The sequence below is a fragment of the Lepisma saccharinum genome, chromosome 7, assembly GCF_977018435.1.
Source record: "Lepisma saccharinum chromosome 7, izLepSacc3.1, whole genome shotgun sequence".
In the NCBI taxonomy this organism is placed as follows: domain Eukaryota; kingdom Metazoa; phylum Arthropoda; class Insecta; order Zygentoma; family Lepismatidae; genus Lepisma; species Lepisma saccharinum.
In genome coordinates, this window is record NC_139235.1 from 65,366,639 (window position 1) to 65,510,817 (window position 144,179).

The 144,179-nt window shown below is 37.6% G+C and overlaps 4 protein-coding genes across 4 annotated transcripts in view; 3 read left to right on the forward strand and 1 right to left on the reverse strand.

Moving 5' to 3' along the window:
- Echs1 (Enoyl-CoA hydratase, short chain 1) overlaps positions 1-5,694 on the forward strand; it is a 22,328-nt gene extending 16,634 nt beyond the window's left edge. The window contains exons 6-8 of the mRNA XM_083125923.1: positions 1,319-1,386; positions 2,181-2,268; positions 4,935-5,694. Coding sequence (XP_082982049.1) covers positions 1,319-1,386; positions 2,181-2,246 — 134 coding nt within the window. The 3' untranslated portion in view covers positions 2,247-2,268; positions 4,935-5,694. The remainder of the gene's footprint in view (positions 1-1,318; positions 1,387-2,180; positions 2,269-4,934) is intronic.
- A 3,578-nt stretch (positions 5,695-9,272) lies between these two features.
- Positions 9,273-30,535, reverse strand: LOC145989883 (uncharacterized). Its single transcript, XM_083125359.1, has 7 exons — positions 30,401-30,535; positions 22,362-23,568; positions 20,743-20,910; positions 17,384-17,495; positions 15,427-15,508; positions 13,993-14,054; positions 9,273-11,222 (listed from the first exon to the last, which is right to left on the reverse strand). Exons 2-7 carry the CDS (start codon positions 23,556-23,558, stop codon positions 11,050-11,052), a joined length of 1,794 nt encoding a protein of 597 aa, XP_082981485.1. The 5' UTR covers positions 23,559-23,568; positions 30,401-30,535; the 3' UTR covers positions 9,273-11,049.
- Positions 30,536-30,893: 358 nt separating this feature from the next.
- dare (NADPH:adrenodoxin oxidoreductase, mitochondrial) lies at positions 30,894-80,796 on the forward strand. Its single transcript, XM_083125361.1, has 8 exons — positions 30,894-30,943; positions 44,570-44,736; positions 45,679-45,897; positions 49,028-49,243; positions 56,940-57,132; positions 61,493-61,867; positions 68,773-68,946; positions 77,215-80,796. The coding sequence occupies exons 2-8, from the start codon at positions 44,578-44,580 to the stop codon at positions 77,343-77,345; spliced, it is 1,467 nt and encodes a 488-aa protein (XP_082981487.1). The 5' UTR covers positions 30,894-30,943; positions 44,570-44,577; the 3' UTR covers positions 77,346-80,796.
- A 21,395-nt stretch (positions 80,797-102,191) lies between these two features.
- The window catches only part of LOC145990495 (uncharacterized), a 72,690-nt gene continuing 30,702 nt past the window's right edge, over positions 102,192-144,179 (forward strand). The window contains exons 1-3 of the mRNA XM_083126191.1: positions 102,192-102,225; positions 131,742-132,683; positions 139,107-139,413. Of these exons, the coding sequence (XP_082982317.1) occupies positions 131,764-132,683; positions 139,107-139,413 (1,227 nt within the window). The 5' untranslated portion in view covers positions 102,192-102,225; positions 131,742-131,763. The remainder of the gene's footprint in view (positions 102,226-131,741; positions 132,684-139,106; positions 139,414-144,179) is intronic.

The following is a 144,179-nucleotide window of genomic DNA, read 5'->3' on the forward strand; positions in this document are numbered from 1 at the left end:
GAACAACATTTATCTTTTTTCTGGCTTTTGTTAATAGTAAATTAGTTAAAAATGTACCTTTGCATAGGTAAAGTTGATGATCATGTACTCCTGGTTGGCGGTAGTTAGCAGTGGTTTGGATTTCCATTGTCTGGCAACGCTGGTGGGTTGGAGTTGTTACTCCATGAGGTGTGGTTTGTGTTCTTTGGAGTGGTGGTAGGAGGTTGTGTGTCAGGGTTGCATTTATGCTCATTGTCCGGGATCTTTCAGACTACGGGGTACCATGTGGCATGTGCTTGTATGTACTATTCCATCTGCACATCCATACTTCACTAAACAGGCCCTATCACAGAGAATATCATCAAAGAAACACATGCTATCATCCAGCAGAAACCAGTGCTAAACTTACAGTGGACAAGCATACCTTACCTGGCACCCTGCACTTCGAAGGATCCCTGACAAGAATAAATGCCTACCTGATGGACAACCTCTTACCACCAATCAAAGAAATGCAAACCACACTGCGTGGCGAGCACAACACAGTAGACAGCCAAGCCTATCAATCATCATCCACCATTGCTGCCAGATGTAAATCAGAACAACTGTCAACCAGGAGCAAACAAAGCAGTAACACACTACCATCTCCATCCTAGATGCTGTAACATGTGCTAATGAAGGCAAATGGTCCTTCAAAATTATAAAACCAACGGAAATTGATTGCATTGTGGAAATACGGAACTTCTATGCAATAGTTAACTGCATTTACCATGCCAACCAAGAAACTATCCCTTGTAAGGATTCTGCATAACTTGAAAAGTTAGTCCGAGCTTTTGACTTCATCTTGGAGTCATCATCAGGCTGGTTGAGAGACTGCAAAGATCGTATCTTCTGATGATGACTAGGAGATGGAGGCAACAGCTCGGACAAACTTTAAAAGTGTCTCTTATCATGCTATTTATGTTTTTTTAACAACCCGATAGCATTGTGGTTTGAACCTTGAAATCAAGAATTTTCAGGTTAATTTCCTAAAGGAATTAAGTTCATTGGTTTGGATCCTGCTTTGAACTATAGGCCCAGTCTCGATTAGCCTATAAGTGCATAAAGTCTACTTTTCACTTTGCGCCAACCTCTGTGGAGGAGCACAGCATGCTACAATGATACTGACCTGGGTGTTCGTCCCTTCATATCATCACTCATCCTCATCTTCACACAAGCCAGAAGTGGCAGAAAAGCAAAGTAAAAAAACAAACTAATCAATCACTTTGCTATACTGTTCTCTGTATTTTTTTAAGGCTTTTTGATTCATTGATATTATTTTTTTTCTTTTTTCTCCCTGTAGCCTATGAATTGACACTACAAGAAGGTTTGCATTTCGAAAAACGGATATTCCAGTCCACGTTCGCTACAGTAAGTAAACACATTTTATGATTCTCATAACAGGGCAATAGGTGACATTTTGGTTAATATTATTATTATTATTATACAGGGTTATTATAAATGATGGACCCATTTTCAAAACGTCATAGGTAGGGAAGTACAGATCCAAATTGAACAAGCTATATACCAATGGAAAGAGGAAGGTTCAAAGTTTCTGGCAGGCAGCGGCCGGCGGGCTGTGGTGGTTGTGGAAGCGGCCGGTAGAGTTCGCGAGAGGACCGTCTCTGTCAGTTGTGACGAGATGACGACCTTGGAGCACAAGGTCTGGATCTCACACCCTGCGACTATTTCTTATGGGGTTATGTGAAGGAAGCTGTTTAGCCTCTACCAACAACTCTGAACGATCTGCGTAACCGGATCACTGCTGCCGTGCACTCGGTAACAGCAGATATGCTTATGCGTGTGTGGAACGAGTTTGGCTACCGCGTCGATGTTTGCCATGCAGCCAATGGTGGCCTCATTGAACATTTATAACAATTACAAACATTGTGGTAACAAACTTTGAACCTTCCTCTTTCCATTGGTATATTGCTTGTTTACTTTGGATTTGTACCTCAATAAATATGATGTTTTGAAAATGGGTCCATCATTCATAATAACCCTGTATTCTGCACATGCTTCTCAGTATGATGATGTGCACAATGGCAATGAATTTCTGTTTGTAAATAGATGGATAAAGGTCATCATCACTGCTTTTGTCATTATTTCATATTAATTATAGTGCAAATTAGCTAATCAGTAATCACAACTATATTTTCTTGCAGAAAGACCGAAAGGAAGGAATGACTGCCTTCATTGAAAAGAGGCCACCAAAGTTCACCGACAGTTAAATACATGGTGCTGTACGTTAAGGTAAGTTTATGTTCTTTACCATAATGCATTTGAAATTCATAATTTAATGTTTTAAAGCACTGAGTGAGTCAGGGAATAAATTATGAACTTGTCTCAGCTCCAGTGTATGCAGGTTTGCCAGAAGATAATGATTCTTTATTGCTGGGAACACTGAAATATCAAAACGTAAAGTACTTAATGTTCATCATAGGAGAAAGATTATACATGCACAAAATTAGGTCTCGTTTGCAATAACCTGATTTGAAGAGTAAATGATGATGTGCATACCTATTTAACTGCACTTAAAGTTAAGAAACCACATTTGTTTTTACATTTCGGATCATTTTCTTCATTCTTCAGATCCGTTAGTTCAAAACCAAAAATATGACTGTAAACAGTATATTTGTGCACAAGCAGAAAAAAAGTTTTTATACTTGTGAAGCCACAGTTGCATAATTAAAAAGAAAAGAGCCAATGTAGAGAAATAATTTTGAAATTAATATTATTTAAAATAATTTTAGAAAACAGGATTGTTTCTAGAGCTGTATAAATTTGTGAAGTGTTTTCTACATTCTTGGTTATTGTTGTTCCCATTTAGATTTTTTTATTTATTATTATTTTGTGGTTGCTCAAAAGCACCTTGAGGGCCTTTCCTCCTATCACCACTATTCTTAAGTACCGTATTTCACCGCATAATCTTCAGATTTTATGCTATTGTTATTTTTTTTGCAAAAAAATGTGGTGCAACTATTGTTTTTTTTTTAAAATTTTTTTTAATGTACCAGTATTTCAGATACTTAAAAATCATTGATTAGTAAACTGTCTTTGGTGCAAGATTACGAGGGTCACTATTTATATTTTGAGCCTTGGCAACAATGATTGAAGTTAGGTGCGATTTGACGTTTGCACGGAATCGTCTGGCATTATTGACCATAACGTACTTCAAATGTTTTGTCAATAGCTTCATTTGTGTTGTTTATGTTGCCTTGGAGATTGCACGACAACAATAAAATGGAATTAACTTGTGAACAGTTTCGTGTGATGATTTTTTACGATTTTCGACGTGGATTATCAAGACAAGAGTGTGTCGATCAACTTACCTCCACATTTGGTGATGAAGCCCCATCCTTTGCCAATGTGAAACGCTGGTATAACGAATTTAATCGTGGCTGCCATTCACTCACCGACGAGATTCGCGAAGGTCGTCCAAAATCAGTTGTTGTTCAAGAAAACATTGATGCTGTGCAAAACCTAATACTGAAAGATCGTCATGTGACATACTGTGAGATTGAGGCAACCATAGGCATTAGTTCCACCAGCATATATAAAATATTACATGATCATTTAGCTGTGAGAAAGGTATGTTCTCGTTGGATCCCACACAATTTGACAAAAACTCAAAAAGACGCTCGCGTCAATTGGTGCAAACAAATGCTCAATAAATACAATTGTGGTGCTTCAAAAGACGTATATAAGATTGTAACAAGTGACGAATCATGGATATATGCATATGAGCCGGAACGTAAACAGCAGTCCAACAAAAGTTGTTCGTGCTCGAAGCACATCGAAACAAATGGTCGCCTGTTTTTTCGGGAAAACTGGTCATGTGGCAACTGTGCCTTTAGAGGAACGTAGAACGGTCAACTCTGAATGGTACACAACAATTTGTTTGCCAGAGGTCTTCGGTCAAATACGGAAAACAAACAAACGCCTTTGGATCGTTCTTCATCAAGACAATGCCAGCTGTCACATATCTCGTCTAACAACCGACTTTATGAACAGTCAAAAAAACGAATTGATGGGTCATCCGCCGTACAGTCCTGATTTGGCACCCAATGACTTCTTCTTGTTCCCGAATGTCAAGAATAAATTGCGTGGAAAATGATTTTCGTCGGCGGAACATGCTGTTGATGCGTTCAAAAACCATATTATGGAGGTGTCTCAAGAAGATTGGAAAAACTGCTTTGACAAGTGGTTCGAACGAATGCAAAAGTGTATTGACCATAAAGGAGAATACTTCGAAAATCAATAAAGCAGTTTTCAATGCCAAATTCCTGTTTTTTTATTGTTAGGCTCAAAATATAAATAGTGACCCTCGTATGGTGCATGGAATATTCGTGAATATGAGTCAAAATTGAAATAGTCCAAATTGATGCATATGATTTCTTCTTGACAGTTTAATGAAATTTTTTCTGGTCTTAAAAAAAAAGTTATTGATTTGCACATTATAGTCAAAATATTACACGTCGAGAAAATTCATTTCAGTGTTGTAAAGTACGGACTTAAAAAAAATATATCTTCCATGTCCTAAGATTCTGCACTGCTATCGCTGGTTCCTTTTTCTGACACTCTAATGCGACAGTTACACGATGAAAGGTTATAAACCAATTTTTGGACTGGAAAAAACAGAGTGCGACGATTATACGGTGATATATGGTATTTTGTCATTTTTGCGTTCATCACAGTAATGTATATGGTAAATAGACAACTCATATTTCCAAAACACAGTTCAAAAGTTGTTCAGTATTATAAGGTACTGATAATTCTACATAGACTTAATTATAAAATTATGTTGCAAGAATAGTAAATATCAAGCAGAGGGAGCAGCATTATTCTGGACGAAAAAAGAAAAAAACATCTATGGAGAAAATTGAATGGCCTTGTTAACCAATGTTTCTCATTTCCAGGTTTCTGGAGGAACATGGGAATAAACTGGAATTAGCTGGGAAGTGCTGCTTACAATAAAGTGGTTATATACATGTAACATCATATTGGTAAATCTTTTATATTTTTGTAATGGATTGCTTATTTTGTACATATGTTTTTGTGGGACATGTAAATAAACAAATGAAATTTAGAGTACAAAACTAGAAATAAACTTACATTTTACAGAGCTTTAGAGAAAACCTACAATTCACTAAGGTGTGAACATTAAATTGTATCAAATAACAATTATTTTCAGGTATGTTGTGGCTTCAGTTTCTAATAAGCCCTGAACCAACATCTGTGGAATTGCCTCTTTAGTTTTCAAAATGTAAGGAAAGTGGCATCTTGAAGGATTTCTCGAAGCACTGTGTAAAATCACATGGTTAAACTTAGCACAAATTCGGTAAAATATGTTTTTTCCTTTTGTCCATGATCAGATATTTTTTAAAAAATGTTGGCCCTCATGTGTGTTTCAACTGAAAGATCATAATTTGCATCTGTGACGGATTCAGTAACGACTTGATCAAAAATTGGGAGTGTTTTTGTGGGGATTAACAATATTCCCAGATTTTTACAACTTCCCGAAAAACATTTAATTTCTCCGGTTCCGATACAACAAAATGTAATTTTATTCAGTACCAGCTGCCTGAAAAACATAATGATTAATGTTCAGTTTTCTTTTTGTTAACATTCTCAAAATTTAAACTTATGCATCTGTGGATAAGGTAAATACATATTCAAGATGAAATACAGATTTTACTTTACGTGTGGCTCATAAGATTCTTCTGCAGCCAACGTTTTTCAGGTCCTTCGCTGGGTTATCCAATGAAGTCATATTAGAAAGGTAAGGAATTTAAAATTGGAAAGAAAAATGGCTAAAAGAATAAAAGTCATTTGAGATTAAAAAACTGCTTCATGGCCTTAAGGTGTCTTGCGTTAACAATGCATGTTACTGCCAACTGCCTGCAGCAATGGCTTTGCTCTGCTTCCTGTTGGTAGCCTCCCTTCCCTCCCCTTCTTACATCATCCAGTAAATTGAACTGAGGACTAAAAGTGGTAAACATTGTAAGTGCCAAAAGTGAAAATGTTGGGAAATCGCAACGTTAGGCACATCAGCCCGTAAGATTGTGCATACTAGTGACCTCTTTACATGCCCTTTGAACTACTTAAGAGGGCTACCAGCCACATTCACGTTTACCACATTATACAGTTTAACGTGGAAAACTGTGTTTGAATTATTGTGACACTTACAGCATTTACCAATTTTAGTCTTCAACTCATTGTCAAGGTTAAGACTGACTGGGAAGGCTGAAAATGTTATCAGGGGATTAACGTGTTTATTAACCTTTTGCTGCCCAAGGCCTTTTTCACATGTAAGCGTCTATTGCCCGAGCTGATTTTGAGCAAAATGCAGAGATGCAATGAAATGAGTGTAGGTCGGAGGCTTAATGCCCTAGAGAGATGAGTGATATACCGTTGTACGCGGAATGAACCAGAAATTCAGACTATATGACATTTTTGCAAATTCGGCGTATATGTGGTGGGGAGGAGGGGCTAACTCTCAAAATTTCGGAAAAAAAATTTGGTTCCCCACCCTCCCCCCAAGAAAAAAGTACATGACAGTGTCGACATTCACATAGAAATGATCGTTGACATGTAAGGAACACAAAAATATTTGCATTATTATCATATGACCAATGTAACTTGAGTTGTACCCCCAAAAGGAATGGTCGGCATGCCACGGATTCAAGCTTCAAAATGCAGCAGTACCTTGAAATGACTATAGCTCAGAAACTAAATGCCCTAGAGATATAAAAGATATACCGTTGTACGCAAAATGAATCACAGATTCAGACGATATATAATTTATGCACATTCGGCGTATACATGGAGGGGGAAAGGGGGGAAATCCCCTGAAAATACTTTTTTTAAAATGGGGTTTCGCCACCCCCCGCCCCCTGCCCGCCTGAAAAAAAGGATATGAAAAGTTCAAAATGCACATAGAAATGATCGCTGACATGTAAGGAACACAAAAATATTTGCATTATCATCATATGACCAATGTAACTTGAGTTGTACCCCCAAAAGGAATGGTCGGGACGCCACTGATTCAAGCTTCAAAATGCAGCGGTACCTTGAAATGACTATAGCTCAGAAACTAAATGCCCTAGAGATATGAAAGATATACCGTTGTACGCAGAATGAATCACAGATTTAGACGATATATAATTAATGCACATTCAGCGTATACATGGAGGGGGAAATCACCTGAAAATACTTTTTAAAAAAAAGGGGTTTTGCCCCCCCTCCCCGAAAAAAGGATATGAAAAGTACAAAATGCACATAGAAATTATCGCTTGCATGTAAGAAACAGAAAAATATTTGCATCATTGTCGTATGACCAATGTAACCTGAGTTATAAAAAAATAAAAAATGTTAAAAAACTTACGTGAGTGAGTATAAAAGTTTTGCAGACGACGTTTCACGAAGCTACGCTTCGCTTCTTCAGGTCTCTTATCAGTATTTAAAATACTTCGTCAAGAACATAAGAAATCCAGGATTAGGTTAAAAGGGGGTGATAGGATATGGAATTAAAAATATCTGAAGTTAAAAAAACCATGTAGGCTAAGAAATAAATCTAAAAGATTAGTGCCCGTACTACCATATTGAAGGAGTGTTTTTTTTTTGGATTTTTGAAAAAGCCGCACTTTTCTCCCCGTATCGGAAGTAATAACCATTATGGAAAACTGTGCGTTTACTCACTAAATATATAAAAAATAAAAATGTTAAAAAACTTACGTGAGTGAGTATAAAAGTTTTGCAGACGACGTTTCACGAAGCTACGCTTCGCTTCTTCAGGTCTCTTATCAGTATTTAAAATACTTCGTCAAGAACATAAGAAATCCAGGATTAGGTTAAAAGGGGGTGATAGGATATGGAATTAAAAATATCTGAAGTTAAAAAAGCCATGTAGGCTAAGAAATAAATCTAAAAGATTAGTGCCCGTACTACCATATTGAAGGACTCCTTCAATATGGTAGTACGGGCACTAATCTTTTAGATTTATTTCTTAGCCTACATGGCTTTTTTAACTTCAGATATTTTTAATTCCATATCCTATCACCCCCTTTTAACCTAATCCTGGATTTCTTATGTTCTTGTGACACTGCGATAATTATTATTATTATCTTATGGTAAGATAACACCATCATCATTCTCAAAAAAAAGAATTATTATTATCTTATGGTAAGATAACACCATCATTCTCAAAAAAAAAAGTCTCGTTTCACAGAAACATGGTGATAAATTTTAAAAAAGTTAGAGAGGTGCTAAAATAAGATTTTACACATTCTTTTGAGAGTTTATTCTAAACATCATTTAAGTTTGAGGGATTTGTTGTTGGGAACAGTATTGATGGGAAAAGTTGTAGAATAAAAAATGACTGATTAGTAGGTGTAAATAGAATACACTGAAATAGATCTACACTTTGGCATTATCTAGTTTTAATATGTTGCTCCCCACACTTTTGAGAAGAAAGAATGGTTTAATGTTGGTGAACCCGAAATCGAGCAACTTTGGTGGTGTCATATTGTTTACATTTATCTTCACAACCACAGTTTGTACTTATATAATAGCCACATATATATAAAATGGAATGCTTCTTACAAATTACACCTCATTGCAACCATACAAAATAATCACTATTAAAAATAAATATTTTTATCTAACAAAAGTATTGCTTGAGATTTTTTTGCAAAAATGTTACAATAACATTTCATTAATGGACATACAAACCCAGTTGCAAATTCTCAATTTTTCTGACTGGAGAATAACCTACTAAATCAGCATCTGACTAAATTGCCACCTGTCTCCCAATTATTTTGCAATAAAATATTTTTTCTTCACGTCACCTTTCTGAAGATCTAGAAGAAAGTGCACAAGAATAACAATTTTTTCTCAGTGTATTGATGATGATGATCATGGCATAAGCTTTTTTTTAAATGCAAAAATGATGTTGAAAAAATATAGATTTTTCAATTTAGATTTTAAAAAAGTACAATGTAATTTATTTTTCAAAGTAGCTATTTCTGTACCAGCCATTTCCCCCCTTTCCATGTTAGGCCTTCCATCACAACCCATTTGTGTAGTTTCTTCATAAACAAACCAACCTTGGTGTAAAAAGTTTCAGATACTTGTAGCTTAACTTACAAAGTAAAATAAAAGAAAACACACTTCACACTACATTGTGCACAGTTTAATAAATGGCATGTGCAACATGCTAGGAACAATACACAAAATAACAAAAATTCTGAGCTTCCCTGCTGTATTGCGTATTTTTTTCTCAACTTTCTGCAATATGTCCCTTACACGAAAGCAGATATTTTATTTGAAACCAATAAAACACACAAAATAAAATAAGTTGAATTTGGTAATTACGCTTTCATTTTCGTGCTCCGTCCTCACTGTATCAAATCACAAACTATTATACTAACTCCTGTAAATGGCAACACAAGTAAAAATATTTATGTTGTAGTTAAAGTAGAAATAGTGAGGAAAAATAATCTTTGCAAAGCGAACATACAAAAGGTATAAGTAGTAACCAAAAACACACAGAAAAACATTTTACTGTAAATTATCTTAAGGTTATTATGCACAAGCTTCTAAAATTTACATTGGTTAATAAATATCCTGTATTGATATGCACAATGATATTACTTATTGTAAAGCAAGATATGAAATAGTAACCAATGTACATTTTTTTGTTATACCTATCTACCAATCAGGTAATTTTTTACATTATATTGGCACTTAATAAGGTATATTCGACCACCCAGTGCAAACTTAACATGTGAAAACATTTTATAAACTCGAATATGGTACAACAGATTGGTGGTATTTTTTACTTAGTTTTCAAAATTGAAGTCTTCATTTGGAAAGCTTAAAAAGTGGTCATAGGTACAGTTAATGTCATAAGTGGTAATTTAACGAAAGATGGTGTGCTTATAGATAGACATCCTGCACTACACCACAAATAGCTACACTACATCTCAGGAAGGGGTATCACAATTTAGTGTATCGAACAACTTGTGGTGTAAAAGAATTCTGAGCTTCATTTATGGAAAAAAAACATATCTTACATGTTCATAGGTTGAGGTAAATTTTTTTCAGTCTGTCCCTGTGTTCATTAACATTAATGGACGGATGGAGTATTCTCCATTCACTAAAAATATAACTTTAATATGTCCTGACTGCAATAATCGGTCCTGCAGAAGATATACTTGTGTATATTGTTTGTCTGGTCTATCCGGGAGTCTGTAACAGTCTAGCACTAAATCTATTTGTACTCACTGAACCATGACCATTTTTGTCCATGAGTATATACAGAACTGGTAAAAACTGCAGTATATTTCTGTAGCAGCCAGAACAAAATAAGTTATGATGATGCTATTAAAGATAAGAAAACGTACTTACCATAGACACACCTCTTCTACTTTAACCTACATATTTTGTGGTGACCACATCAAGACAAAAACACATGTATCTGAGGTTGATGTTGGATGGCCATGATTCGGACCTATTTGACTTCGCCACTCAATACAAAGTCCAAATGCACCTATTTCCTTCCTGAAGATGTATTGTGAAATAAAAATAGGGTGTCTAGGTATGTTCTTTAATATAAAACTTAAAATTGGTTTCAAAATTATGTCTAAAACTGACTAATACTGTTACGGTTCGAAAGCTCTACTTAAGAATGGCATGGAAGATAGGTAAGGCAACTGAGGATTGAAGTCACTTTGAAATATATAAAAAAAAGTAAAAGGATAAAAATAATAAAGAATGGTTAGAAAAAATTGCAGAGATCGAGATCCTACAAAAATTGTAGTATCAAGTGATGGATGCATTTTATACGAAACTGTACCCATTATATTTGTTCGGGAGGTAGTCTGATACAAGAATAAATGCAGTTTTTACAATTTGTATTTTTCTTAGTATTTACCAAACTTTTAAGACTTTTTTCTCTGAAGTGCAATTTAAGACTTTTTTTCTCTCAAGTGCAAGGACTTTATCAAAAAGTACACTAAGGCCATAAAAGAACTATCTTGTGTCCAGTTCCAATCCGTCGTCTGCATCATCAAACTGTCCCACTACACACCTAAATACTGGTTTCCCACATTGTGTAGATTTAGGAAGCAAATCAGCTGGGCAGAAGTGGTCCGGAAGAGGCCTAAAACTTGGCTGACAAAAATTCCATCGTCCTACACGTGGATCTAGTAAAGAAAATAACAAAATTACTTAAATATAGCATAAATTATCCCCTTACCTTAAAAAATATTTTAGAATGTTAATATAAATATTTTCCCCATTTTTTTTATTACTGACAGATTATAACCCCAAACATAGTTGTTGCTGGCAAGTAAAGATACAAACTATGATATCTTAGCATTGAAAAATTTCTCAAACATTTCCTATATATATATCTACTGTAATGCAGTGAACACTACTTGTGTGAAATGCTCTGATATGCCTCCTCTGTTCTTCCCTTTTAATTTTTATGCTATCTTTGTATTTCTTTCATTTTATGTCAATTTTGGCTATTTGCCATGATGATGATGAAAATAATACACTTGCAAAACTTGAAGAAATGTCCAGGCTGACACTTGAATCCAGAAATTTCATTAGTAACAGTGTTAAATACTTCTGTACCTTCTGCTATATACTGTCTCCTACGCCATTTTTGTTTATCTGCCCTTCTGGCACTTTTACTCATTCTAGGTGTGTATGTGTGTGTGTGTATATATATATAAAAGCAAGGAGGGTCAAAAGGGCTAAATAAAAATCAAAGAAGGAGAAAGGAAACACTCACCGGACTGGAAAAATTCAAAGTTTTCGCCTCACACCGATGATGCTTCTAAGCTAGCGAAAATTTTGAATTTTTCTGGAGAGTGTTTCCTTTCTCCTTTGATTTTTATCATTTGTATATATATATACACACAAATTTATTATTAAAATTTATTATTTGCTTATCTGAATATTTTCAGGGGTTTTAATTATTTGTAAACTTAACCCTTAAACGAATGAATTATTTTTGGTCAATTTTTTTTTCTTGTTTTTAGTCTAATATCTGATTTCGAAAATTTTCATTTTCCCATTTTGAATTATGCCCCGTTATCATATGGTAACGCTATGCGTTCACCCCTACAAATTGATTTATTTTTGAAAACTTGGAAATTTATGAATTAACCTTAAAATTACTTTCAAAATTTGATTGTTTTTATATAATACAAATACATTATAGATCCATTGTACATTTACCTCACATTTTCTGAGCTAAAGGCACTCAAGTAACTATTTAGTACATAATGATTACTCTATAGTCACATTGTATATCACTCTTGAATATTCACTTGTCATAGAAACTTTGAATTGATTTCAATTGAAGCTTTAAGTCCACGTAATATGCAGAATAGCTAATTGGGACTGGACCTAGAGTTTAAAGTGGGATCGGAACCACTGTGTATTGAACCTGGGACACCTTGATTACAAAGCAATGACGTCACTACTACGCCATCGGGAGGCCCTTTTCATAGAAAAGTATGAAACATGGAACTTTGAGTCCAACCATATATTTGACATGTCCAATGCGAACACTACTGGTGGACCACCAGCATACCACACATCTTTCAAAACCTGCCTTTGTGTTGCCACGACCCCTTAGGTGCAACACGAAATGATGCCACATAGTTTTCAGGATTTCCATCCAAATCCAAGCTGGAAGAATTTTTGCCTCTGAATTTTTTGTAAAATATGCATAAGAGGCGCTGCAGTCTCTCTAAATTTGTTTTCAATGTCAGTGATGGAATTTTCTTATACTTTTGCCTTGATAGATGCCAAAAAGAATGAGGCATCCACGGAATGTTTTCAATCACCTCTAATAAATAGCTTGCAATAATGTTTTCCATAATACGGGATCACAGACTCAACAAAGCTGAGCTACGCACAAAATGTTTCATGAAATGGTCATCTATTATTACTATTATTTTTATTATTATTATTAAAATAACATATAAATTATAACCAATAGAAGAAACCATACAAAAGGTGACAAGAGGCTTTACAACTTAAATTTCTTGGTTTATATACAATAATAATAGAACAAATGACGTAATTGTTGAAAGGCCTGTAGCTACTGTATCTGCATAGCGTTACCATATGGTAACACCACCGTTATGAACAAAAATTAAACAAGTGATGCAAATTCTTGAACAGACATCATTAGTTTTGAATTACATGTGTTTACTAAATGCTGAAAACATTCAGAACTCCATAATAAATGACAATCAGATAAAAACACCATATTTTGTTTACAGTGTATGACATTTCCAATAAAAAATCGAAGGTCAAAATAAATACATCCTCTCACAACAATGCCGTTACTTTGACTGAAACTAACGGTCTCAAACACAAGTTTTATGCTTCGTAGAGCAACTTACGTCACTAGATTTGCCTACACAGTCAATATAGACAAGCCTCTAGCACGAAAGTGTGTGAATGTTAATATAGTGCACTGGAATCTAAATTTGATGTTTTTCAGTGAAGCAAGGTGACAAGACTTAAAATGCTTGAAAAATCCAAGAACATAAAATTTGGTTCCACTCTATTTACAGAATTTCATGACCAAAGCGACACGTCACTTTGAACGAAGCGAACCCTCAGTAATAATTGCAACCTTGTGAATTGAAGCAACACAAGCTGCACGTGTTGCTCGGATAGCCATTCTCAATTTGTCACGTCAGTGTTGTTCATGGTTATTTTTTTCACTTTAGACTGAAAGACCCCATGCCACTTGTCCCTTCGGTGTGAAATTCCCATATTGCTTTGCTTTGGTCTGAAAGCTTCCTAACAATTCCATCTTTTGACTGAAACAATACTTTTAGGTTCCTTTAGCAAATCTGTACTACTTCTGAAAAGTCTTTGCACTAGTTATGGGTTGATCACACGAATACCATTGCAACTGTATATGAATTGAATTTTACTTACAATTTGGGTCAAAGTTGCTATCAGAATCTGATTCGTCATCCCAGTTTTCTTCTAACTCATTGCTGAAACAAAGAGAATCTGACAGTTACACGAGCGATAACTGAATCTTGAATATAAACAAAAGAACTACACAGTGATAACCAAGGCTTAGGTGAATGTTGGTCCTACATTCTTAAAAATGTTTTGTAAGAATAATGTTGATATCCTGAATTGGACACAAAAAAAAAAAAAAAAAACCAAATATCCTGTCAACACAATGTGCGAACAATGATTTTTCTGAATACTTCAAGAATATGTTTTAATATTTAGCTATTATGGACACAAAAGCATATGAAGCTGCAATGTATATATGTATATGTGTGTGTGTGTGTGTGTGTGAGAGAGAAAGGGGTTTTGTGTTAAATAATTAGAATGGGAGCATTCCAGCATTACTGTTTGTCATTTTACACACAAGATGTAACATTGAATGAGATTGAATTGAGATATTCAGAAGAAACTGACTTCATGAAATTATGAACTACTTTCATCGTGTCTGCTAACAAATGAAAAAAAACCTAGACTATGATGACACGACCGGATCAAGAAAGTGTGGGGCGTTACCCCCACACACCCTATATGCCTTCATGGCATGGTGCTATGCACAGGGGAGCACTTTACCTTTTTTTTATATGATGATGACATAGCCTGAATGCATGAAAAGCATTAATGAAAATGTGTTATACATGTGTGACACTTTAAAAATGTAGCAAAGTTTAACTCCATTTGTCTGTGAAGCATATAGGCTACAGATGATAGTAATTTTTGTTGGTGAAATATGCAAATTATATACATTTACAAACATTTAAACTTTATGCAATTAAAACAATAATAATTTTCTGATTGATCCAAGTTGTTATTTACATGGAGTAGGACCACTTTTCATGAAATGTCCCAATATAGAATCTGGGGAAATAATTCTAATATTTTGTTGTAAAGTGATAAAGAAAGAATGATGGAATGCAGAAAAATCTTAGTTCCACTTGTTAACTTGTACTAAATTCATAGTGCTTGACATTCCAGGTGAGTGTTACATATACAATTCACTCCGTGGTTCATTTTCTATGAAGAAACTATTCAAGACTGGAGCTAAGTAACAGCCAAAGCATGAAATTTGTGTCTCCTTGCAAAAGAGATAAAGATGATTGAAGAACCTTTGATTACAAAGTTTATTGCTAGACTAGCAAGGAGGTACAGTTAGTTACATGGCTTATGAAAGTCATAACAACATGATAGAAATAATACAATTTCTTTTCTTGACACCTACACCATGCATAAGGCCTGAAAAAGAATCTGACGATACTTTTTGGCTGAATTGCCTTAATAGCATCTAGAACTTTGGGCATAGCAGTTGAAGAAAATACTTAAGAAAATAAATTTGACTTCTGACAAACTTACTTGGTATTATTCCACTCATTTGCTGCATCTTGTGGATGATCTGGTGGTGTCGGCGAACTACAGTCAGATTCCATGCCTCCATCTGGAAATAAAACTGTAATGTAAGTACATCATTGATAAAGGATTACATAAATGCAGATTCAACAAGGCAGGGGGAGATGTGATGGTAGAGCCCCAAACATGAACAATCTTGGCAATTTGTAAAGTTAATGTGATCAGCACAATGCTCCAGCTGCCATTACATGCCAGGGTTGTCCCCAGGTCACTCCGGAGCAGAACTCTATGAAGGGATATTGCTGGCAAAATTCCCACCTGAAATAATGCACCCGAGGAATCAAATCCAGGCCTCCCGTATGGGAGAAATACTACTAAGTGGACCACCATGGTCACATGATTACACTATCCCGTAACAAAATGATTGTGGTATCAATTCTAAATCTGGATACTAAAACAAAATTATTGTAAATAGGTTTGGCAAACATTACCAATATCGTACAAAAAATCTGACTGATATATTGATATCTATTTTTCAATGTATGCGACTAGATTGAAAAGGAATTGTTTTTTTTTAACTTTCCCTTCATCAATTTTATTTGATCATCACTCAACCTATGAGCACTCTATTTTCTTCTCATTATTTTATATTGTTTTTCTACCTCTGGATTAATTGTAATGATGAAGAGATGAAATGGATAATCGGGAAAACGTAATGATACATCCAGTGTTTGAATTGAGATCTCGCCATGGAGGCCGGGCCCATCCTAGCAACCTCTCGCATTAAATTTATTTATATATAATACAACCTTTGTCGGAAAAGTTCCAGGACTAATTTTTTTATTCTTTACCTGTGATATTCAAACACAAGAAATGGGTATTATTAACTCACTTCATACGTGTTCTGAATAGACATGGCTTTGGAAGTGTTTCCATGTAAACTCACTAGGTGGCAGGGCTGTGCTTAGCAACCCACTGTTCGGCTCGTTGGCATATTTAGTTGGAAGTTACACGAGTGACGTGATGAACGTGGATTCTGAGCAGAGTGTTAACATTAAGTTCTGTGTTAAGCTAGGGAAAACCCCTAGTGAAACATGGAATATGATACGGCAAGCATATGTTGACGAGGCATTTGGAGAAGCCGTGTCTTTGAATGGCACAAAAGGTTTCAGGAGGGCAGAGATTCAGTGCAAGATGATCCCTTAGTCGGCTGCCTGTCAACATCATGCACCGCTGCATTTTCTATGCTAAAGGTTAAGGATAAACCGAAACTTTTATATTGACCTCCTGAAATGTTTGCGTCAAGCATAATTTGTCAGCGCCATCCTGATTTGTGGGCATCTGGGCAGTGGTTCTTATTGCACAACAATGCAAGGCCCCATACTGCTTTATCAGTCCAGGAATATCTGGCCAAGCATCGTATCCCTGCTCTACCACATCCCCCATATTCACCCAACTTGTTGCCATGTGATTTATTTTTTTGTTTCTCCGTGTGAAAACACCGCTGAAAGGGAAGCGTCATGAAGATATTGCAGCAATCCGAACAGCTGTGACAGATGTCCTGAGAAGCATCCCAGATGAAGCTTTCTCTGCTTGCCTCCATGACGTCCAGAAACGGTGGCAGCTGTGCATAGATAGCCGAGAAGACTATTTTGACAAGACCTAGGACCATTGGTTAGTACGTTGAATAAATTATTTTTTATGACCTGTCCTGGAACTTTTCTGACAAAGGTTGTATTAAGCAGGCATTTTCTGATGATAAGCTGGTACATATTGTCCATTCCACAACACTTAGACTGAATTTGAAAGTACAAAACGGTACTTTTGTCATGGAGAAGTTTACCTTTGAAAATCTTTTTATTACTACCATCTGACAGGAATAAAATTTTGTTTTCTTTTTTCCACACATTTTAGATCTACTGTGAGAAAAGTCGTCAGCATTCTCCCATTACTTATTACTCACCTGTATAATCATCACCATGCGTAGATGAAACCTTCTGCACATCCAATCGATGATCACCACTGAGCTGTGATCTTAAATTCCGTTCTAACATTTCATACCGATTAAGGTCCTCCTGGAAAAGATGTAGTAATAGCAACATACAAAAAAGGGCTAATCAGGCAAATGTTCCATCTAGAATTCACAGAGAAAAAAGTATACAAAAGTAGGTGTACGCTTTGATACACACTTAAATTATAATTATATAATACGTATACTGCCAACATTCTCTCTACTTTTCGCACATTGTTGAGGAAACTAATAATACCCACTGCAAGATTTAAAAAAAAAAATGAACTCAGTTACATTCTTAATAATACAAAAAATATAAGTTCATTCACATCCTATAAAATCAATGTTAAAACATTAAAACTGTACAGGGGTAATAATCAGTCATGACTAGGGAACAGATTTATATGCACTTAAATAAAATGGCCAAAATATGCATGCAGTTATAAAGGGTTTTCCAATAAGAATGATATGATTTTGAAATGAACTGGCAACTATGCTTCAAATGTTATATTATAACTGTCACTAGTTGTCATTTATGTTTAGTATACTATGACAATTCATCACGCTTCAAGAACGTTTGGTTATTATCCAAAAATTTTATGAAAATAGACGTTCTTTAGAAACTTGAAACTGATCATAATTTTGGGCAAAAAAATTATCTTCTCAGATGAGGCTCATTTCTGGTTAAGTGGATATGTTAACAAACAAAATTGTTGTTTTTGGTGTGAAAACAATCCACAAAAGATTCACGAGAAGCCCTTGCACCCGCAAAAGGTCACTGTATGGTGTGGTTTATGGCATGGTGGCATCATCGGACCATTTTATTTCCAAATTGAGGTAGGAGAGGCAGTTACAGTGACTGGTGAGCGGTACCGATTGATGTTAACAGATGACTTGTGGCCAAATTTATATGAAATTGATTTGGAAGACATGTGGTTCCAACAAGCCTGTGTCACATGTCATACTGCTAATGCCACTATCAACGTATTGTGAGAACAGTTTGGTGAAAGGATAATTTTAAGAAATGCAACTGTTAGTTGGCCTCCAAGAAGTTGTGATTTAACTCCTTTAGATTGCTTTTTGTGGTTTTTTTGAAGACTATAGTCTATGCAAACAGACCACGAACCCTTGATGCATTAAGATTGAACATCGAACGCTGCATTCGTGACATTAGGCCCGAGTTATTGCACAGTCATCGAAAATTGGGTTCATTGAATTCACTCGCATGCACGAAGTCGAGGTGGACACTTAAATGATGTGTTATTCAAAACATAATGTAATAAACTATGCTTCAAAATAATATAAAAAGTTTGGTTGTATACAACCAAACTTTTTATGTTTTATTTCATTGTAAAATCATATTGTTCTTATTGGAAAACCCTATACATTAAAAAGAGGCAAAAATGCGATAAAAATTTAAAAAATGTCCTAAAATGGAATATTGTTATATATATATAATGGAAGTTCCAGTTCAGTCTATTTCTCCTCACACCGATGATGCTATGAAATTAGCGAAAATTTTGAATTTTTCTACTGTCCGGTGAGTGTTTCCTTTTACCTTCTTTGATTTACACACACACACACGCACACACACACATATATATGCATTACAACAACACTGTCAATTCCAAGCATTGAAGAAATTGCCACCACCTATAGGTCCCTGCGTGGCTGACTAATATAGCAGTTTCTCAACATGGATAGTAAAAAAAAAAAGGCATTTCCCACAAATATCAATAAAAATTGCACAAATATCCACAACGACAGTTGCTATGCAGTCAAATGCTTGCAAGACAAGAGTCAATTTATGTGAATAACTCCACATTGTGCTGTGCACCTTTCACAATGTGAAATAGAATTTATGAGCATGCCCTTAGCTAAGCAGGGGCCAGGTGCTGTTACGCTTGACACCAGGTAAAATTTTGCTCACAACATGAAGGATAAATTCTCAGAACATGAACAGCAGCTATTACATTCATTCATCTTGTTTACGAGCAGAAGTCGAAGTAGTGGCAAGTATTTAGAAGATTCTGTAGAAAGTTCTTTCAAAGGGGAACTTCTATATCCGTACCTTCACTGCCCCTATGACTATGACATCAACATCCACATGCCTTCCACATCTGTGTCAAAAGTAAACAACTGCCAAGTTTTGGGAACGAAGGGGAGTGGAATGTACGGTAGGCATTGTTATTTAATGTTGTACAGTTTTTCTTTCATGATATAAATATCTGTATCATCAAAAGTGGAACGGAGTGTGTAGTAAAGGAAAATGTCGGTAGCAGTCAATTAACATTTCAAGAGATGTTTTAGAAGATACAGAAAAATAGTAGCCCCGTCTAGTTGGTTGCACGGTGCAACACCGAATTGTCTAGTTCGTTGATTTGGAGTGAAGTAGTGTACTTGGTGTCTGCACCGTCTGCACAACCTTCCGGACCGGTGTATGGTCACGTGGTGTGTGCTAACTAATCAAATGACCGTTTGGTTTGAGTTGTTGTTTTAAGTCAACTTTATGCACAGTAAGGCTAATCGGGACTGGACCTACAGTTTAAAGTGGGATCCGAACCACTTGTGCCTCCACCAGATATCGGACCCAGGACCCCTCGATTATAAGGCAATGACGCTACCACTGCACCATGGGGGAGGCCCTCAAATGACTGATTAAAGCAGCAGACAGGCATTTGTTGAATCTTTTGAACTTGAACATCGCTTTCCGTCTAGTTGGTTGAACGTCATTTCCTTGCACCACCCTTACACTGGATACACCTGCACTGCACCGAGTGTTAAAAAGTGCAGCCAACTAGACTGTTATATTTCAAAATTTTGTATTTATGTTAACTTAATATGGCACTGCTTTGGTTGTTAATGTATTTAGGCACATGCGGGACAACTGTACACCAAGCATGCAACCGGCATTAAGTTTATAATATTACATAATTTTGAAAGTGGAGCAGAAAATTGCAGCCGATCGTAGCAGAAAGAAATCAGTGTAATACACGGTGGATTTCATACCTTAAATATATTTAATGGGTTGCGGGACAGGTGTACTTACACCACTTGAATATGTATGAAGTGTCTAACAGAAGGTTTATCAAAAGAGGTATGAAATAAAGAACTGAATCATTCAATGAAATTACCATATCTGAATAAATATTGATTAATTGAGTTGGTGTTTTAAGTCCACTTTACACACAGATGGGCTAATCAGAACTAGACTCGCAGTATAAAGTGGGATCCGAACCACTATGTACCTCCACCGAGTTTCGAATCCAGGACACCTTGACTATCTGAATAAATAGTAAATATATACTTACTTTGTTGAAATCACAGTGGTGAAAATCTATGCAGTTGTTCCCTAAATCTAGACTTTTCAGAGACTGAATGCATAAAATCCCATCTGGAAGTTCACTGAAGAAATTGTCGTACAGATCAAGATACTGTAAGTTTCGCAGCTCTGTAAGCGATTCTGGAATTTCATACAGCTGGAAATATTTCAAACAAAATTTTCACTGGAAAATTGTATTACAATTCTTAATGCTAAAGAAAGTTACCTAACGTTTCAACATGTTTTGTTCAGTGTACAAATTAAAAGTTGGTTTGCACATTTTGGCATTATATTTTTTATTCGAATGGACGTAATTTAACAAAATTTTGCCCAACAAATGAACAAACAGCAACAACTAAAAAAATATGTTGATTGAAACTGTAAGATTCTCAAGTATTGCACCTATCCCCAACCACCTTCAGAGGTATGCAGATGTGGATCCATTGGGAGGGTGATGGGGGCAACAGTCCCTCCCAAGTGCCTGGACTAGGTTTTTGCTTACATTCTATTTAACCTATATTTTATTTTTATCTCAGTATTGTATATATATAAGCTATTGTTTATTTCCTTGTTATAAAACATTATGGATATTATGTAAATATTGTAATAACGAATTTCAGTTTCATCATTGTCTGTACTGAGGTCTTCTGCTAATAATCTGCATTTCAAATCAAAATTAAATACGTAAATAAATAATGACCCTAATGTTTATGTATATTGACGTATTTCTCGTTCAACAAGGGGTAGCAACATGAGAGAAAAGGTCCTTGTTTCTTTGTAATGTTTCCCCACTTTTTTGCGGAACGACTGAAGATGACCGGACCCCTCTTCGAGTTTCTTCATATTTGGCATACTCACTAATTGAGGCCTCCTAATCACGAATCTGAAGTTAAAAGTTGTCGGAAACGTCTAGAAATTGCAAAATAAGCAAAAATAAAGCATTGGTTTTCAGAATGGAAACAGTCGATTTTCGCGAATGTTTTGTTTCACAAGCAAATGATACTGATACTACCATGACACCAAATTTTAACTATGTTTGCCTAACCTAACCACACATCAATGGTTCGTGGGGCTAGCATCAATGATTCGGAATTATTTTGCAATTTCTAGATCCTGATACTACCACGACACGAAATTTTAACTATGTTTGCCTAACCTAACAAACTAACCTAACCACACGTCAATGGTTCGCAATTATTTTGCAATTTCTAGACGTTTCAGACAAATTTTACCTTCAGATTCGTCATTAGCATGCCTCAATTAGTAAGTATGCCAAATATGAAGAAAATTGGAGAGGGGCTCCGGTCATCTTCAGTCATACCCTTTTTGCTGTATATTTATATCATTAGGTTCATCACTGCAATAGAATTGATGGAACAAAATAATCAAAGATACTTTACTTATCCAGGATTCAAATCCATTTATGCCCTGTGCATGTTTATCCGTACACACCACAGAGTAGTATTACGTATTGTTTATATAAAAACTACAAATATTGGTTACAATAAACTTCTGCAGAAAAATCGCCCCTTCCAAGTTCCATTCCTGGATCCACCACTAGGCACATGATGATTCACAAGACTATCATATTTTTGAAATCTCAGTTACCTTGTTGTGATCCAATGACAGAACTTCGAGAGATGACAATTTCCCAATCGCAATGGGGAGGAGATCGAGCTGATTACTGGATAGCTTGCAGACCTTCAACCTCAGCAAGTTGCAAAAGCTGTCAGGAAGCCACGGAAGTTCATTGTGCATCAAGTCCATGACTTCTAAGGAGACAAGACACCCAATCTCTTCTGGAAGCCAATGAAGCCCAATGTATCCAAGATGAAGTTCCTTCAGTGAAGTCAGACTGGACATTTTTGCAGGAATCTCCCACATGTTGTTCAGTCCGGCATTATTTTTCCTCCAAAGATCTGGAAGTTCATCATTCGCAATGTTCAAATACTTCAGTTCTTCTAACTTGCACAGGTTTACCGGAACAGACGTAAGTCCACAGTTACATAGGCTCAATTTCTGCAGGCGTTTTGCAAGATAATCAACCTTTAAAGACATTATACCATTACTGAACTTGTTGTGGCTGAGGCTAATCTCTTCGGCACAACACAAATTCTCCAACCACTGAGGGATTTCTGACAACATATTATAGTCTAACTTCACTTGTTTTAACACTGATACACTGTTTGGTGGTTCTGCAAATGACTCTATTTTGTTATTTGATAAGTCCAAGACTTTAACATTTTTCAAACTTAGAACACAGGGTGGCACAACAGATATGTCATTATGAGCAAGAATTACTCTCTCAAGTTTCACCAAGTTCCTGAAACACCTGGGAAGAGTTTGAAGTTTATTTTGGCTGAAATTCACATTCACCAAGTCTCTAAGGCCACCTATGGACTCTGGCAATGACTGCAGTTTATTGCAGCTAACATTCAACTCGTTTAATTTTGTCAGACTCTTGATATCTTCTGGCAGAGCTGTGAGGCAGTTATTTGAAATGTGCAGAACCTCTAATGACTTAAGACAACAGACACATTTAGGCAAAGTGTTGAACTTGTTATAGCTGAGGTTAAGCTTTATCAAGTTTTGAAATTGACTAAATTCACTCGGCAGGTCTTCAAGAATATTAAAGGCAACACTGAGGTATAAGATATTATTGTGGGCATTAGTCCATGCAGTTGTCGGGAGTTTGACAAGAGCATTGTTCTCCAGCTGAAGAAATCTTGAACCGTTGATAACATCACCAACATGCTTGTTTTGTTCGACACTGGATGCATCCGTTGCATCCATGATCTTCACCATCACTTATCACCTGCAAAACATAGAAAAAAATAATTAGAAAGATAGCAATACAAGAAACAAAATTCTTTTATAAAAAAAAGCAAACTGACATTTTTAATCCCTGTATCCTGTAACTTGACATAATAGTACACTACACTATATATATATATATATATATATATATATATATATATATATATATATATATATATATTAGGGATGGAGCGATGATAAACTACTTTTCATTACTGATACTGAAGTTACCCAAAACCAATACTTTACTATGTCAACATAATGATCCCTAAAATAATAAATAACACTGGTCTACGTCCATTTTGCTGACTGGAGGCTGATGGTTGTTCTTTAGTAATTCGAGGGTGGTAAATCCAAAACCGAAATCCGTTTTTTTCTATCACGTCAGGTTTTGGAGGAAAATAGAAAATTATCTAATATTAGGGATGTATATTTAGAGCAATGAAACAACGTAGTCCGTAGAGGTCACAAGATGGCAGCACATGGAATATTATAATGATTATTACTTAAATCAGTTATTCGAACATTGTTAACCTCAAAACAAAGGACAAATATTACTGACTTTGTAAGGAAAGCATATAGTGCATATTTCGGAACTAAATTGGGTGACCAAGATAAATCCTGGGCACCTCATAAAGTATGCAGGACCTGTGTAGACTGAAGGAAAGAAACATGTTAGCGTCTGGAACAACCTTCATGTATCGGGACAGAGATAGGCATCTATTAAGATATTTTCAAAGGGACGAAGAATATGTCTATGGTACAGATGTGAAGGGACTAATTGAAACTATGGGATGTACGTATAATGCAGAAGAATGGAGGCTTTTTATTGATAGCAAGAGGAGTTTGAAGTGTGTGTTGATGCATAATGGCAATAAGTTAGCATCCATTCCTGTTGGCCACTCCGTACATTTGAAGGAAAGCTACGAAACAATGAAAGAACTGCTTCGAAAGAAAAAGTATGCAAATGACAGTTGGCTTGTGCGCGGAGATCTCAAGGTCATTTCAATGCTACTTGGTCAATAAGCAGGTTTCACGAAATATCCATGCTTTTTGTATTTATGGGACAGTCGAGCAAGGAACGAACATTGGGTACGAAGACTGTGGCCGCCAGGAAAAGCTTTGAAGTCGGGGCGAAAAACATCCAGAACAAGCCGCTTGTTGATCCTAAGGAAGTGTTACTTCCTCCACTGCACATTAAGTTGGAATTAATGAAGCAGTATGTAAAAGCTCTGGATAAGAATGGGGCTTGCTTTAAATACATTTGCTCAAAATGTCCTGCATTGACGCATGAGAAAGTAAAAGCAGGTATTTTTGATGCTCCTCAGGTAAGGATACTAATGAAAGATTAAGAATTCTTACAAACAATTAACCGCTCAGAGAAAGATGCATGGTGTCACTTTTCTGATGTCAATACAAACTTTCTTGGAAACTTCAGGGCGCACAACTACGAGGTTCTAGTTGAAAATTTGTTGGTGACATTTCAAAAGTTAGGAGTAAATATCAGTGTCAGGCTTCACTTCCTGCACAGCCACTTAGATGTATTTCCGTCCAATCTTGGTGCCGTAAGTGAAGAACAGGGCGAATGCTTCCACCAAGACATAAAAACCATGGAGCACCAATATCAGGGGATATGGAATGAAAACATGATGGCCGACTATTGCTGGTGCTTGCAGCGTGACGTTCCTGAGGCCACCTACTCCAGAAAATCAAAGAAACGAAAAATTTTGCCTAAGTAGGTATGCATGTTGTGCTATTCTGTGGTGTATGTTAAGTTTAGCATAAGTACAGGCATCAGGTGCTGACTGTATGTGCTCGTGAAACAAATTGATCAATTTGCCGGAATTACCTAAACTTTTTGTCCATTAAGAACTCCCTATTGAGAAAATAGAAATGTATGTTTGTTAAACAACGTGACGTGATACTCTGCATGGACATCTGACTACGTCACATTCTCTTTGCAAGTGCTGTTGGAATGTAGCCGGATATAATTTTCTGAAAATTTTGAAATGTGACTTGTCAAACAATGTAACTTAATACCTGTTATCAGCTCCGCCACCTTATGTATAGTCCTATAATTTCATTATGTGCAGATATCTATATGGAAAATTGTTGGAGTTTAGCCCAGTATTATAATATTGTGAAAATTTTCAAATGTGATTTGTGAAAAATTGTGACGTGATACACATTTTCTGACTACATATTTGGAATCAGCGACCTCAAATTATATAGAATCAGTGAAAATATCTAAGTCAGCAGAAATTTTTTTTCATATGTAGACCAGTGTAATCTGTGGTGGTTAGGTGGTTAGGCTGCTGGGTTTGGTTCTCTTAGAAGTCGACAAAAATGGTTGTGTACCTTCGACGCTCTGTACCCCCATGATAAGGTGATGATTTTTGTGTAATTTATGAAGATTATGTTCTATACAAACGACTTGTGTTGTTTTTAGCTTTAGGAGATGTATTATAGTGGAGTAATGAGAGTTTTGTGATGGGACTATTTATGACGTCATTTTCATCGTTGCCATCTGCATGTGCAGGGTGTCTACTAAATGTCTGATTTTAAATTCCAGGTTTTTTATATTATTTTCCAGGTCTATATTTTTTTAAACAAAGAAAAGTTGTTATTGTTAATAACCCCTACCAGAAGGCCAGTTGAGAAAAATCTGAACATGAAAATAGCTACCGGTATTGAATATTCACGACCAGAACGTACATTATTGAACGAGGTTATTCAAAACCAAAAGGTAGGTTGAGGTTCAAGTTCTGAAAAAGTACCACATACTATTGAAGAGAAGTGGGAAGCAATTTTTAAGATGTTTCAAAAGACTCATATTTCATGTACCAACATTTCTAAAATGGTTGAGTTTGCTATGTCTTTGTTTGGAACATCTGCTTCAGTTTCAATTATGGGGAATATTTGGTCTGCAGAAAGAGGTAGACTTCTAGTATCCTGTTAAACGTCTGCGAATGTTAAATTAATTCAGAACTTTCATGTTGTGAATTTTATGATGTTATTAAAACAAATTGGCCATTTCTGAAAAAAATCATGTCTAGTGAAAAGTACAACTGAGTCAACTAAGAGATAATGCTTCCTAGAACAGAGAGGTTTCCTAAATATCAGAAAATGTATTATTCAATTAAACATTTGAAAATTAATTCAATGATTTTAGAAAATAATGTTAATATTTTTTCTTGTACAATTTATAGTTTAACCTTCCAATAAAAGGTTAAGGCTTTTAAGTAATTTAAATTTATTTTTGTACTCCAGAATAGGAGTTTCTTGGGCAACAGTTCGTTATATTGGAGACACATTACTAGAGCCCGGAAGTTTGGCAAAATGCCTCTTTTTATCTACTGCATATATTGATAAAATTTTTCCGGATATGTGTTTTTTATGTTGTTTCGAATGTTTTAGAAGACTTTTCATTTTGCCTATTTTGCCTATTTGGGACCCCACTGCCTATTTTTAATTATAATGACCTTTTTTGCCTTTTTCAATGAAATTTGAACATTTTTTTTTAAAAAAAATGTGTAAATAAATTATTTTTCTCCCAAAAAACGTTGTTGGCATTTATTTTTCTTCCGCTTATTATGTGAATAATTTTCGCCTTATTTAAGTAACATTGAACTCACGTATGTTTCAACATTGCTGAAGGAGAAAAGTGTGTTTTAAAAAAAAATAGTATTTCATGCTGAGTTAAGATATTGCCTTTCCGTTAACGTGTCCTTGTGAATGATTGACTGCTGAAAACCTATTGCAGAACACCTGCACAATTACGTCATCACGTCCAGCGTCCGTGTCAGGAGGTTATTGACAAGAAACAGCACTAATGCCCAAGGGCCTTTGCATGGATTCCAAAATCAAGTTCTCTATCTTTAGTTTAGTTCTGCACTTCGGAAGGAGAGGATCGTGTAGTTGTCATCATGCCGAAATTTAGTGTGCTATTAAGTGGTAAGTTACATGGTTACGTGCATGAATTTGGTGAAAGCACATTTTTGACAGATGATACTATTCTTCTCTGCAAGATATGTGAAAAAAACATTCAACCATGAGAAAAAATACTTTATATCTCAGCATGTGTCAACAGCAAAACATAAATCTGCAGTTGCCAAAAAGGTTGAACAGAAGAAGATATCCCTGAATTCAACAGTGGGCACTTCATCCAACAGGCAATCTCAGTTTTCTCTTGAACTGTGCAAAGCTTTCATGGAAGCAGGGATACCTTTCTGGAAAGTGGAAAACAAGTCACATAGGAAATTCCTGGAGAAATACACTAAAGAAATAGTGCCGTCGGAATCTACGCTGCGGAAAACATATTTAAGCATCTACTACGAAGAAGCTCTGCAAAGAATTTGTGCTGAAGTTGGTGGAAAGAAGGTTTGGATTTAAACAGATGAAAGTACTGACGCTATGGGACGCTGAATAGCCAACGTCATCATATGAACTATGGAACCAACATACGGAGAATCCTCGTCATTTCTTCTCACGTCAGAACAACTAGAGAGAGCCAATGGTTCGTCAATAGCTCAGTTATTCTCAAATTCCCTACTTCTACTCTGGCCAGATGGTGTACATCATGATGACATGTTACTTTTTATCAGTGATGCAGCTCCCTATATAAAGAAGGCTGCCATAGCATTGAAAATTCTCTTCCCGAACATGCTTCATATCACATGTGTAGCCCACGCAATGCACAGAATCGCCGACAAAATTAGAGTGTTGCACCCAGAAGTGGACAGGTTGATTTCGAACACAAAGAAGATATTTCTGAAATCTCCCTCTCGAACCCGAACATTTCAGGAAGTTGCACCTGAGCTTAGTTTACCTCCGCAACCAGTCTTGACGAGATGGGGAACCTTGATATCAGCAGCTATATATTATGCTAACCACCTTGAAAAAAATCAGTGAGGTGATCGATGCTCTTCCAGAAAATGAAGTGGCTTCAATTCGTGAAGTGAAAAACTCCTGTGCTATTCAGAACTGAAGAATGAACTGTCGTTTATTTTTGCACATTATTGTGCATTGCCAGAGACAATTACAAAGCTAGAAAAAAGAGGTGAGACTCTTGTAGCATCCATGAAAATCTTCGAGGAATCTATGCAGCAGATGATGGAAGTGTCAGGAGAAAAGGGGTCAGCTGTTGTGGAAAAGTGCAAATGGGTAGTGAGTGCAAATGATGACTTGAAACAATTGAAAACAATTTGTGATATTCTAAAAGGTGAAAATGCTGTTATCGAAATGAGTCCAGCTACATTTGCTTGTTTTATGTATGCTTCATTAACATTTTGCCAGAAATTATAGATAAAAGTAAGTGACTTTCAAATGTGCCTTTTTCAGTTTATTTTGCCTTTTTTCCCATTTTTAGTGCCTATTTTCCACATTATAAATGCCTTTTTGCCTGCCTATTTTAACGAAAATAAATGCCTGAACTTCCGGGCTCTACACATTACAATTGGATATTTTGTGTTTCTCATGGTTCGTACTTACGAATTGTGTATTGCGGAACATAGTTAAAGGTGCCATTATCCTTTTTACACGAAAATAACATCGATTTTTCACATTGCAAGTAATTCTTTTGGTTCCTTTCTTCCGTTGCGGAATATACAATATGGCACACACAGGTGTGGATCATCGAGCGTCGTGGTTGTGTTTTGTCGATTTAGAGTGGGTATGCAGTGCTTCAATCTTCTTAACTGAAAAATACCTACTTTCGTGTTCATTATGTCATCACAAACCATTCACGGATAACCCCAAAAATTATTCATGATAGCCCCACGTACCATTGATGGATAGCCCCAAAAACCATTCACGATAGCACCACGGACCATTTCCGGTAAGGTAAGGTAAGGTTAGGTTAGGTAAGCATAGTTAAAAAAAAATCTCGTAAAAAAAAGGCACGTTTGGAAACACTGGCGAGACTTTCGACGCTTGTGCCATCTGCAGGTACATAATGGAAACAAAGGCATAATGTTGTCGCTTTACAGAAAATGCAAGTTCCTTACATAAAAAGTGAATATTTCTTGTTCTGCAGCATTCTATGGTGTGAAGTTTTCAGTTTCCGCAAAAGAAAATACCTCAAAGAACTTCGACAATGCTTCAGAAACTGATTTCAGTAAGTAGTTTCTCCTCTAAATTTGAAGAAAAGTGTCTCCGATAGAACGAACTGTTACCGTTTCTTGTGCTTACGTGGGTCATACTTTGCGATCAAATATCTTCGTTATTTGTGGTTTCCTAACGCTTGAACCACTTTTATATTACATAAAAAAACGTTGAAATCTGTCGATTAAAAAAAAAATCTCGAGGGGGTACAGTGGGTCGACGACCCCAATGGTTGTAGCAGCAATACCGACCTAATCTTAATTAGTGTAAGTAGGTGACCACAATGGGTTTTGCTTTGTAAAAGAAAGCTGCATATTTTGTAAACTTGACGAACATGAATCGCAGTGATTCATGGGGTGAATAATGGTCACTTGCACAATATTGGAATCGCAAATTTGACAATGCATATATTCTACTTCCCGTACTTGTAACATAAATTGCATCCAAAGGTCAATCAATTTCAATCAAAAAATTAAGGGAAAGCATGCACGTGTGTAAGTTTGAAAGTGTTACTGGTGCTTTACACGACATACATTTTCTGACATATATGGTTTCCATCGTCCGTCTCTACGATTTAAAACGAATGCAAATCATTCAATTTATTCCTATTCTTAATACTGTACAATTTGCATATTGTGATATTGAGAGTACTACCTTTATACTACTAAGAACGTAATTCACGGCAACTCGCTGTTTATTACAAACCTTAACTTACGTTGTAATCTTACCGTTAAAAATTTCAATTTTTGCCGTACATTAGGCACTCAAAATTCCTTCATGTTTACACTTTATTTATGCACTTAATATTTCTCCTTACGAAAGCAGGTCAAACAACCACAACAAAAATTTCGTACGGAAAACAGTATTGCAAATACACATTATTAAAAAAAATACCCAGTACCAAAAAAATCACTACATTCTTACTTGCAAGATGCCCAGGAATGCCCCAGACAAAGCATAATCAATATTTGCGTTTTCTGACGAGCCGATAGTAGAGCCATGTGCCAATTAGTCTCCTTTATCGCACAATGCAAGGACAACATTGCGTTCTGACACCGTGAAAACTTTTATTATTAGTAATGCCTAAGTTGTCAGGTTAGGCTTGTTAGTTTATTTCTCTTAGCATAGATAATAGTATATTTATGCTAAAAGAACCAAACCTAGCCTAGCAACGTAAACGTTTCTCATCTGAGATTATTCTCACGTTGTGCGATAAGGGAGACCCACCTACATTTCTGCTACCGTGAAATTGTGTTGATCACGAATCCACAGTGAGTTTGATTTTTACCCTTATTTTCATACAGCAAATCACACATTTTTTATCTTCTGAAAATGGAATTGAATGAAGGTACCAGTTTCATAGATCGGAGACCCATTAAAATCGGATATTTTGTGTTTCGCATGGTTCGTGCTTACTAATTGTGTATTGCGGAACATAGTTCAAGCATATGGTTCAAGGTGCCATTATGCTTTTTACACGAAAACAAACTCAATTTTTCACATAGAGAGTAATTTTTGTTATTCCTTTTTTCGCTTCCTTAACACACAATATGACGGGCAAATATGATATATGAATCAGCAGAGAAACTATGTGCAAAGTTAATAATCAGTAATGTTACAAACGGCGTTTTTTCAAGGTAACAGTTCGTTATATCGGAGACACATTTCTTCATTTTTACAGAAGAAACTACTTACGGAAATTAGTTTCTCTAAGGTTTCCAACGTTCGTCGAGGTATTTTATTTCATCGTGGAATCTATTTGACAGGGAAATCATGTATTTTTCAAGAGAAATATCTCACCGACGCACAAGTGCCATTGCTTTCACTGCGTGAACTGGATGCTGCATACGTTTGATGACGTAACCCCCCTTGTTTTAACTATGCTTGCCTAACCTAACCTTATTGGAAATGGTTCGTGGGGCTATCCGTCAGCTACCCATGCATAATGTACAATTTGCGCACGTGACTAACACGATAGTAGGTATTTTTCAGTGAAGAAGGTTGGAAACACTGCATACCTACAACACTAGTCAACCTCTGCCCACCATATTGTGTGTTACGGAAGCGAAAAAAGGAATAACAAAAATGACTCCGTATGTGAAAAATTGTGTTTGTTTTCATGTAAAAAGCATAATGCCACCTTGAACTATGTTCCGTCATACACAATTGGTAAGTACGAACCATGCAAATCACAAATATCTGATTTTAATGTGTCTCCGATATAACGAACTGTAACCCAGCATTTTACTCAGGAAAGGTCTTTAGTATATTGCATACACTTTCCAAACCTCATAAACAAGTTAGGAGAAGAGGATATAGATGAATGGAGGCTCATCATTGATTCAAGCAATAAACGTTTGAAAGGTGTGTTGCCAAATAGTGGTAGCAACTGTTCCAGTCGCTCATTCTGTCCATCTGAAGGAGAGACTTGATAATCTTGAGGGGCTACTAGAAAAAGTAAAGTACAACAAAAATGGAAAGGTGGTACCAGCGACGCTGAAATACATCAATGATGGCCAACTACTGTTTGTTACAGTGCACAAGAGAACATGTCATACAAGAAGTTGTTCATCCAAGCCATGTAGCGGTTTTCATGTTTCTTTCCTTTGAACTTTATATGTTACAATAGGCAATGTGAAATGTGATTATAAATTTCATGTACTAAACTATACCTGTACTAAAGACACAATAACATGCAACGTGTATTTCAATGCTGTTAAGTACGTGGCTGTATGGTTCTTGTGTAATACAGAATTGCAAGTTCAACCATGTACATATTATGTGCCATATTTAAGAAACTTGATGTGATTCAGTAAAATGGCTGTCTTTTCTGTAATCCATGCATCTTGAAGATGCAAAATCAGTTATTGGATGTAAAAAAGGTCTCAACAATTTTTTTTTTGTCGACCTGTGTAATCGATATACTTCTCTTTGCAAAATGTTATGTGGGAACAGGCCCGTAGCCAGGAATTCTTAGTAGGGGGGGGGGGGGGCAAATTCAATTCTTGAGGGGCAAATTTTTAATATATTATGTCGCATTAGCAGATATAGTAGGGTACATAGGAGGATGCGTTGCCCCCCCCCCACAAACAAAGCAATTACTATCCGGAAAGGGATGATATTGTGAAACTCCAACGAACAAAAGGAAAAAAAGGTCGAACATCAAATATGAATAAAATTTAAGATAAATAGGATAATCCGGACTGTATCTACTTCAAATATAAATGTGCTGCCGCCCAAAATAGAATCTGAGGCAACTAGATTGCAGGTCGGTAATGTTAATAGTCAATTAACACGGACCAATTTTATAAATCGTGCTTCATAATGTTTTCCTCTAGTTTCCAGTATGCAAGATTTTTACGCATAAACGAATCTAACAAGAATTCAATAACACCAATGTGTTGTGTTAAGCAATAAAAATCAAATAAAGTGAATAATAATGGTTACATATTATCTACACTTTGATGGATACTGTAAAACTTTGTAACGTACAACATCTGTTACATTTTTTATACATTAAAACGTGGGTGTCTTAGGACTACCACGGATCCTATTTGCTTCAAAGGGGAGACTCTTACATCACTACAGAAAATGTTGGCTTACTGGTCACGTTAACCAATTTGCAAAATATTGTGTGAATTGTATTATTTTATTGTTGAAAACACATTTCTTTGACACCCGACAAACAAATGGCAACCCCTTGATTGATCAATGACTTCTTGGATTTCGGTGTCATTTCATACTAAGTTGCATACAGGGGAATTTTGTATCCTCTTTACATTATGAAAAAATATGTTCCTTAATGACTATAATATGAAATCAACTATACAGTGTATAAGGGGCCTCCTTCATCTTACTCCATCCTTGCTGCGTGAGGTCTCACGGGTGCCTGTCACCACCAAAGCATATAAACCCCAAATATCAGGTTTTTTTTTATACTGATACTGATTTATGTGAGTCACAGAATGGCTTAAGATGAGTAAAATTAGGAAAATCCACTCCACACTCCTCAGCGGCTGGGTGGCCGCGGTGGCTCAGTCGGTAACGCGTCTGACTACCATGCTAAAGGTCCCAGGTTCGATCCCCAGCCCCGGTTCAAATCCGGGAACTTTTCTAACGGTGGAAGTGGACCTGGTGCCCACCCAGCGTCGAATGACATGGGTACCTGGGGGAAACCCTGGGGGGTAAAGGCGGTCAGGGGCGTGATGCTGATCACATCACCCCCACTCACGACCGGATCAAGAAAGTGTGGGGCGTTTCCCCCTACACCCCCTACACGCCTTCATGGCGTGGTGCTATGCACAGGGGAACACTTTACTTTTTTTACCTTTACAGCAGAAGAGTTGACAGAATGTTTTGGCAAAAAATTAGGTTATAAAAAAGGGAAAGTTTCCGTGCCATGAAGACACATTTAGGGGATGTGGGGATAGATCCACACACATTATCGACCTCGGCCAAATTGAAGGTGATGTGGTCAGCACCATGCTCCGACAGCCGTTACTCCCCAGGGTTGCCCCCAGGTACCCATTAATTTGAGGCTGGATGAGCCCCGGAGCTGTTTTATGCGGGACAAGACTGGAAAAATTCCTATCTTAGATCACCCACCCCAGGAACTGAATCCGGGTCTCCCACGTGGCATACAAATGCCGTACCGACTTTTTTTATTTTTTAAAGGAATACCCCTAAGCGGTAGTATGCCCTGTTATTAACTTTTTCTCAGGTTGTCATTTTTTACATTTTTGGACAAACACAAACATCCAAACCGGGATTCGAACCCAGGACCTCTCACAACGCAGTGTCATTTTCTTGAACCTATATACGCAGGGCAATTTTCACAGTGTGTAGAGGACACAAGGCGAGCAACTTTTCTTATACAGGGTGGAGCATTTTCGACTACACAGTTTGAGGTTGGCAACACTGCAAAACAAATGCATTGGGAGGGCTGTTCCTTCTGCCTTGTGTACACTGGGACTTTGGATTTCAGTAGCAATGGAGCGTTGGCCTCTACAGCAACGTATGTTTTGTGTAGAGTAGTAAGTGTTGACGAAGTCACTTGTAGCGGTGCAGCGTGCATTCCGCAGGGAGAATGGTGATCAACAATGCCGTGGACGAGTTCCTAACAGGAAAACAATCATTGAATGGTGAAAACAATGGCGTGAAGTTGGAAGTGTTCAAAATAAACCACATGTAAGAAAAAGAACAGTCAGAACACCAGAGAACATGGGTCAAGCGTAGCTTTTAAGACAGTCTTGCACAATATGTTGCCTGCCAGGGACGTCATTTGAAATATGTTATTTTCAAGAATTAATTGTGTGCACATTGTTCATGTATACATTTTCTGTAATCCAAAGGTGCAAAGTTTGTTCTAGAAATGAAAAGTAAATGTAATCAGCAAATCTTCTGTCTTCATTATAAAATAGGTAGTCGAAAATGCTCCACCCTGTATTTGTTCGTCCAGTTCTTGTTTCGATGCTACAAGCCATCGAAAAATTGCATTATCTGCCATTCTTAATGTATGCAATCCCAATTAGCTTCATGGTTGCAAATGGCATTTATTTTTACTGCCGCTAAAACTTTTAAAAGCAATAGAATACTATGATAATGATAGCATGCCAACAGTAAGTCAACACTTACCCTTTCCTTTATAAAATACATTTATCATATCACACACCCATGTTGCTTGTCATATTTGCCCCCTCAAAAACACCATTTGAAATCATCGCATTAATGTAAATTACAATGACAAATCAAATTACACGTGTTAAATATATTCTTTTAGGTTGACATTCGATTTCTAAGGGGGAGGGGTGGCCTTGCCCCCTTTCAATGTCCCTACATTTTATAGTTTCACCTAGAAATTTAGTGTAGAGGAATCTTATCACCAATCTTATCACCGATATTAGACGACATTAGACTCTTAAAGAAAATCAAGTATTTTCAACAAGCGATTAAAGTTCAAAGCACTACGGGGGAAGAGGGTGCAGTGGCGCAACCACAGGGGGCAATGGGCATTGCCCCTCCCCAACCTTGGACAGAAATCAATTCTAGGGGGAAAACATTGAGGTCAAAGAAACAAGACTAGTAGAATCTAAGAGTAACAGGACAAAATGATACTCAAGATACTCTTTCTTGCATTATTTCTTCCAGGCTGCCAAAAGCACCTGCAGGGGGACACAAAGGGGCAATTGCCCCCCTAGATATCACATTTTATACACATAAAAATACAATTCGTAAAATTACTGCTTTTCTTGAAGTTTTGTCAAGTTCAGAGCCATAGCTAGTGGGCGGCGGGAGTTGGTCCTGGGTTGCGAACGATCTAAATGAAAAAGAAAAGAGAATGCCATGGCACCCCATGGAATTTTTTGTGCCATATTAAATCAATATTGTTTTCAGTTTGCAAAAAATTGGTTGTAAGAGATTCTTGCTCGCTTCGCTTGCAATTTTATTATTTTCTGTAATGCATTCTAAATTATCAGAGAAAGAAGTTATAACTAATTACTTCACACTCTTGCTGCTAAACTATTTTGTCTTAAATGCATGAACACAATTATTTGAAGGAAAAGGAGGGCAGCATATTTCACAGATAATTTATTTATTCGTTATGGTGCCTCTATGTTTCTGCATTATATATATATATATATATATATATATATATATATATATATATATATATATATATATACACACACACACACCCAACAATGCAATGAAACTAAACAGAGAGATAAAAGGAGGATTTTCTTTCCCGACTGAACTTTCATCAAGGCTTTTGCCCCCCTCCCTAATCAGAGGGTCTGCTCAGGCCTATGCCTGTGTCTGTGCAATAATCTCGATCAGTAAAGAAGAGGATGGTGGTCGCCTTTGCTGTAAGGGGAGTTGTGGAGCACGTGGTGCTATTAACACAGAAGACTATCACTGCGAAGTGATACACCGAGGAGTGCCTGCCCAAGTAGTTCAAGCTCTCAAAAACACTCATCCACGCTCAAAGGCAGACGCTTAATTTTACCACCATGACAACACTCCTGAGCACCGCTCCAAAGTTTGCATCGAGTATTTGGCACGTACGGGACTGAAATTGCTGGGGCATCCTCCCTACGGTGCAGACCTCGCTCCATGCGACTCTGCACTGTTTCCTCACGTCAATAACAGGCTCAAAGGAATAGGTTTTCCAATGAAGAGAACCTTCTAAGGGCGTGGGATGATGAGTGTACCCACTTCCCTGAGGAAATATGGAGGAGTTGGTCAACAAATGGGTTTTTTAGGATGAAGAAGTGGTGGAAAGTATTTTTAAAGATTTTGAAAATGAAAGGTGTATTGCAAAACCTTCCTAGAACCTTTTCTATTTACACTCCAAAAGCTACCTGGTGTAACCCATATCACACCACAATATTTATTGCTTTCTAACAGAAATAATAAATGTGAAACACTATCACATTTTCGTCATGTTTGATAACTGACCCAGTAATCTCTCCTACATCTTTCACTGGACGACTTCCATGGTAGGATGGTTATACAACGCACTGCGACGACAGGGGTCGCTGTGCAAACCCCAGCCTGGGCATGGTTTTTTTTTATGAGTGTCCCTAAATCAATTTCATATCATCACTCGTTCTCATCGTCACGATTAACTAGAAGTGGCAGAAAAGAGACGTTAAGTAAGAAAAATCAAATATCCACTCTCTCTCTCCCTCTCTGTACCACATGCTTCACTATTAGCAAAAGGTAGACGTGGTAAACAAAAAATTGAGCAGTTCAAACTCCATAGAAATACATTCAAGAAAACATATCCAAACACATTACGCATCTTTAATAATATAAGGCCACTCAGAATGTCTAGATACTGAAAATCGTGAAATCATTTTCCAAAATCTGAATGTGCAAAGAATTTTTTTTCCCAATTCTGGTACGACATTATGGAATCCAACACACGTTCCTTAATAAATTACCAAATCCGTAAGTGTCTTTGTTAAGTTCCTAGAGCAATATAGGATATAATTGTAAAGAACAGTGAGAATTCCAGATAGGAATGTGTTCTATATTTTTCACAGGGGGGGCAGTTGCCCCCCCCCCCCCCGCCCCCTCTCTAGCTACGGGCCTGTGTGGGAACCGATTATCTTTCGTTTGTGATGTTAATATTTTTATATATATCACTGTGTGCATTTTGACCAGCAATCTCTTTCTCTAAATATATAAAGTATTTATCCAATATTGTTTGTCATGTAAAAAATTCTTCACAATCTTTCGTACGTGTTGATCAATATTTCATAAAAATGAAATTAAAACGACATACCTTTTTATGATGCAATTTTTTTTTAATGTTTCAACAAAATAAACATAGGACTTCATCAGATTAAAGCACATGATATTAGAAGATTAAGATGTTTAAGTTGAACATTTTAAACTTTTAATACCATGTCATTTTATCTGAAGAATTTTCTGCTGCTTCCTGAAGAACATCAATGTTAATTTGGGAGGAAATGTCAATGAACACAAAATACACCACAATTAGGTGCGTTATTTTAATTTCATTTTGTGAATTCATGTAAAACATGATGTGCTGTTAACTAGTCTCCATGATATGAAAGACAGAGGATTTGAATCCCAGCTAGATCATGGTTATTCTCTCAACCAGTTACAATCTTTGTCATGACCTATTGATTTTAAACTAGTGGCTCAGAGAATAAAGCAAGTGGCTTAAAGTTCACTTTATGAAATTAACAAATGACACTCCATCGATTATCACAAGCAACCAGCCTATATCAGGCGAATTAATGACAATAGGCTTCACAGTATTATAAATTACATGGCCGAGGTGGCTGTGGAGCATGCCAGGAAGTAAGATCGCGTCTGCTGGCAAACTGGATGCAACCTCCACGTAACTGGAACTGCTAGCTATGTAATGAAATAAGCTTGTACAATTACATTCACAGTTACAATTAAAATGAGTACTTACCTTCTTGCAAAAGGTGTGAATAATGTCCTCCTGCATCCACACATTTACGGCATATTTATTGGAATTGGGCACTTACGTCTATCAGTTCCTCTTCCTAAATTGCTTCAATTTCTCTCCTGATATTTTCTTTCAATTCTTCTAATGTATGGGTTCAGGTTTAAAAGCTTGGTACCTCGACACGCACATGTCATGAAAATGTCTGTATCTTGTGCAAGGCACCGTTTTTTGAGGAGTATGTTCGAATCATGCTCCAACATTGTCTAGTTCCTTCTCAGTAATCACACACCATTTTTACCCTTTGCTCCTTACCAAGAACAGACCCTGATTCCCTAAATTTGTTCACAAGTATCCGAACACTGCCTCTTTGTGAAACAGAACATCTGGGAATTCTGCTACAATGCACATTATAACTTCTACAAGAATTCGTAATAACGTATGAGTTGTACATAAAAATTTGTTCTTTTAAATTGTATGTATATCGTGAAATTGTCCTCCTCCGTGGCCATGCGGTCCAAGGCACCTAGCTTTGGACGGCGGCTGCGGGAAGGCTTGGATTAAGTCTCTGGGTATTTTCGAACTATGTATAGGGCTGGTGGCAACCAACCATCGTGAGGAAATTGGGGAGCTACGGTCTCGAAAATCTCCTATAATGGCTGGGGGTTCGACGTACTAACCCCATGTCACCCCATTACCGGTTGAAGAACTCCACACCTCTAGGTAGGATTGTGAAGGGAGATTGGCAGTCGGGAGATAGGCCTTGGCAGTCGGGAGATAGGCCAAGGCCCTTCAAGGGCTGTTGCACCACGGATTCCACATTGTGACATTATTAGACTGCAGAAAAGCACCAGTAATACGTTAGATAAAACAAAACAATCTAAAACGTTTGTTCACCTTAACACTTCACAAATACGTGCAAACTGGACACCAGCTATCTGGATACTGAAGCACTGACATTCCCAGTGCTAATGTCAGCATACAGCTGGGGGTCTATATGCTGGCAGATGCGGCCTTATTTCCCAGCACACTAGCCACTGCCCTGCGACCACGTCGTCTATGGAAGGCACTCTATTAATTCGGACTACCTAATTTTTCTTATGTGTAAATATAGAAGATTCATTCTACAAACTTATCAATATGATCTTTACAATGAATGCTTGCCTAATTTTTTTTTAAAAAAATAAAGGATATGCGTAATAAATCTAAACGAGAACAAAAACATATAAGTCAGTGGTATGCATCACATGGGATAAACCCACAAATGATAGAATTCTCCCCCGGGTTCAATACCCATTGGAGGCACATAGTGGTTCGGATCCCACTTTAAACTGTAGGTCCAGTCCCAATTATCCTTACTGTGCACAAAGAAGACTTAAAACACCAAATCAATCAATCAATCGATAGAATTCCCAAAGCAACACGCAGAATAAAGTACATAACACAAAATACCAGTATACCCCAACTATTTTCAGATGGCAGAAGATTCAACCCTCAGATGTATTAAAAACTGCCCATAAATTAAATGACTCTAAATCTGAAGGCTACTATGGTATGTCAAATTTTGTTTGGGAGACAATATCGGGTGTCCGAGAAGTCTTTGTATGAAAACAAAAATTAACTGTATCCGCTATATGCAACATAGACATGAAAAAATGGTACCAAAATGTTCGGAAACTATTCAAGTTTTATTGGCAATAGGAAAGAAATCAATAAATCTCCACGTGAGCACCCTTGGTAGCACGGAGTACATCTAGTCTAAATTCAACTTTTCGCCATGCATTAGCCAACATCAAAGGAGGGATTGATGTGATGACTTAGGTTATCCGTTGTTGCAGAGTTGCAAGATCGGATGCAGGAGTTCTGTAGACATTGTCTTTCACATAACTCCATAGAAAAAATCTAAAGGGGTTATGTCTGGACATCGTTCAGGCCACGCCGTCGGTCCATCTCGACCAATCCATTTTCCAGGAAATGTCTGTTCAAGGTAGGAACGAACCTCCAGACTCCAATGTGGCGGTGCACCGTCTTGTTGAAAGATAACATCTGGGTGGTATTCTAGCAATTGAGGAACAGCAAACAATTGCAACATGTCGAGATACACTCCAGATGTTACGGTGTCCTCACAGAAAAAGAATGGTTCGATTATTCTGTCATGCAGCAGCGCGCACCAAACGTTCACCTTCGGGTTGCCCATGGTCGGATTCCTCACCTCATGAGGGGGCTCTTTACCCCAGATATGCACGATGTTTGAAACTGTCTCTGCACTGTTTTTTGTGACCTGCTCTCGTGAAACTACAGGACACACTCAGCCTTTTTCTGATTTGTGTACATTTCCGGTTTGTTGGACACTGGCACTGCTACACTACTGCAACGGTACAGAAATCTGAAACAAAAAAAAACTTGAATAGTTTCCAAACATTTTGGTACTATTTTTTCATGTCTATGTTGCATATAGCGGATACAGTTAATTTTTGTTTTCATACAAACACTTCTCGGACACCCGGTAGAATTCATGTTAACCCTAGAAAGCTAACATGTTCTATTCCAAATGCTAAAGCTAACCATTTGTCTGCTGGACTACTGATTTTTTTAGAATTAAAATACAGCATAAATTTTGCTAAACATATTTTATTCACTACAAAAGTTAGTATTTACTTACAGAAGATATGAATAGCATGCAGGAATGCAAAATTACATTTTTATAAGTCTTGCGTACACTCAAGACAAAACTTTGGTGTTCACCACACATATAGTCCAGGGGCATATGTCAATATTTCTATAGCCCGAGGGTTTTTGAATGAAGGGAATATATGACTACCGGTAATATGTTGCTAGTGTGGTACACAGTAACACACTACCAGGTGTTTTGCCTGCAATTATAGCAGAAGGCCTGTGTGACGTCACAAATCCAAGACAGCTACCACTTCATGTACTAATTAAGAAAATCCATCATAGCTCTTTTAATACTGATTGAAAAAGGAACAAAATTCATCCTTACAGTTTTTTTCATATATATCGCACTGTTATGGAGATATATCTAGTGAAACTATTTCGTGCCCTTTTCTGCAAGGATTCTATGTATATTTTACACTTTACTTGACATTCTGGCATATAAAGGGGGAAAATTACTGCCTGTGATATATTGTTGATGCCTACTATTGTGGCGTATTGCCTGTGTGACATCATACATCCAATACTTGGAAATAACTCCTTCTGATAAAAAGTGTAAGGGGAACTTTGGTTGAGGCAAGACTTGAACCTTGAACATCCCTTTTCGCGAACAGATACCATCGTAATTTGAAGAGATACTTGATTTTGGTGTCACACAAAATTCTGACATCTTAAAAATCCTGTCATCATATTCGGGATGTAAGACACACCAAAATATCAACCTCACTTCCAGCAAGTACATCCTGGACTGCATTTTGCAGACTAACATTGCTCTGACGTCTAGAGCCTCCCCGATGGCACAGTGGTATTGTCGTCGCCTTGTGATCAAGAGGTCCCGAGTTCGTTACCTGGTGGAGGCACATATAGCGGTTCAGATCCCACTTTAAATTGTAGGTCCAGTCCCAATTTGCCTTACTGTGCATAAAGGGGACTTAAATAAAACACCAACTCAATCGATCAATGATCTGGCATCTGGACCCATGGGACTTGAGTTGCGTGCTGCCCATATGTGTTTGTGATTGTCATTTCATCTTAGAATTAATTTTCATCTTTGAAATTAGCCAAAAGTAGCAGAAACGAAAAGTAAAATAAATCAATTCATTCTTTCGATCTGTCATCTTGTTCATCGAATCCAGGAGAACCAAGATTTGCAACAGATTCAAGCACATAATCTTCTACGCCATCAAATGCATTCAACAACCACTTTTTTGCCTTCTTTGCAAGTACAAACACAAACTGGGATACCATTAATAGATAGTGTGAATGCTGCCACCAAAGTGACCCTCACGCCTTTTACCAGGAGGAGTTACTTCCAAGTATTGGAGTGAAATAAAAGCAGAAAAGAAATCCAAATCTACCCAACCCAATAGTCTCTTGAATGGAGAAAGAAGAAAAAGTGGATGACAAAATGATCATTCTTGCTATATTCACACTACCTAGAACTTCAGAGGGCCTCCCTGATGGTGCAGTGGTAGTGTCGCAGCCTTCTAATCAAGGGGTCCCTGGTTCGATACCCGGTGGAGGCACAAGTGGTTCGGATTCTACTATAAACTGTAGTTCCAGTCCCGATTATCCTTACTGTGCATTAAGTGGACTTAAAAACATCAATTCAACTAGAACTTCAGAGAAGATTACAATTGATATGTGGTTGTGGAAAGATTAAATGTTCATATATATGCTGGGATCAGTCCCTGCGACGTACTGAAGAAAAGTGTGAAAACAATGATTTACAGGACAGAGCCTCAGATAAGGGTGACGTGGAATTTGAATAATGTTACTATATTGATTCCATGATATTTCCCAAATGATTGCAACCACTCAAACTTGATGAAAGGTGAGCTGCTTAAGTTTCAAAAGACAATGCGGAATTCATAGGTGACTCCTTTACTGTAATATTTATAATAATAGTAATGATAACGATAATAATAATAATAATTAATATTTTTCACTTGTTATTTATTAACAGAAAATCTGATAAACTAACTCTAAATCAGGTCATGGACAGTATTTCATGTGCAGAACCTTCAAGGTGGCCATGTTGGATTTGGGAATTCTTGTAAGGTCGCTGACACATTATCCAGCAAAACACCTGTAGTAATACATGATTGCATGCCTCCAAATGAAAGCATCCTCCATACACATGTCTTCCCTTCCTGTAAGAACCCAACAAACTTACAAATGGTCAAAATTACTCCTAAAGGAGTTTAGGAGATATGGTCGTTTTTTGTTGAATGCCAGAATGTCAAGTAAAGTGTAAAATATGCATAGAATCCTTGCAGAAAAGGGCACGAAATCGTTTCACTAGATATATCTCCATAACAGTGCGAGATACTAAAAAAGGCAAGAATTAATTTTGTTCCTTTTTCAATTCTGAACGAAACATGTATCTATAAGGTTTCTTCCAATACCACTATTAGAGGAATTATGATGGATTTTCTTAGTTAGTGCATGAAGCGGTAGCCATCTTGGATTTATGACGTCACACAGGCCTTCTGCCACAATTGCGGGAAAACACCTGGTAGTACGTGATTGTGTACCACAATAGCAACTATATTACCGGTAGACATATATTCTCTTCATTCAAAAATCCACGGGATTACAAATGCCCCTGGACTAATAGCTTTGGAGCAACGGCATGCAGAAGAATTTGGCCATCCTCCGCTTGCTTGAGGGGAAGAATGCACAAATCTTCCTACCTGGTTGTTTTTGAGCTACTACAACATTGTACATTATTTTTTTGCATTTTCACATTCAGGATGTTAGCAAAGTCTTGCAAAATGTCGTAGAAGTTTTGGTGTACCTAGAGACTAACGTTTCATCTGCCAGATGATGCAAAATTAAAAACCATTAAAAACACACTGAAGGAATGCTTGTAAAAGGACACCGATACTTTCCTGTCAGTCTCTCTGACCCAAATGAAGGTAGACAGGGCAGGGAGCAGAAGAGTTAATTTTAAGTGGGTGAAACAAGAAAACGGCACCACATGTGTAGTCTGCCAGACGATGTTTTAGCTTTCTAGGCTAATCAGATTTGTGTATGCTGTTCACATCTGGTGATCATAATCATCATGCAAATTCAAACTATGAAAGCAAACAATATTTGTATTTGTAAGTTCTTTCACATTTTATTCAGTAAAGTCCGTAATATTGCCACTTTCACTACTTTCCACCCCTGACCACCTCTCTTGCACGTGGTATCTGATTCTTAGTGTATGTATTTTAAGAAGCATCATTCTGCATGACTACCACCAGTGGAAATGAAATTTTTTGTATTTTAGGGTTGGAAATGAAATCATCATTGTTAAAACGAGTTTTACAGAAATTTCACTTGCACTGTAGTTGTAAAATAACTACAACAGGTGTAGTCAATGGAAAGAATTCACCCAAAGTGTGCATTATTGGCAGTGGACCAGCTGGATTTTATACAGCTCAGCACCTGGTGAAGGTATGTTCCAATTTTTGCTTTGTTACATATTGGAAAGTTAGGTTAGCTGTGAAAAATGTGATGTCATTGGAGCATTCCAGCATTACGTGTGTGACATTTTACACTTAAAATGTAAGGTTATAGTCATGAGATTGGATTAAAATATTCATAATGAACTGATGTCATAGAATTATGAAGTACTGTACTTTGTGGTGTCTGCTAACATATGAAAAAAACTTGAGTGTGAAGTCATAGCCTGAAAGCTTGAAAAACCTTTAAAAATTTAGCAAGGTTTGTCTTCATTTGTCTGTAGCAAATAAGCTACAGGCATGGTCGTCCAGAAAGGGGGGGGGGGAGTTGCCCCCCTGGAAAATGTAAGTCAAACAAAAATTATATACTTCACACATATAATTTCATTTCAGCCACAATAATGTGTGTTAATTTTTGCATGAATATGATAAATTCAAATTTAAGCAATGTTTTTTGAGGAAGTAACACTATTATTTTAGAAAATGTGCCTTGTTTGCCCCCCCTGGAAAAAATGCCTTCCTTGCCCCTCCTTGGAAAAAATCCTGCAGACGTCCATGGCTACAGATGATAGTAATTTTAGTTGGTGAAATATACAAATTATATACATTCACAAACATTTAATCCTTAGTTTAATTAAAAACAATAATAGTTATAATTTTCAGATAGATTCATTTTGTTATTTACATGGAGTAGGACTGAATGGCCCCCATATGTTTGTCTCAAACAGATATGTTTGAGAATTTAGTTACAAAATATCACTAAAACAGCTGAACATAAAAATTGTATTTAAAAGAATGAATATTCAACTCATTATTATTGTAGTGGTAATATTAATTCTGTTTCCTTTATTGTACATATTTGAATTTTTGATGTAAAGTAAGACATCACTAACTTTTAGTTACATACATATAACAACTGTTATATTTTGAACAGGTGATACCTGATGTAGAAGTGGATATATATGACAGGCTTCCTGTACCATTTGGTTTGGTGAGGTTTGGAGTAGCCCCGGACCATCCTGAAGTAAAAAATGTGATCAACACCTTCACCAAAACAGCCAAGAGTAAAGGTGTGAGGTTTGTTGGCAATGTGGATGTTGGGAAGGATATCACTTTGAGAGATATGAAAGAAGCATACCACAGCATCGTGTTTGTAAGTATATTACGTAATGATGTTAACTAAGGCTTATCAGAGCTTGGAGAAAAGTGGCTTTAACCAGGCTCAAAGTTATATTGAGCCTCCCAGATGGCGCAGTGGTTGCATCATCGCCTTGTAATCAAGGGGCCCCTGGTTCGATACCCGGTGGAGGCACTTAGTGGTTCGGATCCCACTTTAAGCTGTAGGTCTAGTCCCAATTAGCCTTACTGTGCATAAAGTTGACTTAAAACACCAAATAAAAAAAAAAATCAAAGTTATATTTTCATTGCTATGATTCTAGACTGATTCTGCTGATGAGTTTTTGTTATTTATGACAACCTTTTGTTCATTGGAAATGGTTAGTTAGGAAAGGTCAGTGTCTCTTCTGAAATAATTTATTCTTTGGTTACAGTAGTGGCTATGTTAAATTTGATCTTTGTTCCAAATTGATTTGGTTTCTTTTTACCATTTCTTTCAAATGCAATTAGTTATTAAGCATATATCTAATCAATTCATGGGATTCCAATATAAATTATGAAAGGTAAGTGAAATTTTCATTAAAAGATTATGAATAATTGTGACGTTTATTTTTGGGTGAGCTCCACTGAATTACCCCATCTTCTTTATGTTGTGAATACTCTGATTTGTATCAAGAATGTGATGTTGAAGAAATTAAAACATAATTCCTTAAGTTTCTAACGTTTATTGTTCTTAATTAAGATCCATCTCAGCGTTATAATATCACTATAACCACAAACCCATTGAAAATCCAAAGAACCTTTCTCTGGTAAATTATGCTGTAACTCTCATACACATCTTTTTACATTTCACACTTAACATTCTGCTTCCTTCTTCGTTGTCCTGGCAACCCAATCAAGAACAGATATATCTGTCCTAGACTAGATAATTTGCAAATGTCTAAAAATCGGAAATGACTTCCGCTTCCGATGCCACTTTTAATTACACATAAATAAAAGAAAACTATACATTTGATAATATTAACCAAACAAATAAAGCATATTCCATGTCGAAAATAAACAAGTAAAGCGCTACATATAGTAAAAATAAACAAGGCGTATCGTAATGCAAATGCACAAGTATGATTGAGTTGGTGTTTTAAGTCCATTTTATGCACAGGAAGGCTAATCGGGACTGGACCTACAGTTTAAAGTGTGATCCATACCACTATGTGCCTCCACTGGGTATCAAACCAAGGACCCCTTGATTACAAGGCGTCGATGATACCACTGCGCCATCAGGAAGGCACGCTGTCTGCAAGAGTTGCAAGCTCTACTCAATAGTTCATTTGTCTTACTCATGGATGGAATGGGTGATGGAAGTCTCTCAAAAATGCTTGAATCAGTTGCATTTCACATTATATAACTGTTACTAGACTTTATATTCTTTCTTGGGTAAAGAATAAAAGTTATATTGCAGTCATTAACCTACTGTACCCCATCAAGAATTATGTTGATTTTCTTTTTAATCTACAGATTTCAATGTTTTATGTAATATAAAATTGGATCCAGCACTTGGAAAAACACAAATAATGAAGATATTTGATCCCAAAGTATGGTCTACGTAAGTAAAAACTTGCCATCTTGGGGTAATTTTGCCACTTTGTATTAGTAAAACCATTTGTATGCACACTAAAATAGTGAAAGAACTCGTCAGAAATTATTATCAACTCCAAACCTAACACTCCTAACCCAACGACATAAAATTATAGCTGTTGTTATGGAATGTTATATTGGGTGCTATATTTACTTGTACAAAGCCTTCAGGCTGTTCTGTTTCATTTAGGGTAACATGCTAATTTAATAGATGTATTTTATTTCACAATAACATATCTCTGCAAGTGAAAAACAACGGAAAACATTAATAAGCAACATAACAGTCATAAAGCATGCAAAAATCCTTACTTTCTCGATCAGAGGGGCAATTGAATATGGCTTGTTTAATTCTGATGACAGGGGCTTAGAGTATGTGATACTGTTGTAGGGTAGAGATCACAGGTAAAACCATGGCCTTGCACTGTCTTTTGCTTTCATTTTTCTTTGTAATTTTTTTACCTAGTATTGTGCATGAATCTTGCACTGCGGGATGTGGAAAAATATTAAATTCCTGCAATAAAAAAAAAGTAGTTGCTTTTGGTCTTCCAAGTATAGGCAGATTTCGGAAGTTTCTATGTCAGCTAGTTATAAACCTACAATTTCTCATGAATACATTAAATATCTTCTTGATACAAAGTTTAAGAAGTTATTAAAGAATTTTTAAATACATTATATATTTTGGCAGTTGATTTCTTAATAGCTTTCGTCCTTGAAGTGGAAATTCGTAAGTGAGGGATTCTTGTTTGACTGTAAACGACAAGAGAAATAACACATCCTCATCATTGCAATTAATGCAAGAGGTAGAAATGCAATGTAAAATAACCTAGATAGAAAAAATAAAAATATTTTCATTAGTGGTTGAACTTTGGCATGGCCAAACCTAAATAATATTTTATCCGAACATCAGATAATTTTCTTTCTGGATTTTAAATTCTAGATATTGGATAATCTGATATCCACATATACATATTATCCAGATATCCAAATTGTTCAGATTTTCTGGGTATCTGAATTATCTGAATATCCAATATTCAGATTATCTAAATTGTTCAGATATCCTAATGTGTACATTATCCAGACAGTTTTTATCATTTATCCGTTTACGGGCTATCCACATATTCTTTTATTTGTAATGTTCATATTTCACTGTACAGATTTTCTACAAACCCTTCCATCAAATCTGTACTATCCAGATTATCCAAATTTTCCAGATTATCTGGATATTAAGATATCTAGAATATCTGTTGAATCCAAAACAGATATCAGATAAATTGAAATCCGTTATCTGGAGCTAAAACAGAAATCGGACGAATTGAAATCCATTATCTGTATTTAAAACAGATATCAGATAAATTGAAATCCGTTATCTGGATTTAAAAAAAAATATCAGATAAATTGAAATCCGTTATCTGGATATTTTGGTGATCCCCTAGTAAAACTTACATTTGCATTCATCGCCAATTGAAGAGGAAGGAAGCGCACCTCTCCCTGCCCATCCCACTTGATGCAAGATTTCTTTTTTTTCTTACTAGACGTATGGAGCAGAACTGGACAAGCATTTTGGCCTTCCTGGTGAAGATTTGCCGAATGTGTTGTCTGCTCGTCGGTTCGTAGGTTGGTACAATGGACTTCCAGTTGACAAGGATCTTCCGGTAGACCTAGATATAGAGACTGTTGCTGTTCTGGGGCAAGGAAATGTAGCTTTGGATGTAGCTAGGATCCTATTGACACCCATAGATAAATTGCGGGTAAGTTTATTTTGCATTTTTACAATGTGTGACAAAAACTTTCAGGATAGACACCAAGTCATGCTGCAGGTATTGAAATTCTGCTTAGTATCTTGAAAATAGAGTAATATCAAAATACATTTGTGTATTTTTTTTGTCAGTTTGTGGTAGTCACAAGCAAGCCTTAGCAAGGTCTAATATGAAAGGGTTGTTCAAAAAGTATTGCTCCACATTTTTTTTTATTGAGAACTGTTTATTCTACATAAATGAAATTCACAGTCAGCATGTATCAGCTCAATATGTTATTTTACTACAAATTCTCCATTCAGGTGTTGTCCCAAGTTGTGACAGTTAACTCCGAAGCTTACATCAGTATCTTCCACAAACTCCAGAAGCGATTCCAGCAAGTGCGATGTAACAGGAGACATCTTGCCCCTGCATGACAATGCCCGCTTGCACACAAGGCTGAGGGCAATGGAGTCAATTGCTAAAGTTGGGTGGACTCTACAACCCAGATCTTGCCCCATCAGATTCTATCTGTTCAGTCCAATGAATGTGCAATGCACAGAACAAGGTTTGAAGACGACAAAAGTGTTGTTGGGGCCATCAAGAGATTGCTATGGGAACTGATACAGGAATAGCACACATGCCATCGTTTTGAGACTTTGCTGACTGTGGATTTCATTTATGTAGGATAAACAGGTCTCAATAAAAATAAATGTGAGCATTACTTTTTGAACAACCCTTGTTTTCTTTGTTTGTACAGCTTGACTGAATCCTGCATTATTATTAGAGAAAGCTTTTGGAAAGTGTGACCTGAGAGCATGTCTAAAGTAGTACAGGCACGAGGAACAGTTTCCATATCTAGCCAGACACGAGAACTTGAAAGTGCTCCTCCCCACTGACCTTTCCTCGTGCGGAGCTGGAGAAAGAGAGGTCTGTGCGCTGGTTGGTTGCAGGAGGGGGAGAAAACTTAGCATTGCGCTCATGGGAGTATTATTGTACTTGTTCTCTTGGAAATATTAAACTTTGGTTGGTACAGAAAAACACATGAACGGAAAGAAGACACGTTGAAGATTTTGTTTGTGGTAGAAAAAGTCAAAACTTCCATTTCATTAGCCATTACTTGAAGTTACCTATTGGTTGTCCAGCGAAAAGAATAGACTGTTGCTTCAAATGGGCTTTTACTTTCCCTACCTCCTCCCTGTTTTTAATTTTGTTTTCACTACTGAGCGTAAAGGTGAACACACTTGCTTTTGTTTCGAATGTAAAACGCTATTCTGGAACTGGTTAAGCTTTCAGACCAGCAAAATTTCCTTCCAGCAGCGCGTGTTTTTAATTTTATTTGTGCCGGGGCACGTGCATGGAGGGGAACAGCGAGCCCAGCGTTGTCGACTGCTTTCCACCCCACGCCCTCAGCCAGTACTGCAGTAGACAAAATTTCTCGGAAGGAGAGGGTAGGGTGACTGACTGACTGTTGGTTTCGACGAGGATTGACTCTGGCGGATCTGAAACATTTACAAATATTATCTTGTGCAATTAGCATTTCAAATGTAAATAGTAAATTACAAAACATCACCTACTTTTACATTTTATCATCCAGAACAAATTCCACAATGGCGAACCAAGAAAAATATTACCATTATTAAACTCAATAGAACACATCATGCAAAGCTTAAGACGGCATGAACAATTTACAGCAATCTTATCCTGCGAGCTTTCTTCGTGGCATATAAATCTACTGTTTTCTCTAGAAAATCATCAGTTGGAATCTTAGGTCCCTCAATGCTTATTATCATGCAATGCATTAAAGTTCCTAGTAGCATTCTACTTCTTGTCTTAGTTAGTATTCTATTCCTAGCACTGAAAGACCTTTCTATGCTGGCTGTCGTTACGGGAATGGTTAGAAGGATTTCACATTGTTTTATCAACTCGCACTATCCCACGTCAGCTTCTAAGATTTTCAACAATGGATTGTCAGCTTCTGTATACATTCTTTATATATTCCATTATCAAGCATCGACTTGACATACAATTTGTAGGACTTGAGGTCAGCAAGAATGCCTTCCACCTTAAACATGGGAAAACTAGCACAAAAACTTTTGACTTCAGTGTCTTGCAAGTCTACTACTGACTGAAAGGTTTCAAATTGACTTGCGAATCTCATGGTATGAATAGATTGATCGTTGAACCTGTTTTCCATTTCTTCAATTACACTTTCCGTGTATTCCTTCATCCTGCAGAAAGTTTTCCTAGCATCTTCATCAGCAACCAGGTGCGCTTCAGATCCGATATTCTTCAGTTCAGTCCGAATACTTTTTTGCATACTTTTTTTTATACTGTTGATGTTTTCACACTGATTTGCAATATCCTGCAAATACAATTTGGTTGAAGAAATTAGAAGGATGACTTTGGCCAGACTCAAATCCATCTTTTGCAAAGCGTTGCTGAGGATTGAAGGTGCACTGAGGATTTCATTCATCACATTGCACGTAATAATGAAACTTTCATTTCTGATATCCAGCAAGATGCCTCCTGCCAGTGATCCAAGATCCGCCCCTTCATTGTGGATATGCTCACAAGCCATTAAAATTGACTTCAAGCTTCTGGAGACAGCGTTGACTATTCTGTAGTGCGACAACCATCTCACTTCAATACATTCTGGAATCTTGATAACTGGCTCATCGATTATTGCCTGAATATCGTGCAAAATATTTTCCTTTTTAGGCGACTTGCTAAACAGCTTGTAAATGTCTTTCAAAACGTAAAAAAATCTTTTTACTTTTTGGTTTTTATTCCTGCAGGAAGCCGCTGCAAGGGACAAAATGAGCGCTCTACAGTGTATATACACAGAATCTCTTTGTGAGCCTTTTCCAAAAACTTCTTTCTCACACCTCCAACATTCCCAACCATATTTGAGGTACCATCAAAGCCGAAAGCAACAAAATCATTGTATGTTAAATCAAGAGCTGCAAGCTTTTTGTCAATAGTATTTGCAATACTTTTCTAACAATCGCATAAAGATTTTTTTTTTTTAACTCAACACTGCCGGCCCCTGTGGAAGAGTGGTTAGCACATTGCGCTACGATGCCAGGGATCCTGGGTTCGAATCCTGGCCTGGGCATGGATGTTTGTGAGTGTCCATTCATTAATTTCATCATGTCATCACTCATCCCCATCTTCGCAAATTAGACAAATGTGGCACAAAAAGCGAAGTAAAATAATAATAAAAAAATCAAATCAAATCAAATTAACTCAACACTTTTCAATCAGTCCACCTTTAACTCAATAAACGATTTTCTTATATTTTACAAATAAACTGTTGTGTATCAATTACAAAGAAAATACCACGTCTGTTTTGATGACAACGAGTCGGCGCTTTTGGTGTGGAAAGCACTACTGCACATTCGAGATGAGAGAGAGGAGATAAGGCAAGTGCGGTTGCCAGTTTTATTCTGCTTCTTCTGTAAGATTGGACAAGTGTGGGTGTTGTTATTTACAGATGGAAATATAAAGGCAAAAATATTCGACACGCAGAGTAATGTGGTCCCAATGCGAAGGAAACAACGGTAGCAGGATAGTTTTATTCTTTGGTTTTGTTGTACAGTTTTGTCCGGGGGGGGGGGGGGAGGGGAGGGTGGTGGTAGATTCCCTCCAGCCCCGGAAAGGTGCCTAAAAGAAACTCTGGTTGGGTTGTGTTTCTTGTGCTGTAAAAAACCGTTGGTTTTAATAGTGAAATATGAGCGAAAGTAGTGTAAAGAAGAGATGGCGTGGTGAGGTTCTCAAAAGTAAAGAAAGGCAAATGGTAATGAATATTTTTGTTTATTTAAAACAGAAAAATCTGGATCGCAGTGTAAGTTGGTTAGCCAGCGAAGCAACTGGAGTTTCTCGGGCTACTGTGTATAAAGTTCGGGGTGAGGTTTCTCAAGGTCCTCTTGAAACACCAGGTAAGAAACAACCCAGGAAAAGAACGCCAATTACAAGTAGAAATGTAAAATATAATGATTTTGTCAGAAGTGCTGTGCGACGAAAAGTTCACGAATTGTTTTTTAAAAACAAACCCCCAACACTTAATTCGGTTCTTGCTGCTGTTAGTTCTGACTCCACGTTACCGAATTTTAAAAGATCAACGTATCATGTCTTTCTCAAAGAACTTGGCTTTTCGTATGAGAAAAGGGGCAACAAATCCATGTTAATGGAAAGAGAAGATTTAATTTCTCTTCACCATAAATATTTAAGAGAGATTAGAAAGTTTAGGTGTGAAAATTGAAATATTGTTTCCACTGATGAATCCTGGGTGAACACTGGAACTCAGTCAATTATGAATGGAAAGACAAAACAATTACAACTGCAAAACAAGTGTTTCTGGCAGGTCTTTCCACTGGATTAAAAAATCCATTTCGCGGAGCACGATACGCTTTAATGCATGTGGGTAACGAACGCGGTTTTCTGCAAAATGCCCAACTTGTGTTTCAGTGCAAAAAGAATACAGCAGATGCCCATGATGAAATGGATGGAGAAACGTGTGAGATGTATTTTCGGGAACAGTTGCTCGCCAATCTCCCTCCGGGATCTGTTATTGTTGTTGACAATGCCTCTTACCATAGCCGCAAGCAAGAGCCAATGCCGACAACCTCGTGGAAGAAGAATGATTTAAGAGAATGGTTGAAATCTCATGACATTCGTTATGATGACGACATGTTACGGAGAGATCTTCTGGAACTTACAAATATTCATAAAATTAAGTACGATAAGTATGAGATCGATGAGATGGCAAAACAGATGGGGCATACGGTGCTTCATTTGTCCCCATATCATTTCGAACTGAAGCCGACTGAACTTGCGTGGTCACAGGTTAAGCATTATGTGAGGTGTAACAACACTACATTCAAAACTAAAGACATTGAAAATTTAATTACTGAATCATTTAAGACGGTAACAGTTGAAAACTGGCAAAATTACGTAAAACATGTCATGGACATAGAGATGGAAATGTGGAATGCAGATGAATTGCAGGATGACGTTGATCAGATAATAATCCACTTGGGTGAAGATTCCAGCGAGAGTGATGATCTGACAGAAGAAAATGATTCTGGTGATGATTCTGCAATGGAAGGAATTAACCCCCTGGAGTGACATGTGAGAGAAAAGTAAGTTCATTAACAATTATTCTTTCAGTTTATGTAATTTTGTGAATTTGTTTCTTGTTTTTAATAATAGCTAACCGTGAACTTATTTCTTCAATTTGTACGTACACCCGATTCAAGCGCTACGTATGTTTGTTTGGTCTTGTACTTTCACTGCCAGCAGGTCCGTTACTCACCCCTGATGCAAGCGGCAATGCTGTTCTTATATACCCAACAGTCTATTCTTTTTGCTGCACAACCAATAGCCCTAACATCAGTTGAAAGGTGGCTGACTATAAACAAAGTCCCCACACTAGAAGTAGCCGAAACCGCCAATTTTCTAGAAGTGTGCTTAAGACACAATTATTTTCAATTTGAAAATAATTTCTATGAACAATCTGACGGCCTTGCCATGGGAAACCCACTATGAGCTCCCATAGCAAACATAGTTGTGCATTTGGCTGAAGAAAGCATACTCCAAAATCCAGAACTCAAATTCATCAGATATGGATAGTACGCTGACGACACCATAGTCATACAAAAAAACTGAAGAGATTAACCTTTTGTTGGAAAAACTATATAGCATACACCCCAGACTAAACTTCACCATAGAACATGAAAAGCAGTGCAAAATCAATTTCTTGGACCTCGCCATCAGCCACGGGATCAACAAGTTCATAACCACAGTTTTCAGAAAACCAGATTCAGGTAACCGATATATCCATGCTCTATCAAACCATCCACCCAAGCAAAAGGCAAACATATGGCTAAACTTCTACCGAAGAGCCTTCTCCTACTGCTCCAGAGAAGAAGACCTGAGGGACGAGATAGCAACCATCACGGAACTGGCACTAAAGCATGGATATACCGAATGTCAACTCTCCACATGTTGCAGCAAAGCTGAAATCCTGGTCAGGCAGCCTGCACCATCAACACAACCTGCTCCATCAATGCAGTCAGTAACAAAATTAAGTGGTTTGCCTTCTCCTACCATCCTACCACATCTAACTGCCTTACCAAAGCCCTCTGCCCCTACAATATCCAAATAGCACACAAACCGACCTCCAAAATAGCTGACCAACTAAACAAACATAAACGATATTTCCTCTCCCCCTCAACAACCCAGGTGTTTATGATGCTGAATGCGAGTGCAAGGCTCATTACATCGGCAGATCCATCAGTCCTATCAGTGAGAGAATTCAGCAACACCTATCAAATGCAAAAGCAGCCCAACCCACAACCGGACTTGCAAAACACATCAAATTCCAGAACCGTAAAATCGAAAAAGTACATGTCAAATACAAAGCACACACTCTCACAAACACAAAAATCAAAGAAACGCACGCCATCATGCACTACAACAATGAACTCAACGTAGATAGTGATCAGGCACACCATGCTTGGCTTCCTTTACTGTAGCAATTAACACTGGTGAACAGTAGACGACACACACGCAGACACACAGCCGACAACAGCACACCTAGCTTCGATTTAGGAAGAAACATTGGAAACGCGCCAATCAACGACACAGTGAATTCCAACGAACATGGTGGCAGTGGCTACTGAAATTAATAGAAAATTACTTAAAACAGCTTCGCGGAAAACGTAAGTACCTGATTTATTGAAGTTGAAGTTGTTTGTCCATAAGGAATACATTCAATTCTGTAAATACTGATTCATCATATTTTTACAGATCGTACATAGATTAATAATGAACTTGGAAAAATTGCTTCCACTTGCAACATGGGGAGAAATTCATACTCTCTTGTGCCATGTTTTCTTTTTAGTAGCGAAACTGTCACTCTTCGCCTTAATGAAGGTAATTTGCACTTAGATATAATCAGACCAAAACTTGGCTTAGTATCTCGTAGAGCATGAGCTTGGTGTACCAAGGATGGGATTAAATCCCTGAGTGATCATACATTTTGTATAAGACGTAACTTTACAATCTGAATACTGACACTTTTTGACAGGTTAGTGAGCTCAACTCCTTTACTGAGTGAGACTTTTGGAACATGCTTTTGTAGTTAATCTGTGTATGCTGATTTGTAATTGTTAGGAGGCATGCATATTTAGTTTTTGACGGAAACTGGAAATGTGAACTAATACATTCTAATGTTCATTATTAATGTATCTGAAAGGTGTGAGGTGCATTTCCTGCCCTGTTTTGTCACAAATGATGCGAAATGAACTGCAAATTTATAGTTTATTTACCAGCGCAACAGTTTCTGAAGTCTCAATTTTCCTGTGAGTTATACAATTCATGGAAAATAGATTCTGCTGTAAATATTTAAGAATAAACTTAATATTCTGGTAACTACATAAATAAGTTATTAGAACGGTTATGTTTATTTTGTAATAAGTGCAGTTTTTAAATCAAATTTTGTATTATGTTTACAATTTTAAAACCAAAATTTCATTTTATATACTGCCTTTGGTCTGTTTTTCTACTGCTATAACATTGAAATTTTATTTTATTTTCCGTTTTTGAACCTGAAATTCACTCTGTTTTTGTGCTGAAATTTTGCTTTTTCATTTACCAAAAATATGTGCCTCTAGAAATTGTATGAATGAATGGTTGTTGTTTTCAGGAGACTGATATAACTGAGCATTCCCTTGCTGTGTTGTCCAAAAGCAAAGTGAAGCGGGTTCTGCTTATTGGACGCCGAGGGCCTTTGCAGGTGGCATTTACGATCAAAGAACTTCGAGAGATGATAAATCTCCCAGGATGCAAAACTGAGTTCATTGCTCGAGATTTTGAAGGCATCCGGGAAGTTATTCCAGGTAACAATTTTTATCAGAGTGTAAAGTATTATTCCATCTCTAAATAAGTATATTTTTTTTGTAGTTTACGGCTGTTACATGCATAGAAACATAATTTTTGATGTAATATTTTGGGAGAACACACGGTCCCTTCATCACAATTGATTTAATTTTTGTTTATTATGTCCCGCACTGTGGCCATGCAGTGTGAGGGGCAAGCTTTGGGCTCCAGCTACGGGATGCATGCAGGTTCGAGTCTCTAAATAAGTATATTTTTTTTGTAGTTTACGGCTGTTACATGCATAGAAACATAATTTTTGATGTAATATTTTGGGAGAACACACGGTCCCTTCATCACAATTGATTTAATTTTTGTTTATTATGTCCCGCACTGTGGCCATGCAGTGTGAGGGGCAAGCTTTGGGCTCCAGCTACGGGATGCATGCAGGTTCGAGTCTCCTGGGAGGAAGAATTACAACTTTTCTCCTGAGATTTTGGCCATTGTATGGGAGCGATGGCCACCCACCATTGTGAGGAAATTGAGGAGCTGCGAATGAGTAGCGTAACCCAATCATGGGAACCTACAAAGATCGGGGTTCGCCATGCTGGCCACATGTCACCCCGTAACTGGTTGAGTGATCTCCCTGGTGGGAGCGAGGCTGGCAGTCGGTTGGTAGGCACTGGCCCTCAAGGGCTGTTACCCTACGGGTTATTATTATATCATGTTTATTATTTAAAAATAAATGTCTCATGAAGGAAGCGTACATACTCCTAAAACATTACAACAAGAATTGTGTTTTTTATATGCTTGTAACAGCCATAAACTATATGTACATACACGGAAAATTGTAAATTGACAACAGTGATCAGAAATCGGGTAGTAATGGTAAGGAAAAATTCCCTGTGCACATTGCACCATGCCATGAAAGCACATATAGGGTGGATGTGGATGTAGGGTCCCGACCATTCTCATGATCAGCATCATGCTCCAGTTGCATTACCCTCTAGGGTGGCCCCCAGAGACCCATTTATTGGAGGATGGATGAACCTCAAAGCCCCTTTATGCAGGGACAAAGGTGAAAAAATTCTGACCTTAGATCGCCCAACCGGGAAATTAAACATGGGTCTCCCACGTGGCAATCAGGCACCCTACCCACTAGACCATCCTGGCTTGAGAAAACTGTTACTATATTGATAATACATTTTGAAGTTTTATTATGTGAATTCATGCATTCTAGCTTAAAGAAAGTAACAAGTATCATTAGATGGAAGGTTAATAATCAGCTAAAAGTTTAAATTTAGCATGCATTCACATTGAAAGTTAATGCAGCCATATTGGACACTTCCTTGTTTGTTTCAGGCATGTGGTTATTTAGGGACACCAACGATTGTGGTGTAGTGGTTAGTATATCATGTTAGGAAGCAAGTGGTCACATGTTTGAATTCTGGATAAGACTGTAATGTTTCTTCAATTCTCCATTGTCATCTTCACTGGACTTGAAGAGGTAGAGAAGTGAATTAAAATAGCCTAAGTGCAAAATACAAAGCAAATCAGATAAGAAAATAGTCATATTTGTAGCATTGCATTGTTCTGTAAATAGATTTTAGTATACTTCAAATGTAAGATCTGGGGTGACACCCTTGCTATATATACACAGCGTGTCCACAATGAGACTCCACAACATTTTAAACAAATATAGCGGAAAGGAAAATTGGTGTACTATAATTACTATACATAAAAATGATAATGTAATCATCAAGTTGTCAGGGTAACTCACAAAATTCAGTTCAGTGCATTTGTACATGGGCGCCTCAGGAGGCACGAAGAATGTCAAACCTATAGTCGATTTCACGCCATGTGTTGCGGAGCATGTCTTCTGTGACAGAGTTTGTGACATCTCTTGTGCGATGTTTCAAGTCTTAGTATGTCGTTCACTCTTGTAGTGTATACTCTGTCTTTGACATACCCACACAAGAAGAAATCTAGTGGGATAATATCGGGGGAACGCGGAGGCCAAGGAATTGGACCGCAACGGCCAATCCAACGACATGGGAATGTGTCATTTAAAAACTGTCGGACTGCAAGGCTCCAATGGGGTGGGGCACCATCCTGTTGAAAGATTATTGTTGGCTGCATGGCTGCTATCTGTGGCACGGCAAAGTTTTCTTACATATCCAAATATCTGTTACCAGTGACAGTATCCTCTTGAAAGAAAAATGGCCCAACAATTTGATTTTCCAGAAGACCACACCAAACATTTACTTTTGGACTGTCACGCACGTGTTCTATGAATGCATGGGGATTTTCTGTATCCGAAATACGGACATTGTGTTGATTCACTTTGCCTGTAGCGTGAAAGGTAGCTTCATCTGAAAACATCACGTGCTATAAAAAAGGTTTTGTCCTGAGCAATGCGATCGAGCAGTGTGTGGATATAGTGCCTTCAAGCTAAATATAACATATTTCTTGCAGTACATTGTTCCAACAGAATGCAGACACCTTTCATCATTCCTATTTTAGAAGCTGTTGTACTAGAAGTCTGTCCACAATTGCTTTCAGATTCGATTGATTTGTTCTATCTTTCATCAACATACTATCCCAGTGCAAACTTCCTCACACACACATTTTGTCCATGATGGGAATCTCGCTTGTGCTTGACTGTGGAACCTTATAGTGTTTGGCTGTCAAGATCCTGGCTGTTAGCTGTGGCACTAACTAATAGCTACTGTGAGCATCATGAACTTTCTGTCCGAAAGCTTGATAGAATCTAAAATTGGAAGAAATTAGAAATTCAAAGGAACACTTCAACTCTAGACCCCCCATTTGTACAAAAAATGAACACACAAATTTGAAACAACTAATTGAGTGGTAGATGAACTTCATTAAAATATTTACTTCTACAGGACTTTCTAAATTTCTTCTTCTTCACAATCAGTCCCTTACATTTGCTCTCCATGAAGCCTTGACTCAAGCTGATATAATGATGCAATACCATTGTTGCTGGACTTTTTATCCAATGTTGTTTTTCTTTGTACACTTATTTCATCTTATTAGTAAATTGAATAAACATATTTGAACACTAAGAAGTAATGTGAAATAACCTATTTGTTTTAAGTTGTATAATAACGTGGTATTAATATATGTGAAATTGCTTGATACTTCATATAGCATATAGCCAGAATGGAACATTTTTGAGGGCTTTGAGCAACCTCTAAATATTTTTATATTTCCCAAAAGTTTTGCAGAGTATTTCTAGGCCTAATGGATCAAAATTAGCAACTATGCGTTGGAATCATAGAAAGAAAATTTTGCTCATGTTATGATGGACCACCCTAGTGTACATGTGTGTAATAATGTATATTTTCTAAATTTTCTGTACATTTTTCATGGTAAGAGTTACAAGAGAATATTTTACCACATTACTTACAAGGGTCCTTTTTTAAATTTTAAAAAAGTAGTTGCATTATGTTCATTTACTTGAAAAAAGCCACACAACAAAGTAATATTAAAAACACAAATATTAATGTATTTTGTCTCCTCAGAAACAAAAGTATGGACATAATGAACTTAAATTGCAAATATTGGAGTTGATGATTTTTATGCACAGAAAGTAGTAGGCTTGAAAGTTCAAAATTTTTAAAATAAGGAAATTTTGTTCACTTGTAATTTAGATGCTATTAACAGTAATTTGTTTGTCTTAGTATAATTGGTAGATCCTTTTGTATCTCTTTTTAAAAGCTGGCCCCCGTGGTGGAGTGTTTAGCACATCGTGCCAGGGTCCCGGGTTCGAATCCCGGCCTGGACATGGATGTTTGTGAGTGTCCATTCATCAATTTCATCATATCATCACTCATCCCCATCTTCGCACAAAAGCGAAGTAAAATAAAGCAAGTCAATCAATCAATCTCTCTTTAAAATTTTTAGTAATAAAGAAGTAAAATAAATGTATTGCTAACATTCTGATTTGTTAGATTATTACAGTATTTATATATAATTTAAAACATGTTTTCTTTTGTTTCTATTCCAGTAATAGTGTTTTTTTCTTCATTTTTTTATGTGCAGAAAGTAGAGCTTCTTACTTGTCTATCTTAAATAAGTAGTAAGTATTTTAATACTTGAACTACCATGTGTATGAAATTGATACACACTTGCAGGCAGTGTGTATAGTTCTTATACACAGCTCCTTTGAAAACAAATATGTGTACGAGTTTCCCTGATCTCCTTGAAAGTCTGTGCAGTCTTACTTTCTGAGTTTTCTCACAGATGGAGTGGAAGTCAAGTTTTGAAATTAGCATGTTTTATTTCAAATATAAATTTATTACTGTATTATAACTGAACTGTAGCACTTTTAATTCTCATTCCTTGTATTGTTTTTCTTAGATCTTCCACGGCCAAGGAAGAGACTAATGGAACTCCTCACAAACACAGCTCTTGAGCCACCTGGTGAAAAACTACAGAAGCAGTGGTCAGAAGCAACGAAAGTGTTTCGCCCTGTGTTTCTTCGTTCACCTTTGGAATTTCTCCCCAATTCAGACAGTTCACGAATTGCGGGAGTCAGGCTGGGAATCAATAGATTAGAAGGGTCGGGCATGGAGAAACAAAAGGCTGTGTCGACCGGAGAATCTGAAACGATAGAATGTGGTCTCGTCTTAAGGAGCATTGGGTATAAAAGCATCAGTGTTGACCAAGACATTCCTTTTGACGACAATAGGGGAGTGATTCAGAACGCAGGTGGTCGTGTTGAAGATCAGCCAGGTAATTAAGAATATCACTTCTATTTAGATTGGCTTACATATGTTTCCCGAACTATGATTGCTTATAGCATGAAAACAGATATTCACACTAGGTTTCCTACGTCAAGAAGCCTGATTCATTGAGATATTTTTTAGTACCTGGGTCATTCCATGCAAATCATCACAAAAATTTGAATTTTCAACTTGATCATCTCAGATGTTCATAAAATTGGCAGGATGGTAGAGGACATGAAGTAACTCACATGTGCATAATATTAGCCCTCAGTGATACATGGTGTTCATACATCAGGGTTGCCAGTTTCATAAAACATTGTCAAATTTATGCTTACAAGGTCAACAAAAAAATGCATAACTTTTCTTCTAATTATGGTGTAACTTTCATCTTGCGATTATTTTTGAAGCTAAGGCAACATAGTTTTCTTAAAAAATATTCTCATATGAAAATATTGAAATTTTCATTTCAAGGCCACACTATGTGACCTTTGACCTTGAATACCTAAAAAATGTATCTTCAATTTTTGTGGAAATAGGTATGTTATATAGTTAAATGTAATCTTTGTTTGGTGTAAGTTTCATTTTGGGATGGCTTTGGGAACAGGAATAAAAAAAATCTTACAGTAGTATATGCTACATTCAGTGAACACCTTACAATCTAGTAAAGTAATGTTGTATTCATGGGCATCCGGAAAGGAGGCCAAAGAGGGGGGGGAGTGCATGCCCCCCCCTTGGAAAATGAAAGTAAAGCAAAAATTATATATTTCTAACATATAGTTTCATTTCAGCCACAATCATATGTGTTAATTATTGCATGAATATGATAAATTCAAATTTAAGCTATGTTTTTTTGAGGGAACAACACTATTATTGGGAAAAATGTTCCTTGTTTGCGCCCCCCTGGAAAAAATACCATCCTTGCCCCTCCCTGGGAAAAATCCTGTGGACGTCCATGGTTTTATTGGGAACTAATTGTAACAGAAATGAAACCAGCTGCCCCTATAGTAAAGAAAATGTGAAGAATCCAATTTTGAAGAGATTACCACTCTCTGACCTGTAGGATCGCCGCCATCTTGAAAAAATGGTGCCAAAATTCTCCTTGAAAATTTAAAACAAATAATATGTCGAAAATGGTGAATTGTACACAAATAGTAAAGAAAACCGAAATGATAGAGCAGAAAATTTGCTAAATTATCGTTTTTGTTTTTAGAAGCTACCTTGAATCGTAATTGAATTAGAAAGCTCCAATTATTTACTTAATTTTTAAAACTGACATAAAAGTTGGTTTCTGACACAAATAACAGCAAATATGTAACAAACTATGTGATTTACGTCCTAGTCACTGGACTAAATTCATAAGTCATGATTTCCTCTAGAAGATGGTTATTGTTTTGTGCGGGTAGTGTCTGGGGCTTGAATGAAATTCTGAAGCATATCTACATTTGCTTTAACTCTGAAAGGTAACAGGATACTGCTGCTCTTTGGTTGCAAAACATTAGAGAGCTTAATATTCTTCGAAAGCCAAGTGTATTGGGAAGTAAAGTTTGCATCTGCAATCAGTTACGGATATACTCCCCTTTTTAACTGCACGTCTGTATGTACAGGAAATGATGAAACCCATTGTGTAATCAGTCTCCAGCCATCTATGAAAAATCTGCAATGGACTACATGTTAGGCAAAGTGGCCAGTTTTGGGCTGGCAACTGATTTAGTTATAGAACCGTATTTCACAATATCATATTAGTTAAATATTATGCATACATTTCAACAACAAAAAAGGCAGCCAACAAACTCAAGTGAACGACACACTTTTAATGAAAATTCATTACATTCTCACCAACAATGCAATAAATGGAACACGTCAAATTAAGGAAACACATGACACTGTTTTAAACTACGTACCAACAAGAAACAATAACCATCTTCTAGAGGAAATCATGACTTATGAATTTGGTCCAGTGACTTTAGGACGTAAATCACATAGTTTGTTACATATTTGTTGTTATTTGTGTCAGAAACCAACTTTTATGTCAGTTTTAAAAATTAAGTAAATAATTGGAGCTTTCTGTTTCAATTTGGATTCAAGATAGCTCCATCAAAAAAAAAAAACAACATAATTTACCAAATTTTCTGCTCCATCATTTCGGTTATCTTTGCTTTTTGTGTACAATTCATCGTTTTTTAGAATTTATTTTTTAAAATTTTCAATGTGAATTTTTGGCGCCATTTTTTCTAGATTGTGGTGATCCTACAGGTCAGAGAGTGGTAAACTCTTCAAAATCGGATTCTTCACATTTTTTTACTATAGAGGCAGTTGATTTTATTTCTGTTACAATTAGTTCCCAATACAAGATTACTTTACTAGACTATAAGGCAGAGGTCTTCAACTTGTCACACAGTGCAGGCCACATTGGCAAATTCAATGACGCTCGCGGGCCACGAAGCTATACTGCGATATTGAGAACTGTAAGATGCTGCCGTCTAACAGCCTCAAGCATTTTTACTCCACCAGGAGAATTTGTGTGCAAAAAGCTATTGGGTTTGAAAATGTTTAGAAAGTTATTGTGACTGTCTTCAACTTTATTAGGGCAAGAGGATTGAATCATTGTCAATTCCAAGAGTTTTTGACCCAAGAGTGTGAAACGGATCACGGCAATGTGGTTTATTTTGGTAATGTGCATTGGTTAAGCAGAGGAAAGTTTCTTAAAATAGTCTTTGACTCAAGGGCTGAAATACAGCATTTCATGCAAAGCAAGGAGAATCCGATTGCAGAATTCAAGGATCTGAAGTGGATGACAGACTTTGTCTTTGTGACTGATACCTCATTGCGTATGAATGACCTAAATACATGGCTACAATCCAAAGATCAAGTGGTGTATACTCTGATCATGTCAAAGCTTTTGTGGCCAAGCTCAAACTTTAGGAGGCACAACTCACAAAAAAAGATAGAACTCATTTTCTGCATCTCTCTGAGTTCAACTCTTTGCCTCTTGATGAATACGGTAAGTAGCTGTGTTGCAAATTGAGTTCGAAGAGAGATTTAATGATTTTCGTAACTAACAGTCTTCTTTAGATTTATTTTCAAAACCAATCATTGTCTGTGCCGCCTGCATACCAGGTTCAGTACAGATGGAGCTGCTTGATCTTCAAAAGAACTCTTCTCTGAGAGAAAAATTCTTCAATGTGCCCTTGCTTACATTTTACAAAGACTACACTTATTAAGATGAATTCCCTAATCTTCGTTGACATGCTTTGAAAATGTGTGCTTTGTTAGGAAGCACATACTTATGTGAGCAATTCTTCTCCAGAATGAAGCATGTGAAGTCCAAGACAAGAAGTCAGATTACGGACCAACATTTCGAGAATACTCTGCGCATAGTGGCGTCCAACATTAGTGCCAACATCGACAAGCTGATAAAGGGAAAGCATTGTTAAGATTCCCATTGATATTTTGAAATTTCTTATTTTTTTTTGTAAGTATTGTCTTTACTTATCCTGCATTGAATTTATTTTTTACTTCATCCGATTTTTATGTTAAGTACTTAATTTTTCAAACGGGCACGGGCCATGGCAAAGGCCTCTGCGGGCCATGGGTTGAAGACCCCTTCTGTAAGGTGTTCACTGAATGTAGCATATACTAATGTCAGATTTTTTTTTCCTGTTTCCAAAGCCATCCCAAAATAAAAGTTACACCAAATACAGATTACATTCATCTGTATAACATACCTTATTTCCACAAAAATTGAAGATACTTTTTTGTAGGTATTCAAGGTCAAAGGTCACATAGTGTGACCTTGAAACGAAAATTTCAATATTTTCATATGAAAATATTTTTTATGAAAACTATGCTTCCTTAGCTTCAAAATAATTCCAAGATGAAAGTTATACCATAATTAGAAGAAAAGTTATGCATTTTTTTGTTGCCCTTGTAGGCATAAATTTGCCATATTTTATGAAGTTGGCAACCCTGCTGTACGAACATTGTGTATCACTAAGGGCTAAAATTTTACACATGTGAGTTACTTTATGTCCTCTACCATTATACCAAATTTCATGAAAATCTGAGATGGTCGTGTTGGGAGCTGTGATGATTTGGCATGGAATGACCCACCTTTGATTGCCAGTTTAATCCATACAGGAAATTCTAGGTTGTTCTTTGCGACTGTCACTTCATCAATTTTATCATATCACTAGGGAACAGATTTTAAGTTGCAACACCTTTCCAAAAATACAGCCGTTTTCATACTGATCATTTCAGATATGTATTTTAGGACATGAAATCAAGTGAAATTAATACACTTTGTTGCACCTTTTCATGAAATTAGCACTTTTACCCCTCTTTGATGCTTCAGCAACTTTTCCCTTCCTTTCCTTTCATGTTTTGTCAAAAAATTGGGCAAAAAACTAAATGATTTTCACTATTCTTGAGCAGCTACATAAAATCCTATAGTCTCAATTTGTAGAGCAGAACGAGAGCTACAAAATGGTACAATATAATCATTGCAGCCCCAATGGTTCCCAAGATAATGTTGCAAAATCTGCGAGAGAAAACACAAACTTCAACAAAAACTATGTGGCAGATCCCAGTTCTCTATGTGGTCCACGCACATTATATACAGAAGATGCAGAAAAGATAGCATTGAATAAAGGCATTTTATCGGCACCTTTTTGCAAACCTTTTCAGAACCTTTTCATACCTTTCCTGACCCTAATTTTGCACCTCAAAATACTTTCCCTAATCATCACTCTTTCTGATCTTCATGATTAGCCTAAAGTGGCAGAAAAAAAAAAAGTAAAATAAACCAATAGTCCAGGGGCATTTGTAATCCCGTGGGTTTTTGAATGAAGGGAATATATGACTATACAGTAATTTTCCCCCTTTATATGCCAGAATGTCCAGTAAAGTGTAAAATATGCATAGAATCCTTGCAGAAAAAGGCACAAAATAGTTTCACTGGATATATTTCCATAACAGTGCGAGATGTGAAAAAAATGGCAAGAATCAATTTTGTTTCTTTTTCAATTCTGAACAAAACATGTATGTATAAAGTTTTTTCCAAAACCACTATTAAAGGAGTTATGATGGATTTTCTTAGTTAGTGCACGAAGCGGTAGCCATCTTCGATTTATGACATCACACAGGCCTTCTGCCACAATTGCGGGTAAATCACCTGGTAGTACATGAATGTTTACCACACTAGCAACGTATTACCGATAGTCATATATTCCCTTCATTCAAAAACCCACGGACTATAGAAATATTGAGATATGCCCCTGGACTACAAACCAATCAAACGATCAAGATAAAATAACATCCAAATAACATCCAAGTAGGAGTCGAAAACCTTACAAGTTCCAACAAAAATTATAGGACAAACTGTAGACACCTCAAATTTACGCGAGGTATCAACTGTTACTAACAAAACAACCTCAAGGCTGCAACACTAGTCAAGTGAGCTTCATAACACCATTTTTGTCATTTTAAAGATGGCACCTCCCCCACACACTTGCAGCAGAATATCTCTATGCATGCTTAGCGCAGCAGCAAGTTTTTAAATGGAGGAGTAAATTCAATAATGGCCACAGTGCGCAGGTGTTTGTAGTGGCTTGTGACTGCTCGTGCATATCAAAGATTATTCGTCTTGAGGTAAGCAGGCACTAACTTGGACTTAAAAATATATGTAGATCAGCAATGGATCTATGTTAAAATGCATCAAACATGTGCAACCCTACATGCAGAAATCTACTAGATAAAAGAAAACAAAAAAACATTGACCGTTCCTCATATTTCGTCACATGTTGCCTCTACCAGGAGACAAAATTGTGGGCCGCTAATGGCTACCCAAGATTATAAATTTAAAGAATCATTTTTTTTTTGTAACCTATAAAATCGGTTTTTCTAAATGCATCAAATGCTATACCCAGTCTGTTGGTCACAAATCTCTGATTAACATGACAAAGTATAAGCCAACAACAATTTTTTATGTCAATCTCTGCAGAAATAAACACTATGGAAAAAATTCCCTCTGAACTGAACCATGAAACATTATCTAGAAAATCCTGTACAGAGTGAAGTTGTAATCAAACCCACCAGAAAAATATCTCTGTGAATGAAGAGACTTTATTGAGCAGCCAAATATTTCTATCGGTTTTCCTGTTATTAGTCGTTGAAGTTAAGGTTGTGTGAGTTTTGAACTCTTTGGTACTCTGTAGTACCAATAAAAATAATACTTTCATAAAACCACACTTAATGCAAGCACTGTATTCAATTTTGTAACATTTCAACCCTCAGTTAAGGTGCTTTAATGTGAGAAATGTTGCTGATATTCAACAATGTTTTTTACGCAGGTTTAACAATAACTTTTATCCACAATAATTGTAATACTAAGATGCTGTTGGAAACTGTTAAATTGTCAACATTTTTGGAATTTAATATTTAATATATTTTAAAATGCATGCTATTGTCTATGCTCGTATCTACACTTCAATACTATGTTATTACATGAATGAATTGTGTTAAGGTTTTGTTTTTAATATGACCAGACCATGCCACATAACTTTGTTTCTCTTCTTTTTGTCACATATGCTGATTATTTTTTAGAGAAAATATAATTATTTGTAAAGCATCAGTAAATTGTGCACAAAATATGTCGGCTCAAGTAAACATCATCCTGGTAAAATAAGAGAACTCTTGATCTGGAGAATGTTGCTCCTAAATTTTTTTCAAATCCTCCATATATATATGTTAAAACTATGTTCTCTTGAAATTCTCTACATTATTTCCTTCTGGATATGCATTTTGATGAAGAGATAGAAAACTGTCATCGAATTGTAGCTATCTGATGGGAGGGAGCTTTATTAAACATTCAGAATGTCTGCCTAGTCGTTCATTTGATTGGATCCTCTGTTGCAGGTATGTACTGCTGTGGTTGGGTTGGAACTGGACCTGTTGGTGTGATTCTTTCCACGATGGGCAGTGCTTTTGAAGTTGGGAAGACACTTGTTAAGGACATGGACGATGGGATTTTCAGCATTGCAACTTCGAAACCAGGATATGAGGCTGTGTTGGAACATCTCAGGAAAAAAGGTAGCTATAATTTATGGATGTAGATTACATTAATTACATAATTTAGCATTGCTTTTCTGCCACTTCTGCTAATCACAATGAACATAAATACAGGTGGGATAGATGTAGATCATACAAGGGGCATTCCATGAAAAGTGGTCATATTCCATGTAAATAACAAGGTGAGTTTAACCTTCCTATGCATGAATTCCCATTTTAGCCGGCACCTTATCAATCAAAACAAAATCATGACTCGAAAACTAGTTGTCGAAGAGAGATGAAATTGGTTTTGTTTTCTTTCTTAAAAACAGAGCTTTTAGCAGAAGTAAAATTTATACATTGTGCCTCCCAGTGATCAGAACGCTACATTTTAAAAGTAGCTTGCTATGCTACTCATGTGCGCTACTCGCTACTTTTGCGCTACTTCTGCATAAGAAAAGAAGAACTTGAAACAACTACATGGATATTCAATAGAAGCCCCAAGTATGATAGTTGTACTTACTGGAAAATAGATCGCCTGTAACATTGGGGATAGCTGGGGGATGCTTCTTTGGTATAGCTAGATGAGCAACAGGTGGAGTGATGCTTTACGTAAGTTTCCTATTGGGAATGCTTCTCTGAAGACACAGTGGAAATTTTGTCACCTTGTAAGCAAAGGGCCCCAGGTTCGATACCTACCAGAGGCACTAGTGATTCAGATCCAGTCTCGATTAGCTTATCTGTGCATAAAGTAGACTCAAGACAAAATCTATGATAGACTAGTTAGGAGGATGGATCCTCCTGCTCCTCCATTCCCCATACTACTTATCATCATCATTCCTCATTCTCAGTAATTCCAGAAAGTGTATGTCTATCATTCTTGTAACAATAAATTTCTTGATGGTGAGATCCTATGTACTAACAATGATCAATGCTGTTAACGTACTGAGCCATTGAATGCTCATTGTCCATCCATTGATTGCTCTTTTTTGCACTGCAAGATGTGTTTTACCCAGTGATTAATGACATTTACCTGTCTCTCACTCCATGGATATCCGCAGGATTTGTTTCTGGGCTGGTGCAAACGAGTTTTTTTTCCCCCAGGGGTGCAGCAAACGAGTCATGTTTTCCCCCAAAATAGTGATGCAGCTCAAAAAACGTAGGACTTATTTAGGGGGGTGAGGGGGTCTGGACCCCTCCCGAAAAACTTATCAAGTACTAAAATTAAATAATGAAAATATACTCGTTTTGCATTTGTTGTATAATTTCCTCTGAACTTATCAGAAGACAAGAATTATATTGGGATCATACAGATTTCAGGAACAGGAAGGACGTATTTAGGGAGTTCAGACCCCCTTCCCTACCCGAAAGAGGTATTAAGTAAGAAAATTATATAATGAAAATATACTAGTTTTGCATTTGTTGTATAATTTCCTCTGAACGTATTGTAAGACAAGGATTATATTGAGATCATATGGCTTTGAAGAGCAAAAAGGATGTATTTAGGGGGTCCGGACCCTCCTACCCGAAAGACTTATTAAGTACGAAAATTAAATAATGAAAATATGCTTGTTTTGCATTTGTTGTATAATTTCCTCTGAACTTATTTGAAGACAAGGGTTATATTGGGATCATATGGCTTTGAAGGACAGGAAGGATGTATTTCCTCAAAATGCAGAGAAGAAATGTAGCTGTAACAAAATTTTTGCTACAACTACAGGAATTTTGTAGCCTTGCTACAGCTACACTTTTCAAAATGTGGCAGCTCTACAGCTCAGCTACTGCTACAAATTTTGGAGCTAGCTACAGTAGCACACTACTTCCGACCACTGGTGCCTCCCAATAATTAGTATTAAAGGAAGAAGCAGCCCCTCAATAGACTGAATCTAAAAAATGTAGTATGTAGCAGTGGTACATTCCTACAGCTGCACAAAGTTTCGTTGAAAACAGACTGATACTCTTGAGAAAACAGTGTGTCTACCAGACGAGATAGTCAAGAAATCAACAGGTAGGTCGAGATAGTCAAGAATTTTTGCTATTTTATTTTTACAGTATCATCCTGTACTGGGATTTGATAAAATTGAATATTTGGAAATCTAAAATGGTATTCGTTTCTTAAGAATTACAGTCTTGTATGCATGAAGTTTTGTAAAAAATATTAAATTAAATAATGTGGCCATTCTCCATCCAGAGTGAAGTCTGGAGCATTAATTTTTACATGCATTAATAAATTAAAGCAAGCCTAAATCTCTTGTTAAAGTACAGCTTCAGTTTATTTTTTACCAGCCTTGTAGTATGGGGTTTTCATTGAATAAAAATATCAATTTTCTTAATTTCCAACTATGCCTATGTTGAGAAAACAAAAAAAAGGTCGAGATAAAGGAAAGAAATGTCAAGAAAAAGTCAAGTATTTTGGATTTGTTATTTTGGTAGACACCCTGGTAAAAAATAATATCACATATATCGGCAGTGTTGCCAGCTTCAGAATTTCGCATCTAGCTTCTGCCCTGTGGACGCTGGATGGACCAAAATGGAGGGAAGCACAACAAAAGACCACTCACTCTATGAAAATATATAATGCACGTATCACAACTTTGGAAAAGAAAGAAAAGAAAAATTACGAGGTTCGGAAATTGCTTACTTAAGGAAAATTTAAAACTTTGGCCCTTTGCCCACGCTTTCCCCCTGGACCCTTTATTGTGGAATGTTACTTAAAATGTTAATGTTTACTCATTATTACATTTATCTTCAATTTATTCCATAGTAACAAAAGGGAAACAAAGTGCTTTTTCAAATGACACTTGTTAATAATAGTAACAATGGATGTATTATTTTGTAATTCGAGTATATCATACCCTTAAACGAGAACTAATGAACAAAAAAAGAAATATAGTGTATAGTTTTCAAGATATGACACGTTAACTGCCATGTGCTAACACATGGTTGGGGAAAATTTCGACAATCGGGCCTTTGCCCCCATGTCCCCCCTGAATCCTTAATTGTTGGGAGTTGCTTAAAATGTTGTTTTTACTCATTCGTGCTTGTAGAAATTCTTTTTTTAAAAAAAAGATGCAATAGTTTAGAAGTTAAAGCCACTTTTATAAATCTATCCCATAATAATACAGGGGTAAGGAATGGAAAATAAGGACTTGTTAAAAGTAGTAAGAATGGATATTATAATGGTTGATTTTCCAGTTTGGTTTCTTAAATATTTTATAAAACAATTATTAGTTTAGTCTTACCCCAGTTTGAAAACTTATAATCGCAGTTTGGCAGTCAATGAATCAAGAAGCCATGTTATGAGTTGCAGGACACCATGAACAATTCATAATCAAGCAATGTCTTATGCAAAACCTGTGGGAAACACAATACTTTCCTTATTTTCCACAAAGGGCTAACTTTCTTCTTTATATGGTAATCAAATCCGTATTTGTAAGAATACTTCTGTAAGAACAAGAAAATATCTCATGCAATACACTATCATATATTTATTACCACAGACAAATGTATTTTTCAGACATTGAGTTCAGGCAGCAAACCTCTTGCGGTTTCTGCAAGAAGTTCAAAGGATCCACCGCTTGTAGGCGCCCACTTTCACTTCTGGTCAAACTCGCAAACAGCAGATGTCGCTAGTAAATTTCAAGCAACTGGGGAATGTGATGTCACGGGAGGCAGGTGCTCGAGACTAGTGTTTGCACAGAATCTGTCGCACAGGGGGTGCTAATGAGTTTGGCTGTAGGGCCTCAACTTAAGTTGTTCATAAGCAGCTATTCCCATTCTGTGACACTTGATATGACTTGGTACAAGTGGTTTTGTGGATTACATTCGATTTTTTAGCATTAAGTCCCACGATCTTACAGTGACAATTTAATAATTATAAATTGATATTATTATAGGACAATTATCACAGCATAGTAAAAAAAATATTCTGTATTTATGCAAGCTTTACTTTTCAAGTTCATTTGTTTTCATTATTATTATTCAATATATATATATATATATATATATATATATATATATATATATATATATATATATATATATATATATATATATATGTATATTTCAATACTGGGACAAAGTAGTGTTATGACTTCCATCAACCCCTGTTTGCATGCCTCTGATCACAAAACTGGAGACTATTCGCAGCGTCACTACTTTCATCCTGGAACACGACTATTAACACTTCTTTTCCGGGTTGATTTACTACTTGTTTGATTTTCCTCACTTTACCCATAACTGTGGCCTTTGTAGAACATGCACTTTCCAAACTTCAGCCAATAAAATATCATCTGCGAAACAGTGCTTTTTTTGTATCTTGATTGTTCGATATGTGTTAAATACACATTCATTACTTGTTTTACTGTAAAATGCAAACTTCTGTCAATAAAGATCAGCCACGCGATGTGGATTTTCTGACTTAAAAACATTATATTATAAATGCACTTCATAATTGTAACCACCGTCATAACGCAAGCAATACTATGGCTGGGAGGGGGGAGGCAAAAACATAAGACAGGGCTGGCCCTCCAATGTTTTAGTGATGTCATGTTCGCCAGTTGCTTGAAATTTACCTGATTGATAGTTTGGCGCCTCCAAGCAGAAGATATACAAACTTCTTGCAGGCGCTCTTTTAAAAATGCATCAGTTTGCTGCCTGAGATAATGTCTGCCTATTACCTTTGTCTGTGTTATTACTATATTGTAAGTTATTCTTCTCACATGTAATTCATATCTCACATTGTAAAATGACAACAGTAATATTTTTCTACCTTATTTGGCTGATATACTTAACCTTGGTGTACACCAGAGTCACACATGAAGTACTTTGTACATTCCCAAGTTTGTGAAAAGTTTATAATTTCATATTGAACTTTCACACATCAAATAACATAGAATCAATGCTATGAATATATCAATCACCGAACAATATCTGTATAATTCTCTTGTATACTCTTCAAATCTAGCATATTTGTTTTTATTAAACTTCTATATCCCTTCTTTAATATTGATTTGTATTATAGTGTAATATTTGCTCTTAAACATCCACTTCAAGGAAGATGAATCCGGATTTCAATAACAAAACAGATCCAGTAGAACACTAATGGCTGCTACTTCCAGATACAGCCTGAGAGTCCAAAAAATGAAAAACTGTTCATAATTTACCAAGTATCAGGAACAAATCAATTTACATATCTGGAGATTAACCTCAGTCCATTTTTTAACCTCCATTACATATACACCAACTGAGAATTTAAAAACATGCAAGTTCAAAATGGACCCTTTTTGGGGGAAAGGGAGGGTATGTGATGGTTCAGCTATGATAAAAAAATCCTTTACAATAAGTAAAAGGAAAGATTGTTACACTGTACAAATCTTTGTTTTCTGGTACTTCTTTCCTAGGAAATGCACAGTGGGTTTTTAATTAGGTGTAGAAACTCATAAGTTTAAATTTCAGTTATGAAACTAGGAACTTACGCACAGTAAATCTGTGAGTCTAGGAAATGTTAAGTCTTTCTGAATATCCACAGGGATATTAAAAATCGAATCATTAAACAAAGTGTGCATGTTTACTAATAAATTTATTGATACCTGTATAACAACATTGTTAACAAATATACAAAATGTATAAAAATATGTGTTGTACAAGTTACCATGAATATATTCTAGGTTCCTCTTAAAGATTCGCATAATCACTTTTTATAGGTGCAAAATAATATACAGTTATTTTGAATGATTTTATTTTATGTTTCATCTTGGTTTCCCAGAAGTTTCTCAAACCATGCTAAATACACACACACAACGCAGAGCCTTACATGACTTACCAAGGAAAATAAAATTTAAAAAGAAACAATTGAAATAGCCACATATTATTTTGCATCGAACATATTTTAGGGCACTAAAGACTGTCGTTCTTCACCAACAGGCAAATTGTATATGAAATGTATTTAGAACTTAATAAAATGGTATAAAATATGGATTTAAGCAGTTTAAAAGCCAAGAAATATATATTAATAGTTATATACATTTTGCCAGATGTAATTCTTTGGAGTTTGGAATATCACAGTTATATTTCGAAAGGGGGAGGAAATTTTGGAAATGCTGTGTTGGTGTCAACCAAAGCTCAGCCAAGCCATAACAAGAAAACGATGTAATTAAATAATTACCTGGGATCTAATAATAAAGATTTTCACCATTTTATGTATTGTATTGTAACTGTGTTACTCTTTAGCAGTGGTTCTCAATCTTCCTGAGACTGCAGCCTGTTAATCCTCTTCTAAAAAGTTGATGTCCTGATGTCAACAATTTTTATCGCTAATATCCTTCTTCTTTTAAGTTAATAAATTAATTAGTGTACCCTAAATTAAATAATGTGAGGACGTTTTGAAAAGTTTTGCCTCCTGTGCAATAACGTCAATAATATGCAAGATACTTACACGAACTACAGTAGACTTGCGATTATCCGAGCTAATTGGGACTGAGATTACCTCGGATACAGAAAACCTTGGATAATACGGAGATAATGTGCTAATAGGTCATAAATGACGAAACAACACTTAAAACTGTATAGTAATTATTTATTACTAGTACAACATAGATGAGAAGATTACTTTTTCTGCTTAGAATAGGCCTACACAGACTTAAACACCACCATAACAATCAGATACACCGACAATGTAACGAAAACATGCAGCGCGGATGGTTTATTGACTCTATAAACAAACAAGGGGTGCGTTTTGAAGCGTGAATTTTTCCAACCACTCCCTTGGTTAACCCAGAGCCTCGGTTAATCGGGACTCGGTTAATTGCGAGTCTACTCTATATGTCTTCTTAAAGCTTGTAATATCCTCTACCAGGGTGTCACTACTTTTCCATGTAGTCACCATCATTATCCACACACAAAAATGCCAACGTCAGACAAGTTCTTGCATCCCGTAGCGAAGAAATCAGCCGTCTTTTCCCGACACCAGTGACGCACATCTGCTTGCACTTACGGAAAAAGGAAAATGTCACAAGGTGCGAGATCTTGTCTGTATAGCGGGTGGGGTAAAATCTCATGGAATTTGAGATGTTGCAATGCATCCTGTGTTTGGCGACTCGTGTGTGGGCGAGCATTGTCATGTTGAAGTTTTCTGTCCTTGTCAGGCCTAACTCATAGTAATCGTGCACGGAGTTTCTCCAAAGTTTTCACAACCACACAGTGGTTCCGTGCTACAAAAATTCTGTGTGGACTATGCCGTAGATTGGCACGAATCAATTCGTCAACGTGCACTTGATGCTGTCCATTTGTGGTTGTTATGGGTCGTCCACTGTGGACCTAATTATGCAGGCTTGTAGTCGCCTTTCAGATTCCTTGCCCATCTCCTGACAGTACTCGCATCCACACAGGCATCGCCATAGATAGCACTCTTTGCCGAAGAATGTCAACGGTCGCACAACTCTCTGCTGACAGGAATTCAATAACAGCATGTTGTTTCAACTGCATGTCCATCTACGTTGCAATTTTATTCACTATTGTGCACATGCATGATGTTGCAGGCGAACGCCGCTAGATGTTGCAACAGTCAGTGAATCAGCTATTATTCTCACACCAATTTCGTGTGTGTCTGAGCAGTGTTGCCAGAGTTTTTGCATAGGAGGCAAAACTTTTCAAAACACCCTCATAATAAATAAATTATTGCATAATTATGTCTCGAGTTGTTGACAAATACAAAATTAGGATTAAATTAGTTGTCAACCATTGTATCTAATAAAATCTTGTAGTTTCTTCTTCAGGCCAACATGATAAAATTAATTTGGCAAGTTCTGATTTTCATGGCTTGTTGCATTTTTAACATCAAAAAATTCTGATTAATGCAAATTGGGAGATCGGTGACTATATTATTATTCATCAGTGGACACACTCAAAATAACTCTATAATATGCAAGGGACAAAGTTACTATCGATCAGCTTGCGACCATTGTCAATAATTTTTGGAGATGACCTCGCACATGTATTGATGCAAAAGGAAGCAACTTTGAGCACTTACTGTAATTTCTCTCTCTTTTTGTTGTTATTACTAGTGTAATGAAAGTTTTGATAAGTTATTTTATGTATATATTTAGAGTTTTATGCTGTTGAAATATTTTTAAAAAGTCTACAAACTTTTTTGGAATCCTGTAATTAATGCAGGGGTCCTGTACCGGTTCGGAGCCTGGTGGTTGGGAAACATTGCTTTATTAAAGTTTGTAGATGCACTTATAGTGGCTCACAAACTTATTAGAGTATTGTATATATTGTTTTTTATTATTTATGTGAATATTGTTGCAGGTGTGCAGACTGTAAGTTTTGCTGATTGGGAAAAGATCGACGCAGAAGAACAAACAAGAGGACAGAAGTTAGGAAAGCCACGTGAGAAAATTGTTGACATCCAGGAAATGCTCAAAATTGCTGCTTTGTGACACCAATGCTGATTTTATACACACACTGTGCATTTATACATATGTTGTTTTTGTTTGATACATCTTTAAACATTATAGGAATGTGTATTTGTTATTTTAAAACTAAAGGTGCTGAATAAGGTTTTTCACACAACCTTTATATTTTGTTATACATTTTTTACATTGTTGTTGGTGAATATTAATGGTTTTATTAATATTTTTCCAAAATATGTTGATTTTTAGTTTGTATGTGACAAGAAGTGTGCACTCACAATTATGTTAAAATGTTGTTTTTTTTGAGCACACAAGAAGCAAAGCCCATGAGCATAATTTCAGGGGGAAGTGAATATTCTTGCCTTTTATTCCCTGGGGTTCGGTGGCTGATCCAGGATTGTGAGCATAATTGAGGAGCTTCCAGACAAGAACGGTATCATTTTCCATTCAAGAACAGAGTTCACTGCTAGGTAGTATCTTTTCCATAACATATTAGATGAATAGCTGAGAATTACCTTTGCAAATATTTTAACAGCATTATTTTGGCAAGAAATTGCTATTATGAGGTACAGAAAGTAAATAAAGTAATAGAGCTGAATCATTTGAAAGGCTCGGTTGTAAAACATGGTAAGTTACATTTTGCTAATTTTTGAGTTACAAAGTAAAATATGCCATCCTTCAATTTTCAGTGAAATTGCCATGGCATACAATTTGCATTGTACTAAGTGAAGCCTTGTGAAATTGGTAAACACAACAAGAAAACAATTTATCTACAATATAGCTTTTAATAACCTTTTTTCTCAATGAACTCAGAAATGACCAATATGTCAATTACCATGTTTTACACCTGAGCCCTTCAATTAGTATCAGATAATCTTCTTTTGCCTTGTAATCAAGGGGTCCTGGGTTCAATACTCTGTGGAGGCACATAGTCATTTGGATTCCACTTTAAACTGTATGTTCCGATTAGCCTTTCTGTCAAAAAGTGGACTTAAAAAAAAGTCAATCAATTTCCTGTTACTATAGGCTATGATGTGCATGATGAAATGCAGTGGCATATTCTGAAAATTTGACCTGGTTTACCGCAACAATATTTATTTGTTATATGTATTTATTATATATTAATTAGACATAATTGAAATAAAACACCAATGCAGGCATGCAAGTAAAACAAAAACAGAAGTCCGACAACTTCAAAGTAGTATATAGCGGTATACCAGTTAACATGGGAGAATATGCCGCTGATGCAGAATAGTAGTGTCTTCGATGCACCATATGATCATACAGTGATGATGAATTTAGAAGCCATTTTATGAGTAAAATGAATTACTGCATGCTTAGTAGGAATGGGCTGAAGCCACGTTCGAACATTAATTATATATTTGACACAGGTACTTGTCAAAGTGAGTGACATTTATATTAATGGGACAGGTTAATCCATATCAGTCAATGTAGGCACATCAGTAGAATTGCCAATTGTACTGATATTATAACACTGGTAAACACATATTTTATTGCCAACAAAATTATAGTCATTTTAGGGTATCTTTGCAATTGTGATTTCAAATATGATATCAGTTTTTCTACATTGGCTCTAGTTTTTGAGTAATAGCTGTCCTTTAAAAAGCATAAAAAACATGATCATTGTTAATCACCAGCGGCGGAATGCAATAACGTAACAATATATTATGTCATTATAATCACACAATTATTCTATAATATGTAGATAAAACCGTTCCATTTCTTTGCTACACATAGAACAAATGCCAGCCCCTGCACTGAGGTTGAGCCGAAGCGATTTCCCTTTCGCATCGGTTCAGCAGTGGCAGACAGTTGTGCACGCTCCTCAAGGTCACGGGTCGTATGCGTGTATTTCTGCTTCTACAAACTAAGCTAGCATCAGACAGGGAGTTCGTTTACCCTATACAGAGACAGAGAGTGTATCGGAGTGTTTCAACTCGTATTGTTTTCGGTTTTCCTCAGTTTACGGGTTTGGTTTCCCGAATGTATATGAAAGTGTGTCAAGGTACCAGGCAGTATCTTATAATTGTAATATAGAACAATGTGTACTATCAAAGAGCTTTTGTCCAAGCTGTTTTCTGACCGTTCTTTCTCAGAAAAATGAGATAATTAAATTTTGCTTATAGTAAAATTAATGTTAAGTCTAATTATTTCAATACCTATTCTTTCAATTTAATCTATTATCAGTTGTGATTTTTATCTTTGATATTTATTCTTTCAATTTAAACTATTACCAGCTGTGATTTTTATCAAAGCAAGCCTCCCCGTTGATTTACTATTGTTTACTTAAAAAATAAATATTCAGTGCTTTGGCTATCTAAATAGTCACCGCACGCCGCTGATAATCACTCTTAACAATGAAAAAAAACGTTGTTTCCGAGATTTTCTTGTGTGTAGGGTGTTGGAACAATCACGTTAAAGATCCCAGCAATAATCTGCCACACTACTGATGATTGGGTACCAAAATGGGAAGGGGGGAGGGGGCAGGTGCAAGGACAGTTTAGTATCCCTTAGTAAACATGGCTTATCATTAAGAGACCATAGTGCGGAGGCAAAAAGTGTGTGGGAAATGTCCTCCACACCCATCCTAATCGCCACCATTGATCTGCTATCTCGTATCTGTCCCATTTGCTTTGAAATATTTCCTCTATCATCTCCTTTATATCTTGGAGGGACCTCTCCCCTTGTTTTCCATTAAAATCACCAAGATTATCTGGAAAACTGTCAAAGTGGATTTGGAGGAAATTTATCTTTATGTTCATATTAATTACAAAATATTTTAAGTTTGTGAGCAAGTTTTGCACCAGTGCTTCATAGTTTTCGTGTTTGTGATTGCTGAAGAAGTTCTTGACAACTCAGATTAATTGAATCATGTAGAAGCTCCCATATCATTCTTAAAATTTGAGAAATTTGAATCATTAATGATTTCGAGTTTGAGGCCCATCAGAGATCCCCGTTTTTAGTTTTTCAATACTCAGTCCATGAAAGGATCTGTGGATGTAATGAAACACTCTGCCACCTTTATCCAAGACTTAACTAACTACTTCAATATGCAAGATATGCTTCCATTACAAAGTCAGTGACAGTTTTCTTTGTTTCTGCACAGAATATTCACGACAAACTCAGCACAATCCATCAGAATCATTTACGCGGCCTCCTCGTGAATAACGCATGTTTCATTCCCCTCAACAATAGAAATAAAACTAAAATATAAAACAAATAAAGAAAAAACGAACTTTAATCAATATATTATGTACAGTGGATGGACTAGAGAAATATTTTTCTATTCTAAAATAAAAGCCATGCCCTATTTCATGTCAACACCTACAGCTCTTATTGAGATTAACTTAAAATCGGAGGATATCAAGTATCTCAAAAACTAGAGCCAATTTGGCAAAACTGTTGTTCATTTTAGATTCACCACAACCAAAATACCATAAATTCGTTGAAAAATCTTTGGCAAAAATTTTTTTTTTGTAGACCTGTGTAATTAATGCAACATGAATTCTGGCATTTTCCTTATTTTTAGAAACATACTCTGTTTTCATAAAGTAAATACCTAAATCTGCAGTTCTTTTAAAATAGAACAAGGACTTAGCCAATGCCAATTTGTATCATTTGTAAAATAATTATAACCCACAAAAGTGTTATGTGACATTTTTAGGACCTCTCAAAATACCTGTACTGTGCAAAATTTTCTGCTAATATTGGTGAATACTGGTACTTTTCAATACAGATAGACTGGCATTAATATCACCTCAGTCCTAAACAAAACCTTCCAAACCATTTTAGTTCTTCATGAAACATCTACATTGTGTATCAGATTGGTGCAATATTGGTTGTCAGTGTTTTATAGTCAGCATAGTCAAAAATTCATCGACTCATCCTTAAATTGAGGCCTCCCTGATGGCGCAGTGGTAGCGTTGTTGCCTTGTAATCAAGGGGTCCTGGGTTCGACACCCGGTGGATGCACATAGTTGTTCTGATACCACTTTAAACTGTAGGTCCAGTCCTGATTAGCCTTACTGTGCATAAAGTGGACTTAAAACACCAAATCAACCAACCAACCATCCTTAAATTGAGAGGAAAAAACAACAACATAAGTTTGCTGTTGAAACAGTCAACTTTGTAAGGTGACAAAAATCATATCTGTCACTTGGAGTATTGTCTTCTTCTGTATGGTGAAACATGCTTCCTATTGGCCATATCAAAATGGAGAGTTAGATTAGAAAGAAAATACATGTAAAAGTACAAAAAATACATCTACGTAAAGTCACATCATCCTTGTTGCAAAAGCAAAGGTTCTATTTGAGCTTTTGATGAGGGAATTTATACCAGAATCAGCCATTTCCACAGAATTGGTTAAAAATTGTGTATTTAGATACTTTTATGAAATTTTTTACATGGCATTGCGAAATGTTTGCTCTGTTTAGGTAATGCGTTGCAAAGATTCCAACTATTACCAAAACTTATTCACCTCGATGCTTAAAGACCTTTAGAGGTGAATGCATGATCTTGCCTCCAAAGCTTTCAGGGTTGTTGAGTGTTCCTTTCTTAGTGCCCTTCCTCACTTTCATCTAATCATAATTTATTTTGATGGTCACAATTGGCCTAGAAAGGTGAAAACAATGTAAAATAAGAAATATACAAGTTGAGGACTGTCAAGGATAACTTCTGCTTAGAAGACCCCAAAAATGTATGTATAACCATGGACTATATTAGTGGTGATGTCACAGGAAACAACAGAGCACGATTTGAGTCAAAACAAAGTGGTCACGTGCTTTTCTCCTATTTAAAAGCATTGAATTTTCCACAGGGAGGGTAGCTTTAATAATTGTAACTAAATTGTAATGCGTATCATACATAAATGTAAAGATGAGAATACGTCTATATATTACATATACCTTACAGAGAACAAGGTAAAGAATTACCCGGAGTAAGAAAATCTAGACATTCCAGTTCCGATCACAACTGAAACTGGCCCGAAGCTCAGCTGATCTCAAGTGCAGTCACGCTGCTGCTATGGATGATGGGAAACTAGCAGCTTCACGTGTCTGCCCACGGCTGTGATCCAAATTGGACATCATTAAAAGCATTCACTTTACTCAATTTCCTACTCCATTTATTCTTTACGTTCTCATCTGTAAGGTATGTCTTTACATTGATGTACGATACACATTACAATTTAGTTTCATAACTGCTGTCACAATTCTTAGGGAGAATTCACACTGAAGAGACACGCAACACGAGAGTTTCACACCGAAGAGACAAGATGCACGTGACACGCAACATGCAACACTTGTTTCTTTGCTTAGTTCGCATGGTGGTACCGATATAATTGCATTAATCAGTTTATTAGTCACCCCCCCAAAAAAAAAAAGAACTTAACAAGAGACATTGTTACATGTAAATTGCGTTGTAAAATTTGTGCAAGTTTTTGAAACTTGGGAGAGACATGTTGTGCATGAGATAACTGAGAAATAATATGCACTGAACTCAAATCTGTATACACTAGACTTTTCAGCCTGAATAAAGTGAATACCTAAACACTAGAGAAATGGTTCTCAACCTTCGTGAAATCATGTCATGGTATTTTTTTTTAAGTCCATGCCCTTAGCCGAAGAATTTTCCTCGTAAATCTTTACAGTATTTAAGATTTTATGCATGAATTAACATGTACCTATGAAATTAAATATTGATAAATAAATTCTAGCATAATTGTAAAGAGTAATCATAGTTTGATTACGTGTGTAGGATTGTTGACAAATATAAAAATATGGAAGACAAAGTGGTAATGTTGTCTCCTTGTAATTAAGTTATCCCGGGTTCTATAACCGGTGGAGGAACGGGGCATATCCAGTTCTGATTAAGTCTATTTGTGCATAAAATGGACTTAAAAAACAAAAACTTACAACTCAAATATGATATTGGGATTATGATAGTTGTAAACCACTTTGAGCAGAATCTTTTGCAGCTCAGTATAGTTGATTCGAGGGCACGGTATCGGGTTGCGGAACGGTGGTTGAGAAACAATGCGCTAGAGTACTTTACCATGTTGACTATTATATTTTGGACTAAAGTGCCTCCATATGCTGGCTTTTTCAAATAAAAGCAGTCAGTAATGTGGCCAAAACACTGTCTCTTTACACAATGTTGAAGGCAAATTACAGCTAATAACTGCATCAAAAACTTGATGAAGTGAAAAGAACGTTGTGTTTAAATCTTAAAACATTGTTAAAACATTGTGCATATCAATACAGCAAATTATATCAGCAAATTTGAGGTTCAAATATGATCCCGGCTGGGCTGTCTTCCAGAGTCTAAATATAACTCGTTGCAATGAAGTATTCACTGCGCATACACGAACAACAAACTGAAGCGACATGCTGCACGGTATTAAGAAAACTGCACAGTCCGAGAGACACGTAAGCGACACTCGACACGTGCATCTTGCCGTGTCTCTTCAGTTCGAAATGTTGCATTGATTGCTGAGTGTTGGCTTCCAAGCTACATGTGTCTCATGTTGCATGTCGCTTCAGTGTGAATTCTCCCTTAAAGCTACCCCTTTCAATGGAAAATTCAATGGTTTTGAGTAGGCTTTGTTTGGACTTAATCTTCAAGCGTGACGTGATACTAATATGGTCCATTGCTTTGTATCAGCTACTCAGTTATCCTTGCAATTGTGGATCAATACCGTGAATTAGGACTTTCGCCATAAATTTCATCAACAGCAAGAATGGTATCATAATGAACCATGTGAATTGCTGTCACTTATCCAATAATTCAAAACTTTTGAGTATGAGCAAGTTTGAATTATGTTTGAATAATTGCATCCAATATGGATGAAAATAGTTTTTGTTTTCTATGGATACTTTATTATAATGGATGGGTATGATTACCTAGAATCATACTTGCCTACTAGATTAATTCACACCATGATTATAATTGTAACTTTGATAAAGTTATGGAAGAAATAAATATTGGATAAGTTCACTAATAGAAAAGACACATGTAAAGTAAAAGAGCACAGTGAATCAAATCCAATGCTCTGCGTGAGAAAAATACTATTTTGTGTTTTTGTACATTTTCTGGATCATTTCTTTGAATTTTGTATTCTATTGTACCATGTTCAGATTACATAATTTGTATGGTGTACAGTCACACACAGTTTTGAGTTGAGTCTTTACTGATGGATTAATGGTAACGTCATCACCTTGTAATCAAGGTGTCCCTGGCTTGATACCTGGTGGGGAACATAGTGGTTAGGATCCAACATTATTCTATCTGTGCATAAATGGACTAAAGTAAACTCAAAAACTTTTTCTGTTGTTGGCCTAAGGTTCCTGTTAAAAATCAGTTAGGTTGTTACAACCCAGACGTGTCTATGACTGTACAAGGGAAATCAATACAATATATATTATTATTATGAAAATGTATTCTGTCTCCACATCTTTCATCCGTGATTGAGAATGTGATACTGTAACTATATATTTTTATATTATTTTCTTATTTCCTCATTTCATTACATTTCATTAGTGATGTTAAATGGTGTGTATGTATATTACTATAGTTAGTCATCCACTTGCACTGTCAAGTTGCTGGAGATTTTTTTTTTGGCACAAAGCAACAATAAAAATGCATGAGGAGGGGAATGAGTCGAATAAATAAATAAATACGAACAAATTAAGAACAAAATGTTATTTGATAGATAAATCCAAAATGTATGTAACTATTAATAAACATTTCTTGTAGCTTTCTGAAATTCATATCTTTATACCATTTTCTTAAATTCTAAATACATTTGCCTGTAGGTGAAGAAAATCAGTCTTTAGTACTCAATTAATAAGTTGATGGTGTCTCGTACAACACATATTTTTATAAATTTTGTATATTTGTTAACAATGTTATGGTACCTGGTATTAATAAATTTATTATTAAATATGGACATTTTGTTTATTGATTACATTTTTAAGGCCCCTGTGTATACTCGGAAATACTTTTGTAGGTTCATAGTTATATTAAGTGAGAGTTCCTGGTTTCGTAATAAACATTTTAAGCTTAAGAAATACATTGTTCTTCAGATACAGTTAAACAGTTGCATTTACTTTTATTATTGCAAATAAAGTCGTGTGTTCTTATTGAAATGTCTTTATCGTTTATGCATTTCTACACCTAACTCAGTGCCTTGAATAATGTAGTGTGGAAAACGGACGGTTCTGGCCCCTCTGGCAGGTTCCACTCAGAAATGATACTGCTAGAGGCGCTGGTGTCTGTACAGGTGCATGGCATTCGTCTGCTTATAATGGAAGTAAATGGAGTTTTTGCTGCAACGTCTGATTCTTTTCCTTGTAACATTTCTTTGTATCAGAAAATTGTTATGATATTTTGTACAGTAGTCGCGAAAATATTAAAGAACATTCTGAACCGTCGATCATGACCTGTCCTTGAGTTTTTTATTAACAGTACAGAAGAAAACATGGTATGGATTGTTACTTGTAACTCGTAATATGACAATTGCTGGGAGAATTAATCTTGTGTATGCATTATCCTGAAAGGTTCATTAATATTGTCATTGTCAGAAACATTATTTTTATGGAAATTCCCACAGACAATACTCGTTTATTTTTCAAAGATCTGCTTTACATCCACTCACGTGTTGTCTAACTTACCGTCCAAAAACTCGCAAGTGTGAAATATGACACTTTTCGTTTCCCGCTTACTGGATAAATGTAAACAACGCGTTGGTTGAGTTATATTCACTATGTCTCGAAGATATGATCGCCACTGTTTTGTGCCTGGTTGTTCTAGTGGATATCGTTCAAGTAAAGAAAAGGGTATTTGTATATTTAGTGTTCCCAAACAAAAAGATAAATTTTATTAGCATACAAAAATATACTTTTGTACACAATCGTACGTTCGACATCCAGCCTCACATTGCGATGTTGCTGCTCGTGTTGCGTTTCACATAAAACGTATTTATGTTACTTTTCTGTGTAAATTAATGCCATTTCGTGACTGCAAGTCACTCCACAAATATAACTGTTTCCATCAATTCACTTACGGCCTTTCAAGACAAACAAATCTACACAATATATTCCAAAAACTAACTAAGCCGCATTACTTTCATAACAAAATTAGCACCTGTACGGATCGCACTGCCATCTATGTTGTCATCGTCTCAGGAACCAGTTTCTTGGGTCGTTTTCTACACTACGTTATTCAAGGCGCTGTAACCTAACTAAAAAGTGCCTGCATGAAAGAAATGCAGTAGAAAACGAAGATTTATATAGGGTGTAGCAATCTTTATGCTTATTTATTGTAAATATTTTTTTTTATTATTATACAGTATGTAACATTGTTATTCGTACACATAGAATTTCCGAGGAAAAAATGTCATATCTACTAGTAAATACCTGGAAATTAATGTTAATGAAGGTTTCACCAACAAATGTCAATAAAAATATATGTTCAAATTGTATAGACAAAGTGTATAATTTGTGTGAAAAGAGAAAAACACGCTGTTTCATGGAACATTGTTATTCGTACAGGCAAGAGTTTCAATCTTCCTCGCATACAGCACCACCGCTATTTTGGCAATTTGGTGCAGTTTGCAACTTCGTAACAAGTTTGAACATGCAGGCAAGCTCCCCATCAAGCGGAATGCTGGCGTAGGTTATTGTTGTAAACCTATCGTCTATCTATCAGCGTGTTCGAAGTGGGCAAGGTGAAGGAACTTAGTTCCGATTTGAAGGATGTTGTTATAAATTTGGCCCTTAGAGGTTATTCGTTGAGAAAAATTGGACAAACAGTCAATAAATCACACTCCACAGTTCAATACATAGTAAACAAACTTAGAGAGGAAGGTTCAACACAGAATGTGCCGAGAAAACCAAAAGAGAGACGGTTGAATAAACGTGATGAACGCATTATTTTAAAAAGATTGCGAGAAAACCTCCGACTAAGTGTTCCTCAGTTACGACCGTTAGTAGAAAATGTTGCTGGCAAGATGATGTCCGATCAAACTGTCCAACGTGCCTTGTGGAAGCATGGATATCATGGTAGAATACCACGAAAGAGGCCGTATGTAAATAAGTTGAATCGTAGGAATAGACTTTCATTCACGAAAGAGCACATCCACAAGGACCAGGAATTTTGGGATAGTGTCATATGGTCAGACGAGTCCAAGATTAATATATACGGGTCAGATGGGATAAACAGGGTCTGGAGAAAATCAAATAAAGACAACGATCACATTAACACAGTTCCAACAGTTAAACACGGTGGTGGGTCATTAATGATTTAGGGCTGTATGTCGTCCAAAGGTGTTGGTACCATCCACTTTATTGATGGTATCATGGATCCATATGTCTATTTGGACATATAGAAGAACAATGTAAAGCAGAGTGCCCAAAAAATGGACATGCCGCCTATCTACATTCCAACAAGACAATGACACTAAGCATAAGGTGCGAGTTAACATGAATTGGCTAATATGGAATGTGCCCAAACTACTACAAACACCAGCTCGAAGTCCAGACTTAAATCCCATTGAGCATTTATGGGCAATTTTGAAGAGGTGAGTCCATAAAGCAGATGTCAAGTCCAAACAAGAGTTGAAAACTGTTGTGCAAGCCGAGTGGAATAAAATAAGCTCTGAAACAAGTTGGAAACTGGTTAATTCTATGAAGAACAGGTGTCAAGCAGTAATTAAAGCCAAAGGTAAGCATCAAAGTATTAGAACTGTCAGTCAATTTGCTCTGAATATACATTTTTCTTTTATATTATTAAGTGTACGAATAGAAAAGTTGTACAAAAAATGGCATGTTTCTCTTTCAGTTTCATTTAATTTATTATTGTCATTGGTTATACAGAATTTGTGTAAGATTTTATGTTCCTAATGATATTAGTTATTGAATTGTAAAGAAACAATTTCAAAAGAGTGTATTTCCTTTCAGATATTAAAGCATTTTCTCTGAAAATCCGTGTGTTCGAATAAGAATATTACATACTGTACCTCAAAGCTTAGCTAGGAGAGTTGAATGCACATACTCTCCCCTCTCCCCCAGAAGAGTCCATTTTCAACTTGCAGGTTTTGAAGTTGCTCTGTGGTCACATACGTAATGTATCCTTTGAAAATACGCCTATGAAGAAATTTAAGTTAGTATTTTTTTTTATTGATGCTGTAGTGATCTGAAGTGGATTTACTAATTTCATCAATGGAATTTTTGTTCAAAGAATTCAGCAGGTTTATGTTATATGTAGTAAAATTGTTGGAAAACATACCACAACCAAAATAAATTTATTATCATGATAGCTACTTTAAGACTTCAAGCATAATTCTAGGTTTTCAAGGTGATTATCAAAATTTTAAGGCTAAAAATGGCACCTGGTATAACAAATTAATTTGTGTTAACATTTTGCACTAAATATTTGTCAATTTCTTGCGCATCTTACAAACTATGTGATTAACTTCAGTTCATGAAAAATTACACTAATGAATGTCGGGCAAAGTTCAAGAGAACATTATTTGTATTGATTTTACCATTACAAATGCAAAAGTGAATTTTATGTTAAATATGGTCATATATGGATTGATCAGTTTTAATTTACTTCACATTTCTGCCACTTGGCTAATCACGAAGATATAATGAATCGGGGCCGGACTGGGACTGCCAAGAAATCATTGATTGCAATGGCCTATCATTACAGTAAAAGCTGAAGAAATCGGCATATTACAATAGAGAACAGAGGCGCAACTGCAAATTTTGTCTTGGCAAACACCAGGATAAATTTGCCAATAATAATAATAGTTTTTATTATTAGTAGTAGTAACATCAAAGACGTTATTATCCTCGTTATTCATGCAAGAAGGGGGTACAAGTCGATTCTAAAGCAATAGTGTCTGAAGAAACGATTTGAAATATTTTTTCAACACTTTCAATTTCACATTAGCTACTGGAAAACAAGCACACAAACTGTAATTTCGAAAGACATAAAATGCATGAATATAATTAGTTTTATCCATATGACATGTAAATGTTGTGAGCGAAGTGATGAAGAAAATTTTTAGATCCAATTTTTTGCAAACTAAAAACAATATTATTTTAAAAGGGGCAAATAATTTCACGGGGACACCATGGTATTCTCTTTTACATTTTTTGATTTATATCGTTCAGCTCCCAGGTCCGATTCCTGCCGCACCCTAGTTACGGCTCTGAAGGTGAGACTGTAAGGAAAGCAGAGATTGCGAGCGAAGCGAGCAAGAAAATTTTACGAAATGTACTTTTATTTGTATAAAATTTGCAATCAAGAGGTGGGGGCAATTGCATCTCTTTGGCCCCTCCCCTGCAGGCGCCCTTGGTCATCTGGAAGAAAAAGTGCAAGAAATAGGGGAAAACAAATTCCATCTTGAGTATCCTTTTGTCCTGCTAGTCTTGCATTTTTTTACTTCAATGTTTGCCTCCCCTTGCCCCCCCCTAGAATTGATTTCCATCCAAGGGGATGGCAATGACTCCCTACCCCCGTGTGGTTGCGCCACTGATAGAGAGGACAATTTTAAAATAAAAAGAAATAAAATGCATATTTTAATGATAACATTTAAACATGAAGACCACGATAGTAATTTATAAACTGTAGTACAGAATATTATCGTACTTTTTTTACATGTTGATATTTCTTTTTGTGGATTGTCAGTTTATATACTAAAGGCTAAATGGGATTTTTCGACCTTGAGTCAAAAACCCTGATGGAACTGATATGCAACCTATATCTAAACACCATAAGTTTGGTGCAGTGAATTTCGGTGAAGTCCGGAGGGCTCATTTAGCCAAATCCACTATCCTCACCTCCTTGTTGGGGCCCCCTGGGATCTTTCAAGATGCAAAAGAGAGAGTGGTGTGTGGAAAGCAATGGGAAGCTACCTCATATATCTTTTCCCTAGAAAAACTGCAATCATGATGAGTCATTCCAAGGCAAAATATTCCGGACGTAAACTAGCCCCCCCTTTCGGATGTCTGGGGGGGGGGGTCTGGGAAGGACACATTATGACAAAGGACACTGATGGGGAAAAGAGAAGCAAACAGAAGGTAAGATTAAGGATTGGAACGTGGAATGTCAGAACCTTGTTACAGTCTGGAAAGCTAGAAAACAGCAGAAATGAGAAGAAACAAAGTAGATGTTATGGGAATATCAGAAGTGAGGTGAACAAAATGGTGAAATAGTGAGTGATGAGTTCAAGATGTTTTATTCTTGAGGTGATCAACAAGGAAACTGTGGTGTGAGAATAGTGCTAGGACCACGTGTGAGACAAAGTTATAGCAGTGCGTTATGTGGATGACAGAATTATAATGGTGAAACTTCAAGGAAAGAAGAAAGACTTAGCGTTAATTCAAGTGTATATGCCACATAGTGGGTTGTCAGAAGAAGAAGTGGGGAAAACTATGAGAAGATAGAAGACTTGATGGAAAAAGAGAGAAAGGGATCATGCATTATCGTAATGGGTGATTGGAATGCTGTAGTAGGAGAAAGGCAGGATGGAAGTACAGTAGGAAGATCTGGATTAGGTGAGAGAAATGAGAGAGGGGAAAGCCTGGTAAATTTCTGTAAAATAAACTCCCTAATTGTTGGAAACACACTGTTCCAGCAACATAAGAGAAGGAGATACACCTGGATATGTCCAAGAGATTGCAAAAGATACCAGATAGATTACATACTGGTACAAGAAAGATTTCAAAATGGTTTGAAAAATGCGAAGACATTGCCAGGAGCTGACATTAATTCAGACTACATCTTGCTAATAGGAGAAATCAATCTTAGATTGAAGAAGATAACACAAAATCAGGTGAGCAAGAAACCCCACCTAGAGAAGCTAAGGGAAGAAGAAGAAATACAAAAATTTGCAGAAAATTTCCAAGGAAACTATACTAAGTTTAAAGCTAGTTGTAACAATAAGGATGAGATGTGGGATGGAATAAAAAGCTGCTTACAGAAGGCAGTGGATGAAACAATAGGCTACAGAGAAAGGAAAAGTGCAAAGAAACCATGGATAACTTAAAGTATGCTGGAAAAATGGAGGAACGGAGAAAATGGAAGATAGTAAATACAGAAGAGGGAAGAAATAATTACAGTATACTGAATAACCAGCGAAGAAGAGAAACGATGGATGCAACAAAAATGTGAAGAAATTGAAGAACTGGAAAAAAGAGGAAGGTATGACTTGATGTATCATGAAGTAAACTGCTTGAGCTTCCAAAAGAAGAAATGGAAAACAATGTGGATGATAGAAGACGAGGGAGGATGTGAAATCACAGACAAAAAAGGAATATCGAATGTGTGGAGAAAGTACGTTGAAGAGCTCTACCAGAAAGAGAATCGCCCAGACAGTCTGAATGTAGAAAAGGAAGACGACATGCCTGATGATGAGAAAGGATACTATATCCTGAATGAAGAATTTGAGCAAGCACTCAAAGAAATGAGGAATGGGAAAGCAACGGGCACTGATGAAATTCCTGTTGAACTTATCAAATGCCTGGGAGATGGGAAAAGAGAAATACTGCACTTATGCAATGAAATCTATGAGAAAGGGGATTGGCCACAAGATTTCACGGAGACATTTTTGGCACCTCTGCAGAAGAAAAGCAATGTCAGAAAATGTTCTGAGTACAGGACAATCAGCTTGATATCTCACTTGGCAAAAATTATTCTAAGAATTCTGAACAGACGCCTATACTCGAAGGTCAGTGGCGAGTTAGAGGAAGAACAGTTTGGTTTCAGGAAAGGAAGAGGTACAAGGGATGCAATTGGTTTACTGAGGACCATTGCGAAAATATATTTAGAGAAAGGAAAGGAGGTGTTTGTAGTATTTGTAGACCTGGAGAAAGCCTTTGATAGAGTGAATTGGGTTAAACTTTCAGAAATTCTGAAGAAAATTAGTGTAGATTGGAAAGAGAGAAGACTTCTAAGCAACTTTTACATGAATCAACGAGTTAAAGTGAGGAACAGGAGACGAAATGACAGAGGGCTGTGAAATTGGAAGAGGAGTACGACAAGGATGCTGCCTATCGCCTACTTTGTTTAATATCTATTTAGAAGATAATTGTTTCCAGGGCACAGGGAGGTGTCAAATTGGGAGGAAGAAGAATAAACTGCATAAGATTTGCTGATGTCATGGCATTATTCGCTGAGGATGAAATAGCCATAAATAGTATGTTAGAAGAGTTAAACAGCAGCTGTGGGCAGTATGGGATGAAGATTAATGTAAACAAGATAAAGGCAATGGTTATGGAAACCAAGGAATATTAATGTGAGAGCAAACAGTGAAAGAATCCAGCAAGTGAATAGCTTCAAGTACCTCGGATGCACTATAAACAGTGACATGAGCTGCAAACAAGAAGTGAAAATGAGAATCGCAATAGCAAAAGAAGCTTTCAATAGAAGAAAAAAAATGTTTTTTGTGGACCCATGGACATAGGTCTAAGGAAGAGATTAGGGAAATGTTTTGTGTGGAGTGTAGAACTATAGACGGTGTTAAAGGCGGAGCTACTGCGAAGCATGCGCACTTGTCTGGTCGTCTGGTCCCCTTCGAACATCCTGTTACGCGTACGGTGCTATGGACGTTAATATGAAAGGGCAAAGTGAAGGTTATTTACAAGGAAATAGTGTGTCAGCTGTGTAGCATATGGTTGTACAGTTCGATCGGGAACAAATTTATTGAGTCAAGTATCACTTCGTAGGTTTCCTAGGACGTAGAGAGACGAAACCTGTTGATACAAGCAGAACGAAGAAAGGATTGGTACCCGGAAAGCATTTGTACAACTTGCATTTTGTTACAAACATGTTGATCGTTTATTTGCGTATTGTGTTGTGGTGAAAAGCATGCCTCTTAGTGAGGTTTCAAACCGAAGCGACACGCGGCAGCAGTGGCTCGTACCGAAGTGACAAGCTACACAGGCCCATTTAGTCTATAAATAAGCATTTACCGCTCATGGGCACAATACACAGCATTGGAAATCTGAGCGACACGTGCAGCTCGTGTCGCTTCGGTTCGAAAAAATTCATTGATCACTGAGGATTCACGGAGATTACACATCGAAGCGACAAGCAACAGCCCCTTTACTCTAAAGGAAACAATTCAACAAATCCCGATATCGCTTGTCGCTTCAGTCTGAAAACTCCCTTGTTGCTTGAAGTAAATTCATGCAAGTGAAAGTGGCATGCCATATCATAGGTTTTCCCTAAATCCCTCAGGCGGAAAGGCGACGTTGAAAGCACATATATTTACTAGCATTTGTTATGTGTCATTTCATTACTTCTGCAGATTTGTTGGCAAAGATTCACTTAAGCATACTTTATAATATAATAATATCACTAGTTTTATAGAATTATCTTTCCCTCACTTTTCCATTTACAAGATAATTGAATATATCTAAACTTTCGTAAGTTTTGAGTTCGTCGTGCATGTACATGAGGTACTTGTATGTAGTATGCTATACAACTGGCGGCCACAAAGACACGTCATATTTTAATAATCTGCTCTGCAGTTGATCATCCGACGGATTCTAGACGTCCACTCCTTCATAGTATAACTTTAACAAATACCTTTCTTGACTATCGTCGCACAACTGATGAAAATAAGCGCCCATATCTTACTTCGTATGCCGGTGAACCTGCACTGGCAACAACGGGGACTGGCCTAAACCGGAAGTTCCGGGGGGACCGGGCAAGACCTCACCAATGTTTATGTTTACATTTTTAAAACGGTCTATATGGTGCAGAAACCTGGACGTTGAGAAGAAATGAAGAGAAACGACTCGAAGCTTTTGAAACGACATGGCGAAAAATGGAGCGTGTAAAATGGACGGACAAGGTAAGAAACGAAGCCGTACTGAAAAGAGTTGGTGAAAAAAGATCTATACTGGAGACCACCAAGAAGAGGAAAAGAAAATGGTTAGGACACTGTCTAAGAAGGAACTGCCTGCTAAGGGATGGCTTGGAGGGAATTGTTGAAGGAGGAAAAGTCCGTGCAAGAAAGAGATATCAGCTTATGGATGATATTAAATTAACTGGGTCGTATGTTATTACGAAGCGTAAGGCAGAGAATAGGGAAAGCTGGATATTGCAGTGAAAAACATGCCAATTAGGCAGAAAACAATGAATGAATACTGTTAATATACTGTATTATGCAGTAGATCAGAAATTAGTTTTTGGTGCTATCATCAACGGAGAACTTCCCGGTTTGATGCCCTCTTCCCAAGGGCATGCCCCCGGTCAGTTGCCCAGGTCACTCGGCCCTTAATCTGCCCCTGTGGAAGTCCAGGCGGGCCCAGAAAAGAAAATGTTTATTCACCACTGCTATATCTGTGGGCAATTGTAAGCAGTAGAAAAAAAGGGCATCAAATTTGTGTTTTCGGAAGGGCGCCGAGACGAGAGGGTGCACAGGGATTTTGTAATGAGTGATGATATAATGAATTTGATGAGGGGCACTCACAAAGAACACCCATGTCCAGGCTGGGATTCGAACCTGGGACCACTGGCATTGTAGCATGCTGTTATAACCACTCCACCAAATATGGTCATAAAGTTTTGCAAATTATTAATTGATTTTACGTAACATGTACCTAATTTTCTTTCCTCAGTTGGAGCAAAAAATTCAGCAAATCTTCAGATGTACTAATGGAGTTAATATGAATGTTCAGGTAACAACTCGCTGTTAGTTACTATCGTCTGGCAACATTGCTTAATGCGTAACCTTCATTTTGTTGGAGACCGCACACCTTGAGGCAAGATGGATAGAAGAAAAAATGGAAATCTCTTAATTTTAGCACATTTCACTAGGTGACAAAGGAAGTTTGTTTTATAGGATTTGGGTTAGTAGGTTAGGTGTTGTACGTTTTCTGAAGAAAACTCTTGCTCAATTCATGTACAATTCCGAGAATTCAAAGAATTCCCGTTAAGTATACACACTGTATAGAATTCGAATCCTGAAATACACCCACAATCTTACATTGGTGTAAAACCATATTCATTCAATCAAAGTTTAGAGAATATGGAATTTGCATAAACAATCTCTTCTCACAAATGTATTTGTTCTGTTGTCTGTTGCTCGTAAGATATTTGTTTGGCTAGCTTTTTAATGAACTTTTATTGCCTTCATATGGTTATTGTGCCACTAGAACGTGGCCCACATAGCAGCTGGAAGCATGCCACTTGCCAGCGAAATCACATATAGGTATCCCTTCAACTCAAGTACCTAGTGCATTTGGTAGTTTCCAAGCCAAGGTTTCAAGTTTCTCTGCAGTAAGCTCACTGCAGAGAGCTAACTCTGATCAGCAACATGTTATCGATAACAGATCTATCCCATCATAACATGGCACCTCTCTCTCTGCCATATGTTAGTTAGTATTTGCTTTCATTTTGGCCGAGGTGTTCCCTCCTTTGTAGTTATGCTAAGGTGATATGTGGTAAATTGACTGGTGTTAAGTGTTGTTAACTGTTGTTAAAACACCAACACATAAGTACACTTTAGAACAAAAAAAATATCTGTACAATGCTTATGCGAAAAACTCTTGCAGAAGTTGGAGGAGGTGATTTTTGAACGAAACTTTTTCAAAATTTGTGAACAACATCATCTGTGACAAAAGTATGTGATTACTTGCAATTGTGATATATTTTAATTCCCTCACACATGTCCCAAAATTTTCCCAACACTGCCAAAAATGTTCAGAATACATGGTCACTGAATGTTACATTCAGTGGCGAGGCGTGGTGTCACAGCGTGTGAGTTCGTGTTGTTATGGGTCCGACTTTATTGAAAATGTAACAACATATTCTTTCATCTATCAACGTACCTGAATAGTAACTGGTGATGTGTGCTAACTCGTAAATCGTATTTTTTGATTTTATTGTAAATTGATGCTTTAGATGTCATTCGAGTGGCAGTCCTCAATGTTCCGATGCCCCTTCTTTCTTCCTATGCTTGATTTTGTAGCATTCCAAAGTAATACAATTCATTGTTCCCCTTGCTCACTTCACGCTCACAACAATGAAAGCCGACCCACGTGGCGCAGTGGTTAGAACATCGCGCTACGACGCCAGGGATCCTGCGTTCGAATCTCGGCCTGGGCATGGATGTTTCTGAGTGTCCATTCGTCAATTTCATCATATCAACACTCTTCCCCATCTTCGCAAATTAGCCAAAAGTGGCACAAAAAGCGAAGTAAAAAAAGAACAAACCAATCAAAGAACAATAAAAATATAAATGAACGAAAAGAAAAAAAAACAAGATAAAATATTGGGTTGGTGCGAATGAAATGCCCGCTTTGACGTCTGGTGGGAAACTCACCTCAACAACACAACACAGGGATTGACTGAGGTCACAGGTCTAACGTCATAAACTCTGTATACGTCCAGCAAACAGACTGGAGCACCCAGACAGTCAGCAGGCAGTGTGTTGCTGAACAGGGTCATCTGAAAGTGCACCATGGAGAACACACAATTGCGAGTGATTTGCCTTTACGAATTCAAACTGGGACATTCTGCTCAGCAAGCCACCAAAAACTATAACAGTGCATTTGGGCCAGGAATGGTAAATTTGGTTTGTCAAATTTCGTTCCGGTGACACAGCATTACAAAATGACTCCCGTGGCCATCGACCAACATCATGTTTGGATGAGCTCCTCAGGAACGCCGTGGAAGCGGACCCTCGGAGAAGTGTTCGTGCCATTGCAGACGAGTTAGGCATACACCATACCACTATCGTTCGGCGGCTCTGTGCGATCGGTAAAGTGAAAAAGTTGGACTCATGGGTACCACATGATTTGACACCGGTCAACAAGACTCGCCGACTGGAGGTGTGCAGTTCTCTGAGTGTAAGGAATAACCGGGATGGTTTCCTGCAGCGGATTGTCACTTCAGATAAAAAAAATGGATCTGCTATGACAATCATAAACGATCAGGACAATGGTTGGATCGTGATCAACGTCCAGGGCTGTTTCCAAAACCACCTCTCCACCCACGGAAGGTGTTGTTGCTAGTATGGTGGTCTATGGTGGGTGTGATCCATCATGTCTTTCTCAGGCGAGGTGAAACCATCATTGCAGATCGTTACAGTGCTGAACTCCATGAAATGCACCACAAACTTCTCCACAAGCATCCAGCAATGGTCCACAGAGATGATGTCCTCATGTTGCACGACAATGCTCGGCCACATGTCGCGCAAAGGATGGTGCAGGCTCTCCATGAATTGGAATATGAAACCCTTCCTCATCCAGCATATTCTCCCGACCCCTCTCCCACTGACTACCATCTCTTCCGGCATCTCGATCACTTCATGACAGGGAAGACCTTTGCTGATAATCGGGCGGTGCGACATGCCGTTGAGGAGTTCTTTGCTTCGCAGACTCCAGACTTCTTTCGCCATGGAATCCAATTGTTGGCTGAGCGATGACAAAAGTGTGTGGCTGCAGACGGCGACTATTTTGATTAACCAGGTATTGTAGTTTAAATTTTTTTGGCCTTTGGCAATGAGGCACCTGGGCCGGACATTTCATTCGCACCAACCCAATATAACAATAAAATAACAACGCAACGGGAGTAAATCGAGAAACTAACGACAACACAGAACACTGTGATAGAAACATTTTTTCCGCCCTCGGAACAAGTTCTCTTTGCCTTTCTACCCTCACCCCTCGTTGGACACCCCGCGCTGGACAAGAAACAGATGTGAAGTCCAGTTTGCACCGTGTGTCCAGCGTTGCCAACCTCCCAATCAGGAAAAGTGTTCTGATTAAACACTTCAATTTTGCTAAATGCAACTAAATTGTGCTCGGATGACTTAGGTCTTAAGTTCATTTTATGCATCTATTTTGGGGGCAGTTGTCATGTGAACATGCGTTGTTGATTAGTTAAACAATATTGGTAATTTCCCCCATTAAAATAATTACAATAGTTTAACCAATATAATTGGTTCAATATAACGCTTGAAAAAGTTTGAGAAAATTCGACGACTACAAAAAGCGGCGGCTTCCTTTATCTGTGACCCCCAACTTTCTAGCAATTTCCTTCAATAAAATGTTCCTCGTGAGCTAAGTAAGGAAAGATAAAGAAAAGAAGACGGTGGACCAGACGTGGCTGCATCATGCTACCTTTTCTTTGAAATAAGTAAGATTGCGATTTTTTAAAAAAAATATTTTTTCAAAATAGATTCCTCTGAATTCACTTTATCTGTCTCCCAGGGGCGCATGTTTATTGATGGTGCTATATTTTACCTTATCCCAAACACAGGGTGCTAGGTGCCAACAAAGAAGTTCAAATTGTACTACGTTTAGCAAAATTATGCTAGGGTTGACATCACTGCGTGAGGCCGGACTCACTGTGTCCATTTCGGTCGAACGCGCCCCTGAAATTATGCTTTCCCGCATGAATCACATAGAACGTTATGGGACCAGCTGAGGCCCTCGGAGAAGTGGCTCGAAATGTGACGATAGAGCCTCTGGCAGGGATGGATATTTGTGGAAATTATCGTAAGGCCTAGAATTTCAGTTTTCTTGTATTAAGGCGCCGTTTAATGAAATTATAAGTAATAAAATAATCCGTCCAGTGGCGTAGCGCAGTGCCCTGGGGCCCCCTGCAACTAAATTATTGGGGGGCCACTTAGTAAAAAAAAATATCGAAAATACTACAACGTATATATATATATATCATCGATGACGTCAGAGGGTAAAGAACGTACAACAGTTAGCTACCCCCTTTTGAAGTGTAAAACAATTAAAAGAAAATTGAACTACCTTGTCACACTATAGCCAAAAATCGAAAATAATCTGTAACACTTAACAGGCGTGGACTATGTGGGAAATTTGTCTAAGTTCTTATTTGTATATGAAAAGGCTTGGGCCCCTTTGAAAATATTTGGAGGGAAGTTACATTTTAAATACCACACATAAAACTAATATTAGTGATAAAAGTTCAAGAATTACGAAGTGTTCTTGTTTGTGTGGCAATAAAAAACAGACTGTCCAAGCAACTGAATCTTCCTACTGGATTCTTAACTGCAGACAATTTATACTCTAAAAGATTTCGACAAACGGTATATCTATAAATGTGTGAGATGAGGGATTTTATTTTATATTTTAGGCGACCTGCGAGCAAGTAAATTAATACGGCATTTCTGAGGGCCCACGGGGTTGCCAGGGCATTTTTGATTGAGTCTACGCCCCTGCTTATTATCGCAGACATTGTCTTAAGATATGTTACTGGGAACCAGTGATGTTCAGTAGACTATAAGTTTACATCTACAAGCGTTGTCTACGCGTAATCTACACGAAGATTGCATTAGCTTATAGTTTACACAATCTACTGTAGACAATGCAAACAACAGGGAAGAAAGGAATCCCAGAGCTCTTTGAAAGATAAAGTATTTTTTTCTTCAAATATGTCTGTAATCTGGGTCTATAACAAACTTAAGACCATCCGACGTAATCAAAATTATCGAATTTTCACTAACGAGAGGGAAATGGACTATCGGAAGAAAAACAAATGACAGCCATAGTGAAAACTGACATTATCTTTTACACTGACAAAAGGGAAGGTTTAAAATATTTTTTTCCCTTGTTACTGCATAGAAAAGCATGTGACTTTATAGCAGATTTTTCCACGTGTGAATTGGTGGAAATAGAAGTAACTCTACGGACATCGGATTTTTTGGGGTGTGTCGCGACAAGTTTATTTTGCAGTTCAATTAGTACCTAATGAGTTTGTTGAACGTACATAATTACGAGTACTTAAGTCACTTATTTCTGGACAGTGGAATGCTCCACACTTTCTATTTCCACCTGCTGATGCTGGTTGCTCTTGCCTTGCACGGAGAACGCCGAGCGCCATGTTGTCTACATTGATTACGTAGATTACATAATTTACATAGTATACATGAAGAATGTAGACAATCGTTGTTTACGCGTAGACGCACATCACTGCTGGGAACCCACTCGACCACCTTCCACATGAAAATAAATTAAACAGTCGTGAAGTTATTTGTGGTGTCCATTGACTCGTAAATTGCATCGTAAATTGCAGTAACTCTGTTGATACGTATTCTAAGTTCACCGATCGGGAGTTTCTATTTAGTGCTCACCTCAGTGAATTTCGAGTCCAAATTTTGTCATTGTTGACCTACATTTTGTCTATTTTGTATTTCAGGAGCGCAGAGAAAACATTGCGGGGCCCTTACACCTCGGCCCCCCCGCATTGCGGGGGTTGCAGGGGCGTCCGCTAAGCCACCCTAATAGCCAAATATATTAGGGTGGCCCGGCCTCCGGGCCTCTTATGAGGCTTCGCCACTGCTTACATTCCCTTCAGATAGAAAATTCTGGATATAGCCCCTGAGATTATGTTAGATGACTAGTTATTTATTACATTTTTATCTTTCCATTTTTTTTTGAAATTTTGCTGTCCTTTTCAAAGTCATTTCATCTTGCCATGCAATTGAATTCCTTAAAAACACTTAGAAAATGTAATGCCTTACTTGACTTATTTCCTATCGCTCCTAGAGGACCATACGGCCTTCGTTAAGCATTTCCATCTTGTCCAATTCTTCGTCAAGCTCTTGACTTCCAACCACGTCTGCTTTTGTTGCAGCAGCTCCTGCTCGATTGTTCATGTACACCCAACGGCGAAAGAAACAGTAGGCGAATTGTCCACCACCATTTTCATTCGTTCTGAATTACACGATATGATAACAACGAAATGAAATAATGACTTCAATAAGCAAAGAACAATGCCTGCTTCGAACCAACATAGTTTCTTTCCTTAAAACAACACAGGACGTAGAACCAAAATATAATGAAAATAGCGGTGGACAACTTGCCTACCATTATCTTTGCCGTTGACTGTACAACTGGAGCGTCCTCTCCTTCGTGCTCCCTGGGGAGCATCCTTTTCAATTGAGCCATCCGGTTTTCTCAGGATGTGCCCGATGCCTATCCATTGCCATTTCCTCTACTTTATTTGTTGTATGATTGGTTTCTGTTTTGTGATATCTCAAAGTTTCTCATTTGTAATTTTATCAGGCCACCTTATATTCATGATCCTTCTTAAGCACCTATTCACATGTTTGTAGTTGGTGTCTTAGGATGTCATGAATAAAAATAATTTTGGGAAATATGACTGTAGAGTCGACTGCACATGTATTTAAGTAACTGTGGTGCACCCAGGGAATGCTTATTGGGTTTATTCCATTGAACCAGTTTTTAAAAAATGGAAGTACAATGTAACACAATACAATGAAATACAATGTAAAATATTCTGCATATCACAAAATTTTCTGGATATCTGTTATTTTTTCACATTGACTTAACACAGTATTCAATAAACTTGGCCAGAATAAATTAACTGAAAGGCGAGAAAATTGTCGCCCTCCCCCTTTACATTCCCTGTAAATGCAACAAACTGCCAGAATTTAATGTCCTATTTTCACACCTATATGTCTTCACTACAGATGGGCTGGGGGTGGGTTCAAATCTATTTTGGAATACTTTTGTACTACTAAAACACTAGTGAAAAGTGTGTAAATTAACTTTCATATAGCAATCTATCTTCAGTACCCCATCGAAATTATTATTTAAAAACAAACACATATCAATCAGTTGTTAAAATCACAAAAATAACATCATAGATATACATCCCATGTATGAGTATAAAATAAAGGAAACTTTCATGACAGTTACGAATGTCAAAACTGAAAATTTTCCCTGGACACGCCACTGATTCCTATTACAGCAATTTTTTGGCTAAAGTACACTTGCGTATTTAACTTTCCTTCAGCAGATCTGGCTACATTGTCATTGATTTTTGCCTACGTCACATCCGTGAAAATTCAAATATTCCTAGTCTGTTGGTGAGTATTTTATTCTTTCTATTTCTTTTTACATTTTAAACACACATAAATACTTGTAGAATCGAATTGTACATAATATTAGACTAAGGTCCATATTGAAATCGAACTTTTTAAGTTTTCTTGCTTGAAACGAATAATTTCCATGGTAGTGAAAAATGAATACATAATCGCTACTGATCATCGATTTCGCATTTATATTTATTGCAGTTGCACTTGGATGGGTGACTATAATCAAAACATTTCAATTACTCTGAATTAAAAGTTTACTATATAAAACTCGTCATGTTCGGAGTAGGTTAAATTAGGCCTATTGTTCCTATTACCTGGTCCTAAAGCAGTACGTTTAAATATAAATATAACTACACAATGTTTCAAGATTTCCATTCCATATCCAAGTAACACCACAGCCGTGCGAAAAGGAACAGAAGAGACAAACATAAGAATTGCAACTAAGACATGGAGGCAATGCCACAACACGAACTAGAAAGCAGGGCAACGAAGTTGTCGAAACTTCAAAATAACTCAACCCGCCATGATAAGTCTTGATCTTGATAGGACCTATTAATACTGTACATCATGAATTAGGAGTTTTAAATATTGCAACAGCATGGGCTTGAGATCCGAAAACTTTCTGAGTACATTTTCACATGCTTTTATCTAGTACCTACTACTGTTATAACAGGAAACTGACAGTCTTCACAGTTAATTCGGAGATACGTTTTATGAGCAAGTCCACACTCTATGGCATGACATTCCTCATCCAAATGTAAGTGGGCCTACGTAAGTACTGGCAATAAAGATGGACGGTTTGATCCTGATATGCTTTCCTCCCTGCAAGGTGATATGCGTGTTGCCTAACTACGGCGATGAGTGGATTTTAATAGCAAAATTTCAATGGCAACTTCTACCGCCGCCGTAGAGTTAGACAACACACATAACGCTTTGCAGGAAAGCGAGTATTTCAGGATCTAGGTGTCCCATTTTTATTGCCGTTGACTGTACGTCCATTTTTTTCAGCAGGTTTTAAAAGTGGGTAAAATTTGAAACGAGCAGGTCAATGATACATCTGTTTACCCTTAATTTTTCAACACTTTTCACTTTTTTTTATTTATTATTATTTTTTAGAATGAGCGTGTACATGTTGTTTCTAGAAATTTTTGAGCAAAGAACTAACACGATGAGGCACATAAACCAAAAGGTTCGAAACACTACTGTAATCACTTCCCCATGGAGGCTGACTCGGAAAGTCTGGTTAGGTAATACAATTCTTATATTCGTGAATAATAAATTTTAACGAATTTTTGTAGTACTACTATTAGGTTTCACTTACGAAATGAACTTTTCTCCTTTAAAGCAGTTTGTATAGCTTCGAACCTTACACTTAATCAACAAAATATGTTGCCGTGGAAACGTTTACCTGTTTAGTTTCATACGTTTCAAGCCTCCCCGATGGCGCAGTGGTAACGTCGTCGCATTGTAATCCTGGGTTGGATACCCGGTGGAGGCACATAGTGATACAGATCCCACTTTAAACTGTAGGTCCAGTCCAGATTCGCCTTACTGTGCGATAAAGTGGACTTAAAAATAAACTCAATCATTCATACGTTCCAAATAGAGATCAGACAATGTCTTATGACAACACATTTTTACTCGCGACTGTACATGAAGTAATCTGGCAGTTTTTTTTATTTCCTCTTTATGTAGGGAATCGAAAAAATAATATTGCCTGTATTGATCAATTTTCTGTATATAAAATGGTCTTTGACATTCGAAGAATAATCATGTTAAAACATATAATAATCGTGTCATATAAACCATCCCCCTCATTGTATAGAACCAAACAACTTACGTAGTTTCTTTCTTTCTTTTCTTTTTTTGTAATATAAACTTCATGGGAACATTAATGGACTTTCCTCCCTTACCCACCAGGAGCGCTGCGTTTGCAGTTACCAGAACGTCAACACAGGAAAGCTCTGTCCTGTCCGATTTTCCAATTCACTTGCTTTCACTAGCTTCATGGTCAAATCAGTTCTCTTGGGGCAGTTGCGCTGGCAACGGGTTAATGACGTTTTCTAAAAATGGCTGCTCTGTTACGCAGTGGCGATGAGAAATATAACATCTGGTCAATTGTTCTGTCGAGTTGCATTATCGTTATGCGATCTTCCAGCATTCACTACAGAGATGTAACTGGCATTCGTGACCGACTAACGGTAGAGATAACCGAACAGCGCATGCAATCCGAATGTAATGCGTTGCTTTGCAGCGTTGTAGATATGATGATATTTCGGTTCCCGTTGTTTAAAGCTGTCCATTGCATTGCATTCAGTCGCAACAACATGTATTTGGAAAGCTCCGCATACAACATCGAAATTGAACTGCATCTCTGTTTTAGGCAGGATTAAAGGTTAGAAATGTGTCAGAAGAATCATACCTATCCATCAGTAAATCTGTGTGTCGCGAATACACTATAGAAAAGTGTAGAATCACATTCAGCGACAGACTCTACTAAAATTATCTTCTGGCATCAATACTAATCCGATCCACAATCAGAACAGCAGAGAAAGAACCGAAAACGATAGCATGCCTTTTTGTTTCTTAATTTTTTTCCAAGCAGCTGGCATCTGAAAGAGAAAATGAGGACCCGTACTCTGTGACCGACTGGTTATCACATCGCGCTGCGACGCCAAGGGTTGCGGGTTCGAATCACGCTCGGGCATGGTTGTTTGTGAATGTCCATTCATCAATTTCATCACTCATCTATATCTTCGCAAATTAGCCAAGAGGCACACAACGCGAAGTAAAATAAACTAAATCAATCAAGAATATGAGTAGTCTATTTTTTTAAATGTTTCTTTTTCGTGCCGCATATGAGCTGAATTATTGACAATTAGGGCAGCACAGCTCACTACGACGCCAGGGTTCCAGGGATTCGAATCCAGCCTGAGCATGGGTATTCTTTGTGAGTGTTCCTTCATCAATTTCATCATATCATCACTCATCCTCATCGTCGCGATTAGCTAAAAGTGGCAGAAATGCGACGCTAAATAAAAAATCAAATCAAACTGTTGTCAACAATAGAGAATACAAGCTCAAGCATAATGCATATTTTAAATATACTCCTATTGCTTCATGCAATATTGAACACAGTTTCAGTCAATATCAATCTGTCTATAGTCTACGCGCTAGCTACGTTAACGACCGGCTGGCTTTGAAGTCCACGGAGCGCGCCCACCACCTGCAACAATCACATCCAACGCACAGTGTTACCACACATCTACTTGTCCCTCCGCGCACAGGCACCTTTCCACGGTCTCCACATTGAAGTTGCAAAGTACGGCAACAGCGTATCCGCAGTCATGTGACTGAGACTCCACGTGGAGTAGACGAGCAGAATAACAGCTGCGCCCATTGGCTGAAGGTTGAGTGTGATTGGACAAAAACAACTCGCCCGCTATTTATCTCCACTCATGTTCGTGGCGGCGGCTTTCTTCAGTTCTTCGACGTTAACGAAGTAAACGCGTGGACTTTTTTTTTATACAGACAACAGTAGGAGATTTACGTTTCAGCACTTAAAATAAAGTTTTGTTATCTATTGTTTTGGCAACAGAAAATAAAGCACATTTTGTATTTCTATTGTGCAATACAGTAAATGTCACGTGAGCCTAATGTATTTTATTTAGCTAGGTGACCTGTTTGCTTAATGAAAATTGCCATTTTTCACAATTCTAAGTCCATATTCAACTCCATATTTTGATTAAAATAACCAAATATACAATTATAGCTATTATATTCACATACTATTACAGACACGAAAAACGTTAGCTCACAGGCTACTAACAAATATTGTTTGTGCAGTGTTTCATCTCTTGAAACTATTTCAGTGATCGAATTGGGCCGGTATGAGCCGGTATGGCATACCGGTAGTACCTCCTCTCTGCCGGTAGTAAATTAAGATGCCAAAAAGCATACCGCCAGTAAATTTTTAAAATTGGCACTTATTCTAATCGCACAAGTAGCTACACAATGGCCAACAACGTACTCGCTCATTTCTCTCTCTCTCTCTCTCTCTCTCTCTCTCTCTCTCTCTCTCTCTCTCTCTCTCTCTCTCTCTTCCTTGAACACTTATCATAACTGCTCAAGCGCATTTTCAGTTCTGATTTCGAATTCTTGTGGTCGTGGATTGAAGTGTAAAAACAAACGCTTTAAGTTGTTATTGTACTGATTAAATGTTTGTTTTGTCCAGTTGGTGTCACTGGCTGACTTACGCAACATATTCATTACGAGTGTAATTGTCACAAGTGAAAAATGAGTTTATATTTGTGGCTAAAACGGACACTTTCCTTAGTAAACTTACTAATTAGTGTCTTTATTTTGCAAACACTGCAAAAATAAATGAGTCCAGTTTTTTATTAAACTTACTAATGAGTGTATTTATTTGTTTATTATTTAGGCTATTTACTAAAACATTACACGTCCGTCACTCATATTACGCAGCTTATCTTAGAAATTTCTGCAGTAGTCAGTGGTTTAATGTCTAATATATTATTAGAGTGCGCGTCAAATCTCCTGCATATGGTGATAGCCAATAGCAGCGCACTGCAGCGGTGCCATGTCGAAATCTCACACGAAAAAGAGACAGCATGGTTGAGCGAACTAGGCAACGCCGCACGTCTGTGATTCGCTGGTGCTGTTCAACCGTTCAAGGTCATATGCAGGAGATTTGACGCGCACTCTAGTTGTTACAATTCATGCATGGCACAAATAAAAAGGAGCGCTATATGTGGTGATAAAAGAGAGAGAATGAGAATCGATGTATTGTTTAAGAAATCACACACACACAAAGGATTGTATCAAAAGATAGGTCTGTGCATTCGGGCATTCCGGCAGTAATTTATTTCCAATTCGGCCACTGAATTAATTTCATGTGTTGTCCTACACTAACAGATGGGACATGACCTTCACCACAAAGAGTTTCGTTACGAACTTACCCTTCTGTCTGGATTCAAGTGATGTAAATTCAAATGGAATTTCATCGTTAGCATTTTTGTTTTTAACCAATGCAACCTACTTCAGAAGTTTCTGACAACAAAGCATAAAGAAAGGAAAGCGAGAAAATTTACAGGAGAACACCCACTTCCCTTCACAAGTTGCAGCTTTATTTATATTTATTTTGAAAGCTTTATTGATTTGAATGTAGAAGGCAAATTAAGCCAATGCGTCCGAGACAAGCGAACATCATGAAACTTTAATGGCAAGGAAAACGAACTGAGAAACTTTACTTTTACCTCCGTACTGTCAGAGTTAATCAAATATCGCCCTGTTCCTGGGATGTTCATTTGCTTTCTTTTTCCCCTCATGAATTCGAGAATTAAGGCAATTTGAGAAAAGCTCTAAAACTCCCGTCGACCTTCTTAGGGAATTGTAGACCGGGGCACTCTAAATGGTTGCAATGAAATGGTACAATTTCAAAAGCTGTAAGTACTTTTCAGTGCAGGTACACCTAACGGCAAAAGTAATAGTAATCACCATTTTTATTCAGTCTGCTTTCCATAATGTGTTCATAAAGTTGAAATAAAAACGCCAATAAGCACAGGACATTTGCTTGTCATCAACGCTAACTTCCATTCTTGAAAACAACACAGGCTGTACACCCAAGGACGAAAGACATAGTAGGCGAATTGTCCACCACCATTTTAATTCGGTCTGCATTACACATTGTGATGACAATGAATTGAAATAATGATGTCAATAAGCAGAGAACAATGCCTGCTTCTAACCAACATAGTTTCATTCCTTAAAACAACACAGGATGTAGAATAAAAAAGTAATTAAGATAGCGGTGGACAATTTGCCTACCATTATCTTTGCAGTTGACTGTACAAGAAGATGAATGAAAAATTACGATGGACAATGTGTCTGCTATTACCCTTGTCGTTTACTGTACGTTCGGGAAGGATTAATTATATAGACTCAGGCCCGTTTCTTTTCCTGGACAAAACAAACAACACGAGAAAATAATAAATTATGCATTAATGTAAGTTTATTTAAGTTTATCCCGGGTTCGATATCTGCCGGAGACACATGGTGGTTCGGATGCTATTTCAGACTGTAGCTGCAGTTCCAATTATTTCTAGCTGTGCATAATGTGGACTTAAAAGTCACCTTACTTCGTTGCATACTGTAACAAAGCGATGTTTTAAGTCCACTTTATGCACAGATAGGCTAATTGGGACTGGCCTTACAGTTTTAAAGTGGGATCCGAACCACTAGGCGCCATCACCGGGTTCGAACCCGGGACCCCTTGATTACAAGGCGACGACGCTACCACTGCGCCATTGGGGAGGCCCTGACGGTGGCTATAGGGGCTATTCACCGGAAGGAAGTGCCTTCGCGCGGATGCCATACTTGTAGCACAACAACTTCCGGTTCATAGGCTCACAACATGCCGCTGAAGGGAGCTGAGATTGTTTCATGTATGAAAGGAACGAATGAGTGTGTACAAGGAGGATGTAAACTACGATCAGGGCTAAATAATCTTTCACGGATCTCTTTTCATCCATTTTCTCGAGATCTAGGCACCAAAATTATTATATTCAAGCTGTCAGGAAAATTGGAAGCCCATTATCAGGAGTAGACTCCGCAGTAATGACAACGGATGTGCAGGAACCCAAAAAAGTCAGGAGCTGAAAAAAAATCTCGTTCCGATACAGACTTTGGAAAAAATGATAGTTTAAAAGTAGTTTATTCACTTCATATTTTTTGTACTAAATGTCCGAAATTTAGTAAAATTAGCAGTTTTTATTCCAGAAATGAAAAATAAATCATCACCCGAGGGTGAAATTGTTTGTACAAATAACATTTTTTTTTGTATCCGGTAATGTTGATTTTTTCCGCCCCTATAATCTCCCAATTTAGTCGTGAAATAACATTATTTTTCCAGTTTTGAACGTCAGGACTTTAAAAATACCCCGTCTTGTTTCCTTCCCAACCAAGAATTTTGCGTCCCGCACCCCTTGCACTTCATTAAAGGCAGAAGAGAAATCATTCAAATCTTGATTTTCTCTCTGAGCAAAAATATTACTTTTCCTTTCAAAATATCCTCGGTCGATACACGTTACGTTCTTGAAGTACACACGAACTGTATTAATGTTTTGTGTAACCAGATTTTTTTGTGTGTAACCAGAGAAAATAAATTTTTGTGCAACCAGAGGATTTTTTTTGTGTAACCAGAAAATTATATGCGGGTACTATTATTAATTTTCGTCTTTTGCAATAGAAATCTCTTGAACATTGATAGAGAAGAGGTCCTAGGTTTGAACACCATGGTCAGGCAATGGTGTGTCATTGTGTTTGTCCCATCATTAATTTTTCCAGTTTATTATTCATCTTCATCGTCATGTTTAACACAAATAGCAGAAAATTGACTTAAAATAACAATGAGTGTTTTGTATTCTGCGTTCAAACGGGAACGAAACCAGCAAGTGTTCATTACCGCAACCCTCTGACTCGCCCTGACTGAAGAAAGAAGAAAAAAAAGCTCCTTTTTCAGTTTTTTATATGTCCGTATATCTCGCACTTTTTCACTTAAAATATAAATTTATGCATCCAAAGATTTACATGCTTTAAGCGCTCTCGCTGTGTAGGAAAAATAACTTTTTATTAAATATGTAGGCTACAAATATCACCAAATGCAACGACGATCAGCAAATGGATCTCATCCTGGAATAATGCCGTATAACTTCCTAGTTGCTCATCCAATTGATATGCAAAGGCCTCTACTTTGCCGTGATATCTCTTATTCTCCTCGTCGTCAAGTGCTTTTATATATGATCCATTTCATCCGATATGGGGGTTATTCCTGAGTAAACTCAGGAATTCGATTGTTGATGGCGCGGAAAGAACTTCCGTTTTGGCGAATTTTCCAATGTAAGCAAGTGGAATACAGATCGTCACCGAGCTTATTTTCTTTTAAAAGATCGGAAACAAAATGGATCACTTGAAATTTTTGAGTGATATAGAGAAACAAAGGCACCTAGTAAAGATTGGCAATTTCCGGATCCTTTGGATGCAGATATAAGGGACAATACTAACATTTTCCAAAGCAATGTTGATCTACATCAGTTTCGTTTTTGAAAGACTTCTCCAGGTTGAAATGAAGCTTACATTAGCTATAAACATTGAAATACTTCGATCACAACAGTAAAAGAAATAAAAATAATTTCTACGATTAAAATTATTGTTTTACACTAATAATATATACCTTATTAAATAAATTTTATTCGAATTTTATTATTATTGTTGTTGTTCATTATTATCATGCTATTCGATCCACAAGCCGAGTGAATATCCAGCACAACTATTTTCCATTAATACTTTTACATTTCAAAGTTACTATACTGAAATGCACAGTTATTGTATTTTGTTAATAACTTTTGCAAGTGTCGTTCAAGAAGGGACTTTAGAAGTTAGAAAACGTCATCTAAAATAATAGTTTTTCGAATTCTGAAAAATGTAGAACCATTTATTCTTTGGATTAAATACAATATGAAAAAATAACCTGGTTCCTGTATTTTTTCACTCATTTTTTCGATCTAATGCATATTTTACATTCATTACTCCGTTCGAATACTAACCAAGTGAACTTTATTTCTGTTATTAACAATACAAATAACAAACTTCCTGCTTTTTTGCAACTTGAAATGAAGGATGCAAATTTCGAGAGGAGGAGGGTCTCTGCTTCTCTCTCTGCCTCTGTACCGACTGACCTACCGACGCCCATGAAGAGAGCGCTTATCAACAACCAAAAGGAAAAATGCGTTATAATATAATTATAAATAGTTCCAACTTTTAAATTTAATCAACACATGTGCATTAGACAATTAAAATTTTCGAAACACGTAAAATATTTTCATTTGATTTGATGAAGTGCCGACGGCAGAGCCTACTTCCTCATGTTTAAATCCAATCTTTTCGCTATACTGCCTAAATCCACTGATCGTTCCCTATCTGCACCTATCTCATGTTAAAACAAAAAAAACCACACAAATATTGTCGCCTTTTCCGAAGACACTGCCTTTACACCTTTGAATTCAATGTTATTATTTTCAAAACCGGAAGTGCAGTCCCCGCCAGAACCAAGGGAGGACAGAAATGTAAACATCCGGTGAATAGCGCCCCTACAAAACGGAAAGAAAGGCCGCAAGTACGCGCTTGAATTACCCGGCCGCCGTGAAACGGAAGTTACTGTGCTACAGTTCCACAATCGATTGTGCCGTTCGATATATTTTTGTTTACTCGTGGATAGCCCCTATATGAATGTCCAAAGTATTGGGTCAGTCCCGATTGTGTTGTGATATCACACCATAACTTCAGATATTTGAATTTAGTTATTAGTTCTAAACATCTGGGAGTCGAGGGCATTTCCCCCCATCCCCTTTAATCCGGCTGTGTGTCAGAAGAGCATTAAGGTTGTACAGTGTCTCTCAAAAGTTTTAGGACAACGACATTTTAAACTAGGCAACCCAATTTACACAAGCCGTTAGTGGGTTGCGTGCAGAGTTAGGCTCAATTTCAGGGTTGCCACATGCACAATAGATATTTATAAAATACGCGAAAGAAATATAAACAAGTATTATTGTATAAAATTATTAAAAATATCACTATTATATCGCAAATGACAAAATTCTTTCTGAAAGAAAAAAAGGGTTTTCTAGTGTTTCATCGCTGATGAGTCTACAGTAAGGAAAAGAGGTGAGAGGAAACGAAAGGTTACAAAGGAGAGGAGAAAGAGAAAGCGAAAGGAGAAGAGGAAAAGTAGAGGAGAGAAGAAAGATAGGATAGACGAGGAGAGGAGATGTAGTGAGGAGAGATGACGAAAAAATGAACAAAGAAGAGAAAAGAGGAGGAAAACGAGAGGAGAGGAGATTAGGAGACGAGCAGAGGGAAGTGGAGAGTAGAGTAAAGGAGAGAAAAAGAGAAAATCGAAAAAAGAGAGTGCAGTGGAGTCGGAAATCTAAGACAGGGAAGGAGATAAGAGGAGTGGAGAAGAGTGGGATGGAGATAAGATGCGAGAAAAGTAGGGAAGGCGATATGAGATAAAAGCAGAACAGAAAGAGGGGAGAGAAGAAGGAGAAGGAACTGGAGAGAAGAGGTAGTTGCAGAAAATATCGTCTGAGCGTCAAGAATGGATGCATTGGTCAAATTATCGACATAAAACATTCAATAACATTTTGAAATGTATTGGAGAATATATTAGATCGGTGCGAAATGTCTTTTGGCTGAGTTCAGAGCCAATTAAAATCTTCCATGTAAGATTTTTGAATTTACCTGCGATTACACCACTAAAAAAATGAACGTAATTTTTAATATTTATAAGAATTATTCAATTTTTCTCCACTTCTCGGTTCGTTGAAATTGAGATTTTGTAATTCAATATTTCCCCTCCCCCATCGTTAATTCCAAACTGAATCATTCCGTTTCACACGGCGTGGACAATGAACACAATGGGATATGTCTAAAACTTACGAAAATTTTCTGCCACCGGAAGGGTTTGAACCTACGACCATCAGATTGACGATCCTGAACGGTAACCACTACCCTACAAGCTTTCGCTCCTTAAACTACGTAGAAGGAGCTGACCAATGTGGAATGTAGATGTAACTCTGCTGCATGTAACGTGCAAACAAGTATTGTTTGTAACAAAGAAAACGAAAGTAGTACGACTCGGCGAATACATTTAATGGAGAATTGCACATTTTGAGAACTTTTCATTCGATATTTGCGGAGGTATCCTTGCATTGAACTTAAGTGGGAAAAGGGGTAAAATTAGCATGTCCTGAATTGCCACACATATAAATAGTTATTTCATTAACTTTTGTCAATGTCTTTGAAGCAGTACACAATTATCGTTAGAGTGTCATAATTCACGATCTTATATATAAAAATATCCCGTTGAACGTGTGTCAATTCATTTATTTGTTTATTTTTTTTTCTTATAAATTCCATATGCAGAACAATGTAGCCACTATATATTGCTATTACAAATAATGTTACCATGCTCTTGTTTAATAGAAGGGATTATTTTTTAAGGAACATCTAGTATGGAGGATCGAACATGGGACCGCAATGCTTTCAAGAACTCTAACCAATACACTACGCCCTTTGTTTTCTTGGAGCTACAGTTCCTAATTATTCTGTCGCCTCAATATTGTAAACGTTATCTGCAAAAAAAGTTAAATACTCAGATAGAGCTCTGTACTTCTAGAATTACTTTATACACATGCATTTGAAATTTAACTCTGAATTTCTTTCTTCGTATTAGTATATCTAAGCTTGTGAACATATTTTATTTGTAATTTTATAACGGTTTCATGAACATCTACGAAATAGTTCCTTATAACTTGGAATATGGTGAATAGATATGAAATGTCTTGAAATTAATTTTCGACTACTAGATTTTGGCAAGATTTCCAACCATTCATTGCTTAAACAAACGTTTTAAAACTATGAGGAATTTTCATTCTGGGATAAGTTTCTTTGCTTGCTACATGTATGCGAACTACACTCTGTCCTACTTATCTCTGGAGCAGGTGAACGAAAACAAGTATCTGAGCAGCGATGAACACGTGACAGGAATGGGATTGCGTGGAGGGAGGAAAACCACTGCAGTTACCAGCCTTCCCAGCAGCGTGCACTGATTCGCTCTGTCCACTCGATCCCCTCTCTCCACTTCTCTTCCGCCATGCGCGGCTTTGCTCCAGAGATGCTGGGACAGGGTACAGTTAATTGTTTCTCAAAAGATATCATCTATCTCTGTATGCCACACATTTAATTCTTACTCACATGGAAAAAAATGTTAATTTGTATTCAGGGGTAGTTTCACAGTTACACACTATTTTAGCCTTGATGAGAAGTTTAGTGTAAGTAGGCATTTTGTTTATAATTTTGAAATTGAGGTCGTCTAAGGTTGAAAACCTCATATTAAGGGCTTGAACTCGTCACCTAAGAGGTTGAAGATCCACCTCTACGTTGTGCGTGACCTTCTTTATTTTTCTATTCATAATTCATCCTCATCGTCGCGATTAGCCAAAGGTAAAATAAGAAAAGTCCTCCTCCGTGACCGTGGGTCTAAGGAGCTGTGCTTTGGACTCCGACTGCAGGACGGCATGGATTCGAGTCCGCCTATGCTCACTCTCTAGGTTCTCGGCCTGTGTATGGGACCGGTGGCAACCCACCATCGTGAGGATGGGGAGCTACGAGTGAGTAGCGTAATCCGGTCTCGGAAATCTCCTATGGGGCATGTTCCTGGGTAAACAAAAAATAATCGATCAGACAATTCGATTATCGAAGGCGATAAAATAACCTCCGGTTGACCAAGTTGCCAATATAAATAAATGGAATACAGATTGTCTTCGAGCTTACATTGTTAAAAATGAGCGGATACACGTATTACTATCCCAATAATTATTCAATATGGTTTTTTGTTTGTCAGGAATTATCACTTAAACTATTGCATGTTGAGCTGGTGCCTAACTAGCCGTCTCTGATGAAATCTACCATTGTTCAGATTCTCTTTAAAATTCGACTCTGGTCACACATAAGAAGCGGCCTTGAATAGCGTGAGTGAGTCACTTTGATCGCGAGCAAGCTAGACTACTAGCTTGTCTGCCTTTGAAAACCAAGTCATTTTTTTCACGGTTTCCGAACGCGATTGCTATTGTAGAAGTATATATTCTCTCAAAAGAGCAAGAAAGGAAATTCGACCAATGTTCTCCCGTCGTCTAAAACCAAATATTATCTATTAAACGAAAAGTTCACGATTGTCAATAAACGGTTTAACCTATCTGAGCATAAGGTGAATGTAAATACTAAATTTAATAGAAAGGTTCTCCAAAATTTCTCTTCCACTGTCTACGTAAGATCAGTACCCAGGGGAGGGCCCATGTGGGTCATGCTCCCCCCTCGAACCCTAAAATATTTAAATGTGAACCTATAAATAAATAAATACGAAAATAACATCGTCGATTTTTGAAATGTGTAAAAATTTCAATTTTGCTCTTGCATAAATGATAATGAATCTGTTTCTTGCGCAAAAGTCTTCAAGCTGCAATATTGGGTGGTTTTAGTTTCATAATCATTGATGCAAGGCTACCAGACGTCCGATTCACCGATTTAGTCAGGACAGTGCGTTACTTTCAATCCCTGTCCCGACCTGCAATCGTGATGCGAAATTGTCTCTTTATTATGGTTTTTTTTGCTAACTCACAATTAGACATGTTCTTTATTGTATGAATAATTCTAAGTACGCAACATAGTATCATGACTTTTTAATGGCGCTCGCACTATTTGAACTATTTTGTAATATCTGTCTGTCTCTCTCTCTGGTCTACGTCAATGACAGAAATGCAAGCAATATTCTTATTTATTTTTAACCAAATTAAAGGAAAGTTTAAGAATTTAAAAGAAATAAGAAAACTCATCACTGTTGCTCTTCCTTAGAAATTGTTGTACTTCGAGGAAGAAAAATTAGAAGGATTTAGTTCAGCACCTTAACACAGTGTCCCACGAGTCTCTCTTGACTAATACTGTCAAATGTGACATGATTTTATGAATAAAATTTTCCGCCTGTTTACGTATAACGTTGCACAAATTTGGTAGTTCGCAAACGGTGTCATTATTTCGTGTTACCTTACTCAACAGCAAATACATTTCATAAGACTGTTCTGGACACAAGATTTGCATCAGTAAACAAGCATTTTGTCTGTTACAGTATCACAGGAAAAGAACATAGTCCTGTAATGTTCAAGCCTCTAGATATTTTCCATTAGTAATGTCTAATCACAATAATAAGTTAGAAGAAATAACTCGCATTTTCACAAATACCAATATTCTCGTTTTTAATCACTTCGAAAATTATTTCGCGAAGATATCGGTTATACTACAAGAAAGCAAATCAAAATTAAAGTAAAAGTTCAACTACACGTATACCAAACGACATTTACAATATTGGAGCGACAGAATTCTTTAAAAAAATTGTTGTTTCATTCGAAGGTAAAGGCGTGGTGTAGTCCTTCTTCTACCGTGTTTAAGGAGCGAAAGCTAGTAGGGTAGTGGTTACCGTTCAGGATCGTCAATCTGATGGTCGTAGGTTCAAACCCTTCCAGTGGCAGAAAATTTTCGTAAGTTTTAGACATATCCCATTGTGTTCATTGTCCACGCCGTGTGAAACGGAATGATTCAGTTTGGAATTAACGATGGGGGAGGGGAAATATTGAATTACAAAATCTCAATTTCAACTAACCGAGAAGTGGAGAAAAATTGAATAATTCTTATAAATATTAAAAATTACGTTCATTTTTTTAGTGGTGTAATCGCAGGTAAATTCAAAAATCTTACATGGAAGATTTTAATTTGCTCTGAACTCAGCCAAAAGGCATTTCGCACCGATCTAATATATTCTCCAATACATTTCAAAATGTTATTGAATGTTTTATGTCGATAATTTGACCAATGCATCCATTCTTGACGCTCAGACGATATTTTCTGCAACTACCTCTTCTCTCCAGTTCCTTCTCCTTCTTCTCTCCCCTCTTTCTGTTCTGCTTTTATCTCATATCGCCTTCCCTACTTTTCTCGCATCTTATCTCCATCCCACTCTTCTCCACTCCTCTTATCTCCTTCCCTGTCTTAGATTTCCGACTCCACTGCACTCTCTTTTTTCGATTTTCTCTTTTTCTCTCCTTTACTCTACTCTCCACTTCCCTCTGCTCGTCTCCTAATCTCCTCTCCTCTCGTTTTCCTCCTCTTTTCTCTTCTTTGTTCATTTTTTCGTCATCTCTCCTCACTACATCTCCTCTCCTCGTCTATCCTATCTTTCTTCTCTCCTCTACTTTTCCTCTTCTCCTTTCGCTTTCTCTTTCTCCTCTCCTTTGTAACCTTTCGTTTCCTCTCACCTCTTTTCCTTACTGTAGACTCATCAGCGATGAAACACTAGAAAACCCTTTTTTTCTTTCAGAAAGAATTTTGTCATTTGCGATATAATAGTGATATTTTTAATAATTTTATACAATAATACTTGTTTATATTTCTTTCGCGTAATTTATAAATATCTATTGTGCATGTGGCAACCCTGAAATTGAGCCTAACTCTGCACGCAACCCACCAACGGCTTGTGTAAATTGGGTTGCCTAGTTTAAAATGTCGTTGTCCTAAAACTTTTGAGAGACACTGTACATTAATAACAAATACAGTAAAACCTGTCTATCCCGGAACATGATGGGTCCGAGCAAAATTTTCCGTCTTAACAGTTTTCCTTCTTATACAGGGTTGACTTTGAATACAGTATAGAGCGCTGCGGGAAATAATGGAAAGAAAGACTTACATTTCGCATTACTTATAATGTAGAGTACTAATGCATGTACGTACATGAATAAAAATGCGATACAGTCGCAATAAGCATAGCAGAGATTTCATCATATCATCACTCATCCCCATCTTCGCAAATTAGCCAAAAGTGTCAGAAAAAGCGAAGTAAAATGGACACTCACAAACATCCATGGCCATGCCAGGATTCGAACCCGGGACCCCTGGCGTCGTAGTGCGATGTGCAAGAGGGAAAGAGAAAGTTTGAAAGATGGAATAAGAGAGGTGAAGAAAGATTGAGATAAAATTGAAGAAAAAAGAAAGAAACAAAGAGAGATAGCAAGAAAAATAGAAAGATGACGAAAGAACAGAGGAGAAATAGACAAAGAAAGGTGGAGAAAGAGGGTAAGAGATGAAAGAAAGGAACGGAATCGTAACAGCTATGAGTATTGTAGCGCATTCTTTCATATCGACAATGTTACCGATAAGCGAGTACAGTATTGCGTTGTTTTCTTGCGAGCGAAAAAATAAAGGAAGAAATGTCCGTCTTACTGAGAATAAAAACATCTCGTTGGTCTTTAAATGATGTTCCGTCTTAAGCAGGTCATTTTCAGGTATAAAATCGGTCCGTTCTGGGGACTTTTTTTTCGCCCGTATTTACAGATTTCCTTCTTATAGAGGTTGCGGGATATGCAGTTTTTACTGTAAAACATTTCTTTCTGATTGATCACAGTGCGAATGGGGTTGGTTCGTATCGATCTTCATTTGTTTTCAACCCCTGCGTTGTTTGCTGTTGCCACGGCAACGAAACCTTTCCCTACCTGCACAGTCGTGTGAAATTTTACTGTGGTGCTACTTAATTACTTCTTAAGCAGGTGAGGTGGTTGCGAAAAGTTTTGTTTTGTTAAAGAAACGTGAAACAGACCTTTTATCTACTGCTGCATTTGTTTCCTGTTTTTCCATACGGAGAGGTATAATTCAAGTAAGAATAAGTTACACAGAGGAGACAGCGGTACTGCCAGTGAAGTATCTCAGTGAAGAAGGTAGAATTTGCAATATCATGATGCCATTATCTTTGGTCAGTGAGAAAGTGGATGGTTCTGGATTCGAATACCGCGTAAGGCACGGAGGGCCATTGATTGATTGATTTATTTTACTTCGCTTTTTGTGCCACTTTTGGCTAATTTACGAAGATGTATGATTGATGATATGATGAAATTGATGAATGGACACTCACAGACATATATGCCCGGGCCGGGATTCGAACCCGGGAACCCTGGATGGAGTGCTCCTGTGTTAGGTGATGATCAATGTTTGGAACGTTACTGTTTAAAACGGAATTGTTTATCTTGTACTGATAGTTTGATGTTTGTTTTAAGTCTACTTTATGCACACATAGGATATTCGGGGCTGGGACTACAGTTCAGAGTGGAATCAGAATCACCATGTCTCTCCACCTGGTATCTAACCCGAAACCCCTTGAATACAAGGTGACGGCTGATTGATTTTGTTCATGTTACTTCGCTTTTTACGCCACTTTTGGTTGTTTGGTTGATTTGGTGTTTTAAGTCCACTTTATGCACAGTAAGGCTAATCGGGACTGGACCTACAGTTTAAAGTGGGATCCGAACCACTATGTGCCGCCACCGGGTATCCCCTGGCGTCGTGCCGGGTCCTGTGGTTAGCACATCGCGCTGCGACGCCAAGCGTCCCGGGTTCGAATCCCGCTCGGCTTGGTTGTTTGTGAATGTCCATTCATCAATTCCATCACTCATCCCCATCTTCGCAAGTTAGCCAAGAGGCACAAAACGCGAAGTAAAATAAACTAAATCAATAAATCAATCAAACCCTGGCGTCGTAGTACGGTGTGCTAACCACTCCGCCACGGTGTAACGTTTCGGGAGAATATATGCTCTATTGTTTAGACATTTATGTTTCGTTTGATCAATGTTACAGTTATAAACACTGGCGTACGCGGGGGTGCTGAGGGGGCTACAGCCCTTCCCGAAATTTTGAGAAAAATCAAACGTTTGAAATGAGAGCTGTAAAAGAACTCGGGAAAAAGCAAAGCGATTACCATTTTCGCCTATTAGCAACTTTTAAGATGAAGGTTAAAAATAGTAACTACGAATTATATTGTAGTGTATCCAGCTCACATCTAGAACGCAGCTATGTGATATCCACTTTTACAATTCCAACCCCCTCCGCAGAAAATGTCCTGCGTAGGCTAGTTGTAACAATGGGATAAATTTAACAAGAAACAAATGGAGGCAGTTATGGAAGTGAGTTGCACTTCGAGTTATTCTTTTTTTTTTTTAATTGTGACTCCGTTGCACGTACTGTTACTTTAGAAATTTTGAGATAGGCGGGCGGACAGTGGGACAAGGGGGGCATTTGCCCCTTCTAATACTCTCACTTAGAAATTAGTGACGAGAAATCTTACTACCGTTATTATACAGTATTATTCTCTTTTAATAATAAGGTATTTTCAAGCCGCCGAAAGTTCCAAGCAACTACGGCGGATTTATATCGTATGTAATTGAACTACCTCATTTCGTTCTGCACCAAATTACTTTTTATTAAGACACGCATTTTATTCGTTAGCCTAGTTGTGTTACACCTATGTGGTCGCAGAATAAATGGGTCACAAATTGGAAGTGAATAAATTATGTGTAGTTGTTTTGAATCTGTTGTACCAAATTATGTTTACATGTAAATTAGTCTGAACAACAGAGAAGAAAAATAAAGGGGGAGGGGAAACAGATAACTTTTGTGCCAGGGAAGTTGGAATTCTTCTAATAGAGTAATTTTCGGTGGGTCCTGTAATACACTATATCCGCCCCTGTTTAGTGCGCATCAATATAATAAAAGAGTGACATGAAATGAAATTTTTCTATCTCCGACTGAACTTTCGTCAAGGCTTTTGGCCCCCTTAATCAGAGGGTCTGCGCACGCCTATTATGTTATTTCAATATAATATTCTAGATAAGTTATCGTTTTTATAGAACTTGCTACGTGAATAAACGGCAAGGTTTTTTTTCTTTAATGCCCGGATTTTGATGACCTAAAAATCTTTGAAAAATGACCTTTAAAATGACAAAACAAATCTTGTAAAATGACATAAAATTTTGAAAAATGACCGAAAAATTCGTACAAAACTCAATCTGATTATTGAAAATAGTATATATATATATATTCCAAGACAAACAATTTAACAATTGCTTCTTCACCTTGGTGTGTTATACCCATTTCGCGATTTTCAGACAGGCTTTGTAGCGCTGGTAGTTAAACACAGAGTAAGTACCGCAAGAAAACATTCAGACAAAACAGAAATTGTTGAACTTCTTACGTTTCAGCATGCAATGACACAAAATTTTTAAAAAATGACCTAAAATGACGCAAAATTTTTGAAAAAACGACCTAAAAATGACCCAAAACTTTAAAAAATGACCGAGAAATAAAAAAATGGTAAAAAATGACCAAATAAATGACCCCAAAAATTACATTTCTTCAACCTGAGGAGGGTGTTCAGGATTTCTGTACTAGTTAGCAATGTCTACGTTGCACCAGTTAAAAGATGAAATGTATCAAAATCCGGGCCCTCAATATAGAGGGCAGGGCACCTGTATTAAAGAAAAAAATATATTGTACCCCAGTACAATTGCCCCCACATAAGCAGTGTAAACATGCTGTATACTAGTGCCATCTGAAAGCATTGCCCACCAATCGTCTTCGGGGGTGTGTGCCTCGATGAGTGTCATCAAGCTCAGTTGCGATGTATTTTTTTATTTTTGTAGGGATAACATCGCTCTCCCATTACAACGTTGCCAAGCGTACGTCTGTTTTTGTCAGTTGTTTTTATTACTTTTTTGTACAGAGTTTGAGTGTTTTGTGTACTAATTTTCCGTGCTTTGTGCACTATTACAACTTTTATCCAGTAACGACGCTGCTCACCCCCCCCCCCCGGTTTTACAGGTGACGTCACAGTAGACGACGCGCTGGGACAGTCTACACAACGAGAGAACGTGTTTTCTTCGTATCCAATTCAATGCTATTTTCGTTAGGAAGTGGTAGCTTTAATTATTGTGACAGCAGTTAAGAAACAAAATTGTGATGTGCATCGTACATCAATGTTAAGATGAGATTTCGGAGAATACGTACATATATAACATATACCTTACAGATGAGAATGTAAAGAATGAATGGAGTAGGAAATCGAGTAATACGAATGCTCCAAAAGAAATCTCAGCCAATTTGCGTCGTCGGTTCAATCGCCTGAGCCTGCTGGTCTCCCAGAGTTTCCCACCATCCATACCGGCCATCCATACCGGCAGCTTGGCCGACTTCAGATCGGGTGAACTTCGGGCCGGCTTCGGCTGTGCTCGGAAGTGGAATGTTTTGAAAATGCATGATTTTCTTACTCCGGTTATTCTTTACCTTATCCTTTGTAAGGTATGTGTGATATATAGTCGTATTCTCCGAAATCTCATCTTTACACTGATGTACGATACGCATCATAATTTTGTTTCACAACTGCTGTCACAATAATTAAAGCTACCCCTTCCGAAAAATAGCATTGAATTGGATACGAAGAAAACATGTTCTCTCGTTGTGTAGACCAAAGTAAGTATATAATGGTGTAGACTCAGTTCCAGCTCGTCGTCTGCTTGTGACGTCACCACTAATGGACTCCATTGTTTCGTCCCACCAGGCACCGATGCCTTGTGACTCGAAAATGCACGATATCAGTCGAAGATAATTCAACTGATCGCTGACTTGTTGTTTCCCAGCCGCCAGTTGGAATTGCGAGCTGTATAGATTTAGGGCTTACCGTAAATACACTGCAGTTTTTCTGGGTTTGACGAAAAATATATTATTTATGCTAAGAGACCCAAATCGAACATTCCTAGCCTAACAACGAAAGCATTTAACCTGGCGGAGTGGGGCTTGACCAAAAGGTTTTTGAGAAGTGTGCGATGAGTCGCATTCTTGCTTCGCAATCATCAATATCTCTATCTCGATCTTGCTGCTCCAACATGGCACGTTGCCCTTGTCTTTGGATATCCACGGCACTTGCAAACACGCATATTCCTTGTTCGTACTTGTGCTGTGACAGCATAGCAGTATGGGACCAGGAGACTACTCCAACGTTGGGGAAAACTTTACCACTACCTTGACTGAACATATGGAGTTTAGGAATGTGCAATAATTATTTATCTGGTGAACTGTATTATTATCGGTGAAGTGAACAGCGAACTTTGTGCCATTTAATTGATTGATTGATTTGTTATTTAAGTCCACTTTATGCACAGAAAGGCTAATCGGGGCTGTGCCATGTGCCTCCACCGGGTATCGAATCCGGGCTCCCTTGATTACAAGGCGACGACGTTACCACTACCCCATCGGGGAGACCCTTTGTGGCCATTTATGTATTACGAGATTTTGTGCTTGTAGTGATTTTACTGAGTTTTGAACAATCAAATCTTTGTCTTTGCTCTATTTGCGTTGTGGTTTAAACCACCGCCCAGTTAAGGATCGCACATAGCAAATTGAACTTCTTGTTGCATGAGAACTGCAAATATTAAAATTGCGTTTACTCTGATTACCAGTATTAGCGAAACATCTACGATATTACTATTTCTTATAAATTGCTGTTCAAAAGCTGGTATGATTTTACAATACCAGGAAACGCCATAATTTCGTTAATGATTCGAATACTCACTAATTATGGAGTCCTGATGACGTATCTGCAGTTACGATTTGGTGCTCACGTGTAGAAATTGTAAAATAACGTGAGGAAGTTGTAAAATAACCTTATCAATTACCACATTGATTCTCGATACACAAAAAGCGATTGGGAACCATGTTTTCTGATATGAACAAGTGACGTTTGGCAACGGTGTAGGGAGCGTTGAGTTGGTCATGTGAGGAAGATGGCGTCTTACGTGAAGGGAGAAAAAATGTCCTTTTTATCGTAAGTTTTGCTTTGAAAAAAGTCATTTTTTAGTCAGTTTCGGTTGGGTAAGTATTAATAATACGGTGGTATTCGTTCATATTTCGAATACTACGTGCTACGAAACTGACAATGCACTGATAGCTTCACGAATCATGCACGGGTAGCTCCACAAACCATTCACGGATAGCCCCACGAACCATGCACGGTTAGGTAGGTTAAGTTAGGCTAACATAGTTAAAATTTGGGGTGGTAGTAAAAACAGGAATGTATATTTCGTTTTCTAAGTATTCGAAACACAAAATCTTGCGATAAACATTGGTTTTCTTGAGAGATCGAGGGTGTCGGTTGCGATCACAGACCCGCTTATTTTGCAAGTTCTGCACGTGAGCGCCAAATGTTAACTGCAGATTCGTGATTAGAAGCCCTACATTATTGAGTATGCGAAATATGAACGATATTGGGGAAGTTTCCGGTATTGTAAAATCGCTCCCGAAAGCTTAGTCTTGTCCCAATGTCGACGTCCGTAGGGGATAGGTTAGCACTGCGCGCTTCGACGCCAGTGGTCTGGGGCTCGAATGTAGGCCTGGACATGGCTGTTCTTTGTATGTCCCTTCATCAATTTCGTCATATCATCACTCACACGCATATTCGCGATTAACCAAACGTGGCATATAGGCGAAGTAAACTGAACTAAGTCTAATCAAATGAAATAATTGTGCGCGAATTTTGGGTGGAAGCAGTATTTATTTGAAACATGAACCTAGCTAGAAAGATCATTGTGGATGAAGTGGATCTCGTTGAACTTGAAATGGAAGAGAAAAAAAACTGATGCAAGTGGAAGTGATTTCACCACATGAAAAGTAAAGTGATACTGTTTTTCAATTAAAATTAGCTATTCAGTTAAAGCTATTGTCCTGGTCCCATTAATTTTTTGTTGTTATGATACATATATTTAGTAAATATATGAAGACTGAGGCCGTTTACCTACTGTACCCCCCCTCAAGAATTACGTCGAATTTTCTTTTAATCGACAGATTTCAATGTTTGAAAAGTGGTTCCAGCTTTAGGATAGCACAAATAATAAATATTTAATCCCAAAGAATTGCCCATGTAAGTTAAAACCTGCAATTTCAGGGTATTTTCGCCGATTTTTGTTAGTAAAAACTATTCGTATGCATACTAAAATAGCGAAAGAACACGTCGAAAATAACTATCGGTACCAAACCTAACAATCCTAACCTAACTACGTAAAATTATAGCTGCTTTTGTGGAAAGTCGTCTTGGGTGCTATATTCACTTGCATGAAGCCTTTGGGCTGTTCTGCTACACGGTAAAGTAACACGCTAAGGTAACAGACGTACTTTACTTCACATGAACACATTTCCTAGAGCTAAAATCAACTGAAAACGTTCATGAACAACAAAATCTTGACAAACCATGCAAAATATTTCACATTCTCCAGGAAGTACAGAGGGTCAAGGGTACCTGAAGTAATATAAGTAAAACACATGTAAGTCGCCATATATTTATTTTATTTCAATTAATGATTGATTGCGTGTAATTTGTTTGGAGAAAATTTTCAGCACAAAGTGACTGTGGAAGTAACTGGATTGCTTTTTTGATTGAATTGATTTATTTTACTTCGCGTTTCTGTCTATTTTGGCTAATTGGGAAGATGAGGATGAAGAGTGATGAGATGAAGTAGATGAAGAGACAATCATAAACATAGTATATGGACAGCACACAGCACAAGTACCACAGACGATTATACTGGCCATGAGTCGAGACGCCAGTCTCGTTAGAGTGCAAAATGCATTGCAAGGTGTACTACTACGTGTAAGTGAGGTTGTTGTTTGGGTGTATACTACGCCTCTTACACCTTGAGTTTTTGAGTCCACTTTATGCACATAAAGGCTAATCGGGACTGGACCTACAGTTTAAACTGGGATCCGAACAACTGTACAATATTCCACAGGGTATCGAACCTGAGACAGACTTACTTTCTAAAATGAGTAACTGTAACTGTTACTTTTTTTATGCAATTAACTTTAACTGCAATTCAGTTACTTTTAAAAAGCAACTTTCCTAATACTGGTATGTATGTAGATTGATTGATTGATTTTACTTCGCCTTTTGTGCCACTTTTGCCTAATTTGCGAAGATGGGGATGACTGATGATATGATGAAATTGATGAATGGACACTCACAAACATCAATCCGGGATTAGAACCCGGGACCCCTTGCGTCGTAGCGCGATGTGCTAGCCACTCCGCCACGGGGGGCGGCTAACACTGGTATGTGTCTTCATGGTAAGAATACAGCACAAGGAACAATTTTATACCGCAGGGATCCCGTGAGTCGACATGAACGAACTTGCATTATACGTGCCTGTTGAACTCTGACCTTAGCGAACTTGTTATTACACGCTCACCCTGTTAATGTTTATTCTTCATGCACCATTTCCCTGCTTTTGGGGGGGCTGTACGCGCATACACTAACGATAACCGACATTTCGCGAGGTTGCACGTTTAATGGTCTGGCGCCTTTAACGCGCACTTAATGAGATAAAGATCTAATTAGTATGAGCTCACATTATACGGGAGATGTGTTTGCACCTTGAGAACGGTTTTCCAACCTAGGAAAAAAGGGTAAAGATCCTCACTTATCGCACAATTCTTAAACTCCTTTTTTTTGGTCAAGCCCCGCCCTTCTCTTCTGACGTCAGCCTAAATGCTTTCGTTCTTAGTTTAGGCCTGTTAGGTTTAGTTCTCTTAGTTGATTGGTTTGGTTTATTTTATTTCGCCTTTTCTGCCACTTTTGAGTGATCGCGACGATGGGGATGAGTGGTGATTTGATGAAATTGACACACCCAAACACCCATGTCCAGGCCGGGATTAGAACCGAGACCCATAGCGCCGTAGCGCGATCCGCCACGGAGGCCGACTTAGTTCTCTTAGCATAAATAATACCTTTTGGTCAAGCCTCGAAAAAGCGCAGTGTGTCTATGCTAAGAGCCCAAACCTAACCAGGATGTCTACCAGTCAAGAAAAAGTAATCAACAAGTAGGTCAAGAAGTCAATATAAAGTCAGGAAATTATACTTGTGGTCAAGAATTTTTTGCTGACACAATGACCGAGTTATTTATTTTACTTAACTTTTCTGATCCTTTGGCTAATCGCGAAGATGAGGATGAATGGTGGTAAGATAAGATGGATGAAGGGAAAATCAAAAACATATAGCGACGTCAACACAAGCCCCACATACTTGCTGTGAGTCAGACGCCAGAGCCTCGCCAGTCTGCCAAATGCAGTCCAGGATGCATTGATAGATGAAGCAAATCTAATTGTCTTGTTAAATACAGCTTCAGTTTTCATCTTAAGTGACCTTTCGGTAGGGGTTTTTTCATTACATAAATATTTTTCTTAATTGCTAATTTGCAACTTTACCTAAGTAGGGGTTGAATATATAATGGTTAGGAAAAACGAAAAAAAGGTAATGAAAAAGTCAAGAATTTTGGATTTCTTATTTTGGTAGGCACCCTGCTAATGTGTCCAATTAATAAAGAAAGCAGTCCGCCCTTACGTCAGAAAATGAAGGGCGGGGCTTCCCCGAAAAGTGTTCGAGAAGTGTGCGATAAGTGAGACCGTGGGTAGGGTATGCGAAGAAAAGAAGAAAAAACAGCTTCTAGCAAACAAAAGCGAATCTGATGAACAAAGCCGTACCTTCTGCAAGAAGCTTTCTCTTACATTTAACAGGCCCACACTTCCAAGAACACTTCAGAAGGAAGTAGCAGAGAAGGGCGTGAGAGAAAGAAAATGTGACAAGGAAAGAGTGGGCGATGAGGGGAGGAAAAAAAGGAAACTAAAAAAAAGAAATTCTTAGGTGAGAAATTGGCAAGGGTTCAATTTGAGTCGAGCCGTAGAAACTCTTATCTGTGCTTCCCAGAAGGCGAGACAATGGATGCAATAAAAGCAAGTGACCTCTTCGCACATAAAAGATAGACCTCCGGGGTGGTTCAAATAGACGTGAACTCTGACTATCTGGGCTGGCACGCTGCAGGTTCCATAATTTTCCCTCGCTTTCAACATTAATGCTTTCTTATTGCGTTGTGAAGCTGACGACTACAATGGCCTCCTCAAAATAACACCGGGGTTTGTCTTGGCGAGAAATATAGGCTTATTAAAACACTTTTGAAAGATGAACATTAAGTTCCAAACGGCGTGACAACTCCCATGGGAAAAGGAATGGTGCTTTGTCGGATCATAATGATCTGTTGCAGACTCATGAGAATGCATTTTTCATAGTCGACAATACATTTGCTCTCTCTCTTTCAGGCTCGTGAAACATAATTAATAGAATGATGCACTCAATTGCTTTCATTAACTACACCTGCCCGCGTGCCAGTTTGTGTGCATAGCAACGGCTAAACGAACTTATTAGAGTCTGATTTAAAATTGTAATTCTCTGAACTCGGATCGATATCTTTTCCCGGTGTCCAAAACGAGCAGGCAAAATTACTATGCTGATCGCGGCCCCCAACTGTCGGCTGACCTACAAAGCTCCATGTGTCCGTCCACCAATAGTTTTCGGTGCTGTGTGGCTCAATGAGTGTCAACAACCTCAGTTGCAATGTTAAAGCCGTAGGGGTAACATCGCTCTCCCGTTACAACGTTGCCAAGCGTACGTCTGTTTTTATCACTTGATTTTATTAGATTCTTTCAACAGTGTTTGGGTGTTTTGTGTACTATTTTACAACTTTTATTCAGTAACGACGTCCCCTCCTCCGTTTTACAGTTGGTTGGGCAACATGGTGTGTATCCGACGTTCATTTGTTTAGTCCCGTCAGCAACTTTCGGTGCCTCGTGACTCGAAAATGCCCGATGTCAGTCGAAGGTAACTCAACCGATCGCTGAATTGTTGTTTCCCAATCAACAGCTTCAAATTTGAGCAGTATAGCTACTGTCGGATTAAAAATTATGGATACCCGAGTTTGAACTCCAATTAAAAATTAGCCAGTAGACCTGCATGAAAACGGATACATCAAAATTTAGCGTCTTGAGACACTTTTACTAAGCGTGTGAACCTCGAAAGGTTCGGGGATCGAACCTGGAGCCCTTTAGATGAAAGTAATTATTCTTCAATCGGGGGTTAGCGGTAGCTCGTAAGCTCTCGCTTGGCTGCATCTGCTAACTGCAGGAGGTACCTGAATAAACTTAAATTTACAGAACCCTTTATAGAATGGCCACTCTCTAGATTTGGGCTACAATGACCTTAAGTCTGCATTGACAAAGGATGGCATTAGAAAAGTATATTACCTGTCTCTCTTTAGAAGCGTGGACCGAAGAGTTTCTAAAGTAACTGTCACTCGCTTGCTGAAGTTCGCCTCTTAAATTGTCACTCAGCTTCGCTGCACTCCACTTCCAAACAAGTTTCTAAAAGTCTGCATCCAGCCTGAATCTCCTTCCAAATCAAACCTCACTCTCCTCTCTCCAAAACTCAAAATTCCCTTTTTCTTACTCCCGAACCACTCTCCTGTTCTCTTCAAACCCCCAAGACCAACTCCCCTGTCTCTCTCGAGCCAGATCCAACTTGCATTCCTCCTAATCAAAACTCCTCCCCTTTTTCTCTCTCATCAATTTTCCTTTGCAAATATTGGTGAATGCTTTTCGCTGAGCTGGTGCTGAAGTTAACACTTTCCTATACTTCCTGCCAGGCTGCCTAGCTAAACGTAACTCGAAAATGAAAATGAGGGATACGTAACGTTAGCTTATTCAATTCAGCATTAAGCTATGCTAACCATTTTATTTTGTCGAGTATTCCTTCTATTTTTTATCGTCGTGAGGACAAACAAATGCCTTTTTTAAGTTTTGCAAACGATCCTTCTCTTTGAAATTCTATAAATCAAAAACGGGTAGTCCGATTGTGATGAAATTTTAGTACGTTGCAGGTAGGAAGGTTTTACACACAATTCTTAATTTTCAGATTTTTAAATTAAAAGAAAAAAACAGCGCACGCAGTGACAGCCCTCAATTTCCACGGTTCAACGGACTTCGCTGTGTGCGGTATTGCCACGTTCCACGTACATCTTTACTTCGTTGAATAAAAATCTGTATAAAATCTGTTTCGGAATGTGAATTGACAATGATAATGCATTTTAAAAACAGATGCAAAGATCTTCAAAACAAGACCAATATTGTATTTGTAGGACTACCCAATACTAAGAGAAGGTTCTTTCGCAAAATTGCTAACGGTTTTTTGACACATTGTAAAAATCTGAATATTAAGAATTGTGTGTAAAACCTTTCTACCTGCACCATACTAAAATTGCATCACAATCGGACTACCCGTTTTTGATTTATAGAATTTCAAAGAGAACGATTGTTTGCAAAATTAAAAAAGACGGCCCTTTTATGTTCTCACGACGATAAAAAATAGAAGGCATACTCGACAAAAAAAATGGTTAGCATAGATTAACGCAGAATTGAATGAACTAAATTTCCGTTTTCATGCAGATCTACTAGTTAATTTTTAATTCGAGTTGAAACTCTAGTATCTATAATTTTTAATCGGGCAAATCTGGCTTTTAACCAAAGGTTAAGAAGAACATGGCACTGAAATTTAAGTTCGCTTTCGAGTCTGTTAAGCTACAGTTCGAGCCCCTGTGTAAGGCGCCTCCACCGGAAACCGAATCCGGGACTCTTGATTACAAGGCGACGGCGCTAGCCACTACGCTATAGGGAAGGCCCAAACACTGACTGAAACAAGCAATTGTATGCTTAGATGTGCTCGGATAGTTCATTGTTGTTTCTTGTGCAAAATCTACGTTGGTGATCAATAGTTAAGAAATTCGCGGCTTTTGACTCTTTCAGATATCCGAGCGTTACCAAACCCTCCACATATGTACAGTCATAAAAATGGGACACCTAGATCATGAAATACTGTCTTCCGCAAGATGTTATGTGTGTTGCCTAACTCTACGGTGGTGGTAGAAGGTGCCATTGAAAATTTGCTATTAAAATCCACTTATCTCCGTAGAGGTAGGCAACACACATAACACCTTGGAGGCAAGCGAGTACGTTCAGCATCTGAGCGTCCCATTTTTATTGCTGCTGACTGTACAGTAGCGCCTTACAAGGAGACATGTATGTTAATCGAAACTCGCTTCAGCCCTGGCTCGAGCGAAGTGTAATATTTAATTACAACATATTCACTTTAAATAACTCCCATACGAGCTTCATGTGTGGCATATGAAATATCCAGGCAGTATTCAATTATGTGTTAAGTGTTAACAATGTGTTACGTATCGGTAGCCGGACAATTGCGATGAACACAGTTAGAAGTGAAAGGACGGGTGGACAATTGCGATGACATTTTAAATCTTCTATCAGATTGAAGGGTGACTTAACACTCCGTCCAATACCTCTTACAAGAGAATTGTGTGAAATATTAATATTGGGAATTTGGTTCAATCAAGTTTTTGAACATAAGCTAGAGCCAACGGGGACCACCTTTTGAAGTGTCCCGTTTCCTTATATGTGCGAATACACTTCCCAACTCTCGTCGATTTTAATGTCACGCTTCTTCCTTTTCTGCCCTTCTAGATTAAGTTCCATCCGCATGCACTTCACGTTGGTGTTCTCTGCTTGGCTCTTGAGGCAGGCCAGAACATCATGAATTTTTGGATGCGGTCTTCCAAGACATCTATTTCTTTTTTTGTTCCAACCTTCTACAGCATTATTAGTTCTGTGTTAGGTTATGTTAGGTCCTGATCATCGCAATTGTCTACCATTAATTTGTAAAATCACCTTTACCTTCAAAATCATCGCAATTGTCCGCCATCGCAATTGTCTTAGATTCTAAGTATCATTTGGGCAGTTAATCCTCCAATGACTTCATTGATCCGTCTATTTTAGTTCATCAATGTCCTTAACTTTCGTTGCGTACACCCTGTTTTTAACAAACCTCCAAAGAAAGAAATCCAGAGGGGGTTATCTCGTGGGATGAGGATGGCCAGGGAATCTGTTATTTAAAGTGATGGGATGTCGTACGTGTTGCAAATAAAACTGTTCAACATGGTCTATTAAAGCCCAAAACACAGTACTTTATTTTTAATTCATCCTTGAAACGTGCTCAATAATTTATAACCACCCTGTACTTTACGTGCTGTTCCTTGCTAATTCAGTAATCAATTTACTTGCAGGTCTTCATCGTGACCGGCTGATATGCCACCTGAAGAGAATTCTTTGTGCCAGAAGGGCCAGGAGTCTTGTCGCTGCGGTTGCAACAAACCAGGCGAGGCTCACCAAAGCCTTCCCCGCCAGTTAGACCCTTGCCACCCCTTGAACCAACCCCGAACAGGGGCCGCCGGCGAAAACTGCCCCTACACGAGATGCCCGGCTGAATGCCAAGCGTGCCGGATGCACGGAGCTCCCTGTCTGCATTGTCGAGAATCTGCAGCGGCCGAAGCTAAGTACGCCAGCGCACACCAGCAAGGAGGGTATGGAGACTTTGGGGAGGTACCAAAAGGCAAGGAAGTGCAGTTCAAAGTCCCATCTGGCTACGCTTCTCAGGAGTACCAGAACTACGACGTTGCTCCTCCAGACATCCAGAGAGGGACCTTCCAGAGGGGGCTGGAGCCTTGTCCAGGAACCCAATCGGTGCCTTGCGATTACAACATCTGCAAGTACATAGTGGATCCCAAAACTCCATCCTCGCCCCTTGCAGAACGGGCACCGAGGCCATGCCCAGGAACAGTTGCTTCCCCTTGCAAATACATGTCAGGGATCGAACAACGCGATTATTCAGCACTGGAAGCCACGGGACCTCCTCCGGGTTTCGGCCAGCCAACCAAAATAGAAGTACCCATGGAACCACCTTGTGACAGACTCCTAGGCCCCTCCGGCATGCTGGCCATGGAGAAGGACGTCGACTACAAGCCACCGGTCAGAAGCGAAGACGAGAAGATGGGCCCCATTGGACCCTGGGCCACGGGCCGCGTTGACTGGAGTCCCCTTGGGGAGCTGACAGGAACGAGGCCTGTTGTGGACAGGTACTCGATCACCAGGTACAGCGTTCCTGAATGGCAGTTGAGGAACCAGAGGGCGTTGTGCCTTGCAGACGAGGCAAAGAAGAAATCTGCATTGTGAGTGTACCTTGCTTAAATGTATATTTATACACTTAATATAAATTGATCAAATAAGCCTTAGCATACTTATAATTAAGGCTAGGATTTTCAGGACTTAGCATATTTTTTTTTTGGTAAGGATGACGTGTTCCCTAAACATATATATTTTCATATTATGGAGAAACTAATTAAATTAAGGTGCTTTTAAGGGCATGTTTGGCCATTTCTACATGATAGAACATATTTTGATGTATTTTCGGTCATATTCAGCATATTTTCGCTTTTTCAAGAAATATACAGTCATTTTCGAAGCGGACTCGTTTTTACATGCACGTTCACTTGAGGGTTTTTTTTCTTTTGGACTGCAGCAATTTTCTTTTTTTGGAAAATTTACAGAAAGTATTCATTGTGCATTGCAACCCAGGGCCCATAAAGTGAACTAAAAATAGTACGTATGTGAAAATATCTCAGCATATGTTCGTAGATGTTGATGTTTGGAACAGTCCAGTTATGAGGGCATATTTTTCAAATTATAGTGCATATTTTGTAAAATCTTAGGTTATAAGAGCATGTTTTATTTTTTCATATTTTGGTGATTTTTAGGTCGTAAAAATCCTAGTCCTACTTATAAATATTACTAAATACATACAGACTGAGCCTAAAAAGAAATAGACAGTTTCAAGGTTTTTACAGAAACAAGAGTTTTAGTAACATGGCTGAAATACTTATATAGTTGGAAGTGTATGTCCTGAAGTTTACAAGCCTAAGTTACAAGCGTTCCATGTGTGACCCTTTTTTAACAGAACCTCGTAAAACAATTCCAGTCCCGAACCTCCAAATGCATCAATTCCTCAACGCACGCACATACATACAGAGTATAATCAGAAACAAAAAGTACCTTCAATTAGATGAATGCTGAGAAAGTTGACGACATATTGCACAGCGCAGGACGAACCAGATCCATTGGCCAATCATATTCGCTGCATCACAACGGCGTGCAAAGAGCTGGAGAAGGGGGAATTATCCTTTTTCGGAAATAAACCTCATTGTAGCCGGTAATTGAGTTAAACTTGAGAATAGAGTATGCCGGAGGCAACCATCTTCAGAGATGGAGAACTCCAAAGGAGTAAAAATATAAAAAATAAAAAGCTGCAGCGTTGGCGAAAATGACTCCATTTCCAGGACTTTTCCGTGTTGTTCTTTATAGCTTTCCTTTCGAATACGCTTCCTCCGCGGGGAAATAAAAGATCCAGAATGCAGTCAGAATTTCATTATAATTTTATTCCACAGAACACGACTAAGGTCTTGGATACAGTGTTGCTAACTATATTTCGGTGATTTCTCTTGAAAATGGACGACTCGTTATATCGAAGGATAAATTAGCATTTGTGTTAGAAATTTGGTAATTTATAAAATATTACAATTAAGCGAAACTAATACAAATATAATTTTGGTTTTGCTGAATGCGAATCCGCATTATCTGAGAATTAAAAAGAACAAAATATTTTTGTTTTTGAAAGGTATTTTATAATTATTAGGTTACCCGCCATCATCGACAGTGGTTAACATAACGATCTACGAAGAAGGAGGTTGTAAATTACTTCTTGAGGCCAGAAACATGGGTGGTGTATGTATATCGGTACATTAATCATGGCTTTAGAAGTGCATTAGCTGTATTACATTAGTTATTAGATTTTTATTAAGATTATGGTTGGTAAGTCTCTATTAAATATTTTGACATATTAGTATTCATGTACACTTTCTCAAGATATTTAAGCAGACTTCCGTGGCGGAGTGGTTAGCACAGCGCATTACTACGCTAGGGGTACCGGGTTCGAATCCCTTCCTTGCCATGCTCTTTGTGGGTGTCTCTTCATCAGTTTCATCATATCATCACTCATCCTCATCGTCGCGATTAGCCTTTTGGCTGAAAAGCGACGGTAAATAACAAAAATCAAATCGGGATATTTAATTTCAGTTTTATAAGAGCCTGTCTGACTCTCCTGACTGTACGTATGAGTCTCCACGTGGCGTAGTGGTAACGTCGTCGCCTTGTCATCAAGAGGTCCCAGGTTCGATACCCGGTGGAGGCACATAGTGGCTCGGATCCCACTTTACATGCTAGGTCCAGTCCTGATTAGCCTGTAAAAGTGGATTTAAGACGAAAACTCTGTAATGCCCCGGACTTTCCGACCTCAAAAGACGAGACTAGCTAGGAGAGGACGAATCCATAAGGGAAAGGGGAGGTGGGTAAAAACTAGGGATGGGCAAATCCGGATAAAATTTTATCCGGATATAAGAATTATTCATATAACCGAATTATTCGGATATCAGATATCCCAATTATCCGGATATACGAATATTTCTCATTATCCGTCTACCCGATATCCGGATTATTCAGATTATCGGGATTATTAGGATATTCGGATTATCCGAAATGTTCGTATATCTGAATGTATGCATTATCTGGATGTTTTATCGTTTATCCGTTTCACGGGCTATTCACATATTTTATTATTCGGCATACATGTTTCTATTTCACTGTACGCATTTTCTACAAACCCTTCATGAAAGCTATACTATTCGTACTATCCGGATATTGGTATCATCAGGATATCCGAATTATTTGAAATCCGGATATCTGTTAGACCACTTCATTCATCCTCGGAGTACAGTCCAATATGCTTGCAACTGTGTGTTGTAATAATGTCGCACCGTAAGGACGTAATGCGGAGGGGCGCCATCATGTAAAAACCTCCTATGTGTCCAGAATTACAGGACACCCTGTATTAACAGTCTTAAATGAATTAATATAATTTTAAATATTAGTTTAAAAATATATTTGTGTTGCACGCAACTGAATTTATAATTATTATCTATTTTTATGCATGATAAAGTATTGAAATTTAAATAAAGAACAGGTTGCATACCGGTTTTGTAAATGAACAAGCATACTGTTAAATTTTAACCGTCGAATGATGTTAATTTTACGACAAATTTAACAATGTGCAGTTGCTACGTCCATAAAGCTCTAATTAACCTGTAAGCAGAGATATACAACCTTAGCTGGCCACACTGTTTAGACGTAATAAAGCCTACAGTTTTAGTGGTTTTCAAAATTGATGTGTAACACGACATCCTTCCTAGTGTAATGAAAAATGCGGGACTACGTAATGCCTTCCTTTCCTTAGCTGCCGTGTTGTTTAGTCTGTTTCAGCTAACAAAAACTGGCAATATAACGTTCAACATAGAGCGGACGCGAGAGAAAATAACATTATATACTTCAAAGGGAAGAAGAAAATGTAATTAAGTTATAGGAATGAAAACTTTCAACACATCCAGTTGAGGCCTGTTTCCTTTTTTTTAATGAATCCTTTAACAGCGAAGGGAAATATAACACTGAAATGTTGATGCTTAAGAGAATATTAGTTTACTTGAAACGGAGTAGAGTCCTGGGAAAAACAATTCCCTCTTCTCATATAACATGAGTACATCGTAGGGAAAACAAGTGTGTTTATGAACAACACACATAAGACCTGGCGGCGTGAGAGGGAAATATCGTGCCAGAATAATGTTGTAACGACTCGTAATTTCGGCATTCCTTTACAAAGAAGCGAGTTTATATTTTAGCAAAGTCAAAAGTCCGAGCGCGCCCAAACAGTCAACATGAGAAATTGTCATCTGTGTGAGAGAGATCTTATAATCGTCAATTGTTTATAGCCGAGAGAGAAATTGAAGGAAGGAAGAGAAGAGAGGTAAAGGATGAGAGAATACCAAGGAGAAGAAGAAGAGACAAGTAACTAGAAAGAAAGCAAAGAGGAAACTGAGAATAGCAAAAAGAGAAATCTGGATAGCAAAATTTCCGAATTCGGATTATTTTTGGTCACCCCTAGTTAAGACATGTAAGCGGAGTACCATTAGTGGCAAGCTGAAACTATTCAAGTAGCCAGGTACAGTGAATTTTTAACTAATTAACTCTCTAGCCTTCTTAAACCAGAAGATTTATGGCTGCAGCAACACAAGCCTTCCATCTATCACTATCCTGGGCAAGATCAATTCAAACTTTCCATTCTTACCGATTTCTTTTAGGTCCATCTCAACGTTATCCCTTCATCTTCGGATTGGGCTATTTACAGGTATCTTACCATCAGGTTTCCAAAGAAAAATCCTGTAAACTCTCCCAGGTTTCAAACCCGGTGGAGGTACAAGTGGTTCGGATCACACTTTAAACTGTAGGTCTAGTCCCGATTAGTCTTCCTGTGCATAAAGTGGACTTGAAACCAAAACTCAACTCAACTCCTGTAAATTCTTCTTTTCTCTCCCATTCGTGCCACATGGCCTGCCCACGTACGTCTTATTGATTAAATCATTCTCATAATATCTGCACGTGAATACAAATTATATTGTTCTAAATTATGTAAGCTTCTCCACTCACATGTCTCCTCATCCATTTTACGTCCAATATATTTTTTAAAAATTTATTTTATTGCAGTGAATTTCTAAATTAACTTTTTTGGTGGGAATAACAACAAATGCTAGTGTTGCTGGAAAACTTTTCAGAAGTTGTTTCTCCTGACTTTAAACCTCCGTGGTGAGTGGTTAGCACAGCATGCTATGATGTCAATGTCCCGGGTTCGAATCTCTGCCTGGCATGGGTGTTCTTTGTGAGTATCCCTTAATCATATCATAACTCATCTTCATCGTCGCGATTAGCCAAAAGTGATAAAAACACGCTAAAAAAATTAAATCAAATCCTTACTTTAAACGTAGTTTGTATTTTCTTAGGATACAAGCTTGTTTACACTATTAAAAAGGTATCTTCTGTCGTCTTAAAAAAACACATATCCGATTTCGCATTTTCCCGGAACCCTAACATAACATTGTTTAAAAGAGTTAAAAATAATATAGGAATATGTTACATATGGGGTCTCACTTTTCGCACACCATATTGAGCACCTTCGTCTACTGACGTCACGATAAAGGATCTCGTTGTTAGGCTAGGCATGTACAGTCACGGACACTGCTGGGTTGTAACGATTCCATTGAAAGTCAATGCATTCATTATAACCCAGAACTGTCCGTGACTGTACGTTCAGGTCTCTTAGCATAAATAATACCTTTTTGGTCAAGTCCCGAAAAATTGTATTTGTTTGTCGTGTATTTATCCTAAGAGCCCTAAACCTACATGCCTAACCTATAATGAAGAGCCGGCCCCCGTGGCGGAGTGGTTAGCACATCGCGCTACGACGCCAGGAGTCCAGGGTTTGAATCCCAGCCTGGGCATGGATGTTTGTGAGTGTCCATCAATTTCATTATATCATCACTCATCCCAATCTTCGCAAATTAGCCAAAAGTAAAACAAAATGAGAAATAAAATAAAGCAAATCAATCAATCTAACAACGAAAGGAATCCGAAATACTTACCATCTACTTAAATTAAATAATTATAATATACTTTTTTAGCATTCGTTGTATAATTGAGTGTTATTTCTTTCCGCCAAACTTACTTGAAGGCAAGGATTAAATTGGGGTCATACGACTACGAATGACAGTGCCAGAGAAGATTTCTGCACACTACTACCTGCATAATATTGTTGACTTGTAGGTAAAAATTAGAAGGTGTACTTGAAAACGAAACTTTACGGAGACAGGATGTTCTCGTCGGTTTGGAATGCAGACCTTACAAATTCCATTACTTGTCTCATCCGTGGAAAGGTACCAGCCTGACAGACGGATATGAATCGACAGGTATTGGAATTTGTATAGCGAAGCAACCGAACCGATCTGAGAAGATCGGAAGGGAATTTCGTAATCAGTTTTGGATTTGATTTTGGTGTGTGAACATCGAGGAGGACAGCGCAGGTATGTACCTGGAGGACGGAGGCGTCTCTCCGAACATAGAATGGTCTGAGCCTTGTTACTAAACCTCTCGCTAGTACCTTTTCTTACTTACACCCCGGTAATAAAATAATGAAATAAGGGAAGGAGGAAACAATATATGCATAAAATATTACCAGGAACTTTACTTTTCGTCAACTGGATCTAACATCTTTTTTGTTCTTTAATAAATATTCAATTCTTTATCTATTTGACATTAATTTCCTTGGCAGGGTAGTTGTTTTTATATAAATTTTGGGGATGTTAACTACACGTAAGCTAGATAATAAATACGTGCTGTCATATCTCTATTCTTATCCTGTCTTTTTAACCTATTCATGTAATAATAATAATATAATATTAATTCATTTACACATTTTACTTAATATTATTTTAATTTAGTATAATTATTTAAATTTAATATTATTATTATTTCTGAGACACTTGGTTCGAACCCTCTCCCCCCGAAATATATTTCTAGATACGTGTCTGCTGACGTCGGTAGACGAAGGTGTCCAATACAAATTTCCTGTTTAGAAACTAACCGATGGGTTTTGCCTCCAGGGCCGAATTCAACGGGAGGAAATGCATCCAGCACTCGACGGCAATGACGGACAAGAACCAAGCGGACAACACCAGAAGGCTGGCGGAGAGGGCGCACAAGATCCACTACTGGATGACCGAGCTGGAGAGGGCCATCAACGCCATGAGGGAGGAGATGGAACTGCTGGCTCAACAGCGGAAGCGGCTGCTCAACGCTCTAGGAGTCCTCAAGCTTCCAGAGGCCATTGCTGGAGAGTGTCTGGACAGAAGAACCTGCAGGCTGGAGAAGGATTTGGTGCGGGATAGACTCGAGGAGGAGCTCATTAAGGTAAGGGATATTTTTTGATTTTTGCACGTTGCTCCTAATCAGTGCGAAATTATTGGAGCTGGTGGAAAATCTTAATTTACACACACACGCGCACACACAAATATGAATTATTATATGTTATACATATTTATTATGTGATTAATGTTAATAATGGAACAGGTGAGGATTCCATTTTTGTAATGGCATTAACATGGTTTAATTAAAGGGCTTAAGCGGTGAGATTGGGACTACACTCCGTACCAGCTAACTGTAGACCAGGCGAACGAGAACAAGTCTCTGCGCAAGTAGTGACGCGAGACGGCTCCACCAATGAACAGTGAGAGAAACGGGATTGTGTAATGGGCGACGGGATTTACCCGATTTCCTCCTTCGCTCTGTAATCGTTGTAAACTTTTGAAAAGGATAATACTGAACGCACGTGGCAAACGGACCGTATTTTTGTCTCCAGGTCCGTACGATTGGTTTAAGAATTTCTTAGGGAAATATTAGGGATACAACTGCAGGAGCAAATTTTGACAAGCCGTGCATTTAGCGTACGGACTAAGGTCTGGAACGTACGGTTGGCAACGCTGCGCTTTTACCACTCGATTTTCCTCCTCCTCCTCTGCCGATGTGCGCGGCGTTGCTCTAGAGTTAGCTGGGACAGGGTATAGTATTAATATAATACCAGGGAGAGAGTTATTTATCTATGGGAACAGTGACTTATTTAAGTAATGATTATAGGGTGATACTAAGTAATGAGGTTAATAGTTAGTTAGATACAGCGAAAATATGAAGGGAACGTAGGGATAGGAGAGGAGAGAAAGAGATTCATAGGAGAGAGAAGGGAAGAGTTGGTACACATTTTTTATTTTTTTTCCTGGGCGGGAGCAAGACCCTCCTTGCGGAAACCCATGCCCACAGAAGTTGATCCGTCATCACGATCTCTCAAGTTCCCGAACTGCCATGAAGATCTTTTGCGAGTGGATTGACCTGTGTGCCAAACTGTATCAAAATCTGGTTCTTAGGCTGTGCTCGAAAGATCGAAAAAGTAGGTTTGAAGTATGGTCTTGGCGGAAGTGGCGTCACTTATAGTGCAGTTTGAAAGTGCCAATTAAACGAGCAATCGAACCGGAAGGATGTAGTACGCGACAGTGCACACTTGTTCACTATGCTCGTTCGCTTGTTGTTCACGTGTTCGAAATCATTGAAGCCGTTACGTCTCCATCTGTTGGTTATAGTTCTTCTATTGTGTGGAAATGTAACATACTGTGATTTCCATGGCGAAAAGGAAGTGTTTATAATACAGGTGTATCTACTGATCGTATTAAGCGCTGCAGTCGAAGTGTAATTGGAAAGATTTCCGCTTCCGGTCGAAGGCTTCAGGACATGAACTTCGAGACCATTCGGAAGTGTGCTCGCTTCAAGTACGCGGACCTTTCGGACACGGTCTTATCTCCAGTAACGGCCGAATTACTTACAATCACGACAGCCATTTTGCGAACTTTTGGAAAGTCTTCGTGCAGATGGACTAAATGAACCTGGAAGAAGGAGAAGAGTTAGTTTTGAGAACGAGGAAGCACTCTTGCACCTTTTCCCCCCGTTTTCATTTTGGAACGAAATGAAGAGCTCCCTTAGCCTTACGTCGTGAGCTGTTTGGGGTGGTAGGTGACTCGGAAAGATCTTCCGCAATCAAATAATGACGAGAGCTCGGTCCTTCACCGAAGATACATCCACCGTGAGCGAAGTTTCGCAACTGTACCGAAATCTTTAAAGGAGTGGGGTCTTTCGAAATTCCCCTCTGAATATACCCCTCTTTGATTTTCAAGATTTCCAGATCATTGAGCACACTGTGGAGAGCTTTCCTCTGCTGATTAAGAAACTTTGCTTCCCTCAGGCCTCTTTCCTCATCATCGCAAAAGAAACTGGGGAAAAATAAGAGCGATCCCCATCCTTGTAGTAGATATAATATCGTGCTGTTACCGTCAGACTTTGTGTTTCAATTTTGTGGCTCTTTTGACCTTTTGCTGTTCTTCTTGATAGTAGCTCCAGGCCTCGCTCGTTGTTACGAGGCAACCAAATTATGTTTTCTTGCAGGAGCGCCGAACATGCATAATAAAACGCTTGTAATTTTCTGAAACTGGAAATGTTTAAGAGATACATGAAGAGTATTGATTGCTATGGATCACTTAGAAACTTCCCTAGGCTGTCCGCATAGATTTACTTTATTTTACCTTCCTTTTCTGCCACTTTTGGCTAATTGCGACGAGGATGAGGGATGATATGATAAAAATAGATGAAGGCAGTAGCGGCTTCTGCCTATTCGCACATTCACACGTGCACACCCAAATAAATCTGCAATGCAATGATTTTTTTTAATACTTATTCACTGGACACTATCTCCTTCAAAACATCAAACGTTCCGAAGCCCAATCACCCCATCGAGTTTGCATTATCTGCGGCTGCCGCTGAGATACGTTCGCTCGGAACACAAGTCGCCCTGTGCTCGTTTGTCGCTGTTTGCAGCACGCAAGAAAAGAGAAGAGATTCACTCTTCTATCGCGGTATTTTGGACTTCACGCACACTGCTAGCGCTGTGTTCACGATACAGCAGTGCTGCAATCCCGTTCCATTTGAGATCGTGTAGCGGAGTAGAGGCAACCCACACATCGTCGTAAATCGAGGGATTTTTTTTTTTTTTTTTTTTTTTGAAAAGGGAATTTCTATGGTATCTTCGCCCACACTGTTCCGAGCATGAAAGGGGCACAAGCAAGAAGGAAAGACGGAATGGGGGGGGGGGGGGCAATTGAAATCGAAACGCGTGCTTTAAACAATGTCTTGCATTGTCTTTGCTTAGTGCAGCTTGGTCAAAATAAACTGCCATTGAGGCGCTGTAGTCAAATTATCATATCTACCCACGCAGGGGACCGTGGATCAGTCACCTGTACCTGCTCGTTCCTGTTTTAGTGGAAAGTGTTTGCTTTCGTAATGAAAGGAAAAACTGTACACAGCAAAAGCAGAGACGTAATATTTAACGTTATTGAATTTTTGGAGGGAAGTTAGCTACAAAGCGTACAGCGACTGCAGTAATAATACGGATACGGTGGAAGAGAAAGGAAAAGTTCGAAGTACGAAGAGGGCAGTGTGGAGTGGACTAAGCGAGTACTGTTATTTTCCTTAATATTTATTATTCTCTTGATTTCGCTTGCTTCTGTGGGTCAATGGAAGTAAACAACTGCTGGATAGATTACAACTGATTTCCTGCATGTGGTCGTTGGATCTGCTACCTTGTTTGCAGGAGTGGCTAGAGATAAAATTTTCACCCGGGCGAGGTGGTATTTTGGCGCCCCCTACTTTCCACCTTCCTCCAATATAAATCATAACCATGTTATAGTATATTTACGGTTTTAATGACGAAAAATAATAGCCTTATTTTAAAAAAAATACTTTAATACTGTTCAAGAACACGTTTATTGTAGGTTCATATATGTTTATTTAATACCTACAGATCGGTATTTCTATGTTTATAGTGATTTTCTCAGGTTATCGAATGTTGAATTATCTATACCCAATAACATCGCTCTTCTCGTGATCGACGGAAAATTCACCGAAGTATTTTCAATTTATATATATATTAATATTTTTGATATTTTTATGAAATAAAACTCTCCCATAGCCTCATTTTCAGTATAAGGTGGTCATAACTTGGGTTGCCAATACATTTAGCATCATAATGTACGCAAAAACGGGTGCGAGTATTTGAGATGGGTTAAATAACACTTCTTCTGGACACTAGTCTGAAGTGCACACCCATAAAGACAGACCACGAGCCGCCACTGGATGAAGGGACACGCACAAAGAACACCAATGTTCAGGGCCGGACAGGTTGATAGATGAACTTCGATAGACTTCTGCACAGCGCTCTACAACGCCTATTGTTAGAATCTCGGGTGCGATAACCATTGCGCCACGGAGGTCAGCCGATACACATCAAAGCCATTCCACAGAAAGTGAGCCTAGATTGTCCCGAGCTTTCCTTGGTTACAGTAAAGGTACTCCTGTGCATGTGAACACTTGCCATGAAAGCATATGTGGTGATGTAGAGGTAGAGCTCCACATATTCTTGATCTCGGCCATAGTTGGGATGATGTGATCAGCATCAGGCCCAGCCGCCTTTATTCCCCAGGGTTGTCCTCAGGTACCCATTGATACGAGTCTGAGTGGGCCTCAGAGCCGCACGGAAAAGGAAATGACTGAAAAAGACTATTGCATATTATGAGATGATCAAATGTTGAAACTTAGTAAATTTGAACACACTGTTCAAATTTCACGTTTGAACAGCTCAAAACACCCTCCCCCAATCGATTTTTCTCATTTTTGGATATTTTTAACTATCATCCTTCCTCTTCATACTGAGAAAGTTTTATCGATTGGCAAATTAGCCAAAAGTGGCACAAAAAAGCGAAGTAAAATAAAGCAAATCAATTAAATTAATCAATCAAACCATATTCATAAATACAATTCTTGAGTATACAGATATAATTGGACACACACACGTACGTACATGTGTGTGTGTGGGGAGAGTTGACTCAGAGGCGCAACCACGAATTGTTGTCTGGTGGGGGGGGGCAAGTACCAGGATAAACGTACCAATAATAATAATTTTAATAATAATACTTTTAATAATAATACTTTTAATAAAAATAATGTTAATAATAATAATGTTACTAATAATGTTATTATAACATTATTATTGATATTGATATCGTTATTATTGATTAGTTTTA

Bases quoted from the DNA above. Each gene is read 5' to 3' on its own strand.
- LOC145989883 (XM_083125359.1), bottom strand. From the start codon at position 23,558: ATGGTGAAGATCATGGATGCAACGGATGCATCCAGTGTCGAACAAAAC. The intron at 17,496-20,742 runs GTAAGTATATAT...CATCTTTTCCAG, and splicing joins ACCACTGTGATTTCAACAAA to GAGGACCTTAATCGGTATGA. The intron at 11,223-13,992 runs GTAAGTAAAATT...TTTCTTTACTAG, and splicing joins TAGCAACTTTGACCCAAATT to ATCCACGTGTAGGACGATGG.
- dare (XM_083125361.1), top strand. From the start codon at position 44,578: ATGAAATCATCATTGTTAAAACGAGTTTTACAGAAATTTCACTTGCAC. The intron at 45,898-49,027 runs GTAAGTATATTA...TTTTCTTACTAG, and splicing joins CATACCACAGCATCGTGTTT to ACGTATGGAGCAGAACTGGA. The intron at 57,133-61,492 runs GTAACAATTTTT...TGTTTTTCTTAG, and splicing joins CATCCGGGAAGTTATTCCAG to ATCTTCCACGGCCAAGGAAG.